This window comes from Oncorhynchus clarkii, chromosome 27 (genome assembly GCF_045791955.1).
Source record: "Oncorhynchus clarkii lewisi isolate Uvic-CL-2024 chromosome 27, UVic_Ocla_1.0, whole genome shotgun sequence".
In the NCBI taxonomy this organism is placed as follows: Eukaryota; Metazoa; Chordata; class Actinopteri; order Salmoniformes; family Salmonidae; genus Oncorhynchus; species Oncorhynchus clarkii.
Window position 1 is genome coordinate 20,593,725 of NC_092173.1, and position 127,950 is coordinate 20,721,674.

Here is a 127,950-nt window from a genome sequence, read left to right on the forward strand (position 1 = left end):
TGGCATCTTTATTGTGCCTTGGCTGAGAGCTTGATCTAAGTAACAGAAGCGCAGGACAGAGAAAGCTTGACATGAATTGACCGTTTTTGTCAAACCCATTTGTTAGTTTCTTTTAATCTAGACATGAAACAGCACTGCAGAGTTGACCTAAAGCATTGATAGGGCATCTTTGTTATTCATAAATTATGCACAAAATAAAATGTAAAATATAGGGCCAAAATGTCTAAAACACCAAATAATCTCACAGGATTTAGACATGTTTAATGTCTCATCAAGTAGCGTAATAAATCCGGACACAATATTGCATTTTCATGATACATTTAATCCAAAACATCAGATAGAAATACTAGTATTTTTAATCAGCAGTAAACTTCATTAGAGAATGTGGGGCACCTCAGTGTGTTGTGTATTTAAAATAAAAGACAAACAACCGTTGCTTGTTTATATTTGACACACTTAGAACAATTGTTGCATTTCAATCCAGCTGACCATTGGACTGTGGTCATGCATTGGAGTTGCTCATCTGGATTTGCTTCCTCTCTGACAGACAGCAGTGCAGTTCAAGGTCAATAGATAATGGTCTCAATCTCCCCACAGTGAATGAGGCTTCGGCTTACTTGGGTGGCCCACCAAAAGAGTGATGATAATGCTTGTCATTCTTGTCATCAATGGGGAACCGTACTTTATCTAGGTTGGCAGACCCTCCACTACTCTGCACAGCAGAAGCTCCAGGGTTAGGGTTGGTGATGACGCCCAGGAAGATTGGTGCTTGTGTCTTATCGTCCATGAGGGCAAAGAAGAAGGGCTGGTTGAGAGTAAAAGAGGGGTTGGACCGTGAGATGACCAGGCTGGTAGCTGCAGCAGCCTCTGCTCCCTCCTCAGTGATCTCCATACTGGACTTGTGCTGCACACTGGACACCAGCAGAGGGCCCTCAGCTATGGCTGCCAGGTTGGGACTAGAAAACAACTCCCCCATACCTGAGAATAAGACAAATCACACACTTAGGTATAAGAGAAAGAGTGGCAGTTCTAAAGTTTTCAAAAGACTTACAGCTTCTGGCAGTAATTTCAATTAGCGTAGAAGAATAACATGGAACAATTGTTTTAAATCTTTATCTCTCCTTCCCTTGTGCTTCAAGCCTTATTATCTGAGAATGTCTTCACCAATATACTCCCTTCACATATTCATCTATGCTGCTGATGGATCTTCCACTACTTACCAATGTTGGTCAGAGCCTCCTGCAGGTCCTGGCTGTAGTCCAGTTTGAATTTGGGCAGCTTGACCTGCATGGGTCTCTCTCTGGGCAGGCGGTTGTACAGGTCAGAAATGTTGAGCTTTGCTGCGAGGGCTGATACGTTCACCTGGCCATTCATGGGCATCACTATCAGCAGGCTCATCTGATTGTTGAAGGGGAAGCGAGCCACCTGCACAGGAAGACAAGGAGAATGATGAGAAATAGAAGGTAATTTAGTGCAACAATTTTGTGCCTCAGGAAAGTAGGAAGGTGAATAGAGAAATTAAAGGAGAGAAATTACAAAAAGAAGACAATATGTCCAAAAAAAGGAGACAAATACCATTTGGGAGTCATATCTGAAATATAATATAACAGTATACAGGTACAGTATATACTAAATGTAAAGAGTGATGGAAGGTAAAATGATGAAAAACATAAATAGTCAAGGGGACAAAAGGGATTGAGAGTCTTACCTGAGCTTCCAGATCATTATCAATGAGCAGACTTAAGGGGTATTTGGGCCCCATCATCATGTCAACATTGACCATGTGCTTGTCGTCAATGTAGAAGACATCTTTGGAGGTAAATTGTGGGTCAAAGCGAGCCTTCCATTCTCCTATTTAGGCCAATGGGTGATTATGGAGATATTAGGGGGAAAAAACATTTAAGGACAGACAGACTGATAATGCCAGGCAGGAAATAGAATTGTGAATTTAGTAGATAGATACTATGACAAACCTTTGAAATGGACAGCATTGACAAGCATGAGAAGCAGATTGGGCGGCAGACTGGTCAGGAAGTCAGTCACTTTTCCATTTGTGGCCCTCTCTACCCACTCGTTGACCTCAGCCAGCCCTTCCAAAGTCACTGGCTCTGAGTCATATACATCCTGAGACTGATGAATAAACTCTGATTTGGGCTCAAACCCTGAAACAGACATCAAAAGACTCAGACAAAATCCTAATGTTATCGTGAAGTCATAAAGTCAGTAACACATCAGTACTTTCTTATTTAAATCTGGCCATTTAGAGTATTGTTTCATTCAATGTCACTTGTTTGAACTTCTGAACACTCAATCATAACATGTGTCTATTGTCATTATCTTCCTTCCATTTCCAGGTCCGTTTCCTTTATGTTCCATTAACTTCCTAACCCTCTTACTCAAGTAACCAGTGAAGGGTTGTGGTCAATACCATTTCAACTCCCTTTCCTGCAGTCAAATGACCAAATTGCCCTCTAGTGGCCTGTTGGGTGGAATGTTATTCATATTTTTCATAATTTCATAATTAATAAACATGATTTTAAACGTTGAAAATCCACAAATTCCAATTCCAATGGTTCCTCTATGAAAAGCATTGAAGAGAATTGGAAATGGAATTTCAGTATACTTCATGAACTAACTGGAACTGAAATGGAATTGACCCCAACCCTGAAGTAGAAAGCACTGACCTGGTTGCAGGTAGAGGCGTGCGGCCACTTGCAGGTCGCTCTTGCGGAGGCGTTCCAGGAAGTAGTGTAGAGACATGTGGTAGCAGGGCAGAGTGTCTCCATGGAGATGGAGCATGAGCAGCTCCTCTGTCTCATTCATGGCTCCTAAGATACATACATAGACATGATGATGATGATGTAACATGCTGCAGCTTATTGATAGTGTTATTGATTATTGGACTGCAATGTTGATTGAACTAACACACAGGCATTTAGCTGCACATTTTATTCCTGCTGTTATCTGTACACGTGACGAATACAATTTGATTTGAGCTCTTACCATTTACAACAAACAAGTACCTATTCAATTAGGTTATGTTGAGTCTAAACGTGTCCTATGGTCAAAAGTAGGGCACTATATAGGGAATAGGGTGCTATTTGGGACATAGGCTAAGAGGTTGTGATGCTGGTACTGTAAACCATGCCAAGTACAGTTGATACTGAAAGAGTATAGATACCTACATTCCTAAAAAGTTTGAATCACTCCTAAAAAAACACCAAAAACTGAACATGTCATACCCAGAGCCAGCTGGGAGAGTGCCAGGGATATGCTGAGGGGGGATATAATGACATTGGGCTGCTCAGGTCCTGTTTTCATCTGGCCCAAAAGCTTCATGCCCAGCCTCTGAATGGCACCAGCTAAGGCTTGCCTGGATTTTGGCCTGCGAGCCTGGGCCCTACAACCCCCATCCTGCGCCTGATTATCCTCCTCAGATGAGCCCCCGCCCAGGGCACTGGCCGTCACGAGGAGATGAGTGATGCTCGTATATGAGGTGGGACTTGTGTTTTGAGGCTCCTGTGTACTGGGGGCAGAAGTCCCTGATTCCTGGAAATGTGGATTGTGTGGGGTTAAGAGAATGTAGAGTAAAAAGGCACGTGGAGGGTATGCAAGCTGTGTATTCTGCTTTGGCAACAGACCTCTTTAGGGTGGCTGGGCATCAATGGGATGAGAGGGACCAGAGGGATTGGAGCATCATTTGATACTTCTCCATTCTGCTTGAAGGGAAAAACATGGATATGAGAATGCTGCACATCATTCAGAAAAAGCACGATTGATGTTGATGATTAGTTTCAGTGCTTTACAGTTAGTCCTTGTCTGCAGACACAGAACAACAGGAGTGATAGTAGACGAAGGTCCATGTCCATGAACAGCCAGCCTGAAACAACAGAGGTAACAAGCTATTACTCAATGAGACTGGCCCACTCAATTCCTGTCAATGGAATGAATGACAGGTGAAGGACGACAGGAAACTGACATTTAGGCTCGATAATCCAGTCTTTCGCAATGACAAACACAAAACATTTCTATCAAATTCTTTAGCATGGTACAGCAGTGTATCTCATTTGAAAATAGAAAACATTACAAAACAGACTTTTCCCTGGAAGAAAACATGTATGTACTGAGGTATATCATACAAAACATTCTCACCAGTATAGTTTTCTATTTTTTTTACATAATTTGTGAGGCATATTTAGAAGTCTATAATCCCGTCTCTCCCTCTAGCCTCCCTCTCTGTATGGCAACTACATTCTTCATTTAAAAATAACACCTGAAAGATGGTGACCAGGTTTAACCAACAGACCAACAGTTTAACATTTTGGGCTCTCTTGCTCTGGTAAATCTGGTTAGCGAGACCAGCAGCTGGTACCACCAGCTAGCTATACTATCTGTATCTACCTAATGACAAGCCTTGCCACAAGTACACATTGAGAGGAAACACTTTAATATTTTATAACCAGGGACATTAACCACTTGCTATTTCTTCATAACAGACCAAAACCAGGAAAACAACATTCAAAAAACAGTTTGCAAAGTTTGGAAAGTTTGGTGACATTTGGTTTAAATGAACACACATAATCAAAGGGCAACCTCAAGTGTTATACTATAATAATAACTATACTATATGTTACTATTAGGCCTACCACTATTACACTGAGGAAAAGGTTTAGCTGAAGCCTTATGACTTGTATAAATGAAAGTGTAAGTCAATGAAATCATGAGCCATGTCATAAATTCCCAAATGTTCGTTCTTACCTTGACAAAATTAAGATGGGAAACCTGCTATCCTGTCTAAAGAGACACACACACACACTGAATGTGTCTTCCTTTGCAAAAGACTGGGAGTTGCTCAGCAGACTGTTAAATTTCAACTTTTATTGATCTGTGCTTCATATATGTCACTACTTGTTTGTAAATGTAAATATTGAGGCCGATTCAGGGGTCAAACAGTGAGCCTGACAGAGCCTGAAACTTGAAGCAACTCCAAGCCTGGTATGAAGCAACTCCAAACCTGACAAAATTGGCATTAGACTGATTGGATGGGTAGAAACTGAACGTAGCTACACTGCATAACAGACAAAACGTTTTACCACTCAACATAAAACAGTAGGTGGTATCTACCAGATCATATGACTGCAGCTGAGCTGACAGACATTTTTCTAAAAAACATCAGGAGGGGACTTTATCCAATAAGAACCCTAAATATTGCGCTCTCTGAGTTGCTTGCAACAGAGAGGAGAATAAGAGAGGAGGATTTGGTGAGGACATTATACAAACATTTCTGACTCATGTAAAAACCTGAAACAAGCACATTGTGTAGGTAATATTTTATTAAACCTGTTAAATAAAATGAGTACTTCTCTCATCAAAATGTTGTAATGGACATCAGTTTGACCAGTTCTGATTATCAAGGTGTTACTTAATTCCTTTTGAAAACAAAGTACATTTTTGATTATTAGACAATACAAAAGTCACAGGAACCATTAAAAAAAATCAGAGGAGCGAGCCTCGTGGGAACATGGTGACCCTTGTGGCCTGTTAAACAACTGGATGAACCAAGGTTGACGTTTCTCTCCAAAAAAGACTGTAGGATTGTGTTGAGGTCATGGATGGTAATGCACATCATAAAAGTGCAGAGGAGCACAGACACCCTTGGGAGCAGAGTAGACTGTCTTAAAGATTGACTACGAACAGGAGTGAAAACTTTGGCAACAGGTGTTATGGTGGAACAGATAAGCTTCCCATTCAGGATAACAATGTTACGGTGCGTGAATGAGGACCCAAAAGCGAATCAACTTAAACAGAGCTTCTTTAATTACCAAACATAGGTAGGCTCAGATGGACCGGCAGATTCCGACAGGACAGGACAAGGTTACAGCAAACATGACGACAGTCTGGTTCAGGCATGAATGACACAAACAAACAAGAATCCGACAAGGACAGGAGCAGAAACAGAGAGAGATATAGGGACCTAATCAGAGGGAAAAAAGGGAACAGGTGGGGAACGGGGTGAATGGGTAGTTAGAGACAAGGGACAGCTGGGGGAAAGCGGGGGAGAAAAGGTAACCTAACACGACCAGCAGAGGGAGACAGGGTGAAGGGAAAGGACAGAGACAAGACAACATGACAGTACATGACAGTACCCCCCCACTCACCGAGCGCCTCCTGGCGCACTCGAGGAGGAAACCTGGCGGCAACGGAGGAAATCATCAATCAGCGCACGGTCCAGCACGTCCCGAGAGGGAACCCAACTCCTCTCCTCAGGACCGTACCCCTCCCAGTCAACTAGGTACTGATGACCACGGCCCCGAGGACGCATGTCCAAGATTTTACGGACCCTGTAGATAGGTGCGCCCTCGACAAGGATGGGGGGGGGGGGGGGGGCCAAGACGAGCGGGGGCGCGAAGAACGGGCTTAACACAGGAGACATGGAAGACCGGGTGGACGCGACGAAGATATCGCGGAAGAAGAAGTCGCACTGCGACAGGATTAATGACCTGAGAGATACGGAATGGACCAATGAACCGCGGGGTCAACTTGCGAGAAGCCGTCTTAAGGGGAAGGTTCTGAGTGGAGAGCCAAACTCTCTGACCGCGACAATATCTAGGGCTCTTAGTTCTACGCTTATTAGCAGCTCTCACAGTCTGCGCCCTATAACGGCAAAGTGCAGACCTGACCCTCTTCCAGGTGCGCTCGCAACGTTGGACAAAAGCCTGAGCGGAGGGGACGCTGGACTCGGCGAACTGAGATGAGAACAACGGAGGCTGGTACCCGAGGCTACTCTGAAAAGGAGATAGCCCGGTCGCAGACGAAGGAAGCGAGTTGTGGGCGTATTCTGCCCAGGGGAGCTGTTCTGACCAAGACGCAGGGTTGCGAAAAGAAAGACTGCGTAAGATGCGACCAATAGTCTGATTGGCCCGTTCTGCTTGACCGTTAGACTGGGGGTGAAAGCCGGAAGAGAGACTGACGGAAGCCCCAATCAAACGGCAAAACTCCCTCCAAAATTGAGACGTGAATTGCGGACCTCTGTCCGAAACGACGTCTGACGGAAGGCCATGAATTCTGAAAACATTCTCGATGATGATTTGTGCCGTCTCTTTAGCAGAAGGAAGCTTAGCAAGGGGAATGAAATGAGCCGCCTTAGAGAACCTATCGACAACCGTAAGAATAACAGTCTTCCCCGCTGACGAAGGCAGTCCGGTGACAAAATCTAAGGCGATGTGAGACCACGGTCGAGAGGGAATAGGAAGCGGCCTGAGACGGCCGGCAGGAGGAGAGTTACCGGACTTAGTCTGCGCGCAGACCGAACAAGCAGCCACGAAACGACGCGTGTCATGCTCCCGGGTGGGCCACCAGAAACGCTGGCGAATGGAAGCAAGCGTACCCCGAACGCCAGGGTGGCCGGCTAACTTGGCAGAGTGAGCCCACTGAAGAACGGCCAGACGAGTAGGAACGGGAACGAAAAGAAGGTTCCTAGGACAAGCGCGCGGCGACGGAGTTTGAGTGAGTGCTTGCTTTACCTGCCTCTCAATTCCCCAGACAGTCAACCCGACAACACGCCCCTCAGGGAGAATCCCCTCGGGGTCAGTGGAGGCTACTGAAGAACTGAAGATACGAGACAAAGCATCAGGCTTGGTGTTCTTAGAGCCCGGACGATAAGAAATCACGAACTCGAAACGAGCGAAAAACAGCGCCCAACGCGCCTGACGCGCATTAAGTCGTTTGGCAGAACGGATGTACTCAAGGTTCCTATGGTCAGTCCAAACGACAAAAGGAACGGTCGCCCCCTCCAACCACTGTCGCCATTCGCCTAGGGCTAACCGGATGGCGAGCAGTTCGCGGTTACCCACATCATAGTTACGTTCCGACGGCGACAGGCGATGAGAAAAATACGCGCATGGGTGGACCTTGTCGTCAGAGAGGGAGCGCTGAGAAAGGATGGCTCCCACTCCCACCTCTGACGCGTCAACCTCGACAACGAACTGTCTAGAGACGTCAGGTGTAACAAGGATAGGAGCGGATGTAAAACGATTCTTGAGGAGATCAAAAGCTCCCTGGGCGGAAACGGACCACTTAAAGCACGTCTTGACAGAAGTAAGGGCTGTGAGAGGAGCTGCCACCTGACCGAAATTACGGATGAAACGACGATAGAAGTTCGCGAAGCCGAGAAAGCGCTGCAGCTCGACGCGTGACTTAGGGACGGGCCAATCAATGACAGCTTGGACCTTAGCGGGATCCATCTTAATGCCTTCAGCGGAAATAACAGAACCGAGAAATGTGACGGAGGAGGCATGAAAAGTGCACTTCTCAGCCTTCACAAAAAGACAATTCTCTAAAAGGCGCTGGAGGACACGTCGAACGTGCTGAACATGAATCTGGAGTGACGGTGAAAAAATCAGGATATCGTCAAGGTAAACGAAAACAAAAATGTTCAGCATGTCTCTCAGGACATCATTGACTAATGCCTGAAAGACAGCTGGAGCGTTAGCGAGGCCGAAAGGAAGAACCCGGTATTCAAAGTGCCCTAACGGAGTGTTAAACGCCGTCTTCCACTCGTCCCCCTCCCTGATGCGCACGAGATGGTAAGCGTTACGAAGGTCCAACTTAGTGAAAAACCTGGCTCCCTGCAGGATCTCGAAGGCTGAAGACATAAGAGGAAGCGGATAACGATTCTTCACTGTTATGTCATTCAGCCCTCGATAATCTATGCAGGGGCGCAGAGACCCGTCCTTCTTCTTGACAAAAAAAAACCCCGCTCCGGCGGGAGAGGAGGAGGGGACTATGGTACCGGCGTCAAGAGCTACAGACAAATAATCTTCGAGAGCCTTACGTTCGGGAGCCGACAGAGAGTATAGTCTACCCCGGGGGGGGGTGGTTCCCGGAAGGAGATCAATACTACAATCATACGACCGGTGTGGAGGAAGAGAGGTGGCCCTGGACCGACTGAACACCGTGCGCAGATCGTGATATTCCTCCGGCACCCCTGTCAAATCACCAGGCTCCTCCTGTGAAGAAGAGACAGAGGAAACAGGAGGGATAGCAGACATTAAACATTTCACATGACAAGAGACGTTCCAGGAGAGGATAGAATTACTAGACCAATTAATGGAAGGATTATGACAAACTAGCCAGGGATGGCCCAAAACAACAGGTGTAAAAGGTGAACGAAAAATTAAAAAAGAAATGGTTTCACTATGATTACCAGAAACAGTGAGGGTTAAAGGTAGCGTCTCACGCTGAATCCTGGGGAGAGGACTACCATCCAGGGCGAACAAGGCCGTGGGCTCCTTTAACTGTCTGAGAGGAATGTCATGTTCCCGAGCCCAGGTCTCGTCCATAAAACAGCCCTCCGCCCCAGAGTCTATTAAGGCACTGCAGGAAGCTGACGAACCGGTCCAGCGTAGATGGACCGACAAGGTAGTGCAGGATCTTGAAGGAGAGACAGGAGTAGTAGCGCTCACCAGTAGCCCTCCGCTTACTGACGAGCTCTGGCCTTTTACTGGACATGAAGTGACAAAATGACCAGCGGAACCGCAATAGAGACAGAGGCGGTTGGTGATTCTCCGTTCCCTCTCCTCAGTCGAGATGCGGATACCTCCCAGCTGCATGGGCTCAGCACCCGAGCCGGCAGAGGAAGATGGTAGTGATGCGGAGAGGGAGGCGACGGAGAGCGCGAGCTCCTTTCCACGAGCTCGGTGACGAAGATCAACCCGTCGCTCAATGCGAATAGCGAGTTCAATCAAGGAATCCACGCTGGAAGGAACCTCCCGGGAGAGAATCTCATCCTTTACCTCTGCGCGGAAACCCTCCAGAAGACGAGCGAGCAAGGCCGGCTCGTTCCAGCCACTGGAGACAGCAAGAGTGCGAAACTCAATAGAGTAGTCTGTTATGGATCGATTGCCTTGACATAGGGAAGACAGGGCCCTGGAAGCCTCCTCCCCAAAAACAGATCGATCAAAAACCCGTATCATCTCCTCCTTAAAGTCTTGATACTGGTTAGTACACTCAGCCCTTGCCTCCCAGATTGCCGTGCCCCACTCACGAGCCCGTCCAATAAGGAGAGATATGACGTAGGCGACACGAGCAGTGCTCCTGGAGTAAGTGTTGGGCTGGAGAGAAAACACAATATCACACTGGGTGAGGAACGAGCGGCATTCAGTGGGCTCCCCAGAGTAACACGGCGGGTTATTGATTCTGGGCTCCGGAGATTCGAAAGCCCTGGAAGTGGCCGGTGGATCGAGGCGGAGATGGTGAACCTGTTCTGTGAGGTTGGAGACTTGGGTGGCCAGGGTCTCAACGGCATGTCGAGCAGCAGACAATTCCTGCTTGTGTCTGCCTAGCATCGCTCCCTGGATCTCGACGGCTGAGTGGAGAGGATCCGAAGTCGCTGGGTCCATTCTTGGTCGGATTCTTCTGTTACGGTGCGTGAATGAGGACCCAAAAGCGAATCAACTTAAACAGAGCTTCTTTAATTACCAAACATAGGTAGGCTCAGATGGACCGGCAGATTCCGACAGGACAGGACAAGGTTACAGCAAACATGACGACAGTCTGGTTCAGGCATGAATGACACAAACAAACAAGAATCCGACAAGGACAGGAGCAGAAACAGAGAGAGATATAGGGACCTAATCAGAGGGAAAAAAGGGAACAGGTGGGGAACGGGGTGAATGGGTAGTTAGAGACAAGGGACAGCTGGGGGAAAGCGGGGGAGAAAAGGTAACCTAACACGACCAGCAGAGGGAGACAGGGTGAAGGGAAAGGACAGAGACAAGACAACATGACAGTACATGACAAACAAGGTACATACACTGGCTTTTTCTTGCCATTCTTTTTCTTATACTGCCAATTTGTGATTACATATAAGGCATAGTTATTACAATACAAAAGTCAATTGGGTCTTGGCTTGGATTCTTTGTTCCTATGCCAGTTGATGTTATGGACAAATTAGAGTCCAAACACATTGCTTGCTTAATGTCTGAGTGCGTTTCATCATGATACATTACATAAAAACAACCTTTCTTTAATTAGGCCTACAAACGGATTATTTCTAATCGGCAACCATGGTTCAGAATTATTAAAAATAAATGTTAACGACGCTAATATTAAACCATTAAATTGTAAAATAATCTTAAAATGTGATCGAGAATAGCTTGATAAATGGCACTCCTTATTGTGCAGTAGGATTTGACCATGTGACCTTGGCACACAGCAGTTACAGGTTGAAGAATCACATTGTGACTCTGCCATCCCTCTTGTCAAACCTTCAGCTCGTCTGCATTAAGTAGATGCATTAACACTTGTAAAATCAAATGGTCTTGTGTTGGTTTAATTTTTTACAATTCTGAAACAATGTAAGGTGAGAAAGCCTTCAATCTTTAGAAAGACATGGCAAACAGATTTAAAATGTATTTGTATTTTTTTCTCATCTAGAAATACAGCATAGTTATTCAGTGCACCTGATGCATGGTGTGATCTAATGTCAGGGAGATAATAATGACAGGTGTGGGTGTGTGAAATGTGAATCAGTCGTTTTTGCTGTTGGTTGATAGGTATGCATCTATTTGGAAAGTACCAACACTACATCAGAGACATGTTAGGCTCCACCTTCCTGAGCACTTCCTTTTGAAAATAATATTGACCGAGTCAAGGATAAGAATCTTATTCATAATATAAGATCGAGAGATAAATGGTAAAAGTCATAATCAAGTGTTTAGTTGCCCCCTACGGTGGATCTATCCTCGAATGAGTGATACAACACTTCATCTTTCTTTTGGTCGTTGACTACAGCAGAGCAGACAGGCAAAGTCCTCTCAGTTTAAGGATCATGTAAGTAGTCTTTAAGTGGTCCTCTCTCTCCTTAGTAAAAACATGTTTTGAGGACCTCACCACTTGCCTCATCAGCGAGTCTAGCCTCAATCCCACACGGGGAGGAGCGGAGAGAGGCTCAGGATACAGGCAACACGCTTTAGGAATAGGACACCTTCAGCAAAAGTCAACAGCAGAGTCTATAGCTAGCTGAGCCAGTTTGTTATATGTTAGCCCCTAAGCTAGCAGCCTGATGGCCCCATTCTCTAAACCCAGCAGCAGGAGCCTCTTGGTGGGCAGCACAGCCGGGCTGGTGAGGGTTCCACGAAAGTTCTCCAAGCTGAGCTTGGTGCTGCTGGCTGGGCTGGCAGAGATGTTCATCATGGAGTACACCCTTATCTTGTTGGCCACGGTGCCCGCCACGATCTCTTCCCCGTACAGGTCGAAGGCATGGACCGGGTTGGAGGGTCACTTGTACTGGTGGAGGGGCTTGTGTTCCAGGTCTTTCCACACAGTCAGAGTGTGGTCAGTGGACAAACTGATGACCAGGTTTCCCTCAGCAGCCCACAAAACACACAGGAGACCACAGTCAGAGAGCATCATGTGTGTGTGTACACTCACAAACACCCACACCAACCCACGCTCACACCCACACACCCATGCGCTCACCCTGACATAACTGGATTAGAAAGAGCACTTGTATATTCTTTGCCAGGACATTACACATTTTTATTTTATTTAACCTATTTAACTAGGCAAGTCAGTTTAGAACAAATTCCTATTTACAATGATGGCCTACCAACAGGCAAAAGGCCTTCTGTGGAGACGTGAGCTGGGATTCAAAATAATAAATAAATATAATATAAATATAGGACACATCACGACATGAGAGAAAACACAACACTACATAAAGAGAGACCTAAGACAAAAACATAGCAAGGCAGCAACATATGACAAGACAGCATGGTAGCAACACAACAACATGGAAGAAGCACAACATGGTAGCAACACAACAACATGGAAGAAACACAACATGGTAGCAACACAACAACATGGAAGAAACACAACATGGTAGCAACACAACAACATGGAAGAAACACAACATGGTAGCAACACAACAACATGGAAGAAACACAACATGGTAGCAACACAACAACATGGAAGAAACACAACATGGTAGTAGCACAACAACATGGAAGAAACACAACATGGTAGTAGCACAACAACATGGAAGAAACACAACATGGTAGTAGCACAACAACATGGAAGAAACACAACATGGTAGCAACACAACAACATGGTAGCAACACAACAACATGGTAGCAACACAACAACATGGAAGAAACACAACATGGTAGCAACACAACAACATGGAAGAAACACAACATGGTAGCAACACAACAACATGGTAGCAACACAACATGGTACAAACCGCACAAAGGGCAAAAAGGTAGAGACAATAATACATCACACACCTGTGTGTCCATGATTGAGTCTTTGAATCCAGAGATGACCAGTTTACAGAGGAGTATCCAATACAGTGATGTGTGCTACGTATAAGGAGCATTGGTGGCAAATCTGATGGCCAAATGGTAAAGAACATCTAGTCGCTCGAGAGCACCCTTACCTGACGATCTATAAATTATGTCTCCGTAATTTAGCATTGGTAGGATGGTCATCTGAATCAGGGTTAGTTCGGCAGCTGGGGTGAAAGAGGTGCGATTACGATAGAAGAAACCAAGCCTAGATTTAACTTTAGCCTGAGGCTTTGATAAGTGCTGAGAGAAGGACAGTGTACCATCTAGCCATACTCTCAAGTACTTGTATAAGGTGACTGACTACCTCAAGCTCTAAACCCTCAGAGGTAGTAATTACACATGTGGGGAGAGGGGCATTCTTCTTACCAAACCACATGACCTTTGTTTTGGAGAACAAGTTTAAGGGCAGAGAAAGCGTGTTGGACACTAAGAAAGCTTTGTTGTAGAGCATTTAACACAAAATCCAGGGAGGGACCAGCTGAGTACAAAACTGTATCATCTGCATATAAATGGATGAGAGAGCTTCCTACTGCCTGAGCTACATTCTTGATGTAAATTGAGAAAAGCGTAGGCCAAGGATCGAAAATTGGGGTACACCTCTGGTGACAGGCAGCGGCTGAGACAGCGGATTTTCTGACTTTATACACTGCCTTCTTTGAGAGAGGTAGTTAGCAAACCTGGCCAAAGACCCCCTCAGGAGAGACCAATAATCCTTAGCCGGTCCACAAGAACGGAATGGTCTGCCGTATCAAAAGCGTTGTCCTAGTCAATAAAAATAGCAGCACAACATTGCTTAGAATCAAGGACAATAGTGACATCATTGAGGACCTTTAAAGTTGCAGTGACACATCCATAACCTGAGTGGAAACCAGATTGCATACCTGAGAGAATACTAGACATCAAGAAAGCCAGTCAGTTGATTATTGACAAGTTTTTCCAGCACTTTTGATAAACAGGGCAAAATAGAAATAGGCCTTTAACTGTAAGAATCAGCTTTACTCCCCCTTTAAATAAAGGATGAACCGTGGCTGCCTTCCAAGCAATGGGAACCTCCCCAGAAAGGAGAGACAGGTTAAAAAAAGTTGGCGATAGGCAGAGTAATCCATAAATATTACAGCAATGAGGAGTCTGGGTCATCTCTGGATGGACCAGTGAGACTCAGTATAGCCTTTATAATGAGTAACTCCTGTCCATATTTACCTGAACTTGAGCCTCTAAAGCCAGAGACACAATCCTTGACCCCACCAATCAGGGTTAAGTCAAGTTTGCTCAGCTCTAGTGCTTTGTTGACTGCTTCTGAACAAACCCTCTGGGTACAACTGTCACTTGACTCACGTTAAAATTTCACCACCACCACCACCAATATGGAACAGCAGAATAAAACAGTAAGCTGCAACTCTGCCTCGTGTTTATCAGCTGACTGACTGCTGAACATTTTAGAGCCCTACATACTCCCCTGAGAAGAACATGTGAAGGACTGACTGGCCAGAGATAGTGGCTGTGCCTGAAATGACATCCTATTCCCTGTATAGTGCACTACTTCTGACCAGGGCCCAAAGGGAGAGAATATAGTGGCATTTGGGATGCAGACAGCATGTCTAGCAGCAGAAACATGTTGATAGGAAAAGGGCCATTATGTAACAAAGCTCTGCAGGCCAAATAACTGACTGTGTGAGAGAGTGGGAGCAGTCAGTGCTAGGATACAAGGTTCACTTTATATCCCTCAATATCCATTGTTTATGCCGCTGGTGAAATCCAATAGCTAACCACAGTAAAAAATAATCACTATCCAACGGGAACATGAATCCGTATTGATTTGAAACCACTGCTCTAGCAATAGTCAGTGTGAAATTACCAAAAAACATGCACGTGCAGACACCGAACACACACCTACCTCCCCCCACACACACCTCTTAATCTGCAGGATGTCTCAGCACCAGGCCTGTGCGTGCGTCTAGCAGCACGATGAAGCCAGAGGAGAAACCTGCTGCCACAGTGCGCCCTCCAGGGCTCTGCAGAGGATACGTTCATTAGAGTTACCAGCCTCAGAAATCAGCAAATAACTGCAGCAATTATAAATTCAATCAGCAATTAATGAGTAGGTGTGTCCAAACATTTGACTGGTACTGTATATAAATTATATTTATGTTCTATATTTAAGGGAAGAGCATTGACTCACTCTGGCATGTCAGGCAGGTAAAGAATAGGAAGATTAGAAGCAATAGGAAAAAGCTATTCTATTCCATAACACCTGGTAAATAACATGGGATAATAAGTCAGAAAAGCATGGTACCGCCCCAAATGGCACCCTATCCCTTACATAGTGCACTACTTTTGACCAGACCACTAGATTAGCATAAAAAGGATGGAGACTAAACAGGGGAGTGAGCAGGGTAGTTTTTCTCTGGGTTTGGTAGGTACCTGCAGGCCTGGGTCGATAAAGTGGAGGAGAGTCTGCACTGCCAAACACTACACTACAGTGAGGAGCAGGCATGGTGGTCACTGCTGTGATGGCGATCTTCCCATCCAGGGCCTCATAGTAGCAGATCTGTTCACCTGGACACACACGGGAAGAGCAGAGCTTTATTTCATACTTCATGTATGTTCGGAAGCTTTCACATTTTATTTACCTAATTTCTTATTATAATTAAATATGTAGTGGAATTAAAATAAAATCACTCAGTTAAATGAAAAACATTCTGTGTACTCCAACAAAACAGAAGCAGAGTCAACTCAACAGGTCTCCTCCCCACTGACCTGTGAACTGGTCCCAGAGGTGCACGGTGGCGTCACAGCTGACCACCTCCTTGAGCGCCTCCAGATGGCTAACACAGAACAGAGACTTCTTATGATCCGTGTAGGTCAGCCTTGGCTCCACCTCCAGCGTCCCGTCGCCATGGTTATAGAGGGGCCACAGCTTCACTGTTTAGTCCGTGCTACCAGACAGGAAGTATTCTTCCCCAGCAAGTGGAGCCAAACACTGAGCCATGCCCAAATGGTCCAGGAAGCTCTGCAGGCGGATCTGGTGGAAGTCAAAGTGGGGATCCTGCTGGTTGAGACCGATCTCATACTGCCAGCAGGCCAGCCAGTTGCCCTGCAGGGAGAAGCCACCGCGAGGGAGCTCCTGTTTCAGAGCGCTGTCCTCTGGGGTAGGATCCACCACCCAGGAGGAGGAGGAGGAGGAGGGGCCTAGGGATGGAGTGGTGAAGGTGGAGGCAGACGAGATGACAGGCTGAGTATGACTAGGCCGGGGGTGGCTCCAGTTGTCTAATGAGCCCAGGATGGGGCTCACACCCCCCGGGGCCTCCTGGATGTGGTTGCCCACCAGATGGCTGCCAAAGGTGCCTGGGAGAATGTCTGAGCCCAGGGGCGTGGAGGAGTAGGGGGCAGGGAAGGGGCGGCCCACATGGCGTCCCAGACCAGGGGAGGGGCCAATGGAGCAGGTGGTGGGGGGCATCTCTACCCTGTCCTTGGACCCTGCTGGGGGGGTGGCATCAGGACTGCCAGGACTCACCCTGGAGTGGTAGGACTGGGCCAACCTCCAGACCAGCTCTTGGTTGGAAACCAGCTTATGAATCGCTACATCTCCTGGGAGGGCCAAAGGACACAATGCTTTGACAACCATCAAGAACATGCAGTTGAAGTCGGAAGTTTACATATGCCTTAGCCAAATACATTTAAACTCAGTTTTTCACAATTCCTGACATTTAATCCAAGTAAAAATTCCCTGTTTTAGGTGAGTTAGGATCACCACTTTATTTTAAGAATGTGAAATGTCAGAATAATAGTAGAGAGAAAATCATTTATTTCAGCTTTGATTTATTTCATAACATTCCCAGTGGGTCAGAAGTTTACATACACTCAATTAGTATTTGGTAGCATTGCCTTTAAATTGTTTCACTTGGGTCAAACGTTTCGAATAGCCTTCCACAAGCTTCCCACAATAAGTTGGGTAAATTTTGGCCCATTCTCCTGACAGAGCTGGTGAAACTGAGTCAGGTTTGTAGGCCTCCTTGCTCGCACACGCTTTTTCAGTTCTGCCCACAAATTCTCTATAGGATTGAGGTCAGGGCTTTGTGATGGCCACTCCAATACCTTGACTTGGTTGTCCTTAAGACATTTAGCCACAACTTTGGAAGTATGCTTGGGGCCATTGTCCATTTGGAAGTCCCATTTGTGACCAAGTTTTAACTTCCTGACTGATATCTTGAGATGTTGCTTCAATATATCCACATAATTTATCTCCCTCATGATGCCATCTATTTTGTGAAGTGCACCAGTCCCTCCTGCAGCAAAGCACCCCCACAACATGATGTTGCAACCCCCTTGCTTCACGCTTGGGATGGTGTTCTTCGGTTTGCAAGCCTCCCCCTTTTTCCTCCAAACATAACGATGGTCATTATGGCCAAACACTTCAATTTTTGTTTCATCAGACCAGAGGACATTTCTCCAAAAAGTACGATCTTTGTCCCCATGTGAAGTTGCAAACCGTAGTCTGGCTTTTCAATGGCAGTTTTGGAGCAGTGGCTTCTTCCTTGCTGAGCGGCCTTTCAGGTTATGTCGATATAGGACTCACTTTACTGTGGATATAGATACTTTTGTACCTGTTTCCTCCAACATCTTCACAAGGTCCTTTGCTGTTGTTCTGGGATTGATTTTCACACCAAAGTACATTAATCTCTAGGAGACAGAACATGTCTCCTTCCTGAGGGGCATGATGGCTGCGTGGTCCCATGGTGTTTAAACTTGCGTACTATTGTTTGTACAGATGAACGTGGTAACTTCAAGCGTTTGGAAATTGCTCCCAAGGATGAACCAGAGGTCTACCATTTTTTTCTGGGCTCTCTGCTGATTTATTTTGATTTTCCCATGATGTCAAGCAAAGAGGCACTGAGTTTGAAGGTAGGCCTTGAAATTCATCCACAGGTACACCTCCAATTGACTGAAATTATGTCAATTAGCCTATCAGAAGCTTCTAAAGCCATGACATTTTCTGGAATTTTCCAAGCTGCTTAGAAAGGCACAGTCAATTTAGTGTATGTAAACGTCTGTCCCACTGGAATTGTGATACCGTGAATTATATGTGAAATAATCTGTCTTTACACAATTGTTGGAAACGTTACTTGTGTTATGCACAAAGTAGATGACCTAACAGACTTGCCAAAACTACAGTTTGTTAACAAGAAACTTGTGGAGTGGTTGAAAAACAAGTTAATGACTGCAACCTAAGTGTATGTAAACTTCCCACTTCAACGATGTAAGAAACATATATAATTCAGATGTTAAGTTTGTATGCATTTAAAAAATAGTTTGTGCGCACGTGTGTCTCACCTATGAAGGCAGTAGAAGGGGATGTGGGAGGTGTAAGCCATCTCAGGGTTAAACATGGCCTGCAGCTCCTCCAGAACCCCCAGCTCACACGTCACCTCTGACCCCTCCGCCGTACACACATCCAGCAGGGTGCATTCTCCCACCTCCCTGCAGGGGGAACTCTCCATCTGCGCCACACAGAGGACATCTCAATGGAATTAAATCATTTAAAAGTCTCACAACTTAACATACGTTAGGAGACTGAGCTCACATCAAAACTGACATATTTTAATTTCCTGGCTTCCTTGCATGTTTCAGTCTCCAAGGTCTGATGTTACACTGAACAAAAATACAAACATGTAAAGTGTTGGTCCCTCCTTTGCTAAAATAATCCATCCACCTGACAGGTGTGGCATATCAAGAAGCTGATTAAACAGTATGATCATTACACAGGTGCACCCTGTGATGGGGACAATAAAAGGCCACTAAAATGTAAAATGTTTTGTCACACAACACAATGCCACAGATGTCTCAAGTTTTGAAAGACCGTGCAATTGGCATGCTGCCTATAGGAATGTCCACCAGAGCTGTTACCAGAGAACTGAATGTCCATTTCTCTAACATAAGCCGCCTCCAACGTCATTTTAGAGAATTTAGCAGTAAGTCCAACAGGCCTCACAACCATAGACCATGTGTAACCACACCAGCCCAGGACCTCCACATCCAGCTTCTTCACCTGCGGGATCGTCTGAGACCAGCCACCTGGACAGATGATGAAACTGTGGTATTGCAAAACCGAAGAAATTCTGCACAAACTGTCTCAGGGAAGCTCATCTGCATGCTCGTCATCCTCACCAGGGTCATGACCTGACCGCAGTTCGGCATCGTAACCGACTTCAGTGGGCAAATGCTCACCTTCAATGGCCACTGGCAAGCTTGAGAAGTGTGCTCTTCACAGATGAATCCCGGTTTCAACTGTACCAGGCAGATGGTAGACAGCATGTTTGGTGTCATGTGGGCGAGCGGTTTACTGATGTCAACGTGCTGAACAGAGTGCCCACGGTGGTGGTGGGATTACGGTATTGGTAGGCATAAGCTACGGACACTGAACACAATTGCATTTTATTGATGGTAATTTGAATGCACAGAGATACAGTGATGAGATCCTGAGGCCCATTGTCGTGACAGTCTACCGCGGCCATTACCTCATGTTTCAGAATGATAAGGCACAGCCCCATGTCGCAAGGATCTATACACTATTCCTGGAAGCTGAAAATGTCCCAGTGCTTTTATGGCCTCACGCATTTCTGTTTTAACCCTGTAACCACGTGGATTTTTTTATTTTATTTTTTTAAATAGACGTTCATGCATAATAAGTCGAATTTCAAAGGTAAACTTTGAGATCTTGTTGAGTTGTTAGTATGTACAGTGTCATTCAAAAGTTTGGATTCATTCAAAGGTTTTTCTTTATTTTTACATTGTAGAATAATAGTGAAGACATCAAAACTATGAAATAACACATATGGAACCATGTAGTAAAAAATAACAAAATTAAAAATATATACTTCACATTTTTGATTCTTCAAAGTAGTCACCCTTTGCCTTGATGACAGCTTTGCACACTCTTGGCATACTCTCAAACAGCTTCACGAGGAATGTTTTTCCAAAAGTCTTGAAGGGGTTCCCACATATGCTGAGCACTTGTTGGCTGCGTCTCCATCACTCTGCGGTACAACTCCATCACTCTGCGGTACAAAAATCACTGAGTGTCACCAGCAAAGCACCCCCACACCATCACACCTCCTCCTCCTCCATGCTTTATAGTAGAAACCACACATGCGGAGATCATCCGTTCACCTACTCGGCGTCTCACAAAGACACAGCGGACTCATCAGACCAAAAGGACAGATTTCCACCGGTCTAATGTCCATTGCTCGTGTTTCTTGACCCAAGAAAGTAGTGGTTTCTTTGCAGTAATTCAACAATGAAGGCCTGATTCACTCAGTCTCCTCTGAACAGTTCATGTTGAAATTGAACTCTGTGAAGCTGCATTCTGATGTGCAGTTAACTCTAATGAACGTATCCTCTGAAGCAGAGGTAACTCTGAGTCTGAGAGCCAGTTTCATGAGAGCCAGTTTCATCATGGTGCTTGATGGTTTTTGCGACTGCATTTGAATAAACTTTCAAAGTTCTTTACATTTTCCGGATTGACTGACCTTCATGTCTTAAAGTAATGATGGACTGTAATTTCTCTTTGCTTTTTTGAGCTGTTCTTGCCATAATATGGACTTGGTATTTTACCAAATAGTGTTATCTTCGGTATACCACACCTACCTTGTCACAACACAACTGATTGGCTCAAATGCATTGAGGAAAGAAATTCCACAAATCAACTTTTAACAAGGCACACCTGTTAATTGAAATGCATTCCAGGTGACTACTTCATGGAGCTGGTTGAGCGAATGCCAAGAGTGTGCAAAGCTGTCAAGGCAAAGGGTAACTACTTTGAAAAATCTCAAATATAAAATATATTTTGATTTGTTTAACAGTTTTCTGGTTACTACATGATTCCATATGTGTTATTTCATAGTTGATGTCTTCCCTATTATTCTACAATGTCGAAAATAGTAAAAAAAAAACAGGTGCCATTAATACAGGTAACGAGTGGAGGACAGAGGAGCCTCTTAAAGAAGAAGTTACAGGTCTGTGAGAGCCAGAAATCTTGCTTGTTTGTAGGTGACCAAATACTTATTTTCCACCATAATTTGCAAATAAATTCATTAAAAATCCTACAATGTGATTTTCTTAGGAACGCGAAGCGAGGCGGCCATCTCTGTCGGCGCCGGAAGTTAACATCCTTGTGATGTTTCTACAACTTGGAGTCCACCTGCGGTAAATTCAATCTACTGGACATGATTTGGGTTTCCTGAGTGGTGCAGCGGTATAAGGCACTGCATCTCAGTGCAAGAGGCGTCACTACAGTCCCAGGTTCGATTCCAGGCTGTATCACATCGGCCATGATTGGGAGTCCCATAGGGTGGCGCACAATTGGCCCAGCATCGTCTGGGTTTTGCCGGGGTAGGCCGTCATTGTAAATAAGAATTTGTTCTTAACTGACTTGCGTAGTTAATTTTTCCCATGATGTCAAGCAAAGAGGCACTGAGTTTGAAGGTAGACCTGAAATACTTCCACAGGTACACCTCCAATAACTCAAATGATGTCAATTAGCCCATCAGAAGCTTCTAAAGCCATGACATCATTTTCTGGAATTTTCCAAGCTGTTTAAAGGCACAGTCTACTTAGTGTATGTAAACTTCTGACTCACTGGAATTGTGAAACAAACATATTATTTAACTTATAATTCACTGTACTAATTGTTGGAAAAATGACTTGTGTCATGCACAAAGTAGATGTCCTAACCGACTTGCCAAAACCATAGTTTGTTAAAAAGAAATGTGTGGAGTGGTTGAAAAACAAGTTTTAATGACTCCAACCTAAGTGTATGTAAACTTCTGACTTCAACTGTATATAATCCCTGATTTAATAGGGATATCCTCATTTAATAGGATCTCTATCATAAAGCAGTAAAATGTATTTTTAAGTGTAAACTGCTTGATCGTTTCATATTTCAACAAGGACAATAGATAGTGTGGTTACTTGGTGTTTTCTGTAATATAGTATGTAACAACTGTTACAGCAAACTCTCTCAGTATTTGAAAATCCTGTCCTTTCGGTGCCAACTATCCATCAATTACTCACCAATGTAGCAGATGGTGAGCAGCCGGAGCAGATTCCTGGCCACATATCGAGACGTCACTGTGGGTCCAAGCTTTGCAGACAGCCATCTAACGGTCTTGCAGACCGTGTCTGCAGGGAGAAATCAGTTATCAGTGTTATACAGTCAACACAACAATAACAACTGATATTCTCGGCACCCAAAACCAAATCTCTCACTAATCAATTTGGGTTCTGGACGAAAATGCTTTGCAATCTCTCCTAACAAAATCCACCACCTCTGCCGAAGCCCAATCCCAGTGGGGGGTGAAATATCAAACACAGTGAGCATCTAAAACATGAAATCTGCTGCCATGCCCGTTCATGTGGGGGTAAAGTTCAGTTCAGCATTCATTTGTCCTAGCCTGGGGAAAAAAATATGTTTGTGCTAAAATTCACTCCAAACATTGTTTGGCATAAGACAGAGCACTTTACTCCTACCTACATGTACAAATTACCTTGACTAGCCTGGACCCCGCACATTGACTCAGTACCGGTACCCCGTGTATAGAGCCTCATTATTGTTATGTATGTTAGGTATGTTATGTGTGTATGTATACTACTGTTCAAAGTATGTGTACTACCGTATGCATACTACCGTTTAGGGTCACTTATAAATGTCCTTGTTTTTGAAAGAAAGCACATGTTGTCCATGAAAACATTAAATTGATCAGATATACAGTGTAGACATTGTTCATGTTGTAAATGACAATTGTAGCTGGAAACGGCAGATTTTTAATGGAATATCTACATAGGTGTACAGAGGCCCATTATCAGCAACCATCACTCCTGTGTTCCAATGACACGTTTATTTATTTATTTTTTATTTCACCTTTATTTAACCAGGTAGGCAAGTTGAGAACACCTTTATTTAACCAGGTAGGCAAGTTGAGAACACCTTTATTTAACCAGGTAGGCAAGTTGAGAACACCTTTATTTAACCAGGTAGGCAAGTTGAGAACAAGTTCTCATTTACAACTGCGACCTGGCCAAGATAAAGCAAAGCAGTTCGACACATACAACAACACAGAGTTACACATGGAGTAAAACAAACATACAGTCAATAATACAGTATAAACAAGTCTATATACAATGTGAGCAAATGAGGTGAGAAGGGAGGTAAAGGCAAAAAAAGGGCCATGGTGGCAAAGTAAATACAATATAGCAAGTAAAACACTGGAATGGTAGATTTGCAATGGAAGAATGTGCAAAGTATAAATACAAAATAATGGGGTGCAAAGGAGCAAAATAAATAAATAAATTAAATACAGTAGGGAAAGAGGTAGTTGTTTGGGCTAAATTATAGATGGGCTATGTACAGGTGCAGTAATCTGTGAGCTGCTCTGACAGTTAGGGCTTAAAGCTAGTGAGGGAGATAAGTGTTTCCAGTTTCAGAGATTTTTGTAGTTCGTTCCAGTCATTGGCAGCAGAGAACTGGAAGGAGAGGTGGCCAAAGAAAGAATTGGTTTTGGGGGTGACTAGAGAGATATACCTGCTGGAGTGTGTGCTACAGGTGGGAGATGCTATGGTGACCAGCGAGCTGAGATAAGGGGGGACTTTACCTAGCAGGGTCTTGTAGATGACATTGTGTTAGTTAATCCAAGTTTATCATTTTTAAAGGCTAATTTATCATTAGAAAACCCTTTTGCAATCATGTTATCACAGCTGAAAACTGTTGTTCTGATTAAAGAAGCAATAAAACTGGCCGCCTTTAGACTAGTTGAGTGTCTGGAGTATGAGCATGTGTGGATTCGATTACAGGCTCAAAATGGCCAGGAACAAAGTACTTTCTTCTGAAACTCATCAGTCTATTCTTGTTCTGAGAATTTACTGCTAACCTACAAAGCATTACATGGGCTTGCTCCTACCTACCTTTCCGATTTGGTCCTGCCGCACACGGTCATAAGACGCAGGCCTCCTTATTGTCCCTAGAATTTCTAAGCAAACAGCTTTATCCTATAGAGCTCCATTTTTATGGAATGGTCTGCCTATCCATGTGAGAGACGCAGAAGTCTTTATTGAAGACTCATCTCTTCAGTAGGTCCTATGATTCAGTGTAGTCTGGCCCAGGAGTGTGAAGGTGAATGGAAAGGCACTGGGGCAACGAACCGCCCTTGCTGTCTCTGCCTGGTCGGTTCCCCTCTCTCCACTGGGATTCTCTGCCTCAAACCCTATTACAGGGGCTGAGTCACTGGCTTACTGGTGCTCTTCCATGCCGTCCTTAGGAGGGGTGCGTCACTTGAGTGGGTTGAGTCACTGACGTGATCTTCCTGTCTGGGTTGGCCTCCCCCCTTGGGTTGTGCCGTGGCGGAGATCTTTGTGTGCTATACTCGGCCTTGTCTCAGGATGGTCAGTTGGTGGTTGAAGATATCCCTTTAGTGGTGTGGGGGCTGTGCTTTGGCAAAGTGGGTGGGGTAATATCCTACCTGTTTGGCTCTGTCCGGGGGTATCGTCGGATGGGGCCACAGTGTCTCCTGACCCCTCCTGTCTCAGCCTCCAGTATTTATGCTGCAGTAGTTTGTGTGTCAGGGGCTAGGGTCAAGCTGTTATATCTGGAGTATTGAACCCTGACCTGTTCCCCGGGACGTGCTACCTGTCCCAGACCTGCTGTTTTCAACTCTCTAGAGACAGCAGGAGCGGTAGAGATACTCAATGTGATCGGCTATGAAAAGCCAACTGACATTTACTCCTGAGGTGCTGACCTGTTGCACCCTCTACAACCACTGTGATTATTATTATTTAACCCTGCTGGTCATCTATGAACGTTTGAACATCTTGGCCATGTTCTGTTATAATCTCCACCCGGAACCGCCAGAATAGAACTGGCCACCCCTCATAGCCTGGTTCCTCTCTAGGTTTCTTCCTAGGTTCTGGTTTTTCCTAGCCACCGTGCTTCTACACCTGCATTGCTTGCTGTTTGCGGTTTTAGGCTGGGTTTCTGTACAGAACTTTGAGATATCAGCTGATGTAAGAAGGTCTTTATAAATACATTTGAAATATATTTGATCCCTCCCCATTTTCCCCTCTGAAACAGGTATCTTCAAAGCACCAGTGAAAGGAGTATAGCGGTGGACATGAGTCTCCCTGCGGGCTATGAACTTCCAGTCACTACACCACCTTCCTGCTCTTCCCATTGTGAAGTGAATGCCATGAACGCTGTATGATTTAGCCTACGGACATAACCGACAGCTTCTCTGTATACTGTCATAACTTGAAACCCTATAGTGTCTAATGAAGACACTGTACTTAGTTCTTTCTTCAGCAAAGACCAGAGATCATATGATAAGCACATATTCAGCTTCTAACCTAATAATAAAACATGCAATCATTATCTTTTCCTGTCATGAATTCTGAACAGAATGAGTTCTATAATTCAGAGAATAATTCTAACAGATCTAGAGCATGTGGTTATGGTTCTGGAGCTCAGAGCAGAATTCTAGAATCAGACTGCAGGAGTGACATGAGTGGTTAGGTGTTGATATCCTCTCACTCAGATAGGCTTATTACACACTCTGCTAAACTCACATCTACCCACTCGCTCTCATACTCACACATACACACAGTGTGGTTATGATATGTTAGTAGAATCTCACCTAGAAGGATTTTCTGCTCTTTTTCCTCCGAGTCCTCTGACGGGTCATGCTCTTCCTCCTCCTCCTCCTCCTCTCCCATCATGTCTTTCTGTGAGTCCTCCAAATTCATGCCATTGATAAACTCACCCTCCAGGGTGACTACTGTCTCCTCTGTGCAGCCAGATAAAGTCAGTTCTAGGCTGGGACCACTGCCCTCCCATGTCCCTCTCTCCTTCCCTTCCTCAGTCTGTCTCAGTCTCTTTCTCCAGCTCCTCTCCCTCGCTGGCCTGCTTCAAGACCTGGCTGCTGTCAGCTGACTTCAGACTGGTTCAGTCCCAAGTGGAGTCGGCGTCTCCGATAGAGACCTCGCTAGTGCTGTCCTTGTCGCTAAGTTTCCCCAAGCTCAAAGACTCCAGGTCCTGCTCGTTGCCTCCTACTGGTGAGTTCTGACACTGCAGTTTTCCCCCAGTAACTCCCCTGCTCCATTGTTGACGTAGAAGCCATTCTGGAAGTCCTCACCCTCTGAGAGGAACACCTGGTCGTTGAGGCTGACACCTGAGGAGTAGTCCACCATCCCTGGATCTCCCCCACCCCTACAACCCCAGCCTCTCCACTGCCCCCACCACCTTCCCACTCACAGAGCCTGAGGATGGCCTGCCTTCCTGGTAGTCCTCCTCCTCCTCTCTCAGGTCAAATGCCCCTCCCCTCAGGTCTTTGCTGGCCTCCCCTTGGGGCCCGAAGCCCGAAGCCCGAACTGCTGCTCTCAAAGCCAGAGATGATCTGGAGCACATGTGGCAGGAGGCTGGACAGGAAGGCCTGCAGACCCAGTCTGACAATCAGCTGCAGAACCAAGCAGTCTTTGTAGAGGTAGAAGCAACCTCTGAGGCACCGTGAGATCTAGTACACACTGACCAGGGGCTTCAGAAGATACTTGGTCGCGGGCCCTGTAGACATAGTAGGTGATGTCTGACAACACGTCTGAGATGTGATGGGGCACGTGTAGGTGTTCAGACTGCCCTGAACCACCGGTGCCTACAGACCCACCCAGACCCAGGCCTCCTATAATACTGCCTGCCCACCTCCGTGAGCCACTGCTGCTGCAAGGGCCTCTTTGGTCATCTCATAGGTAAAGTCCAGCTGCTTGTCTCCTTTGTTCAGCCTGAACTTGGACCGCCTGAGGTCCTGGAACCTCCCATGTGGCACAGTGAAGTCCACCACCAAAGGCAGGACAGGGTGGTAGTTAGGGTCTCCCTCCCGCCGTCCAGCTAACTTGTTCAGCTCCATCAGGTAGCGGAAGGACTTGAGCTCATCAAAACAATCTCTGCACAGCCTCTTATCACGGTCACACCTGGTCCCTCACCTTGAAGCTTCTTGGGACTTTTCCCTCTGTAACATAGCAGTCAGCCTCTCTGTCCTCCCCCAGCTTTTCATAATGGGCCAGGGTGACCTTGAGGTGGCTGCAGAGCTGCTCGTCCACCGCTATTTTCTGCAGGGAGAGCGCTCCACAGGATAGCCCCGACGCCTGACAGGCCCGCAACCCGATCAGTAACTGGTAGAGGATGAACCGCACTTTGGCATGGCTGTTGGCCAGCTTGGCTGGGCTGTAGCTGGCGACGTCGTGGAGTGAGTACTGGGTGTAAGGGAGAACCACGTAGAGCATCTCTGCTGACTCCAATAGGCACTTAGCAGAGAGAACGTTAGGACACAGTTGGTCTGAGGGGAGCTTAGTGAAGGAGGAAGAGCTGGTTGGGGAGAATGGGTTGTCTTTCTCCTTGTCTCTGGCAGGGGAGAGGCGAACGTAGAGCAGAAGAACTTCTGCAGCGCTTGGCACAAAGCATCTATGGCTGCTACATGCATGTGCTCTGTAGCCCCTGCATAGGGCTGCACGTGACTGTGATGAGCCTCGCACCACAGGTTTCTGTGAAAGGACCAAAACAGATGAATAGCATAGCGACTCTCAACCATGTTTTATCACACATTATTAAATGCATTACATTTTCAGGACAAAATTGTACAATTAATTTATTAGGAGTTTCACATTTTAACTACTTATATGTAAGTGCTTAAAATACTGTATAATGCTGTTATTTCGCAATTACCCCCTCCAAAAAATGTACGCAAATAACTGGAACGATACCTGAAATGACGTTGTGATACCCCCTACAGGGTCTTCATGAAAGAATCCTGGGAGACTAGTTGGCAGCCTGGGTCCCTTGCCAGCCTGTAGCTCAGCTTGCTTTTCCTCAAGCCCTGGATGCGCACACGGGTCCAGCCAGGAGGCAGCTTCACCAGGGAGCGCTAGATGTAGGTGCAAATCTCAGGCTCTCTGGCGCTCTCTGAACGGGCACAACGGATGCCCCACCTCTCCCTTAGGCCCATCACCCAGCGGGTGGGGACCAGGGCCACCAGCTCTTGAGGCTGGGCCCTGGACCCAGCTGCCAACGGTCCAACCCTAGGTCCTTCCCTACAGCCGACACTAGCCACTCCATGGTAACCTACTCATCCAGGTCTGACAGACTGTCCTCCCAATGGCTCCCTCCAGCACAGAGGAGGACTCTCTCACTCTTCCATTGAAGGAGGAAGTGTCTGACGATGTTTCCTGTGAAGACATTTGAAATAGAATATCAATTATCAAGTTGCATTACAATTCTAAACAAAATTCTGGTAAGATGAACCTGGTTAATGGTTTAACGGTTGAAAAAAAAAATACAAGTCTACATAGAAACAAGACTCAACAAGACTAATTTTACACTAAACCAACAAGCGAACTTGTCAAGGGGTGGTGCTGCTGACATGAATGATAAGCTGCTACTGCTTATCATCTACCCTGTTGCCTATTCAATTTACCCCTACCCGTATGTACTGTACAGTGTACATATCTACCTCAATTACCACGTACCCCTGCACATCGACTCATTATCATTACTCATTGTGCATTTATGCGTTGTGGGGTGGCAGGTAGCCTAGTGGTTAGAGTGTTGGGCTAGGAACCAAAAGTTTGCTTGATCGAATCCCTGAACTGACAAGGTACAAAAAAATCTGTCGTTCTACACCTGAACAAAGCAGTTAACCCACTGTTCCTAGGTAGTCATTGTAAATAAGAATTTGTTTAACTAGGCAAGTCATTTAAGAACAAAGGTTTTAAAAAATACATTCTCTGCATTGTTGGAAAGGGCCCGTAAGCATTTCACTGTTTGTCTACACCTGTTGTTTACAAAGCATGTGACAAATAAAATGTGAGGTTGTGAATTTTAATGTCTTGTTAGGATACACTCAACTCAAATGATTCGCCTACTGCTGCCTAGAAGAAAATATATCCAGCCAGCTAAGCAACACAAGTGCAACAAGTGAAAGCTCAGTGGAAGAAGACAGAATATGACGATATGAGCTGCTAGTTATCATGCCACTTCATCTTCCACTGAGCCATTGGACAGGCAGTAGGAGTCATGGGAGCAGAGCTTAGCCTAAGGGGAGACGAGGAGGGTCTATCTGCAGAACGCCTTTACTACATGCCACTCCCACCACGCGTCACTTACTACTGCCATTGAGCTGCTAGCTAGCTGGGACAGGGTTTCCCATTGAGCTGCTAGCTAGCTGGGACAGGGCTTCCCATTGAGCTGCTAGCTAGCTGGGACAGGGTTTCCCATTGAGCTGCTAGCTTTGACGTCTCCCCTCTGGTCTGACATCCACTGTTTCTCAGTGTCGGATCCAGGTCGATGCCCCTCCCATTTTGTGGTCAACTGATCTGATCGGTTTTCAACTGAATCAGTGTCTGCTGGAACTTCTGCATACTTTGGGCTGTGCACTCAAAGTTGTTGACAATGGCCAATACTTTTGTCCATGTTAAATTCTCCCCATATGCCATGCTTAACATCTTACCACGCAGCTCATTACTGGCAACTCCATAAACTAGCTGGTCTCTCAGCTGCTCCTATAGTGCAGCCCCAAACTCACATGTAGCCGCCAGTCCCTCTTAGTGATGCTATATACTCAGCTAACGTCTCTCCCGCTGACTGTTTCCTATTCCGATCTTGTTGTTTTTTGATAAAGAGCAATTACATATGCATGTAAGATGTCTTGTCCTCAAACCACTGCAGTGTGTGAATTGTAAAGTATTTGGCTATGTTTCAAGTGTGTGCAGACAAACAGAGAATACTGAAGAACGCTGTGTAGAAGCACGACGGTGTTGCAATTGTGGTGGGGTTCATGATCCTTAGTTCTTGGAGTACACTGTACAGTGCCTTGCAAAAGTGTTCACCCCCTTGGTGTTTTTCCTATTTTGTTGCATTACAACCTGTAATTTTAAATTGATATTTATTTAGATTTCATGTAATGGACACACAAAATAGTCCAAATTGGTGAAGTGAAATGAAAAAAATTACTTGTTTCAAACAATTATGTGGTGCGTGCATATGTATACACCCCCTTTGCTGTGAAGCCCCTAAATAAGATCTGGTGCAAACAATTACCTTCAGAAGTCACATAATTAGTTAGATTGCACACAGGTGGACTTTATTTAAGTTTCACATGATCTGTCACATGATATCAGTATATATACACCTGCCTGAAAGGCCCCAGAGTCTACAACACCACTAAGCAAGGGGCACCACCAAGCAAGCAGCACTCTGAAAACCAAGGAGCTCTCCAAACAGGTCAGGGACAAGGTTGTGGAGAAGAACAGATCAGGGTTGGGTTATAAAAAAATATACGAAACTGAACATCCCACGGAGCACCATTAAATCCATTATTAAAAAATGTAAAGAATATGGCACCACAACAAACCTGCCAAGAGAGGGCTGCCCACCAAAACTCATGGACCAGGCAAGGAGGGCATTAATCAGAGAGGCAACAAAGTGACCAAAGATAACCCTGAAGGAGCTGCAAAGCTCCACAGCGGCAATTGGAGTATCTGTCCATAGGACCACTTCAAGCTGTACACTCCACAGAGCTGGGCTTTAAGGAAGAGTGGCCCCCAAAAAATAATCAAACATATTTGGTGTTCTCCAAAAGGCATGTGGGAGACTCCCCAAACACATGGAAGAAAGTACTCTGGTCAGATGAGACTAAAATGGAGCTTTTTGGCAATCAAGGAAAACGCTATGACTGGTGCAAACCCAACACCTCTCCTCACCCCAAGAACACCTACCGATGAAAAATATCCCCACAGCATGATTCTGCCACCACCATGCTGTGGGGATATTTTTAATCGGTAGGGACTGGGAAACTGGTCAGAATTAAAGGAATGATGGGTGGTGATAAATACAGGGAAATTCTTAACGGAAACCTGTTTGTCTTTGAGAGATTTGGGACGGAGGTTCACCTTCCAGCAGGACAATGACCCTAAGAATACTGCTAAAGCAACACTCGAGTGGTTTAAGGGGAAACATTTAAATGTCTTGGAATGGCCTAGTCAAAGCCCAGACCTCAATCCACTGGAGAATCTGTGGTATGACTTAAAGATTGCTGTACATCAGCGGAACCCATCCAACTTGAAGGAGCTGGAGCAGTTTTGCCTTGAAGAATGAGCAAAAATCCCAGTGGCGAGATGTACCAAGATACTGCAAGACGTGCAGCTGTAATTGCTGCAAAAGGTGGCTCTGCAAAGTATTGATTTTGTGGGCGGGGGATAGTTATACACGCTCAAGTTATGTTTTTTTGTTTTATTTCTTGTTTGTTTCACAATAAAAAATATTTTGCATCTTCAAAGTGGTAGGCATGTTGTGTAAATCAAATGATACAACCCCCCCCAAATCCATTTTAATACCAGGTTGTAAAGCAACAAAATAGGAAAAATGCCAATGGGGGTGAATACTTAAGCAAGCCACTGTATTGGAGAGTTGGGCTGAAGACACTGTAGAGAGTAGTCGACTGTAATGTGTTAAGGGGAACATTAAATAAATCTGTTCTGTTTATTATAAGTACGCTTTGGAGTTTTCAGTAAAAGATCCCAGCATCTTAGGATGCAACAAACCACACCAGGAATTCTCTTCACGTATTCAACCTGAACATCCGTAGTCACCCCTGAGATGACTCCTTTGACGGGTCCTCTACTACGATGTTCAAAACATAAAACTTCTGTTTTGTGGATTCTTTTGAGGCCCACTGCTATCTTCCTCCGCTTGTCAAAAATGCAATTCATCAAAACAAAACCACTATTGGTCACTGACAGACTCCACTTTTCCAAGCTCATACTTCACCATTTGACACCTCAAACAGTTTCCCGCATATGCATCCTTACCACAGATAACGTTAGACCAATGAGAATTAGAACAACTTTGCCCTAACTCAACAACCGCATCCCAACAAGAAGCGATTCATTATCATTTACACACGTATCCTCCACTCCAATTTTCGACAATATTCTTTTTGTTCCAGTTTTCGATTTTACTGTTGTCCATTCAGAACATTCGTCTTCACCAAATTTACTTTGACGCTCTGCTTAATTCTAACTCAATCACTTCCTCGCCAGAGATGAAGCCATTCAATACTTCTGTGTTGTGAAGACAGGCGTAATGGGAGGTCCATGGACTATTACTTGAACATTTAGGCCTATTTGTTGTGCCTGGTCCCTAATTTATAAACCTGAGATTTCTCAACTAAGTTTTGCCAAAACATATACTGAACAAAAATATAAATGCAACATTTTCAACAATTTTACTGAGTTACAGTTCATATAAGGAAATGAGTTAATGGAAATGCATTCACTAGGCCCTAATCCAGGGACGCAACTTTTTTTCCACATTCTGAAATTGCATTTTTGTCCCTGCCAGTTTTAACATGCTAATGTGATACAAAACGAGGCAAAGGTGTGCTTTAGGACCATGTGGACGCCTTCGAGCGGCCGGGTAGTTTGTTTGGAGTGTTTATCCTATTGGATAATAATTTAAAAAAAAGATGTTCCCACTTTTAAAACCAAAGTGCCACCCCTGCCCTAATCTATGGATTTCACATGACTAGTTAGGGGTGCAGCCATGGGTGGGCCTGGGAGGGCATAGGCCCACTTACTTGGGAGCCAGGCCCACCCACTGGGGAGCCAGGCCCAGCCAATAAGAATGAGTTTTTCCCCACAAAAGAGCTTTATTATATACAGAAATACTCCTCGGTTTCGTCAGCTGTCTGGGTGGCTGGTCTCAGACGATCCCTCGGGTGAAGAAGTTGGATGTGTTGGTTACACATCATCTGCGGTGGACGTACTTCCAAATTCTCTAAAATGTTTCTAAAAGGTTCACTTGTGTAATGATCATGCTGTTTAATCAGCCTCTTGATATGCCACACCTGTCAGATGGATGGATTATCCTGGAAAAGGAGAAATGCTGATTAACAGGGATGGAAACAAATTTGTCCACAATATTTGAGAGAAATAAGTTTTTATGAGTATGGAAAATGTATTTTCTTTTATTTCAGCTGATGAAACATGTTTACATGTTGCGTTTATATTTTTGTTCAGTATATTTGCACATTACACTATTTGTTGGATGGGTCGGCAGGTAGCCTAGTGGTTAGAGCATTGGGCCAGTAACTGTAAGATTGCTGGATCGAATCACCGAGATGACAAGGTCATTCTGCCACTGAGCAAGGCAGTCAATGGGAGACACAACTCTCAATACATTGACTCCAATCGATGTAAAACAATATGGTTTGTGTTTTAGGAGGGGTGGACTTACCATTAGGCAACCACACCATCAGGGTGCTTCGTGAACTTGGCACTATTTTGTTTAATATTACATTATTTATTGTGGCAAATGAATCAGTTTCACTTTTAACTCCAGCTTTTGAACGGCGGTTGGGACTATTATGAGCCCGTGCCAGAAAGCTAACACTCTCAGGGACACGCACGTCTTCGATTTTCCTAAGACGCTTACAAGCAGAGCAGGACCCGTTAGAAGGGACTGTGACAAAACTGCAGTGGTGTAAAGTAACTGATAAACAATATATGGGCGGGGCTTGATCTGAAAATGTTTATGGAGACTCTATGGACGGTTTTGGCGCATACAGAGGTCAAATTGAGCTTCATACCGCATTACTTTCCGCCTCCCAAATTTTGTAACAATGCAGAGGGCTCTATATAGCTCTGCATTGACATGATTGAAGGTTGAAGGTAAGTGGGGGCGTGAGGTCCTGTATAAACACAAACTCACTTCCTTGACAACTTCTTTCACAACATCTCTGCTCAGCGAAGCACAATATATTTGAATGCCCTGACTTCTTCAGAAGCCATATCGCCCGTAAATGCTGCATGGCCAATGCAGACTCCAGATTGACCATGTAGCGCCTTGTTTTCCTTCAACAAAGACAGTTTCATAAATGTTGCAGGATTTGCAGGACATCTAATAAAATGAGCAGCTATTAACTGTTATTTTGTGTTCTTATAAAGCAATTTTTGGCATTGCAATGCCTTACTATATAAACACTTTTTTACACGTTTAACCAAAGTGTCATAGAGGCCCGTTGGCTCGTCACGCTGTTCTAAGGTCAGTTTTTTATTTTACTGCCTGTTGCTAAAGGTGGTTTGGCGAGTGTAAACTGATCCTAAATCTATAAGAGAAACCGGAAGACTTAGCAGTAAATTACGCGATGACGTCATGAACAGTTCGCGCGTTCAGGCATACATTTGGCGCCACAGACGCAACACTGCCACTGTAGAAGTGAGATTGTCCTCTCTTGAGTTAAAACATACATTTTTTTTTAACCCTAAATACCTATAAACTCAGCTTCAACATGCTGACAAAGGGAGCGATAGAGGTAGGTGGTGGCATTTTATGACATCCCAGAAAGCATGCAAACAAAGTGTTCCCAGCATTGAGGAAGATGGTTTTCAGACAGGGACTGTGCACTGAGTGCTGACTTGCTGCTTTGTTGAGCTGCTAGCTTACGTTAGGTAGCCATCTATATATATTTTTCATCTCTCTCAAGCTGTGTTCTACTCTTTCAACAGGACCTAACCAAAGGCTCTAATGATTTACCAAACCCCATACTTCAATTAGTGGTGAGTATGAATGGACGTGGAAGTAGCTAGGTAACGTTAGCTCGCTAACTTTAGCGAACTTAACCTGTTAGTTGGCCAAGTTAATAGGGCCAACTGTTGAAGAATGACTACTGGCATTGTCAACAATTAGCTAACTTGGACAGTATGGACATACAACATTTAAGACAAGAATATTCCCCAATATGGTAATACAGATTTCGACCACTGCTAGATTTGTCGACATTGACCAAGATCATTTCGACCGCACACCTGTATTCATATTCTTTCAGAACATCCGTAAAATTGATGGAGGCAGTGGACCAGCCCGCTTTCGTCTGATGATGAGTGATGGACAGCACTCAATGTCTTGTGAGTAGAACTATTCCAAATCCACTCCACCACCTGTTCAAAGTACACTCAGAAATGGTTGTAGGGCAGGAGGCAGGTGACCATTACAGGTGGCACATTTTTATTATTAGACATTTTTTATTTCTCCTTTCTTTAACCAGGTAGGCTAGTTAACACGTTCTTATTAGCAACTGTGACCTGGCCAAGATAAAGCAAAGCAGTGTGACACAAACAACAGAGTTACACATGGAATAAACAAACATACATTCAATAACACAATAGAGAAGTCTATTTACAGTGTGTGCAAATGAGATAAGATAAGGGAGGTTAGGTAATAAATAGGCCATAGTGGAAAAATAATTACAATTTAGCAATTAAACACTGGAGTGATAGATGTGCATAAGATGAATGTGCAAGTAGAGATACTGGGGTGCAAAGGAGCATAAATAAATAACAGTTTGGGGATGAGGTTGTTGGATGGGCTATTTACAGATGGCTATGTACAGGTGCAATGATCTGTGAGCTGCTCTGACAGCTGGTGCTTAAAGATAGTGAGTGAAATATGAGTCTCCAGCTTCTATTTTGCAATTCTTTCCAGTCATTGGCAGCAGAGAACTGGAAGGATAGGTGGCCAAAGGAGGAATTGGCTTTAAGGGTGACCAGTGAAATAAACCTGCTGGAGCACGTGCTACGGGTGGGTGCTGCTATGGTGACCAGTGAGCTGAGATAAGGCAGGGCTTTACCTAGCAAAGACTTATAGATGACCTGGAGCCAGTAGGTTTGGTGACACAAATGAAGCAAGCTAAACGTACATAGCATTGCTTTGTGGTAAAGGCATGCAAAGAAAACTAACGTTTTCTGTTTGAATAATATATGCCAGTATTTTAAATTATTGCATGGTTCAAATTGTATTGGATATATAGTAAATGTCAAGGTATCAGTTTAAATTAAAGTCAAGGATATGTTAGAGACCTGCCAAATGAAGCTGTTGAGAAACTGCACCCCATTTTTGTAAATCCATAGTGCAATCCTGTCATAATCTGAATTACACCAGGAGCTAGACTTCAAAGACAACAGGGTAAATCAAAAGGGGTTTTAGTCTCTTTCCACAGTCTCACCCTGAAAATATCAAGGTAAATCGCTGACAGGGGCACTTTGGTGTGTTTTGTGCTGTGGATGTGATTTATGCTGTGGATTGCCTAGGGCAAACCAGCAGTAGGTAGTCAGCATTCAGTAAAAGGAATAGAGAGCTGGAAGTCGTCAAAGAAGAAAACATGAATACATTTCTTCCTTTTAATTTGGCATAGTTTAAGAAGTATTGTGATAACATAGTCATGAGAAAATAAGACCTATTAAGGAACATATTTTTGGGATCTAAATCTATCCTCATCCCAGACTAGACTGAGCTGCAATTGGCTCTGTTCCATGTTTACTACCAAGGATCGCATGTTGTTTGTATCTGTCAGTGATGGGGGTTTAGTTGGTCGATGCATATCATCAGCTGTCATAGACAAAGACAGACTAACACAAGCAATGGGCGTGTGCGGTGGGTGGCCACCCTCTACTGCGCTGCCGATGTTTGTGTTGGTCTGTCTTGTCTCTAACATCTCTATCCCTACTGTAGCGTTCATGCTCTCCACCCAGCTCAGCCCAATGACTGAGGACAACCGACTAGTCCCAAACTGTATCTGTCAGCTGAAGAGGAGCGTGACCAATGTCTTAAAGGATGGACGGTATGTTGCTTCTATCTTTTGATCTTTTCATGTTTTCCTGCCTACAGAATGACTAACCCTTTTCTTTCCATTTCTATTGAAAACATGGTTTATTCAAATAACTTAAATGTAGGCTAGCTGTTCATGTAGGTCCTCCTTGTTGCTGCATCATTTTTCTCCTTTCGATAGATTGGCTGAGATGAGTCACAAACTTTTAGAGCTGTTAATATGGGGACACATACAATGGATATGCAGATACACACATATATACCTACATACATACATATATACACACACACACACACACTTGAAGTCGGAAGTTTACACACAAATTGGCAAAATACATTTAAACTCAGTTTTTCACAATTCCTGACATTTAATCCTAGTAAAAATTCCCTGTCTTAGGTCAGTTAGGGTCACCACTTTATTTTAAGAATGTGAAATGTCAGAATAATAGTAGAGGATGATTTATTTCAGCTTTTATTTATTTTATCACATTCCCAGTGGGTCAGAAGTTTACATACACTCATTTAGTATTTGGTAGCATTGTCTTTAAATTGGGTCAAACGTTTCGGGTAGCTTCCCACAATAAGTTGAGTGAATTTTGGCCCATTCCTCTTGACCGAGCTGGTGTAACTGAGTCAGGTTTCTAGACCTCCTTGCTCGCACACGCTTTTCCAGTTCTTCCCACATATTTTCTATATGATTGAGGTCAGGGCTTTGTGATGGCCACTCCAATACCTTGACTTTGTTGTCCTTAAGCCATTTTGCAACAACTTTGGAAGTATGCTTGGGGTCATTGTCCATTTGGAAGACCCATTTGCGACCAAGCTTTAACTTCCTGACTGATGTCTTGAGATGTTGCTTCCCTCCTGCAGCAAAGCACCCCCACAACATGATGCTGCCACCCCCGTGCTTCACGGTTGGGGTGGTGTTCTTCGGCTTGCAAGCCTCACCCTTTTTCCTCCAAACATAACGATGGTCATTACGGCCAAATAGTTCTATTTTTGTTTCATCAGACCAGAGGACATTTCTCCAAAAAGTATGTTTTTTTGTCCCCATGTACAGTTGCAAACCATAGTCTCATTTTTATGGCAGTTTTGGAGCAGTGGCTTCTTCCTTGCTGAGCGGCCTTTCAGGTTATGTTGATATAGGACTTGTTTTACTGTGGATACTTTTGTACCTGTTTTCTCCAGCATCTTCACAAGGTCCTTTGCTATTGTCCTGGGATTGATTTGCGTGGTCCCATGGTGTTCATACTTGCGTACTATTGTTTGTACAGATGAACGTGGTACCTTCAGGCGTTTGGTTCACTCTTGGGAGCAATTTACAGACTTGTGGGGGTCTACAATATTTTTTTCTGATGTCTTGGCTGATTTCTTTTGATTTTCCCATGATGTCAAGCAAAGAGGCACTGAGTTTGAAGGTAGGCCTTGAAATACATCCACAGGTACACCTCCAATTGACTCAAATGATGTCAACTAGTCTATCAGAAGCTTCTAAAGCCATTACATAATTTTCTGGAAATGTATACCCTGTTTAAAGGCACAATCAACTTAGTGTATATAAATCTTCTGACCCACTGGAATTGTGATTAAGTGAAATAATCTGTCTTTACACAATTGTTGGAAAAGTGACTTGTGTTATGCACAAAGTAGATGTCCTGACCGACTTGCCAAAACTATACTTTGTTAACACGAAATTTGTGGAGTGGTTGAAAAATGAGTTTTAATGACTCCAACCTAAGTGTATGTAAACTTCTGACTTCAACTGTATATTAAACACATGGTTGATAAGTCTTTGGAATATTATTTACGAAGCAGCTGTTAATCTGTTTTTCTTTTCAGACGTGTGGTGGTCATACTGGACATGGAGGTGGTAAAGTCTGCTGATGAGGTGGCTGGGAAGATCGGAGAGCCCCAGCCTTACGTGGAAGGTGAGTCTTCAGCCCATACTGCATTTCTAACCATCACCATATCATACGGCTTAGGGGGACAGAAGTTGAACAAATGTTTGAATCCAAACATGGATATAGCCTACCATGTTGAATGTGCAGTTTCCTTGAGTTTTGACCTTTCACTTGCTCATCTCCCTTGCAGGTCAGAGTAAAACCCCACTGTCAGCCCCCAATCCCTCAGTCCACCCCCTGCAACCCCAGAATGGAATTGATGGTATACAACTCCTGATCACTCACTTTGCTTTTAAATCTGTCTTTTCACATCATGTACCAGGAGTTGAATTGAGAGGTTGGGTCATTGATGGACCGTTTTCTCAAGATAAATTCCTGATGTTTTGCAGCTATATATATTTATTTAAAATGATTTGGAAGGTTACAAAACATTTCAATATAGGTTATTTTCTTTCAGTTTACAGTAGATGGCAGCATTTATGCAAAATGGACAAATGTTGGTTAAAATCCTCAGATCTACTGAACATATGACCGCTGCTGTTTTTGTCAGAAGGCTTAGCTAATTTACATTTGCCTCTTGGGTATATACAGTCATCTGTAACATTATACTTATCTTACTAAGATGGTAGTTGACCCATGTGATGCTGATAAGCACAAAATATTAGGTCTATATTCTGTCTCTTTGTTGAAAATAAGCCAGTAAAATCAGTCTTAGAGAAATGCTGCTGGTGAACCATCTGTACGTCACACAGGTTATTATTTCCAGTAGTCCAGATGTGCTCGTCAGTCAGACTGTAAATTTGGTTTTGAATTGGGTGTGATCTGAGTATACAGTAGTATTGATGGTTTTCAGCTCTTTCGACGGTTCCCTTTTCGTCAGGTAATTAGGTAAGCACTTGGTTATAATTAGTACTGAAATTAAATGGTGATCATGCCATGATGAGATGGTACGTGATGGGTAGCCTAATTATCAATAATATACTACTGACATTGATTCCAAAATATACATGTTTTGTTATTCTACTTTTAATTTAGCATGTATTTTTACTAATGCTCCCTAAATAGGTCTAAGCGAAAGTGTGCAGGTAATTAAATTAATGCTTAATTCTAAACCCATCTCTTTGTGACTGAATAACCATTTCTAATCATTGCACATTACAAGTGTTTACCCAGTTATTTCATGAAAATATGCAGGGCTAAAGGAAGCTTTTCTTAGTGCTAACCTACAGTATCATAAGGCATTTTGTGAACCATGACAGATGAACTCTTAGCCCAATCTACTGCTTCAGGAGCTTATATCATCTTGTGGTCCAGGTCATAGGTATTCATCCCACTAATCTGATGTCAGGGAATTGAAGTAGTGATGGTGAGCTGCATCCTCATCAGCACAGTTATTATTGTTCAGTTGTGTGACTGTGCTGCTGGATCTGGGGGCTTAATTACTAGAAATGCGGTGGTTGGCAAAGTGGACTCTGAGCTCTAATCCAAAGTGTGAGACGCACACAAATCAAATGTGCAGCTAGCGCTTGTCCGGACAGAGAAACCTCAAAGTCAGGCCTCATGCACCAATTTCCTGTGGGAAGAGCAGCTTTGGTTTGTTATTTCACACTTCTGTCTGCTTTGAGTCTGATATGTGAATCATCGTCTCTCTCACAGAAACATCTCATACTCACACAACTTAGTTGGGGGGGGTTGTCTCCTCTTCTACTATCCCAAACCTACCGCAATAAATCCACTACTCTTCCTGATTACGTTTTTCTGTGATGCGAGACTACTTTCATGAAGTGAGATAATTACATTGATCAAGGAGTTGTGATCCAAAGAAATTAGATTTTTGAAATTCAGCCCTGATGAATTATAGATGTCTATTCTTTTGAGTTTGCCACTCCATCACTGCTCTCTATATGCACCAATAACGCCTCAGTTCTCTTTTTAATTTCCCTATCTATCATAAGGCTCCATGAACAAAGGTCCCAGCAGAGAGTTTGGGGGGAAGAAGGGCATGCCTCCGTCTGCCATGCCCAGCACTCCTGGGGGATCCTCCAAAGTTGTGCCCATCGCCAGCCTCAACCCCTACCAGTCAAAGTAAGTGGTCTTCTTATACCCGTCTATGGTTGAGTCCCACTTTAAAGTAGTGCACTATATAGGGAATAGGGTGCCTTTTGGGATGCAACCTATCACTTTGATGACCATCTCCAACAACATGGTCTCTTGAGTCATTATAATCCTGTTGTACCATACTCTTTAGTCATATAACTGAATAATGACGGTCTGATGTGTCTGTGTGATAGTTGTTCAAGGACTAGATTTCCATCCAAAAACTACGTTAACATTGGTTATTTTCTGTCAGGTGGACCATCCGAGCCCGTGTCACCAACAAGAGCGGCATCCGCACCTGGAGCAACTCTCGTGGGGACGGCAAGCTGTTCTATATGGAGATTGTGGATGAGAGTGTGAGTAAATGCTAACGAAAAGGTTTTCTCGTGTTGGATCGTGTGGAGCTAGTCCGTAGCTGACTGTTGTGTGTTGATGCAGGGAGAGATCAGAGTGACTGCCTTTACCCAGGAGGTGGACAAATTCTACAGCATCATCGAGACTGGCAAGGTGAGAGGAACTGCCTCCTATTAATGATGCTTATCCACCATATGTCTGTCACTGGTAGATTTTGGTGAACTGAGTAATCAATCTCAATGTGCTGAATTGGATATAATAGGATATAATGATACAAATCAAAGATGAATGATTCTCTCAAAAATGAGTCACACGACAGTAGCAACATGATCCTCTTCTTCAGATCCTCTGCCAGGCTTTATTTACTGCCTACATCAGTATTCAGCTGAAATGAATCATGTGTCCAGATCTATTTTAGATTTGAACCTTCTTTGATCCATGTCCAGGTGTTCTACATCTCCAAGGGATCCCTGAAGATCGCCAACAAGCAGTACTCATCCCTGAAGAATGACTATGAGATGACCCTGAATGGAGAGTCCACCATCATTCCCTGTGAAGACACCCAGGACGTACCCATGGTGCAGTGCAACTTCGTCTCCATCGCCGACCTGCAGGCCCGAGAAAAGGACACCATTTTGGGTAAGGTGCAGGTGTAGCAAAGGAGGAGCGAAGGGGATGGGTGGTCCAGGCAGGATTGGCGGGGCATGATAACTGTCATTAATAACAGACTTAGCTTATTATTATTATTATTATCCTATCATAGGGATAGCTTCAATAGAGTAGTAGGGCAGCGTAGGGGAGATGGATGCGCTAGGGAGGTTGGGGTAATTCTAAGAGCAGATATAAAAGTCATTAATGACGCTGATGACAGTAATGGCCTGTGGTGCAGATTGACTTTGGGCCCTATGGCAGAGAGGGAGAGAACTGGTAAAATGAGTTAGTAATAAGCTATAGTCAGCATCCCAAATGGCACTCTATTCCCTATATAGTGCACTACTTTTGATCAGGGCCTATATGGCGCCGGTCAAGAGTGGTGCACTGTGCAGGAAATAGGATGCCATTTGGAACTAATCCTAAATTGTAATGATGGTAATATAATAGACTCCTTGCAGCTTGTCGTCTAGCTGTCTAGTCATTTCTCTTCAGGACCAGCAGGCGTCGGCCCAGCCAACCTCGTGATGTTGAAGACATCTTAAGCATGCTTAAATCAGTTTAACCTAGCAAGGACTGGACGAAAGGGTTAAGATGGCAGAGTATAGGTTGCTCCCAAATGACACCCTGTTCCCTATATAGTGCACTACGTTTGACCAGAGGGCCCTGGTCAAACGTAGTGCACTACACTCTTAACCACTAGGCTAATGAAAATAATTATTTAGGATGTAAAGTGATTTTTAGATCAGTTAGTCAGCAGTGTCCGACTGCAAATGAGTAGAATTCCATCTCAAACATGGCCATAGTCTACTGTGCTCATGATGTCACCTGTGTTGAAAATATGTTCAACTATCTATGGACATTTTCACATAGTGGGGAAAAAAAGTATTTAGTCAGCCACCAATTGTGCAAGTTCTCCCACTTAAAAGATGAGAGGCCTGTAATTTTCATCATAGGTACACTTCAACTATGACAGACAAAATGAGAGAAAAAAATCCAGAAAATCACATTGTAGGATTTTTTATGAATTTATTTGCAAATTGTGGTGGAAAATAAGTATTTGGTCACCTACAAACAAGCAAGATTTCTGGCTCTCACAGACCTATAACTTCGTCTTTAAGAGGCTCCTCTGTCCTCCACTCGTTACCTGTATTAATGGCACCTGTTTGAACTTGTTATCAGTATAAAACCTCAAACAACCTAGTGAATGACCTGCAGAGAGCTGGGACCAAAGTAACAAAGCCTACCATCAGTAACACACTACGCCGCCAGGGACTCAAATTCTGCAGTGCCAGACGTGTCCCCCTGCTTAAGCCAGTACATGTCCAGGCCCGTCTGAAGTTTGCTAGAGAGCATTTGGATGATCCAGAAGAAGATTGGGAGAATGCCATATGGTCAGATGAAACTAAAAATATAACTTTTTGATAAAAACTCAACTCGTCATGTTTGGAGGACAAAGAATGCTGTTGCATCCAAAGAACACCATACCTACTGTGAAGCATGGGGGTGGAAACATCATGCTTTGGGGCTGTTTTTCTGCAAAGGGACCAGGACGACTGATCCGTGTAAAGGAAAGAATGAATGGGGCCATGTATCGTGAGATTTTGAGTGAAAACCTCCTTCCATCAGCAAGGGCATTGAAGATGAAACGTGGCTGGGTCTTTCAGCATGACAATGATCCCAAACACACCGCCCGGGGAACGAAGGATTTGCTTCGTAAGAAGCATTTCAAGGTCCTGGAGTGGCCTAGCCAGTCTCCAGATCTCAACCCCAGAGAAAATCTTTGGAGGGAGTTGAAAGTCCGTGTTGCCCAGCAACAGCCCCAAAACATCACTGCTCTAGAGGAGATCTGCATGGAAGGAATGGGTCAATATACCAGCTACAGTGTGTGAAAACCTTGTGAAGACTTACAGAAAAGTTTGACCTCTGTCATTGCCAACAAAGGGTATATAACAAAGTATTGAGAAACTTTTGTTATTGACCGAATACTTATTTTCCACCATAATTTGCAAATAAATTCATAAAAAATCCTACAATGTAGGAGAGAGCTGAGTACATATTATAAATATTGATCACGTGTCTGGTTCTCCACGGTAATGCTGCTCAGAGTCGACTGTGCTAATGACAGATTTAATGACAGATTGATTGTGTGGTTTTTTTTCCAGATGTGATTGGAGTGTGCAAGAGCGTGTCCGACGTGACCCGCCTCAACACCAAGAACAACCGTGAGGTCTCCAAGAGGACGCTCAACCTGATGGACCAGTCTGGTAAACTGGTGGAGGTCACCCTGTGGGAAGAGGAGGTGAGGACTGGGGGACAGACACTAGCGCAGCCATAGATGGTCTATATGCGTCTGGACACAATGGGACAGTCCTGCTGGATAAAGAGAGGATGAAAGTCACTTTCTCTCATGCTGGTGACATGCTGTAGCACCTTCATTGTGTGCTGTACACACCTGCATTACGTTTGTGTCCCTGTGTCTTGTCAGCCAGAGCCCCAGGTAGGGCTACAGTACACCTCTCCTAATTGAAAAAAAATTGTGAGCCGTGTGCCTCCCTGTGTTTGGAAATGTCTGTTATGCAGTTTGAAGAGGGAGAGGAGATTTGAGCACTGGGCTCTCTCTGTCTCTCTCTGTGTGTGTTTTAATAGAAGCTGATGTGGTTGAAGTCACTGAGAATATACCCTGTCACAGTGTGATGAAGGAACCCAACTCCTGCAGTTGATTTTATACGTGGCTCAGTGGGGCTATGCTTAGTTTGCCACAATTATTTCATTCTGACAAGCTACAGCACACTGTTCCCTCTGTTTGTTCTGCAGATATCCCCTATCCGGGGGCACTGGCAGAGGTACACAACATGTATAGTTTATAAAGAACAATAAGCTTTAGTAAATACACAATTGCAAGAATATTTTTTCACTTTATTTTTCTCCCCCGGTGCTGATACACTACATACCCAAACGTATGTGAGCACCTGCTTGTCGAACATCTCATTCCAAAATCATGGGCATTAATATGGAGTTGGTCCCCCCTGTGCTGATATAAAAGCCTCCACTCTTCTGGGAAGACTTTCCACTAGATGTTGGAACATTGCTAGAACATAATGGCCCCAGAACATTATTCCTCCTCCAAACTTTACAGTTGGCACTATTTATTGGGGCTGGTAGCGTTCTCCTAGCATCCGCCAAATACAGATTAGTCTGTCGGACTGCCAGATGGTGAAGCGTAATTCATCACTCCAGAGATTATATTTCCATTACTCCTGAGTTCAATGGCTTTACACCACTCCAGCCGACGCTTGGCATTGGGCATGGTGATCTTAGGCTTGTGTGCAGCTGCTTGGCCATGGAAACCCATTTCATGAAGCTTCTGACGAACAGTTATTGTGCTGACGTTGCTTCCAGAGGCAGTTTGGAACTCGATAGTGAGTGTTGCAACCGAGGAGAGACTATTTATACGCACTACTTGCTTCAGCACTCGGTGGTTCTGTTCTGTGAGCTTCTGTGGCTTACCACTTCGCGCCTGAGCTGTTGTTGCTCCTAGATGTTTCCGCTTCACAATAACAGCATTTACAGTTGACTAGGGCAGCTCTAGCAGGACTGCATTTTACGAACTGACTCGTTGGAAAGGTGGCATTGAGCTCTTCAGTACGGCCATTCTACTGCCAATGTTTGTCTATGGAGATTGCATGGCTGTGTGCTCGAGTTTATACACCAGTCAGAAATGGGTGTGGCTGAAATAGCCGACTCCACTAAATTGTGTAGTTTTGCACATAAAGTGTATATTATTGGTATCCTCAGTCAACCTACCTGTTCTACTTGCAGGCAGAGACCTTTGATGGCTCTGGGCAGCCCATCCTGGCCATCAAAGGGGCCAAGCTGTCGGACTATGGGGGCAGATCTCTATCTGCTTCGTTCAGCAGCACCGTCATGGTCAACCCCGACATCCCTGAGGCATACAAGCTGCGGGGCTGGTAAGTGTCTGTCTCATCTCGACCCAAATAGCTTTAGGTTCTAACAGCCTCTGTGAATGTGTTATACAAGAACAGCCTGGGTATCTATGGAGCCACTATTGGGTCATATTTTGGTTTTAAAAGACCTGGAACGAATCTCTCACATCCTCTGCTCCACTGTTGAGAGAATTCTAAAGGAATTTGAATGTTAAATATCAGATACCCCAAACCCTGAGAGGGGTGCGTGCTCTGGCTTGTATCATCTAGATTAGCCTACCTCCGTTTGTGAAGATGTGGGGGGGTTACTTCAATGAAGCTTTACATATGATTGCAAATCATTCTTAAACTGTGGAAAATGCCTTCTTCTACTTATCTGCCCTTCAAAAGAAGCCACAAATGACATGTGCACAAATTTGTCCTTGATTGTGGTGATGGGAGCGTTTGTTTTGATCACATTGACGGGGCAGAACATAAATATTTTATTTCATATTAATGTCAATAACTAAATTCAAAAGATATTTGGAAGTAACCCTAAAGCCTATATTTGTAGCCAATCTGTAAATGGCACACCCAACTACCTCATCCCCATATTATTACTTACCCTCTTGCTCTTTTGTACCCCAGAATCTCTACTTGCACATCTATCACCCCAGTATTAATGCTAAATTGTAATAATTTCGCCTCCATGGCCTATTTATTGCCTTACCTCTCTACTCTTCCTCATTTGCACACACTGTACATATATTTTTCTTTTCTATTGTGTTATTGACTGTACATTTGTTTGTAACTCTGTTTTTGTCACACTGCTTTGCTTTATCTTGGCCAGGTCAGTTGTAAATGAACTTGTTCTCAACTGGCTTACCTGGTTAAATAATGGTAAAATAAAACAATTTTGTAGTGAAACCTAAAGCCTATATTTTATTGGAACAAATATATAGGTCCAAGTCAAGTTTTTTATGTGAGAGTGGTTATTTAGGGAAAGGGGTAGTTGGTAGCACATCCACATGCAGTGGTTTAAGATGGCAGACACTATCACAGAGGAACAGGCCCCTCCTGTGTTATCCCTTAACCGCCCTATTGGCTGCTCCAGCAAAGCAATGGGAAAACTGTTACTATGACTCATTCATTCATATTTTCTTTGCGTTCTCTTGAGAATTCTTGTTATTCATTACTTACATAATGTTATTCACTGTGTACCATATCCCCAAATAAATACTCCGCTTTTCCAATCCCATATCTAGTTGGGAAGCTAGGCAGCAGTTTAGTTAAGTTGATATCAAAGCATTGTCTTGTCAATGGCCGGCTAGAAGCATAAAATTGGGATCTTGTAATTCAGTGGGTAGAAGCAGGGTTGGAAAGGCAGTCGGCTAGATGTGAATGGATGGAGGAGGCACGGTGATCACAGGGATCGGTGTCCCTTCCACGGGATGGTTGACCTAATGTAGGCTAATGCGATTAGCATGAGGTTGTAAGTAACAAGAGAATTTCCTAGGACATAGACATATCTGATAATGGCAGAAAGCTTACATTCTTGTTAATCTAACTGCACTGTTTTAAAGTAGCTATTACAGTGAAAGAATACCATGCTATTGTTTAAGGAGAGTGCACAGTTATGAACAAGTTATTAAGGGACAGCCATTGCTCCTATTTAACCTTCACCTCAGCTCTCTGGCACCATGATTGATCTGTCCCTCCTCCTTCAACATCCTCTTCTCCCACTCCTCCTCTCCCACTCCACTCTGACAACAGACCATGCCTGGCCCCCAGTCAGACAATTGAAGGAAAAATGTCTCAAAAGTGGAGATTCAATTGATTCTCACCCAAGGTGCTATTTTATTTACCTTCCAACAGCAACACCGGCCACACACTCCCCAGGGAAATAAGATGAAAGGAGGCTGAGGAATGAAATGGAAGGAGACCCAATAACAATTTCAATTTATATTTTGGCACGTCCTGTGCGTCTTGACATGCTCAAATTCCACTTCCCTGTGCCTTAGAAAAAAAGGTTGGGCCGCTGTAATTATTTTTGAGCGGATCAGAAGCCTTGATCTGCATAATGAGAGCAGTGAAATGTGACTACATAGCGGGAGGGAGAGAGGGGTGGCAAGTCAACAAAATATGCTCATATCTGCCACTTCATTGGGTGTCTGGGTTGTGGTGATTTCTGATTACAGCTTTATCTCTCCCTCACGACTACCCTTTGAAAGGTTGTTGTCAAGTCACTGGATCTCAGACGTTTCTTGGAAACAGTTTTGGTATTATTTGTTTTTTTCAGTATGATAAACACCCTGTCCTATAAACATTTAATGGACTGAGCTATAGAGAATTGTTACTAGTTGGGTATTTGAATGATATTTGGCCATTTGAGGTCATTCCCCAAACATAATGTGGTATTACATGCTTCCTATTCAAGAGAATTCTCTACCATTTGTCTAAGTGGAAACCATTTTGCATTAAATCGTATAGCTTGTTTACCAATATGGCATTGGATAATGATGTGGATGTAGTGGAGCGACTTTGCGAGAATCTCCCATGTTTCCGCCTGCTCACTTCAACGCAGGTGTTCCACTTCCTGCCCTCTGAGCTGTGTGAGCTTCCTTCATTTTCTCTGACGTCTCAAATGTCACTCTATTACCTACAGTGGGGCAAAAAAAGTATTTAGTCAGCCACCAATTGTGCAAGTTCACCCACTTAAAAAGATTAGGCCTGTAATTTATCATAGGTACACTTCAACTATGACAGACAAAAAGAGGAAAAGAAATCCAGAAAATCACATTGTAGGATTTTTTTAATGAATTTATTTGCAAATTAGTATTTGGTCAATAACAAAAGTTTATCTCAATACTTTGTTATATACCCTTTGTTGGCAATGTCAGAGGTCAAACGTTTACTGTAAGTCTTCACAAGGTTTTCACACACTTGCTGGTATTTTGGCCCATTCCTCCATGCAGATCTCCTTTAGAGCAGTGATGTGTTGGGGCTGTTGCTGGGCAACACGGACTTTCAACTCCCTCCAAAGATTTTCTCTGGGGTTGAGATCTGGAGACTGGCTAGGCCACTCCAGGACCTTGAAATGCTTCTTACGAAGCCACTCCTTCGTTGCCCGGGCGGTGTGTTTGGGATCATTGTCATGCTGAAAGAACCAGACACATTTCATCTTCAATGCCTTTGCTGATGGAAGTAAGTTTTCACTCAAAATCTCACGATACATGGCCCCATCCATTCTTTCGTTTACACGGATCAGTTGTCTGGTCCCTTTGCAGAAAAACAGCCCCAAAGCATGATGTTTCCACCCCCATGCTTCACAGTAGGTATGGTGTTCTTTGGATGCAACTCAGCATTCTTTGTCCTCCAAACACGACAAGTTGAGTTTTTACCAAAAAGTTATATTTTTGGTTTCATCTGACCATATGACATTCTCCCAATCTTCTTCTGGATCATCCAAATGCTCTCTAGCAAACTTCAGACGGGCCTGGACATGTACTGGCTTAAGCAGGGGGACACGTCTGGCACTGCAGGATTTGAGTCCCTGGCGGCGTAGTGTGATACTGATGGTAGGCTTTGTTACTTTGGTCCCAGCTCTCTGCAGGTCATTCACTAGGTCCCCCCCGTGTGGTTCTGGGATTTTTGCTCACCGTTCTTGTGATCATTTTGACCCCACGGGGTGAGATCTTGCGTGGAGCCCCAGATCGAGGGAGATTATCAGTGGTCTTGTATGTCTTCCATTTCCTAATAATTGCTCCCACAGTTGATTTCTTCAAACCAAGCTGCTTACCTATTGCAGATTCAGTCTTCCCAGCCTGGTGCAGGTCTACAATTTTGTTTCTGGTGTCCTTTGACAGCTCTTTGGTCTTGGCCATAGTGGAGTTTGGAATGTGACTGTTTGAGGTTGTGGACAGGTGTATTTAATACTGGTAACAAGTTCAAACGGGTACCATTAATACAGGTAACGAGTGGAGGACAGAGGAGCCTCTTAAAGTTACAGGTTTGTGAGAGCCAGAAGTCTTGCTTGTTTGTAGGTGACCAAATACTTATTTTCCACCATAATTTGAAAATAAATTCATAAAAAAATCCTACAATGTGATTTTTTTCTTTTCTCATTTTGTCTGTCATAGTTGAAGTGTACCTATGATGAAAATTACACGCCTCTCATCTTTTTAAGTGGAAGAACTTGCACAATTGGTGGCTGACTAAATACTTTTTTGCCCCACTGTATATAGTGTACTACTTTTGACCAGAACATGTAGTAGTGTACTACAAAGGGAATAGGGTTTCATTTGGGACGCAGACACGCCAGTCACTTGTCACATGGACAGCCAGCAATAACGAACCTAAGTGTTTTGTTTTCCAGTGCAACGCCTAGCTGCTGTGGGATGATGCATGTCCTCAAGGACAAGTGGGCTCCTGTTGGTTTGCAGGCATCCATCAGTTAGGCCAGGTGAACAGTTCAGAGGATGTTGATATGAGTCCTGACCTCAGCCCGAACATGAGGCTACATGATATGTTATTTTTGGATGATATTATACTGAACAAAAAACTATATGCAACATGTAAAGTGTTGGTCCCATTTTTAATGATCTGAAATAAAAGATCCCCAACATTTTCACACAGCTTATTTTGCTCAAATTATGTGCACAACTTTGTTTACATCCCTGTTAGTGAGCATTTCTCCTTTGCCAAGATGATCTATCCCGCTGACAGGTGTGGTATATCAAGAAGCTGATTAAACAGCATGATTATTACACAAGTGCACCTTGTGCTGGGGACAATAAAAGGCCACTCTAAAATGTGCAGTTTTGTCACAACTTGAGACATCTGTGGCATTGCGTTTTGAGGGAGCGTGAAATTGGCATGTTGACTACAGGAATATCCATCAGAGCTGTTGCCAGAGAATTGAAAATAAGCTGCCTCCAACATCGTTTTAGAGAATTTGGCAGTACATCCAACCGGCCTCAACCGCAGATGATGTGTAACCACGCCAGCCCAAGACATCCACATCCGGCTTCTTCAACTGCGGGATCTTTGAGGAGGGGGGAGTCTGTAAAAAAAAAAAAGCCCTTATGTGAGGAAAAACTCAATCTGATTGGTTGGGCCTGGCTCTCAAGTGGGTGGGCCTTTGCCCACCCATGGCTGCACCCCTGCCCAGTCATATGAAATCAATAGATTAGGACCTATTTAATTTATTTAAATTGATTTCCTTCTATGAACTGTAACTCAGTAAAATCGTTGCAATTTTATTTTTTTGTTCAGTGTATGTCAATTGATCTAAAGAATTATATTTTACTTTTTTTTTATACTGTAGGTAGCGTTAGCTACCGCAAGTCTGCTGTACCTGCACCAAAACTCCTGTATTTTTCCTTCATAGTTTGCATCTTCTTTTTAAATAGTGAGCCAATGTGTTTTCAGCACTTTTATTTCGCTGACTGATCAAAACAAATGTTATCATGCTGTCTTGTCTCTGCAGCAGACATATAATAAGCAATATATTTGAGATCTCAAATCGCAATAAAATCGCAGTGTTGAATCGCAATATCAAATCGTGAGAATCGCAATATATATCCCTGGCATCGCAATACATATCCCTGGCAATTCCCAGCCCTACATGATGGTTTGCTGTCTAAGGATGGAATAGCCTCAAATATGAAGTAAAATGTTGTATTGAGAACAATGTATTTTTGCTTTTCAAGTAGTACGGAGCAATACGTTGACTAAAACTAGGTTAGTAGTGAATGATTTAGTGATTTTAGGCCTAGCACATCAGTGCTTGTTGAATACTTTCAGTATTCTGGTAGAGAAGGATGTTGATCATCAGTGAGCCATGCTTTCAGCAGTTTGCATCCTAAATTTCCCCCTGTTCCATATATAGTGGATTCAGGATTCAATTTGGGGTGCTACCGATCTGTCCACAAATGAAGAGGCCTTTTTTATGTGAACATTTTCATCTTGCAAGCATTGAAAACCCAGCGCTTTTTACAACTGAAGAACAAAGGCAAACTCTGAGCCTTTTGTCAGAGCCAAGCTCTTGAAAACATTATTTTGCAAAGTGTAGGTGTCTTAATTTGATAATTTTTGCTGCAAACTCTTTGGATTTCTGTATCTATCTATCCCACCCTGGGTAAGATGTTGACTGAAACCCATGCAGTGGATCAGTGGTTCTGCTCAGCCGATCCCTATGTGTGCTGGACTGATTTTTTTTTAAACTGCTGCTTTCCCTTTTTTAATGTCAGACTAATTCATCTTATAGAGAGAAACTGTTTTAATTTCCTCAAACAAGAATGCCACACTACGCAGCAATTATCTTGAGCCTTGATTTGGTTCTGAGCTCCATAATTTTATATATATATATATATATATATATATATATATATATATATATATATATATATATATGATTCCCTTGTCTTTGAAATAGATTTTACAGATTGCCATGAAATCTGTGTTCTTTTTTGGGGAGAAATGGGAATATGAACTATTGTGCATGAAAGAAACATGGATTTGTCTTTAAACAGCATCGAATGTGATTCCTGTGGTGCTCCAGTAATTTAGGGCACTGTCTTAGCCCCACTCTATTGCATAATTTAAATGCTTAAAGATTAATTTAGCTAGATTAATTAAAGTGTTCCTTGCTCAACTGGTGCTGTTTTTTCCTCGGCTTTTTGCAACTTTGGTGCATGCTCATTTAGTGCCCTCGTTATTTAGGCATTTAAATGATTCATAACGATAATTTATTTACCTTATCATAAACCACATCTACTTAATTATAGCTTAGTCTAGTCAATTACCCTGCTCTTCCCCAGTATCAAGTAACACCCTGAAAATGCCTTGACTGCTCAGTTGCTATTTGGGAGGATTTAGATAAAATAAAAATAAAATCTAATTTGTTTCTCTAATTTTGTGCTAATTTGTTTCATAAGCAAACGTGAAATGTTTCCTTACTGAGCCATCCGGTGCATACCGTAGCAGCCTTTGTCCATTAGATGGCATCACAGGCTACACAGACACATCTAGAGTGGCTCCTTCTCTCCTCTCCCCCTCCCCTAGCTGTCTGGACAACTGTGTCTCGATCTGTCACTCCATCTTGTCATGCTTCCTCTTGTTCCTTTCGTCTTGTTGTCCTATTGCCATTGCTCACTTAGTGATACTTGGCTACTCTCACTCTTTCTGTTCTGTGTTTTCCTGCAGTCACTGAGTCATCTGATCTCCCTTACACACTACAGACAGACAGGATGTGTCCCAAATGGCACCTTATTCCTTTTATAGTGCACTACTTTTGACCGGAGTCCTATGGGCCATGGTCAAAAGTAGTGCACTATATAGGGAAATGGGTGCCATTTGGGATGTGGAAATCCTGCTACCCACTAGTGGAGCTGCTCAGCTCACAGCAAAAATATATTTGTCCTTTTCATCAATTAATAAAATGGCATCAACTTTTTGAGTGCGGACCCTCTACTAATGAAACAGCGCACCAGTTAGTGATTTCAAGAACCTTTTGATTGCCCTCCTCTCCTCACACACTAGAAGTGTGCTGTTGCTGTTCAGTCGTTCTGCCTAGCTTGTGCTCAGTGCTCCAACATAACGATTCATATTTTTGATTTTAAACAAGTAGTTTAACTCTGTGGCCATGCTACTTGGATTTCTCTTCTTTTTCTCTTGTCAGTAGTTTGTCCCAGCATTGCAGTGGTGTAAAAATACTTTAAAGTACTACTTAAGTCGTTTTTTGTGTTATCTGTACTTTACTATGTATATTTTTGACAACTTTTACTTCTACATTCCTAAAGAAAATAATGTACTTTTTATTCCATACATTTGACCTGACACCCAAAAGTACATTTTGAATGCTTAGCAGGACAGGACGCCCCTGGCTATCCATACATAAAAAATGGCGCCGTCGGCTTGCTTAAAAGAAGGAATTTAAAATGATTTATACTTAAGTATATTTCAGCGATCACTTTTACTTTTGATACTTTAAGTATATTTAGAACCAAATACTTTTAGACTTTTACTCAAGTAGTGTTTTACTGGGTGACTTACCTTAATAGAAAGTCACTCAAATAAAAGTATATATACTTTTCCTCAAGTATGACAATTGTGTACTTTTTTGCACCACTGCAGCTTAGTTCCCTCCTGGCGCAAGCTTATCTGTCCTTGTTTTTCATTTCACAAAAGTCTTGTGATTCAGACCATTTGTTATGTTGGAATAGAATACATGGTCATATTTACAACCCTGTTCCCATTGGTAATTACCTCCATGTACTGCGTCATTCAACTTCACAACTACAGAGAGTGAATGCTTGAGCAGACCTCATGGATGCCTAATCATATCTGCTGTACGTTTTCCGCCAGTCAGAGACTCATCATGAGAGCCATAGCTGGAGACAGGGAAGGAACCGTGCTTACAGAAGGGTTCCTGTCATGTATAGCTGCTCTTTCTCCTTCCCTCTGTCACATGCTCTATGTCATGTCTCCCTGCCGTCCTGTCCTTGGCCGTATGGCTCGTTGTGACGGGGTGCCATGCTATGCACATGAATCTGTTCTTTCCCTTTTCTTCTTCTTGTTGTCGTCTCTCTTCGTTGGTTAGTCTCACTTCATCCACTCTCTGCGCATCTCCCTGCCTGCCTGTCGGTCCACTGTTGTACATCTTCTGTCAGCTCCAATTTGTCCTGATTTTAGTTTCCATCAAACCCACTGACTTACTATACCCTGCCTGTTGTAGCGGTTTCCTACAGAACAATCTTCTGTTTGTCTTCCTTTACAGTCTGCGTTACATAGTCTCCTGGGTACGTTGCTTAGCATTTTGTTCATTATTTGTAACTGTCAAAAATAACAACTTGAAATCAGATATACGTTAATGATCATCAGCTTACCTACCAGGAGTTTGGATTAGAAAACGCCATAAATGTTTAATTCCTTTCATTCTGTTCCAGCCTATTTCTCTTGGTGAAACACCAGCAGCTTCATGAAAGGAGTTGTTGTTAATCAGAAACAAGTATTTTCAGGTGGATTTCAGAACTAGGTTGATGTTGTTTTTAATGCATCAACAGCCAGGTGTCAGGCCCCCTATCAGTACGAACACCAGTAGAATTATAACAAAGCAGAAATGGTAGTACAGAGATGAGGGAATAGGTGACACAGGAAAGAATTGCACACGTTTTTCGGTGGTTGGGTGGGAGAGGAAATTGGCAGAGGCCATAGTGGCCGGGCCACATGCTTGCAGGCCATTAATGGGGATATTTTCAATTAGTCATGCTTCCAAGAGCAAGTCCCGCTCACTGTATTTACAGCCCCTGTCCCCTCACCCCCCATAGCTCTACACAATACCTCCTAGCAATAGATTACTCAGCTCTATTGATCTCTTGCACAATTCCAACCTGAGTGTTTGTTTATTTATTTATTTATTTTTCCCTTTCCCCTGCTCTCCTCCCCCTATTCTTCATCCCTCTCTTCTCTCTCCTTCTCCCTTGTATTGTGTGAATCACCTGGAGGTAACGCTGAGTGAAAATTGGTTTCTGATTCCCCCATCACTGCTGTTGATTCATTTCACAGCCACTCTCTCTGCCACTCAGCCTGGTTTGCCCTCAGCACAGACTATTTTTGCGTCCCAAATGGCACCATATTCCTTATTTAGTGCACTATATAGGGAATAGGGTGCCCTTTTTAGGATGCAACCTAGCTCAGCTTTGTCAAACAGGCATGGCTATGTTGGCCAGGATGGGTTTTGTTAAAATAGTACTAGACAACAGACAATTCACTAGGCTACAAGACGGTGGTCTACGAGGCACTAGGCTACAAGACGGTGGTCTACGAGGCACTAGGCTACAAGACGGTGGTCTACGAGGCACTAGGCTACAAGACGGTGGTCTACGAGGCACTAGGCTACAAGGCGGTGGTCTGCGAGGCTACAAGACGGTGGTCTGCGAGGCTACAAGACGGTGGTCTGCGAGGCTACAAGACGGTGGTCTGCGAGGCTACAAGACGGTGGTCTGCGAGGCTACAAGACGGTGGTCTGCGAGGCTACAAGACGGTGGTCTGCGAGGCTACAAGACGGTGGTCTGCGAGGCTACAAGACGGTGGTCTGCGAGGCTACAAGACGGTGGTCTGCGAGGCTACAAGACGGTGGTCTGCGAGGCTACAAGACGGTGGTCTGCGAGGCTACAAGACGGTGGTCTGCGAGGCTACAAGACGGTGGTCTGCGAGGCTACAAGACGGTGGTCTGCGAGGCTACAAGACGGTGGTCGGCGAGGCTACACGACGGTGGTCGGCGAGGCTACACGACGGTGGTCGGCGAGGCTACACGACGGTGGTCGGCGAGGCTACACGACGGTGGTCGGCGAGGCTACACGACGGTGGTCGGCGAGGCTACACGACGGTGGTCTACGAGGCACTAGGCTACAAGACGGTGGTCTTCGAGGCACTAGGCTACAAGACGGTGGTCTGCGAGGCTACAAGACGGTGGTCGGCGAGGCTACAAGACGGTGGTCGGCGAGGCTACACGACGGTGGTCGGCGAGGCTACACGACGGTGGTCGGCGAGGCTACACGACGGTGGTCGGCGAGGCTACACGACGGTGGTCGTCGAGGCTACAAGACGGTGGTCGGCGAGGCTACAAGACGGTGGTCTGCGAGGCTACAAGACGGTGGTCGGCGAGGCTACAAGACGGTGGTCTGCGAGGCTACAAGACGGTGGTCTGCGAGGCTACAAGACGGTGGTCGGCGAGGCTACAAGACGGTGGTCGGCGAGGCTACACGGCGGTGGTCGGCGAGGCTACACGGCGGTGGTCGGCGAGGCTACACGGCGGTGGTCGGCGAGGCTACACGGCGGTGGTCGGCGAGGCTACACGGCGGTGGTCGGCGAGGCTACACGGCGGTGGTCGGCGAGGCTACACGGCGGTGGTCGGCGAGGCTACACGGCGGTGGTCGGCGAGGCTACACGGCGGTGGTCGGCGAGGCTACACGGCGGTGGTCGGCGAGGCTACACGGCGGTGGTCGGCGAGGCTACACGGCGGTGGTCGGCGAGGCTACACGGCGGTGGTCGGCGAGGCTACACGGCGGTGGTCTGCGAGGCTACAAGGCGGTGGTCGGCGAGGCTACACGGCGGTGGTCCGCGAGGCACTAGGCTACAAGACGGTGGTCCTCGAGGCACTAGGCTACAAGACGGTGGTCTTCGAGGCACTAGGCTACAAGACGGTGGTCTGCGAGGCTACACGACGGTGGTCTGCGAGGCTACACGACGGTGGTCTGCGAGGCTACACGACGGTGGTCTGCGAGGCTACACGACGGTGGTCTGCGAGGCTACACGACGGTGGTCTGCGAGGCTACAAGACGGTGGTCTGCGAGGCTACACGACGGTGGTCTGCGAGGCTACAAGACGGTGGTCTGCGAGGCACTAGGCTACACGACGGTGGTCTACGAGGCTACACGACGGTGGTCTACGAGGCTACACGACGGTAGTCTACGAGGCTACACGACGGTGGTCTACGAGGCTACACGGCGGTGGTCTACGAGGCTACACGACGGTGGTCTACGAGGCTACACGACGGTGGTCTACGAGGCTACACGACGGTGGTCTACGAGGCTACAAGACGGTGGTCTACGAGGCTACAAGACGGTGGTCTACGAGGCTACAAGACGGTGGTCTACGAGGCACTAGGCTACAAGACGGTGGTGTACGAGGCACCTCTATGTATTACACTTGACTTCTTTTGTCTTTTCTATTGAGATTAATGGGGTTGTTTCTGCAGTGACATGTTGACTAAAGGTGTGTGTGTTTAACTATGTCCATCCAGGTATGATAAGGAGGGCCACTCTATGGCTGGCCAGTCTCTGACGGAGGCGAGGACAGGTGGAGGAGGAGGGAACACCAACTGGAAGACCCTGGCTGACATCAAGACAGAGCACCTTGGACACGGAGACAAGGTTTTTTGTGCACGCACACACTAACATACTCTGTTGTAGACAAACATGTACATCATTCTAAAATGTATTTTTTCTTGACTTGATTCAAAGCAAGAATATTCAAGGACAAACTGAAAGACAATGTCGAATACAAGCGATCTCTTCTTTGAAGGTGGGAAGTAGACCAACCTGCATTGTGGATCCAACACACAACAGCATCTCTATCTCAGTCACCATGAAACACTGGAACCTTGTCACTTCATCCTGGCTTTCCAAGGATTCTCTTTTCTTGGTTAGCAGTCATGATAAGTCTTTGTAATCAGAGCAATTCATTAAAGGACTGTGCTACTGGATCGCAAGCTTATTTTTAAAGCAGAATGCTAGCTTGTTTCTGTCCAAAATGTGACCCTGTTCCTTACAAGGTGCACTACTTTTGGCCAGGGCCCAATGGCACGCTATTCCCTATGGGACCTGGTCAAAAGTAGTGCATTATATAGGGAATAGGGTGCCATTTGTGATGCACCCTACGGTATTCTGATGATCTCCCTCTCGTTAATCACCAACATAGTAGGTGTCCTCTGCTGCCCTCTCCCTACCTAGGTATGTGCTTTGTGACGTCACATTTATCTTCCATATTGATTGTGAAGATAAGTGGCTCCATTCATTAATCTTGGTAATGAAGTGATTGCTCTCATATGAGTCAAGTAAAATATGTGCTTGAAATTTCAGCTTCTTATTTTCATTTTATGAGAAGGGTGGAAAGGTGTATAATTCATCTAAGGTTATGAAAACTGATATATTTAATATTTGTAATATAAAACTATATTATTTAATCCTGGGCCTTGGTTATTAACCTCCGTTTTGGGATAAGGGATGAGAGGATTTTAATTAGGTTTATTTGACTGACTTTGTGAGGAGTTCTCTGGTTAGAAGGGCACTGGGAGAGGGGGGGGGGGGGGGGTCGACAGGGAGGGAGGGGATGGTACAAAAGCTCAGGATTGACTGGGAGAGATGGAGAATCCAAATCAAATTGTATTTGTCACATGCGCCTAATACAGCAGGTGTAGACTTTTCTGTGAAATGCTTACTTACAAGCCCTTAACCAACAATGCAGTTCAAGAAATAGTTAAAGTATTTATTAAATAAACAAAAGTTGATTTAAAAAAATAAAATACAAAAATAACAGTAACAAGGCTATATACAGGGGGTACAGAGTCAATGTGTGGAGGTACAGGTTAGTCGAGGTACAGTCGGAAGTTTACATACACTTATGTTGGAGTCATTAAAACTTGTTTTTAAACCACTCCACAAATTTCTTAACAAACTATTTTTTTATTTCACCTTTATTTAACCAGGTAGGCAAGTTGAGAACACCTTTATTTAACCAGGTAGGCAAGTTGAGAACACCTTTATTTAACCAGGTAGGCAAGTTGAGAACACCTTTATTTAACCAGGTAGGCAAGTTGAGAACACCTTTATTTAACCAGGTAGGCAAGTTGAGAACACCTTTATTTAACCAGGTAGGCTAGTTGAGAACACCTTTATTTAACCAGGTAGGCAAGTTGAGAACAAGTTCTTATTTACAACTGCGACCTGGCCAAGATAAAGCAAAACAGTTCGACACATACAACAATACATGGAGTAAAACAAACCGTCAATAATACAGTAGAAAAATAAGTCTATATACAATGTGAGCAAATGAAGTGAGATAAGGGAGGTAAAGGCAAAAAAAGACCATGGTGGCGAAGTAGAACACTGGAATGGTTGATTTGCAGTGAAAGAATGTGCAAAGTAGAAATATAAATAATGGGGTGCAAAGGAGCTAAATAAATACGGTAAGGAAAGAGGTAGTTGTTTGGGCTAAATTATAGATGGGCTATGTACAGATGCAGTAATCTGTGAGCTGCTCTGACAGCTGGTGCTTAAAGCTAGTGAGGGAGATAAGTGTTTCCAGTTTCAGAGACTATAGTTTTGGCAAGTCGGTGAGGACATCTACTTTGTGGATGGCACAAGTAATTTTTAACAATTGTTTACAGACAGATTATTTCACTTATAATTTACTGTATCACAATTCCAATGGGTCCACCGGAAAGAGCGGTCACGGCAACGCAGACAAACATTCCAAATTATATCTATAATGTCCACAGAAACATGTCAGATGTTTTTTATAATCAATTCTCAGGGTGTTTTTCAAATATCTATTCGATAATATATCAACCGGGACAGTTGGCTTTTCACTAGGACCGGGAGTAACAATGGCCGCCTTTCAATTTTGCGCACAACTCACTCTGAGAGCCCCCACCTATCCACGTACGCAATGTGGTCGTTCACGCTCATTCTTCAAAATAAAAGCCTGAAACTATGTCTGAAGACTGACACCTTGAGGAAGCGATAGGAAAAGGAATCTGGTTGATATCCCTTTAAATGGAGCAATGGGAGGGTATGGAACATGGAGTTTTCAAAATAGAAGCCACTTCCTGGTTTGATTTTTCTCAGGGTTTTGCCTGCAATATCAGTTCTGTTATACTCACAGACAATATTTTTACAGTTTTGGCAACTTTAGTGTTTGCTATCCTAATCTGTCAATTATATGCATATTCTAGCATCTGGTCCTGAGAAATAGGCCGTTTACTTTGGGAACGTTATTTTTCCAAACATAAAAATAGTGCCCCCTAGCTTCAAGAGGTTAATGCAAGCATCGGTTTGTGGTCGTAAGTAGACGGCTACGAATAATATAGATAGTGTGGTCTACAGTTTATCATGAGGTATTCTACCTCAGGCAAGCAATACCTCGAGACTACTTTAATATTAGACATCGCACACCAGCAGTTTTTGACCATTGGAAACACACCCCGCCCCTGGTCTTACCAGACGTAGCTGCTCTGTCCTGTCGATGCACGGAGAAGCCAGCCAGCTCTATATTATCCATGTTGTCGTTTAGCCAAGTCTCGTGAAACATAAGATATTACAGTCTTAATCGTAGATCGTCCAGTTTGTTTTCCAATGATTGCACGTTGGCCTATAATACGGAGGGTAGTTGTGGTTTACCTACTCGTCATGCGAATTCTTACCGGGCACCCTGCCCTCCTCTCCCCTTTTCTCCATCTTCATGCTGATGGCGGGGATTTGGGCCTTGTCTCGACAAAGCAGTATATCCTTCATGTTGGACTCATTAAAAAAAAGTTGTCTAGTTCGAGGTGAGTAATCGCTGTTCTGATGTCCAGAAGCTCTTTTTGTTCATTAGAGACAGTAGCAGCAACATTATGTACCAAATTAGTTCCGAACAATGCGAAAAAACAAACAAAATAGCAGCCATCCCCTCCGGTGCCATTATACTAGGAGAGGGGGACAATAGTAGAAAAGCTCAGGCTTGACTAACAGACACATGTGGACTCAGGTCATGTGAAGGAGTGAGGTGTTGGAGAATGGATAGAGGATTTTGGGGTATAGACAGGCTTGGGTCAAAGAGCATGTGAGAAAATGTCCTACCGTAGCAAACGGAGGGGAAAATGGGGCATGTTGTTCCAAATATATAGGCCTAGATAAATAATAGAAGAGCAACACTCGACTGGAAACCTATTTGTGGCTAAACCTCTACCTGTTTGTGTGCATGGAGGATGTTGGGGCATTGCTGTGGTGATTGGCTCAGTGGCTGGCTGGGCTCTAGTCCTGGTTCTGCTGCTCTCTCATCTACTCTGCAGCTCTCCAGGGCCTGGTGTCACCAAGTCTCAGTATAGCGCTCTTATTGTTCTTTCTTGAATCCTGACGCTCCTCACATTGTAGTGTATGGACACTATACAGGCTAACCAGTTACTTGACACGCCCCTCACATTGTAGACCTTGTAGGTTACTTGCACACATTAATGCCATTTTTGTGGATTAATATAATAGTTTAAAACATTTACATGCTTTGGAAGGGAAAAACCGATTTCCCTAGAATCACATGGGCACATCTGAAATCAGGCTACCTGATAGATAGGTAAATTCAGAATATCGCTAATCAAAATAGACGTTCTACCACTGTTATTTTGGTGAATCCTTTTTTATTCTGGTTTCGGCATATACATTTTGATGTGTGAACTATTTTTAAGATGTCTACTTTCAGTTTTTCTGAACTCACTTCTCTCGCGCATAAGAGGGAGGCTACCGGTGCTGGCACATACGCAGACCTATTGTTTTGTTTAACCTTTATTTAACGAGGCGAGTATAGTTAAGAACAAATTCTTATTTACAATGACTGCCTAGGAGCAGTGGGTTAGCTGCCTTGTTCAGGGGCAGAACAACAGCTTTTTTTTACCTTGTCAGCTCGGGGATTCGATCTAGCAACCTTTCGGTTACTGGCCCAACGCTCTAACCACTAGGCTACCTGCCTCCCCACCACTGGAACACTGATTAAGCTGTTTACATGTCCAAATAATTTGAAAGATTGCTCAGAAAACCAGGTGTTTAAATCACCTTATGCTAACTTCCAGTTTGGCCTTTCGTCAATGTTTTTTAAAAATAGCATAGTAAAGTGCATGTAAACGTTGTCACTATCTCATTGTAGAGTAGGCAGTTGGCACTATATAGGCTATCCAATATGAGCATTGCTGATTCACTAGTTCCTTTGACCTTCACCAGAGTCCTCCACTATCCATTAGCCCCCTGTTGGGTTAAGGAGCTTTCTCCTGGCATTAGGCTGTGGTGCGAGAGGAGAGAGGAAGGGAGAGGTGTGACCCTGGGCTCTGGTTCAGCCTGTAGTGTCTGTGTGTGATGAAGGCTGGGGTTGACAGAGAAGCTGACTCGAGCTCAGTCTGTCCTACTCGTACTGTTCCTGCTCAGCCCGTAGAGACTCTGAGACACGGAGTCACAAGGTCGGCCCTCTCAAAGCCCTCCAAGTCAGCGGCAATTAATTGTCCCTGTCACACAGTCTCTGTCAAAACCCCCAATTTCCACAACACCGACTTGCCCTGTCGACAGCGAATGGCTAACCCCGTCCACAGTCCGCTCCTTCCCGGTGGCTTGACACTGCCTGCGTATGTAAAGCCTTGTGACAGAGACAAGAGAAAAACGTCTTCAGTAGTCTCTTCTCTCTCTCTGTGGTGAGTGACATGGTAATTGCGGAGGTATTAACTTGGTTAATTAGTGCTCTTTGGGGAAGCTGCAGTGTGGGAAGGAAAATATGAGGTGTTTTAAAGGTAGATTCCATGTGTTGAAAAGGGAGAGATTTTTCTCATTTGTCCACTGTCATTGATTACTCCCCAAGTGTTTTTGTGGTCTGAAGTGACATAAAATATAAATTGTCCTTCTGTGCAATTTAATTGTGGCTGAATTCCTTAGGCATATTGACAGTGGCCAGCAGTCAGCCTATGGGGAGAGAGCGAAATCAATTACCACCAATGTGGCGGAAACGTTCCCTTTTAGTTTTTCTATTTATTTCCTTTGAAAACTGGAGGTTAAGACTTTGCCTGGGGCCTCCATCTAGATTGTGAACTATAGAGAGAAAGAAAGAACCTCTTGCATGTGGAATTCTCAATGAAGTGCACCAGGCAGAAATGTCCTGTTTCCTGTCCCCTGCTTTCCTTTCTGTACGCCAGGCAATGTTCCCCTCCATGAATATGAATCAGGACGTCCAGGCTATTACAATCCCCTGTTGTAATCCTACTGTAGGTCATCATTGTGTAAGGGAGTGTTATAGGTTTTTTTAAAGAGCACACCCTGTTTTGTCCTCTGGGTGAATCCTAATGACTGACTTATGAAGGTGCTTAGCCTCAGAGGTTTTCCTGTGTGTGTTTCCATAATGAGATATTACTGTGTGGTGTTACCTATAGGCCCTGGTCGAAATGAGTGTACTACATAGGGAATAGGGCGCTGTTTGGGATGTAGACGGTGTTAAGACGTGGAGGTGTCTGCTCCTCTCTCTCCCCTTCAACGTGACCCTGTTTTCACCTCACTGGGCCTCTGTTACCTCATTGCCACATGGTGACGAGCAGTAGAAGGGGGACTGACACGCAGAGGGGGAGAGAGATTCCACCTGTCTGTGGCAGAAAGGCGTATGAAGTGCTGGGTGGGGGTATAGAAACAGAGCTCTACAACGTGTTGACAGAACGAGAGGCGACCCTGTTGACACTGAGTCACGTCATTATGTTGCTCCTCCCACAGCCCTTTCTGTCCATCTCCATTTATAGATTTTAGGACTCAGCGCTGGGAAATTCTCAGCAGGTGCTTGCTGCTCTCCGACAGGCTAGGAAATATTCTGAAAGGCTGTTTGTGTATATTGGGGTTATAAACTTTGCATATGCCCCATAAAAAACATGAGGCAGCCTGCCTTTGCAGTTTTGTATTTGTGTTTGGAGCTATGCAGATTGCTGTTGGATTGTTATTTTTGCATCCCACTGCAGTAATGTTTCTCTTTTAATAGAGTTTGAATATTCTAGTTGATGTTCGTTAATGCTTATTAGTTGTTAGTTCTGCGCCGTGTAATGTCATGAACCTTATGTAGAAATCATAGACCAAGCCTGCACATTACAATATGGCCTGCCACAAAACCTCTACATTTCAAAAGGATTGGCTGAATGATTCTCGTGTGGTTGTGTCCGTCCGGGCGGACTCCTTCAGCTGCAGGTATAGCAGTATGATCTTCCACAAAACATGTGAAGTGTACACTTTTTAAAAGGACTAAGAAGTATACTCAGTAATGTTGGCTGTGTGTTGCTTGTGTCTATCTCTCCAGGCAGACTACTTCAGCTGCATCGCCACCATAGTGTACATCCGTAAGGAGAACTGTCTGTACCAGGCGTGCCCTAGTCAGGACTGCAATAAGAAGGTGGTGGACCAGCAGAACGGCATGTTCCGCTGTGAGAAGTGTGACAAAGAGTTCCCCAACTTCAAGTACCGACTCATCCTCTCTGTGAGTGGCTCAGCTCTGTCTAAACCCTCTGTCTTTCTGGCTGGATTCAGAACGCAGTCAGAGGACCCACACACACACTGCTGCGTCCCACTCTGCCACCCTATTCACCCTCACTGTGACAGTTTTTGCCTGCTTCTGACCCTTTCCCCTAGGCCTCTATTCATTCTCTCATCCTCACAGGACCCTTGGTGGGGCTGTGTCTGCTGTGGCCGGGTGTGTCTTCCTCTGGGGGACTTGTATACTGCCTCTCATTACTCTGCCTCTTGTGCTTTTTCTCTGGCATGCACACTTTCACTTTCTGTCTTCCTCCCTCCTTTCACTCTTCTCGCTCGTCTTCACACCCCTTTCTTTCTTTCACTCTCTCCTTCCTTCTGGGCACAGTTTTCCCCTCTTCTCCCAGGACTCCAGCCAGTCTTCCCCTGTCGTTCTACTTCTCTGACGGTCCTCAACTCTCCCCGTCAGATCTCTTTACACTCATGTTTGAAGATTATTTAAGGCCATTTTGTTCTCGCTGCTGCAGGTGTTAAATAGTGGCTGGCTATTTCAGATTCATGTTTTGTTTTGTTGGAAGTCAGGATTATGTTAAGTTAATTGCTCTATTTCCCCCCATCGATGATGAGGCATTTTTTTCTCTGCTTGTTAATAATAGCAGCATTAAAATACTACCTCAATTAGTCAGCAAACGAGCTCTTGCAGCCAGACATCTAAAATAAGCTGCTTTTCTATTGTTTTGCACCTCTCGCCAGTCAGCATATTGCTTCTCTTCACAGAACTGGAACATAAGCTGGGAATATGCTACCACTGCGCGCAGCTCTCATCACATGTACACCTTGGTTCTGCTGGTGCCAAATGGAGAGTTCTAGAATAATGATTTTCCCAGGAGTATAAACTTGTGCAATCGACAATACATTGAATATTCAGCATCAACGTGACATCATTAACAATAATAAACCAAAGTATCAAATAAATCCCTGAGAAGCCTACATTTTTAATAGACTGAATGCATTCCAAATGGCACCCTATTCCCTATGTGTTGCACTTCTTTTGACCAGGGCCCATTACACTCCTGTCAAAAGTGGTGCACTATAAAGAGAATAGGGTGCTATTTATGTTGCAACCTATGATCAACAAAGCCCAGATGACCTTTGACTTTCCAAAGTACTCACTCCTAACATGCGTCTGTCTCTTTGTTCCTCCTGTCCTGCAGGCCAACATAGCAGACTACGGGGACAACCAGTGGGTGACCTGCTTTCAGGAGAGTGCTGAAGCCATTTTGGGACAGAACGCTGCTTACCTAGGGCAGCTCAAGGACTCGGTGAGCCTGCCTGCCTGTCTCCCTCTCTTCCCGTCTGTCTGCCCGCCTGTCACCCTCTCTGCCCGCCTGTCTCCCTCTCTGCCCGCCTGTCACCCTCTCTGCCCGCCCGCCTGTCACCCTCTCTGCCCGCCCGCCTGTCTCCCTCTCTGCCCGCCCGCCTGTCTCCCTCTCTGCCCGCCCGCCTGTCTCCCTCTCTGCCTGCCCGCCTGTCTCCCTCTCTGCCCGCCCGCCTGTCCCCTGTCTCGCTCCTTCTCTGTCTGGTTCAAAGCCTGGCCTGAGGGGAGGTCCTGAACCTGAGGGGAGGTCTAATCTAGCCTGTCCCTGCCAGCCTAAACAGGCTGCTGTGCTGTGTGGTCTCTGTAGGCCCTCACACAGCCTCTATAACCCAAGGACTTCTATTGAAATAATCATAAGTGTTTTTTTAACAAAAAAATGTTGCGCTACATTATTATTATTTTATTTTTAATTAGTTGGAAAACGGCTTTGATTTAGAACCAGCCATCTTGATTAAAACAATGGCTTTTTAATCGAAACGAGCAAGTTTCTGATTGTCATTAATGTTAAATTGATCCCATTTTGTTAATTTTCATGCAGAATGAAGCTGCCTTCGAGGAGATCTTTCAGCAGGCCAACTTCCACACGTTCGTTTTCCGTAACAGAGTCAAGCTGGAGACCTACAATGTAAGTAGTGTCTGACAGATATGGGATTTTGGGATCCAATACCATGCTTATTTTTGGGAGGCAAAGTAGGCTATACCTGTTCCAATTTATCGGCCGATGCATTGTTTTTCAGACGTGATATGTCTCTTCAAAGATACCTTTGAATGTGATTTCTTACAATCGACAACAAACATTATGAAGTGAACAGAAGTACTCAGATTAGCATGTTTTTGTTCATCATTTGTCAATATCGGTGGTATATGATAGATCTAAAATAGAGGGGAAAAAGCCCAATATCAGCTGATTTTTAATCAGTCAACCGATTATATTGATTTGACTCTAAATGTATAAAATGACAGACATCAGGCTTGGGCGGTATCCAGATTGCCATATCTTTACGCCATACCATATTCAGTAATACCGACACTGAAAACAAGGGGCACTCTTTTCAAACCCCACTGATCCTCTAATCCGAAGGTTAGCAATTCTAACAAGTACATGTGAAATCCTGTAGAAAATGCTAACTAAATGCTAATGAGCACATTGCAAACATTTTGTACAGATTCTGACTTAAACTATACAAGTAACAGTTTGCTGCACGCACAAAACAAATATTAGCTAGTAAGGCTCTTGATCCAGGAGGGGATTCTCTGCTGTTACCAAGCGAGTGCTTGATTTTGGAAGAAGCTAAACAGATGGATAGCTAACTAGCTACTAAATTAGCAAACCAAATGCACAACTGCAGAGCATTTAGCACATTTTAGACAGTTAACTTAATAGTTATAAGATATTTAGCTGGCAAATATTTAGTTGTGAGTTCTGTAACTAGATCAGTTGGCGCGTGCTACACGACAAGGCTCCGGTCTCTTGTCATTGTGTTGTAATAATGTAACAGGTGAAATGTAGAACGCAGTGTTCTTCATCTCCTAACGTATTACACAAATTGACTGTAGGTATTTACTTTAAAAAGTAGCAACAAATGTTCAACTTTATTAAATTGTAAAAAATGATCCGTGCTATTGACAGTATTGAAAAACCATAATGTGTCTTTTTCCTAATGCCTGGGTATACTGCCCAAGCCTAACAGACATGCATTACTTCAAATCAGAGCATAGAGCTAGAGGTTGTCTGGTTCCATTCCACTCGTCTGGATGGGAGGAAAAAGAACACAGACACACATCTTGTTCAGAGGTTTGACAGAATGCCAATTTATTGAGATCGGTATGTAAACAGCTTCTTTCTATGTTCAGCTGTGTGTGACGTTCATATTCCAATTGGCCTGACAAATATCAGCATTTGGCTGTGGCATTTCTCCTTCTATTGGTTGAATTGCCTCTTCTCTCCTTTCCTTCCATCCCTTCGTCTGTGGATAGAGACCACAGAATAGAACAGACGGTGGGTTTTCTTGAGGAGACAGCTCGTTTTCAGGGGCTGTGTGAAAGGTGCACACAGATTAGTTGTGGTCACCCTCTCCTGGAAGCTACACAGATGGAGCCTTGTTTTGAGGGCACAGCATAAAATAATTGATTGGTTTGGGACTGAGAGCAGGGAGAGTTGGAACTCTGCCAGGGAGGCCCATTAACAACAGAAGAGTAGAGACCACGGTCTGTCACAACGTGTGTGTGTGTGTGTGTGTGTGTGTGAACACACTCAACTCAGCCTCGGCAGCTTACAGGAAGGAGCATGCTGTTTCAAGGATGTCCTGGCCATTGCCTCAAGCAAATGTTTCCTTAACATATCTGGGCATTCTGCTGCAAGCCAATTTTCCTTGAGAGGAAAAATAATCTGTTTTTCTTACTTTGAGTCGCGTAGCTAGGTTGTAGAGCATGTTTTCTGATGTAGGATGAACAATGTAATGGTCTCATATTGACATTAGGGCTGGGAATATAGCATCATATGGTTAATGACTCATACGGTTAATAACTCATACCAATACTTTACTAGACATGAGTACTATAGCATCATATGGTTAAACCTCTCTGGGATATGTGTTCCACCTGGCCAAAAGTCAGGGAAAATGCAGAGCGCCAAATTCAAATAAATTACTATAAAAATCAAACTTTCATTAAATCACACATGCAAATTAAAGCTACACTTGTTGTGAATCCAGCCAACATGTCAGATTTTAAAAAGGCTTTTCGGCGAAAGCAAACGATGCTATTATCTGAGGATAGCACCTCCGTAAACAAAGAGAGAGAACATATTTCAACCCTGCAGGCGTGACACAAAACGCAGAAGTAAAAATATAATTCATGTCCTACCTTTGACGAGCTTCTTCTGTTGGCACTCCAATATGTCCCATAAACATCACAAATGGTCCTTTTGTTCAATTAATTCTGTCTATATATCAAAATGTCCATTTATTTGGCGCTTTTGATCCAGATAAACACTGGTTCCAACTTGCTCAACGTGACTACAAAATATCTCAAATGTTACCTGTAAACTTTGCCAAAATATTTCAAACTACTTTTGTAATACAACTTTAGGTATTTATTTACGTAAATAATCGATCAAATTGAAGACTGGATGATCTGTATTCAATACAGGAAGAAAACAAACTGTAGCATGCTTTCTGGTCACGCGCCTCTATCTAACAGTACACTTCAAGTGACCCTCGTTCAAGATGGCTGTACTTCTTCATTACACAAAGGAATAACCTCAACCAATTTCTAAAGACTATTGACCTGGATTCCCAATGAAAACCCATTGAAAAGAGTTACCTCAACAACAACAAAAATCTGAATGGTTTGTCCCTAGGGTTTTGCCTGCTAAATAAGTTATGTTATACTCACAGACATGATTCAAACTGTTTTAGAAACTTGAGTGTTTTCTATCCAAATCTACTAATAATATGCATATCTTTACTCAAGAAGCAGTTTGCTTCAGTCATTTGCGATTGTATAATGCAGAATTAGATGAGAAAACAAAGTCGCTGTCAGCACTTCCAGAGGTGACCTTGTGGCTACCTACCTGCTGCTCTGACCACAGACAGACTACCAGAGACATGATATTGTGTTGATGGAAGAGATGCAGCTTAGCCATGTCTGCTGACAATATATTTGATCATTGTGTGAGGAATCAGGTGGTGAGAGAAGCCTAGTTTATAAATAACAATGATTAGCCTATACGTGATCGTAACCCAGCTGTAACTTTGTACAGTGCTCTTATTCCCTCCCCCAAGCTCTCACTTTTCTCTCTTGGTCCAGACAGTTTAGTCCTTGTAACTTGTTTAGTCTGTTTCCAGTGCTTGGTTGTCTGGGTCTCAAGTGGTTGTCTGGGGGACATTGGAGAAAAGAGAGCACATCGGACATAAAACCATGTTAAGTTCTCAAATAGATGTCTGCCTTCCATCCATTTCCAACCCATGACAGGCCGAGCCCAGTGCAGTAGTACTACGAAAGGAGAAGCAGAGAAGTGCTGTGGATTTGCATAGCAAGCGGCAGTCTGATTCTCCTCGCTTTGCCCACATAAATCCTGCCTTTCTGGCAAGATGTGACCAACACTAATCGCTTGACAAACTCTGTCACACTCGCTTGTGGAGCTGCAGTGCAGTAGGCTCGTGTGTGTGTGTGTGTCTGAGAGACCTGTGCATGAGAGGAGTGTGCTCTGGGGGAAGAAAAGGGAGGTGAGGGTGAGTTGGGGGGCTAAAGCAGAGTGACGAGGGAGGGACTTACTCATTAGATGGTAGAAAATGACGAGGGACCATTTCCAGACCACCCTTCGTCTCTGCTGCTGTGTCTGTTTCAGAGCCGCTGCACACAGGATGAAAAGACTGAAGCCCTTTTCATGTGTGATTTGGTTAGTCAGGTTTCTGCTCCCACTATCTCCCATAGCAACGCTGGCACACTTAGTACTATTAACGAAAGGACTCATCGGAACTGCACTGTGTATCTGTGGGGTGTGTGTGCACTTTGTAGGGATGCTGGGCAGCTTATGAAACATGCTCCCCCCTATTGTCAGGACAGCGGAAGTCCCCACCCATCTTTTGAAAACGTCTGAAACCCTACCTCTTTAAAGAGTATCTTAAATATATCCCACAGTGGACCCCCCCCCCCCCCCAAAATGTAAAATAGTTGTATGTGTGGTTGGAACCAACGGGGCCTGAGCTGTCTGAAGCCTGAGTGTAGAGGCACAGACACACACGTTTTGTCACATCCATCACACACATGCTGGTAAGCTAGCCGAGCTGACCCCCCCCCCCCTGTGTGGTTGGAACCAACGGGACCTGAGCTGTCTGAAGCCTGAGTGTAGAGGCACACACACACGTTTTGTCACATCCATCACACACATGCTGGTAAGCTAGCCGAGCTGACCCGCCCCCCTCCCCAGCCACACTGTGTCAGCATGTAAACCGAGGTGGGGGCAGCACAGCAGAGCACAGGACTGACACTACGCCACAGCCCTGTCAGAACCGCTGTCTTCGGGCTAGTGTCTACACCTGCTGCGACCAACAGACCTCTGCTAGAGATGAGGACGTATCTGCTGTAGTCTAGTTCATGGAGTGGACTTCTTCTATGAACAGTCACAATGCAACCATGGTTACATCATTCTTGTTTCTTGCTGTAGAAATGAGAAGATATCCATTGCAGCTAGCACTTCAATTCAATGAACAGGGAACAATTAAACCATGGTTCAATCATTTTTTGGCTGTAAAAATATTACAGTAATAACTAGTATTGTAAACATGGGAGGTACTCAGTGGACCACAGGCTGCAGATGTCTGCAGAAGTCAAACCCCACATGGCTGAGGTCATCCGCTGAACCATAACGTTACTCTATACCTTCTCAAGCGTTCCATCTGGCCCTGGTTAGAGGCAGATAGGAGAGTGTGAATGCACTAACATCCAGACTGCATAAATAGCTTTTTAGCTGAACCTAATGGAGTGAGTGCATCGTAACCACAGGGCAGATCGTAACCACAGGGCAGATCGTAACCACAGGGCAGATCGTAACCACAGGGCAGATGGTCCTTTTTAATCCCATGTGAGAGAGAGGAGTGCTACAATACCTCTTCTCTCTTCTTCCTACAACACCCCCATTTCCTTCTGTCATGCACCCTATGACACCCTCCCTCACCCCGCTCTGCACCTTGCCCCGCCACCTGCACATACATTAGCACAGCCAAGAACAATGCTCACCCTGCTCAGGAAATGTGTATTTCTCCTCTGAGAAAATTCTAGATCAGCAATTGATTGCAGCGTTTTGATCTTTTGTGTTCACTGTGTACAATTAGCATTTTAGCAGCAGCATAACTATTACCCTAGCCTGAGGATTGTTCTGTAGAGATCTGCAAAGAGAGAGTGACTGTAGTATGGTGATGACTGTCGAATCTAACCTTCTGCTGGGTCACATTCATTATCCACATAAACAGAATAAAACTGACAAACGGAGGGACTACTTGAACTACCAGTCCAATATGAAACATATTTTCGCTTTCCATTGGAAAATGTTTTGCTACAGTGTGCACTTATGCCCTGTGTTTTGTAAGGCCTGCTTAGAAGGATAGGATTCCCTCTTAGTGAGGGGACAAGAAGAGGGGGCGTGTTTTCTCTCAGGCTCTAATAAGAGTGAGTCAATTGAAAGGAACATGTATTTTTGACCAGGCTCGATGGGGCTCTGGTCAAAAGTAGTGCAGTATGTAGGGAAATGGGAATAGGGTGTAATTTGGGATGTAGCCGGTGACTGTAGCCGCCTCTTTAAAGAGTGATGGACCAGGTGGATGACCTTATCTACTCTCGACAGATGCGGAGGTGGGGAGAACATTTAAACGCTGTCTCTGTCGCAGTGCACAGAGGTTGCATCACCGTCCATTTAAATGGCAGATTTTAAATACTATTGAAATATAACATTTTCGAACGTGTTAGAGAAGTAGGCTAATCTCTCTGGTACCAGGCCGCCTGCCTACTTAGTGCTGCTTTCTCTGGCTGAACCAGTCAGACACCTGTGGTGAATCCAAGCTTTGTCCTTGGCTGAACAAGCTTGTATAACATGCATTCCAGTAAAAGTCCAAACAGACCGTGTAGACCAACAGTTAAAAGCAGCGGGTGTCCGGTCTATTGACCACAGAACCTCGGCTGTCTTTTTCTGTTAATTTGCTAATGATTCTACATGTTGAATGGCCACTGTTCGTTGACACCCAGCAGGTGATCTACTGCACATGGCTGAGGTTTGTGTTGGTTTGTCTTCCCTCGAACACACTGGGTGCGTCCCAGTAATATACTACTTCCCACAAATCTAAAGCATTGGATTGGTGGAGGCATGGGCTATAGAGAATTTCCTCCACACTTCTTGTACCAGTCATTTACTTTGAAATCAGTGAAGGGAAGTTAATTAGTTCACACTTTGAGAGGAAGGAGAGAGAATTGGGAGGTAGCTAGTGTAGTGAATGGACACTGAGGGGGACATCATGTAACATCTATTCCATGTGTTCCCCTGTCCCTTTAGGATGAGTCCCGGATCAAGGCCACAGTGATGGAGGTGAAACCTGTGGACCACAAGGAGTACAGCAAGAGACTCATCATGAACATCAGGAAGATGGCTTCCGCCCAATAAGAACGCTCGCTTTGCCCCCTCGGCTACGTTCAAGCTTCGCCCCCTGATCTGCAGCCGCAGCACTTCCCAACCTGCCAGACTGACTGTGAACCAGTCCTAGGTTTCATCCCAAATGGCACCCTATGTAGTGCACTTCTTTTGACCAAAAGTAGTGCACTACATGGGGAATAGGGTGCCATTTCAGACGTAACCGAAGTGTTACTATTCTATACTTTTTATTTAGCTGTGTCCATGTACCTCTGTTACTCTGTAAGTCACTGAACTTTGAACATGTTAACTATGCTGAATGTACTGGAGGTTTGGTTTTGTCTTCTTGGCCCAACCAGTAATCTTGAGAGAGTGCTGCTGTGGCAGGATTATATCACTCTGTGTTATGGTGATGGGTGGGGGGTGACTTCTGAAACTGCTGACATTTTGGGTTGTGGATTAAATGGAGGGAGGGATGAATGGTGCCTGGGATGGGACAGTCTTAACCACAGAAATCATAGCTGTGTGGTCTGTGTTAAGTCCGCTCTTATTGCATGGGTGTTTTGTATACGCAGAGGGGTCTGTACTGTAGCTAGCACTCTGTCACTCGCTCCCACCATCACTATGCCTGGACCTATCCATCCCTGATAAGAGCAGTGATTTTCTAACTCTCTCACACACACAGCAGGCAGAATGCAGGACATGCGCTGTACTGTATTTATGTAGATACATGGTTTAATTTTTGTAATTATTTTCAGTACCTGTTAGAATATTTCAGACAGCAATAATTGGCATTTTTCTTTACATCGATTTGATCAGTTGATTACATAAAAATAAACCTGTTTGTGACCAAAAGTGAAGGAGTTGTCAGGTGTGTTTTTAAATGAATGTTTTCTGCTTTGTTCTCTTGACATATATGAATAAAGGGCCCAGTTTAATGGCTGTGTGTTAGAATGCTTGGCTGGAGTGTAGCCAGATAAATATGTCTGAGTGTAACCATGTTGTACAGCAGGCAGGTTAACCAGGTCTCAGCCCATTTAAAGATCAGGCAGTGGGGTGGGGGCCATGGGACAGGTCTGGAGCCTTAATCTTTGTTGCTGCATTTTAAAATAATTATTCAGTAGCTGGCTCACAGTGCTCTCTGGACGCATCCCTAATGCTACCTTATTCGCTTTACAGTGCACTAGAGCCCATAAGGTTCTGGTCCAAAGTAGTGTACTATATAGGGAATAGGGTGCCAATTGGGACGAACATCAATCTCCAGAGGTGGAGCTCAGATGTGCCACTGATACCCTCCTGCAGTCTTGACTTCCATGTTGTATTAAAGCAGAACATCAGTAAAGCTCTTCTTCCCCATTTTTCTTCTGATAACCATCGCGTTTCCACTGAACGCTGCATCTTCGGCCCATTGTGTGTAGCTGAGATGGATTAAAGCTGTCTTCCCGCTGTTCAAAATGTTGTTCTTTTTAGCTGTGCCTCATTGCTTGAGTTTGTCTTTGTGTCTCCCTCCCCCACCTCTCAAACTGACACCCTCTGCTTCTTTATGTGGTGATTTCCCCCAGGAAGACTTCCTAGAGGTTTCCTCTATATAACGCTGCTGTTGTCATTTGTTGGCTGGGATGGCTGTTGTATTTTGGCTCTGAAGATAACTAGTGTCAAAGCCGAGCGGATCGGTTTGTGAATTCCCCCCCCCCCCCCCCCCCCCCATACTCTCGGCCTGTCAGTCACACATGTAACGATGGAAATAACCTCTGGGCTCAGTGAGGGGTGAGCCAGTGATTGTCGCTGAGCTCAAACACTTAATTCCGTGACGCACTCACACATTTTGACGGTTTTGTGGAGGCAAGTCTATCACATAAATAGTTCTTACATCCTGCATGTAGACTACTAATTTAAAACATGGTGTTTTACGAATAATATCACTTCATTCAAGCTTATCCTGAGGAGTCGTCACAAGATGCCAGCCTTTTACACCTAGCTAAATGATTTCCATCCAATTTCCTTTATGCCATGCAGACTTCCAATTAGATAGAACATTCGATTTTAATGCACTTTCACAATTGATTTTACACTTGTTAGCATGACACATATTGGCTGACACATTCAATTAAACTGAATTACATTTCTGTGTAATAATCAGAATTGGTTCCCACTCAACTATTACCTTGAACACAGATGGGGGCCTGGGGGTTGGTAGGTGAGCTACAGTGGTATTCACCCCCCTTGGATTTCTTCACATTTTGTATTACAAAGTGGGATACAAATGGATCTAATTTAATGATCTACACAAAATACTCTAATTTCAAAGTGGAAGATAAAAAAATGATCAGCTTAATGAAAAATAAAATACTAAGATACCTTTATTAGATAAGTATTCACCCCCTGAGTCAATACAATTTAGAAACACCTTTGGCAGCGATTAGTGACCTGAGAGAATTGGGTAAAGTCTAAGAGCTTTGCACACATGGATTTTGCAATATTTATACTTACCAATTATTATTTTCACATTTATTTAAACTCTTGTCAAGATGTTTGAGATTATGGTTAGAAAGCAATTGTCAAATCTTGCCATAGTTTTTCAAGCAGATTTAAGTCAAAAATGTAACTTGGCAACTCATGAACAGACACTCATCTTGGTAAGCAACTCCAGTGTAGATTTGGCCTTGTGTTGTAGGTTATTGTAGTGCTGAAAGGTGAATTCACCCCAGTGTCTGGTGGAAAGCAGACTGAAGCTGGTTTTCCTCTTGGATTTTTCCTGTGCTTAGCTCTAACCAGTTTATTTTTATCCTGCAAAACTCCCCTGTCTTTGCCAATGTCAAGCATACCCACCACCATGCCTCAAAATAAGGAGGCAGTTACTCAGTGATGTTGGATTTGCCCAAAATAAAAAGTGTGTTCCTTTGCCATCTTTTTTTGCAGTATTACTTTTGTGCCTTGTTGCACACAGGATGCATGATTTGGAATATTTTTATTCTGTATAATTGTATTCTTGTTTTCTCTTTTAGGTCATTATTGTGGAGTCATCCTCAGTTTTTCCAATCACAGCCATTGAACTCTAGCTGTTTTAAAATCACCAATGGCCTCATGGTGACATTCCTGAGCAGTTTCCTTCCTATCCTGCAGCTCAGTTCAGAAGGACAGCTGCATCTTTGATGTGTCTGGGTGGTTTAATACATCATCCACAGCATAATTATTAAGTTGACCGTGCTTATAGAGATGTTCAAATCACACACCAAAACTGGATGGCAAATGTTCAGTGTCAGATTAGTTATTATGACCCGTCTACCAAGCACTGCCCTTCTTTTTGAGGCTTTCGAAAAGCTCCCTGGTCTTTGTATTTGAATCTGTTCTTGAAATTCAATACTTGACTGAGGGACCTTACAGATGTATGTATGGGAGACAGAGGAAGGGGTAGTCATTAAACAATTGTGTGAACCCCTATTTCCATGTACTGTAGCTTAAGTGATTTGTTTGGCCAAATTTGACTAATTTAGCCTAAACAAAGGGGGTGAATACTTATGCAGCGAATATATTCTTGTTGTTTAATTTGCATTTGTAGAAATGTGTAGAATTTTCATTTCACTTTGCCATTATGGAATATTTTGTGTAGATCAATGACAACAAAAATCACAATGAAATCTATTTCAATCCCACTTTGTACGGCAACAAAATGTGCACAATCCAAGGGGGTGAATACTTATTATATACCCACTGTAGGTGGAGAAATCACAATCAGTCGGGCCTCAATGTACTGTAGTGTAAATCAGTCTTTCAATTGAATGAATGAATAAATAAAAACTATATTGAAGCACATAGGAAGGAGTTAGATTGTCATCAGCATTGGAAACAGGACTGTACAGACACACAAGCATCAGACTTGGGATCACAGGACATTCCCCAGATCTCACCCTGAAAACAGATGTCTGAATAGTAGGGGGGGGGGGGTCTTCTTAATCTATATGAAATATGCTCCTAGATGCTACACTACTGTTAAAGTATATATATCTGCTAAGACGTCAAGTCTCTATTGAACAGGTCAGACAGATGAGTGGGATCTGTGTAGCACCAAAATGGCTGCTTCTGGCTCCCTGGGGCATGGCATCCCCTACGCTCCACTTGCAGGGTTCAGAGTACCTAGGAGTTCTATCTAAACCTGGTTAAGACCTCAAACCTCTCTGATTACCTTGAAGGCATGTACCGTCTTGCCCTCCTGACTGTGACAAGGCTGACTTTTATAGATAGTGTGTGCAGTGCTCCCAGCCTGGCTAAGCATACTGTGATGGGTGGATAGGATAGTGTTGTAGGGCAGTGCTGTCTGTTATCAACAGCTGCTTGGTGAGAACCTTTGACTGTCAACGCTGGTGCTGCTCATCTGTTTCACTCAGATGGTAAGGAATTTGATGAGTCTCTGTTCTTATAGAGAATTTTGATTTGTGACATAAATTCTAAATAAGCAGATTTATGTTCCGCACCTGTAGAGGACACTTAAACTGGAAAAATCAGTTGATATGCAGATTTTCTATGCAGTAGATAGAGCACTGTAAACAGTATGAACCTGGTTACCCCTGATGCATTTACAAATATACTGCTTGTAGATTTATGTATTTTTTTGACCTACTTTTAGCTGGCATTAAGTACAACACAAGTGAATCTTGTCATGGTTCCCCACCCTCTCTGGTTTCTTTGAAAGATGTTGACAATTTACAGATGTGAGGGGAGCAGTATTGTCATTTATGTATACCAGACACTGAGGGCGGTCCATGTGTTCACGTAGCTAGGGGTTGACGGCTGAAACAGTTTTACACATGCAGTGTCAAACTGGAGCAAGTGTGGGGAGAACGTGAAGAAGAAGAGGTGTGTGTGTGTTGGTGTGTTTGTGTACATTCATGTGCACACATTTGTATGTGACTCAGGGGAAATAATGGTCTGTTTCTGAGACAAGCACTTCAGCATTCATGCTGAGTAAGAAACAATGAACTCTATGTGGAGTCAATGACATATGTTCATAGAAACTGGTGTAATGGGACCATTAGAGAAATACAATCTGCTCTGTGACTGACTGTCCACTACGTACTGCACCAAACTGGATGGGAAATTTGATCACCGAGTCCAAGGCCCCGATACAAATAATCGGATCATCTATCGGTCTAATCTTAAAATGGGTCCATAATTGAGATCCTGAAATGGGGAAATAAAGTAATCGAATCATAATAGACGAACCATGTAACTTTTCGGACAGTGTACTGTATGTATGAGTGAGTATGAGTCAGCTATTGGCTACCATTGTTTTGGTGGTAATTGCACACTGTGAAGCTCTCCATTTGCGTCCATAACTGCAACCTATTCCTATTTAGTGCTCTACTTTTGACCAGAGCCCTGGTCTAAATTAGTGCACTATATACGGATTAGGGCACCATTTGGGACACACAGCTCCAGTCCTTGTTTGTTGTGATGCTCCATGCGTCCTCTCCTCTGGCTCAGCATGTGCCCGGTGAGCCCTGGTGGGTTGGTGATGCATGCTTTGCTGAGCTGTGCTGAGCTGAGGAAGCAGAGCGTTAAGGCCCACAGGCCCCAGCATGGCCCTGACACCATGGAGACAGATGGCCAGGAGGCCCTCTGGGGTGCTGCTGTAATTGTAATGGATGGAGCGCTGTGTTTATCTCTCAAGATTCATGGCCCTGGCTGGTGCCCCTTCGCTAGTACCTAGGGGTGTGTGTGTGTGCATGCGTGACTGTGCACTGTGACTCTTTGCCCGTCACTAGTACCTAGGGGTGTGTGTGTGCGTGCGTGCGTGACTGTGCACTGTGACTCTGTGCCCGTGTGCCCGTCACTAGTACCTAGGGGTGTGTGTGTGCGTGCGTGACTGTGCACTGTGACTCTGTGCCCGTCACTAGTACCTAGGGGTGTGTGTGTGCGTGCGTGACTGTGCACTGTGACTCTGTGCCCGTGTGCCCGTCACTAGTACCTAGGGGTGTGTGTGTATGTGCGTGACTGTGCACTGTGACTCTGTGCCCGTGTGCCCGTCACTAGTACCTAGGGGTGTGTGTGTGTGCGTGCGTGACTGTGCACTGTGACTCTGTGCCCGTGTGCCCGTCACTAGTACCTAGGGGTGTGTGTGTGTGCGTGCGTGACTGTGCACTGTGACTCTGTGCCCGTGTGCCCGTCACTAGTACCTGAGGGAGTGTGTGTGTGCACGTATCCCTGTGGTTTCTTAAAGGATTTACCCCAGTGTTAAAAAAATACAGTGGTGGAAAAAGTACCCAATGTCATACTTGAGTAAAAGTAAAGATACCTTAATAGAAAATTACTCAAGTGAATGTCACCCAGTAAAATACTACTTGAGTAAAAGTATTTGGTTTTAAGTATACTTAAGTATCAAAAGTAAATGTCATTGCTAAAATATATGTATGAAACATTTAAAATTCCATATATTAAGCAAACCAGTAGCCACAATTTCCTTGTTATTTTTTTATTTACGGATAGCCAGGGGCACATTCCAGAACTCAGACATAATTTACAAACAATGCATTTGTGTTTAGTGAGTCCGCCAGATCAGAGGCTGTAGGGATGACCAGGGATGTTCTGTGTGTGAATTGGACCATGTTCTGTCCTGCTAACAAGTACAAGTAACAAGTACTTTTGGGTGTCAGGTAAAAAGTAAGGAGTAAGAAGTTCATTATTTTCTTTAAGAATGTAGTGAAGTAAAAGTGAAAGTTGTCAAAAATATAAATAGTAAAGTAAAGTACGGATACCCCAAAAAACTACTGAAGTAGTATTTGAAAGTATTTTTACTTAAGTACTTTACACCACTGGAAAAAAAGTATATATATTGGCCATCCACCACCCACCCCTCTCCAGAGGACAAAAGTAACTTTGTTACAAATACATTTTTACATAATGGTAATTTTTTGCATAATATCACATAACATATTTTTAGTTTATATACAGATCTGGATTCATTGGATTTTTTAAACATTTGGATTCATAGTGCTAAGACATGTCCGATACACATGATATGATGTGTATTATTTTCAGTCACAACTATTACAGATGAACTACTACAGATGATGAACTATTATAGTTGAACTATTACAGATGATGAACTATTACAGATGAGGAACTATTATAGTTGAACTATTACAGATGAGGAACTATTACAGATGAAATATTACAGATGAACTACTACAGATGAGGAACTAATTCATATGATGAACTATTACAGATGAGAAACTATTATAGATGAACTATTACAGATGAGGAACTACTACAGATGACGAACTATTACAGATGATGAACTATTACAGATGAGGAACTATTATAGTTGAACTATTACAGATGAGGAACTATTATAGTTGAACTGTTACAGATGAACTACTACAGATGAGGAACTAATTCATATGATGAACTATTACAGATGAGGAACTATTACAGATGAGGAACTAATTCATATGATGAACTATTACAGATGAGAAACTATTATAGATGAACTATTACAGATGAGGAACTATTACAGATGAGGAACTAATTCATATGATGAACTATTACAGATGATGAACTATTACAGATGAGGAACTAATTCATATGATGAACTATTACAGATGAGAAACTATTATAGATGAACTATTACAGATGAGGAACTACTACAGATGACGAACTATTACAGATGAGGAACTATTACAGATGAACTATTACAGATGAACTATTACAGATGAACTGTTACAGATGAACTATTACAGATGAGGAACTACTACAGATGACGAACTATTACAGATGATGAACTATTACAGATGAACTATTATAGTTGAACTATTACAGATGAGGAACTATTATAGATGAACTATTACAGATGAGGAACTATTATAGATGAGGAACTATTACAGATGATAAACTATTACAGATGATGAACTATTACAGATGATGAACTATTACAGATTAACTATTACAGATGAACTATTACAGATGAGGAACTAATTCATATGATGAACTATTACAGATGAACTATTACAGATGAGGAACTATTACAGATGAACTATTACAGATGAGGAACTATTACAGATGAACTATTACAGATGAGGAACTACTACAGATGAGGAACTACTACAGATGAGGAACTATTACAGATGAACTATTACAGATGAGGAACTATTACAGATGAGGAACTAATTCATATGATGAACTATTACAGATGAGGAACTATTACAGATGAACTATTACAGATGAGGAACTACTACAGATGAGGAACTACTACAGATGAACTATTACAGATGAGGAACTATTACAGATGAGGAACTATTACAGATGAACTATTACAGATGAGGAACTATTACAGAAGAGGAACTATTACAGAAGAGGAACTATTACAGAAGAGGAACTACTACAGATGAGGAACTATTACAGATGAACTATTACAGATGAGGAACTACTACAGATGAGGAACTATTACAGATGAACTATTACAGATGAGGAACTACTACAGATGAGGAACTATTATAGATGAGGAACTATTACAGATGAACTATTACAGATGAGGAACTATTACAGATGAACTATTACAGATGAGGAACTATTACAGATGAACTATTACAGATGAGGAACTACTACAGATGAAATATTACAGATGAGGAACTATTACAGATGAACTATTATAGATGAGGAACTATTACAGATGAAATATTACAGATGAGGAACTACTACAGATGAAATATTACAGATGAGGAACTATTACAGATGAACTACTACAGATGAGGAACTATTACAGATGAAATATTACAGATGAGGAACTATTATAGATGAACTGTTACAGATGAACTATTACAGATGAGGAACTACTACAGATTACGAACTATTACAGATGAACTATTACAGATGAACTATTACAGATGAGGAACTACTACAGATGACGAACTATTACAGATGAACTATTACAGATGAACTGTTACAGATGAACTATTACAGATGAGGAACTACTACAGATTACGAACTATTACAGATGAACTATTACAGATGAACTATTACAGATGAGGAACTACTACAGATGACGAACTATTACAGATGAACTATTACAGATGAACTGTTACAGATGAACTATTACAGATGAGGAACTACTACAGATGACGAACTATTACAGATGATGAACTATTACAGATGATGAAATATTACAGAAGATGAACTATTACCGATGATGAACTATTACAGATCAGGAACTATTACAGATGAGGAACTATTACAGATGAGGAACTATTATAGATGAGGAACTATTACAGATGAACTATTACAATTGAGGAACTATTACAGATGAGGAACTATTACAGATGATGAACTATTACAGATGAGGAACTATTACAGATGATGAACTATTACAGATGAGGAACTATTACAGATGAACTATTATAGATGAGGAACTATTACAGATGAACTATTACAGATGAGGAACTATTACAGATGAAATATTACAGATGAGGAACTATTACAGATGAGGAACTATTACAGATGAACTATTACAGATGATGAACTATTATAGATGAGGAACTATTACAGATGAACTATTACAGATGAGGAACTATTACAGATGAACTATTACAGATGAGGAACTACTACATATGAGGAACTACTACAGATGAAAAACTATTACAGATGAACTATTACAGATGAACTATTACAGATGAGGAACTATTACAGATGAAATATTACAGATGAGGAACTACTACAGATGAAATATTACAGATGATGAACTATTACAGATGAGGAACTATTATAGATGAACTATTACAGATTATGAACTATTACAGATGAGGAACTACTACAGATGAACTATTACAGATGATGAACTATTACAGATGATGAACTATTACAGATGAACTATTACAGATGAGGAACTACTACAGATGATGAACTATTACAGATGATGAACTATTACAGATGAGGAACTATTACAGATGAACTACTACAGATGAGGAACTATTACAGATGAAATATTACAGATGAGGAACTATTACAGATGAACTACTACAGATGAGGAACTATTACAGATGAAATATTACAGATGAGGAACTATTATAGATGAACTGTTACAGATGAACTATTACAGATGAGGAACTACTACAGATGACGAACTATTACAGATGAACTATTACAGATGAACTATTACAGATGAGGAACTACTACAGATGACGAACTATTACAGATGAACTATTACAGATGAACTGTTACAGATGAACTATTACAGATGAGGAACTACTACAGATGACGAACTATTACAGATGATGAAATATTACAGAAGATGAACTATTACCGATGATGAACTATTACAGATCAGGAACTATTACAGATGAGGAACTATTACAGATGAGGAACTATTATAGATGAGGAACTATTACAGATGAACTATTACAATTGAGGAACTATTACAGATGAGGAACTATTACAGATGATGAACTATTACAGATGAGGAACTATTACAGATGAACTATTACAGATGAGGAACTATTACAGATGAACTATTACAGATGAGGAACTATTACAGATGAACTATTACAGATGAGGAACTATTACAGATGAGGAACTACTACAGATTAACTATTACAATTGAGGAACTATTACAGATGAGGAACTACTACAGATGAGGAACTATTACAGATGAACTATTACAATTGAGGAACTATTACAGATGAGGAACTATTACAGATGATGAACTATTACAGATGAGGAACTATTACAGATGAACTATTATAGATGAGGAACTATTACAGATGAACTATTACAGATGAGGAACTATTACAGATGAGGAACTATTACAGATGAACTATTACAGATGATGAACTATTATAGATGAGGAACAATTACAGATGAACTATTACAGATGAGGAACTATTACAGATGAACTATTACAGATGAGGAACTACTACATATGAGGAACTACTACAGATGAAAAACTATTACAGATGAGGAACTACTACAGATGAGGAACTACTACATATGAGGAACTACTACAGATGAGGAACTATTACAGAGTGTGCTATTTGTAGCGTTAATTTTAGAACAATGTTATAACTTTTTAGCCACTCCTAAACCTGTGACCAGAAAACTGTTTTAAGGGGCCATACCAAAATCTGCATAGCTGACATGGTTGTATGCCGCGCCGCGTATATAACATTTTGTTGGTAGGAAGAATTTTGTATAATAATTTACATTGAAAAACTTGGATTGTTAAATCAATCGTTGTCTGTATATCAGTTCATAATGTGCCATATGATCAGAACATCATAGATGTATTCCCAGCTGTTTTGTAACCTGTCAGCATTTTTGTCCTCTAATAGAACTGGTACGTTTAATTTTTTAGAAGAAAAAAAAATCAGCCAATTTTGGTCAGACTGACCGGTTCCCTGCCTTCTCCACTTTCCACCTGCCGTTTCCACATCTGCAGTAATTCTGCAATCAATTGGTTGTAACTTTGTATTGAACAAACATTGCCATATATTTTCGATAGCTGCATGCGTGACATAACTCCCTCATTTTCTTCATAATTCCTTTAACAAAAACGACATAAAAAAAGAGTATATTTTAGTTTAATATTTGTTTTGTCTTTTTTGGAAGCTGAAATTGAAATGATAATCAGCTTGGTGTATGGCTTGTTTGAGAAAGGGCAATACTTTGAACAAGGTTACATTTTCCGTTTGAAAAGAAAATGAGATGTTGTAATCTGGATGAATGTAAAAAGGGCATTTTTAAAGAGAGGATGAGCCATTCTTAATAATCTACAGGAGGAACATTTTGGTTTAAGTATAATTCTGTACGAGTGAAGCTTTTAGTGAGAGGTTTAATGGTTTAATATTGAATCATTTCAGCCTCCCAAACTCATATTCATTATATAAATAAGCATGTTTAATTTTGGCTGACTTACTAGTCATTCTTGCTGATATCATTTGAAAGACAAGTCCTTATGAGTAGGCAGTGCCATAAGTAAATAGGTCATCTGTGATTTGATGAACACTGGTGTTACGGTTGAAAAGCAGCAGGGTATTCTTCTGCACTGGAACCTGTTGACCACACATCCTGGTCATGTGACTTCTGCTCAGCACTAGAACGGCTGCCCAGCCAAGACCATTGTTGTTTAGAGAGAGAAAGAATAGTTTGCAGAAGATCTACCTACTTGCCTGCCTCCTCAAGTGAGTGCAGAACATTTCTCTGACAATCAAATGTCTGGCAGGTGGAAAGACGATATTCACAATAATTGTTGTGATCAAATAAAGTAATAATCCATTGTAGCTTCTCAAAAGCACTGTAGATTGAATCTGTACATACACGTATGTGTCTCTGGCTCTTACCCCTTTTCCACTTGAATTGGATTTGGTTATAGATAGGGGCTTTTTGTTTGCTTTTCTCAAGCACTAGATTATAAGGCCAAGCCAATGAATAAAACATCCTGATAGCGATGATGAGAGTTGCTGTTGGAATTTTTCTCTGCTGCCTGTTTCTCTGCCTGTCATTTTTACCGTCGCTCGTATTCTTAACAAACACATACTTTCTTTGGATTCAGTAAAAATGAATCTTCCACATTCCCTCTCTTGATTTTCTCCTCTGCTTCCCGTAGAGCGTCCATATATAGTGGAGGTAAAGTCGCAAAGACTTAAGACGAGATATTCATCAACATCCCCGAAAATACAATTGGCTGGCATATGGATGGCTTGTCTCCTCACAGCAGCAGCCACTGATAATATGACTCATAGCAATTTCCAGGCAATGAACAGACAGACAGGCTAAGTATACTATCCACATATCAGGTTGAGTAGGTGGAATGTTTGATGTTGTTGTCATTGATGTGAGCCATCAAATATCATTGTCTTCAACATGTTTTAAAGTGGGTCGGAATAACACCGCGTTGCGAAATGCTGGAGGTAAATGTTTACCCAGAGCTAACAGGCGGACACACGGCTGTCTATTGTTCAGCTCCAGTCTGGTCTAGATGATCATATTTGGTCATCCCTGTTTTATAGATTAAAACGTCACAAGCTGTGTGTGTGTGTGTGTGTGTGTGTGTGTGTGTGTGTGTGTGTGTGCTTGTGTTTAACAGATGCAGTGTTGGGATCCTGAACCTGTCAACAACTGCTAGCAGTTACAGGAACGCGGTCAGAGAGTGCTTTTGGATGGCGCAGGCAGATTTTTGAGATGCACATTAAATCATACATCACAAAGGAAAAATGGTAAAACAAAGGCGCGAACATCAAAGGTCTGGCACATCAGTGAAATTGCTATGCCTGATAAGGTTTCCCATTTCAAATAACTTTGAAGTTTCATGTTGCTCTTTTGTTGAATCTGACACGAGGCCCTTTGAGATCCACTGTGGTGTGTTTCTGGGTGTACAGGTGTAGCTGACCTTGTATGGGCTTCTTTTAATTGGAGGACCAATTGCTGCTCATCAATGAATACTTAGGAGTGATATCATCTCAGAGTTCAATGAAGTGTCAAGATAACAGGTGATTAGACAGCAGAAAGGTCATGGTGTGAATACTGCTTTGGTCTGTCAGAGCTCATTGAAGTGTCAAGATAACAGGTGATTAGACAGCAGAAATGTCATGGTGTGAATACTGCTTTGGTCTGTCAGAGCTCATTGACGTGTCAAGATAACAGGTGATTAGACAGCAGAAAGGTCAGGGTGTGAATACTGCTTTGGTCTGTCAGAGCTCATTGAAGTGTCAAGATAACAGGTGATTAGACAGCAGAAAGGTCAGGGTGTGAATACTGCTTTGGTCTGTCAGAGCTCATTGAAGTGTCAAGATAACAGGTGATTAGACAGCAGAAAGGTCAGGGTGTGAATACTGCTTTGGTCTGTCAGAGCTCATTGAAGTGTCAAGATAACAGGTGATTAGACAGCAGAAAGGTCATGGTGTGAATACTGCTTTGGTCTGTCAGAGCTCATTGAAGTGTCAAGATAACAGGTGATTAGACAGCAGAAAGGTCAGGGTGTGAATACTGCTTTGGTCTGTCAGAGCTCATTGAAGTGTCAAGATAACAGGTGATTAGACAGCAGAAAGGTCAGGGTGTGAATACTGCTTTGGTCTGTCAGAGCTCATTGACATGTAGAGGAATATTAGACATAAACCCACTCACCTGGTTTCCTCTGAAATGTCTCTCTTTTCCCCTGACGTAACAGGGAGGATGAAGACCAGAGAGTCGTACCACCTGATGCGTATCTATTATCACCTTCCCTCATACTGCCGTTCACGTTAAATGACTTGGAAAAGTGCACCAGCACCCCACAGATTACTTCTATTCTTAGACACTCACACAATACCACCATCTCCTCTCCCTCCATCCCTCTCTCCCTCCCTGCCATCGTCCCTCCCTGCCATCCTCTCTCCCTCCCTGTCATCCTCCCTCCCTCCCTGCCTGTCTGCTTCAGAGTTTTCACCATTCTGCTCTTCACTCCCCTCTCGCTGTCTAAAAACAGGTATTTTTAGGTCCCTCTGGTGGAGGTTAGGACAGGCTGTTTGATTATATAACTAGGCCCTGCCCTCATGCTGCCTCTCTGGCTGACTGCCCACCTCTCTCTCCTCTCCTCCCTGTCTTCCCCTCTCACTGTTTAAGAGCCTTTAATAGTTTGGTGAGGCTAGTGGGTTCCCCTTCTAGCCAAAAAGTGTATGACCCTTTGGGACATGGGTGTGCGTGCATGCGGAGGACACCACAACTGGAGGGAAGCTGTTCCACATCAATACAGATCCCCTTTCTCTCACAAGCCCTTCCCCTCCTTCTCCCTCCACCCCACCCTCTTTCTCACACACTGTAGTTTTGCTTTGAGCATCTCTTTTTGGAAGGGTTTTTCTCTGCAATGTTATTCCAGTCATGAGGGCTAGCCTGCTGGTCCTGGGAGACTGGGAGAGACTATGGCTGGGTTTATTAATGTGGGCTTCAGAAAGAGAATAGTACATTTGCAGAACATTTGCTGGCTTCGCCAGCCTTTTTTATTTGCATGGATTCAATGGCTCGAGTCTGTCCCTACACAGTCACTCTAGTCTACACAGTATTATGGGAACTGATCTGAAGCTCATGTAGTCATACAGATTTGTTATATTTATGCACCAATAAAGTTTTGCTGTGCGTCCCAAATGGTATCCTATTCCTAGTGCACTACTTTTTACCAGGGCTTATAGCGCTCTGGTCAAAAGTAGTGCACTGTGAAGTAGGAAATAGGGTGCGCATTTGTCTCCAAGGTCTGATCTTATCTCTGTGTCAAGCAGGCCAGGCCCAGAGAGGACTCACCCCATGCTGGGGATAGCTACAGGCCTTGCCCCATCTCTGGGTCTCCAAAGGGCCTTGCCCTTGCCCTGTCTCTGGGTGCATCCCAAATTGCACTGTATTCCCTATATAGTACACATATTTTGACCAAGGCCCATAGGGCCAGGCCACTATAAATGAAATAGGGTATCCTTTGAGACGCAGCAATCTGGGCGCCACAGGCCTTGTCCTGTCTTTAGTGATCTGGGCACCACAGGCCTTGTCCTGTCTTTAGTGATCTGGGCACCACAAGCCTTGTCCTGTCTTTAGTGATCTGGGCACCACAGGCCTTGTCCTGTCTTTAGTGATCTGGGTACCACAGGCCTTGTCCTGTCTTTAGTGATCTGGGCACCACAGGCCTTGTCCTGTCTTTAGTGAATTGGGCACCACAGGCCTTGTCCTGTCTTTAGTGATCTGGGCACCACAGGCCTTGTCCTGTCTTTAGTGATCTGGGCACCACAGGCCTTGTCCTGTCTTTAGTGATCTGGGCACCACAGGCCTTGTCCTGTCTTTAGTGATCTGGGCACCACAGGCCTTGTCCTGTCTTTAGTGATCTGGGCACCACAGGCCTTGTCCTGTCTTTAGTGATCTGGGCACCACAGGCCTTGTCCTGTCTTTAGTGATCTGGGCACCACAGGCCTTGTCCTGTCTTTAGTGATCTGGGTACCACAGGCCTTATCCTGTCTTTAGTGATCTGGGCACCACAGGCCTTGTCCTGTCTTTAGTGATCTGGGTACCACAGGCCTTGTCCTGATTGTAGTGATCTGGGCACCACAGGCCTTGTCCTGTCTTTAGTGATCTGTGCACCACAGGCCTTGTCCTGTCTTTAGTGATCTGGGCACCACAGGCCTTGTCCTGTCTTTAGTGATCTGGGCACCACAGGCCTTGCCCTGTCTTTAGTGATCTGGGCTTCCTGGTGCTCATGTGGGTGATCCACTGCTGTGACGGAGTCATTTGTCTTGCTGCCTTCTACAATATACACCCTCCCACTCACACAACACACTCCAAGCTGGCCAGTGAAAGAGCATTTGGCTTATTTACTCACTGTCAGTGCAACCTTTTCTGGAATGAAATGAAGCAAATGGGAGTTTGGGTGTTCAGGGCTGTACTGTCTTGCTGGCTGACAGAGCGCCTGCACATCTAGCTTTACACAAGCCCTGCTGCAGATTTTATTTTGACATCTTTCTACAGACCCTTGAAGGCAAGGCTGAATGTGAAGAAGTCCTGTAGTCCTTCATGTGTGTATGAGGGGGAGGCAAGACAGGCAATCAGGTGAAGGGTGGAGAAGTTAAATTAAACATATCTTTCTAAAAGGTACTTGCACAGAAGCTAGGAGGTTCCACGCCCTGTATTAATTGTTCTGCCATTTTGAAACATTACTTCCCCACACTGATATAACCTCTTCTCAAGTTATTACAGAGATGCCATCGGCTGAAATGCAATCATTAAATAATTATTCCTCCACACCGTTCTAAATTATCACTACTCAAAGAGAGGAGAGAGAAGAAAGCCTACAGAGACTAAAGTAACTGGTGCAGCAGAGCAAACCCACCACCCAGATGCCTCTTTAACTCAGCCAAGTCAATTGCTCTCACTAGGCAGATTATATTTACCCTACAGCCATGATTCTAGATCATTACTTACCAACCATTGTGCCTCATATTTGCCTAGTAAAACCAAAAACCTGTATATAATAAGAGAGAAAAGCTTTTGTGACAAACATTGAGGAAAAATGAAGCAAATATGCGGTATCATAAACTCTGAAGTGCTATAATTACAAAGAGAGGATGCTATGCGATGCCAGAATTATCCTTCAGAGGGGCCTTAGGCGCTGCATGCAGGTCTGTAGAGACACAGATAACACCGCAGAGCAGTGTGGGAGGAGTCTGTCCCCTGAAGCCACCACTGGTCTATGCCAGACTAGCTAGCCCCCCATTGGAATTGTTTAATTGAAGTCCCTGTTTGGACCATTAGTGACCCCTGTGTTTTCTGGATGGTCTTTGATGTCTGCTAATGAAGCGCCTGCAGGGTGTGTGTGGGGGGTACCTGTATGTGTGCTTGCGTGGGGGATGTTTGTAGATTACTGAAGCCTGGTGTGTAGCCAACAGCCCCCAGTCACTAAGACTCTGAGACCCTGGAACGTAACACGACTGTAAGGACGAGTGAGAGGCAGATATGTCACGTTTGATCGTGAGGTTGTGTCTTTTAAGCGGAGGCGTGCTGGGGGCTTTACCGTGGTGAGAGGGCTGGTAGGGCAGTATGATGCCGGGTCTGACTTAGGGGCTTCTAAAGCGCACTGGAACGGCGGGTGGGGCGACATCTAAATCCCCCCTTTCATGCCTCTCAGCGCTGGTGCCTTGGACAGCCCCCCTCCCACCGGACGCTCTGATGGATGTGGAGGGGTGACTGTGTCCCCAGCCGAGCACCGTACCCTGACTTAGACAGATAAAGAGAGAAGACAGAAGAGCAGCCAAGGATGTGTGACACTGAGGGCAATACTTCAACCTCCCAGGATTAGATATGCCTGTTTTTCTACTGCAATGAAGAAATAGAACAGTGGAAGAGAGAGACAGATTTTCTGAGAGGAATAAAAATATAGCTGAGTTTCCGGTACAATTTAAGGTCTGTGGTAAACCGAGCATTTTGCCATTTAAAAAGACATAGCGTTGAACCTCATTAAGCCTTCAGATAGAGATGTAGGGCTTGTAGCCTGTAACATTTACAGGTCTTCAAAGGTGCCAATCATAATGTAGTGTCTTTTGATGGCATGCCATACATTATTTATAATTGTTTTTACCTTTATTTAACTAGGTAAGTCAGTTAAGAACATTATTTACAATAACGGCCTAGGAATAGTGGGTTAACTGCCTTGTTCAGGGGCAGAACAACAGATTTTTACCTTGTCAGCTCGGGGATTCGATCTTTCAACCTTTCGGTTACTGGTCCAACGCTCTAATTATATCACACTTTAACTTCTAACTCCATTCAGGGGCTTTTAACTCCCGTCCTTTGATATTTTCCTAGAATCAGGATGAGAGGTGTAAAGTAGCATGGCCATCATGTCAAGCTACAGTCTCTGTATTCTGTATAAATCAATAATCAGCCCTTCTCAGAGCTGGACAGATATACTCTGAATAGTCAATAGGGATTGTCAATGTCTATTTGGATAAAAGCCCCCATGACTTCTTAGAGACTGAGCCTTACACAACCATTGGCACAGTTGACAGCATGTTGAATCTTTAATACTGTCCCTCAGCTCTGCTGGGATTGCATTCCATTCCATCTCCAAACAATCCACATTGTGCATTCCTCTGAAGGTGTCAGGGACAGCTTTCTTCACAGAGTAATGCCACTAAAGCAGGTGGGCTGCAGGTCTGCAGGAGAACAGACCCATGTGTTGTACTTCTACTTTTCTATTAAGAACAACAACCTGGAAATATGTTTTTCCTGTGAATGGGAGGTGAGGCGCTTCTCAAGCTGCAGGACGTTAGACACCATCCTGGTTCTCTTGAAAGACATCAGGCAATTACCTCATGGACAGCAGACACCTCGCTAGCTCCCAGCCTCTTGCTGACAGCTCATACGCAAATCATGCTGCCCCAAAACCACATAATTTGTTTCGGCGGTATACACGATAAATGATTACCTGTACGTAGAAAAAATAACATTCGAATTTTCATTATCTTTACTTCCCCTTTGTCTGTCAGGCAGGTGGGGGGCATGACAACAAACACACTGCTGAAAAACACCAAAAGGTCATTCTGTCTAACGAGAGTTGCATTCTTACATTTTTTAAAATATATATCCTATTCACCATGGTAACACTATTCTCTGACAAAATTTGTAAATATGATTTAATTACAATCCTAAATAATTATAGTGGGTGTTGTGAGAAATTAACCTTTAGAAATAAAGCTAGTTAGCTTATGAGCAGTAGAGCTGTAAAGTGAGAATTATTCAAAACAGCTTTAGATGTGGTAAATAAGCATACAAGTCAATATTTGGAGGATGAATTATGATAATTGATTTCAAATATGTCATCCACTGAAATACTCAGAAAGTATTCAGACCTTGACTTCTCCACTTGTTACGTTACAGCCTTATTCTAAAATTGATTAAATAAATAAAAATCCTCAGCAATCTACACACAATACTCCATAATGACAAAGTGAAAACAGGTTTTAGAAATGTAAAGAACAGAAATACCTTGTTTACATAAGTATTCAGACCCTTTGCTATGAGACTTGAAATTGAGCTCAGGTGCCCCCTGTTTCCATTGATCATCCTTGAGATGTTTCAACAACTTGATTGGAGTCCCCCTGTGGTCAATTCAATTGATTGGACATGATTTGGAAAGTCACACACCTGTCTATATAAGGTCCCACAGTTGACAGTGCATGTCAGAGAAAAAACCAAGCCATGAGGTCGAAGGAATTGTCCGTAGAGCTCTGAGACAGGATTGTGTCAAGGCACAGATCTGGTGAAGGGTACCAAAAAATGTCTCCTGCATTGAAGGTCCCCAAGAACACAATGGCCTCCATCATTCTTAAATGGAAGAAGTTTGGAACCATCAATTTTAGACTGCTGCTGTAACGTAACAAAGTGTGGGAAAAGTCAAGGGGTCTTAATACTTCCCGAAGGCACTGTTTGTGTGTGTGTTTTCTTGTTAGTGTTGATGGCTGTACTACAGAGACATTTACCTGTCAGAGAGCAGGGCCTGAAAGGACAGAACAGCTAGTCTAACTGACAACTCAATGAGACCTCTGTCACCAGGTTCTCTCCTCTGACAACACTTATTGATCTGGCTGTAATTGATTATGGCTTGAGATGGCTTGAGATGGACTATGGGCTAAGGAGAAATAGAGTGATGAGGATGAACTATGGGTCGTTAGGTTTGAATGGAGAGGAGCGGGGAGGAGAAGGAGAGAGTGGGTGGGTGAAGGCAATTTTGGATGAACAGAGCTGGAGAGGAGGAGAAGTGAAAGGTTGAAAGATGAGGGCAGGGTAAAAAAGAAAGAAAGTGATGGCTCACTGCAGATAAGAACAAGACAGAGATAGAAAAGCCTTTTCAAACACTGTGTTGACATAAAGACAACAACACTGTCAGGGAGTCAACATCCCATCCTAGCATTCTGAACCTGTTCGCTTTAATTCAGGACAGCCCATACCACTAACCGTGTCAAAGGACACTAATCAGTGTAATTGCCTTCCTGATTGGCTATTTTGAACCCTGCCGACCCGCTGATGTCATCATAAATGGGAATGGAGCTCCAGTGCCTGCGTCATCAGTCATCGACCCCCCCCCCCCCCCCCCTCCACCTTCAGGGCTTTGGCCCTTTGATTACAGAGGGTTGTTGTATGGAGAAGCCAGAGCCCAGTGATGATGGAGCTCAGACTGTGTGACCATGCCAGGCCCAGCTGATCAATATGCTGCTTTGGTCCTGGCTGTGTTTATTGGCAGCCGCCGGTCATTTGGATTTGCCCAGCCGTGTGTGTGTGTTGTGTGCTCTAAATTCCCTCCCATTAACCAGGCCTCTACTGGCTGGATTAGAAAAGGCCTGTCAAAGCACCCTGGCCTGTTTATTGCTAATATTGATTGGCAATTTGGCTGATTTGCTTTTAAGTGGCTCTGCTATTTTCTGTTTGTGTGAGTGCATAGTGTGTGTGTGTGTGTTTATCTGTGTTGAATAAGCATCTGTTTTTTAGAGAGGAGGGGAGAGAAGCTGAGGGTCAGTGGGTATGAACTGTATGTTGACTGTCTCCCCTGGGGAATGGATAAGTGCTCTGGGGCATTGGCCACTTTGCTCATTAGTCTAACGCTCCATTCCTCTCATGGAAGTAAATAGGCTGAGGCAGAGCCTAGACATGAAGAACTACTGCTGAAGGCCCTCTGGCTCTATTCAGCTCCCTTTTTCTGCCTATGATCAAATCTACTATTATTTACATAGTAATATGAGTACAACGAATTATCTTTACAGATAGAATATAAATCACTGCTACCTTACATTACTTCAGCCTTTTGTAAACGCCAAAACACTTCAAACTTATTTTCCACTGTTGACTTGAAGAAAACAGACAGATTCTGTGTATTTTTTGTGATGTATTTTTTATGTAACTACCCCCTGGCTGAACACAGGGCAGTGGGTGTTAATCCTCGTGCTGGTGGAGTCAGGGGTCCATGAAATAAGGGATGGAAGAGAGAAGTAGTGTACTGGAGTCAGTGGAATGCTCTCATCATGTTGATCTCTCATGTAACCCCTTCTTTGTGCGCCTCCCTTTTGTTTCGAGCTGTGCTCTGTCATTTCAAGTGGAGGTTCAGTCACTCGTAGCTCTTTCTGAAGTCCTGGCCTTCTGTGTCGAAGCACCCCCATCTTCCTCTCGACCTCTGGAGCTCTTTTCTGCTGGAGGGGCAGAAAGACAGTCACAGCATATTTTGGGTTGTGGTGAATGGCAGAAAGAGGACCTCTCACCTCCGGGGCGACGATAGTGGATGAGCGCAGTCACTGGGGCGCGGTGTAAGTGTCGACCCTCTGTCATGTAGAATGTGTGTGGGGCTGACACACTGACTAAATGCTAAGCGGGCCGGGCAGGCGTGTGGAGGGAGAGATAGAGGGAGAAGTGGGAGGAAGAGAGAGAGCCAAAGAAAGAGTCTGACCTGATCTCTGACAGCAGTGGGGTGATTATGTCTTTAAAGCCGGGTGTCTCCCTATATGTCCTCCTCATGTGTCATTATGTCAATGACCTCATGTCCTGTGTTAGGAAGGGAGGGGGAGCGGGGGAGGGAGATGAGGGAGAAGGGGAGGAATAGAGATAAGCCCAGACACACGGGGAGTCTTCTCGCTGTAGCCGATGTGTGTTAGTTGATGTAGCCATGACGTATACAGTTGAAGTCGGAGGTTTACATACACTTAGGTTGGCGTCATGAAAACTCGTTTTTCAACCACTCCACAAATATCTTGTTAACAAACTATAGTTTTGGCAAGTCGGTTCGGACATCTACTTTGAGCATGACACAAGTAATTTTTCCAACAATTGTTTACAGAGATGATTTCACTTATAATACACTGTATCACAATTCCAGTGGGTCAGAAGTTTACATACACTAAGTTGACTGTGCCTTTAAAAAGATTGGAAAATTCCAGAAAATTATGTAATGGCTTTAGAAGCTTCTGATAGGCTAAATGACATACTTTGAGTCAATTGGAGGTGTACCTGTGGATGTATTTCAAGGCCTACCTTCAAACTCAGTGCCTCTTTGCTTGACATCATGGGAAAATCAAAAGAAATCAGCCAAGTCTGGTTCAACCTTGGGAGCAATTTCTAAATGCCTGAAGGTACCACGTTCATCTGTACAAACAATAGTAGGCAAGTATAAACACCATGGGAACACGCAGCCGTCAAACCTCTCAGGAAGGAGATGCGTTCTGTCTCCTAGAGATGAACGTACTTTGGTGCGAAAAATGGAAATCAATCCCAGATTAACAGCAAATGACCTTGCGAAGATGCTGGAGGAAACAGGTACAAAAGTATCTATATCCACAGTAAAACGAGTCTTATATCGACATAACCTGAAAGATCGCTCGGCAAGGAAGAAACCACTGCTCCAAAACCGCCATAAAAATGCCAGACTACGGTCTGGCAACAAAGATTGTACTTTTTGGAGAAATGTCCTCTGGTCTGATGAAACCAAAATATAACTGTTTGGCCATAATGACCATCTTTATGTTTCGAGGAAAAAGGGGGAGGCTTGCAAACCGAAGAACACCATCCCAACCGTGAAGCATGGGGGTGGCAGCATCATGTTGTGGGGGTGCTTTGCTGCAGGAGGGACTGATGCACTTCACAAAATAGATGGCATCATGAGGTAGGAAACATCTCAAGACATCAGTCAGGAAGTTAAAGCTTGGTCGCAAATGGGACTTCCAAATGGACAATGACCCCAAGCATACTTCCAAAGTTGTGGCAAAATGGCTTAAGGACAACAAAATCAAGGTATTTGAGTGACCATCTCAAAGCCCTGACCTCAATCCTATACAAAATGTGTGGGCAGAACTGAAAAAGCATGTGCGAGCAAGGAGTCCTACAAACCTGCCTCAGTTACACCAGCTCTGTCAGGAGGAATGGGTCAAAATTCACCCAACTTATTGTGGGAAGCTTGTGGAACGCTACCCAAAATGTTTGACCCAAGTTAACAATTTAAAGGCAATGCTACCAAATACTAATTGAGTGTATGTAATCTTCTGACCCACTGGGAATGTGATGAAAGAAATAAAAGCTGAAATAAATAATTCTCTCTACTATTATTCCGACATTTCACATTCTTAAAATAAAGTGGAGATCCTAACTGACCTAAGACAGGGAACTTTTACTTGGATTAAATGTCAGGAATTGGAGTTTAAATGTATTTGGCTACGATGTATGTAAACTTCCGACTTCAACTGTATGTGCATTCAGCTTGTGGAGTTGTGTGTCTACAGTAAAAGACCCATCAAGAGAACAGATTTCCCCTGGCAATGGATGGCATAAACACACAGTGCTGTGAAAAAGTATTTGCCCCCTTCCTGATTTCTTATTTCTTTGCACATTTGTCACATTTAAATGTTTCAGATCATCAAACACATTTAAACATTACACAAAGATAACCCAAGTAAACAAAAAATGCAGTTAAGTGATCATTTTAATTATTAAGGGAAAAAAGCTATCCGAACCCTCATGGCCCTATGTGACAAAGTAATTGCGGCCCCTTGTTAATTAAATCATTAATTTACCGTGGTTAATACATTTTTTTGGAAAGCTGAGTTCAATTTCACTAGCCACACCCAGGCCTGATTACTGCCAGACCTGTTGAATCAATAAATCACTAAAATAGAATCTGTCTGACAAAGTGAAGTAGGCCAAAAGATCTCAAAAAGCAAGATATCATGCCACAATCCAAAGAAATTCAGGAACAGATGAGAAACAAAGCAATTGACATCTATCAGTCTGGAAAAGGTTACAAAGCCATTTCTAAAGCTTTGCGACTCCAGCGAACCACGGTGAGAGACATTATCCACAAATGGAGAAAATTTGTAACAGTGGTGAACCTTCCCAGGAGTGGCCGGCCTACCAATATTACCCCAAGAGCGCAGCAACGACTCATCGAAGAGGTCACAAAAGAACCCACAAAAACATCTAAATAACTGCAGGCCTCACTTGCCTCAGTTAAGGTCTGTGTTCATGACTAAACCATAAGTAAGAGACTGGGCAAATATGGTATCCATGGCAGAGTTCCAAGGCGAAAACAATTACTGACCAAAAAGAACATAAAGGCTCGTCTCACTTTTGGCAAAAAACATCTTGATGATCCCCAAGACTTTTGGGGAAATATTCTGTGGACTGACGAGACAAAAGTTGAACTTTTTGGAAGGTGCGCGTCCCGTTACATCTGGCGTAAAAGTAACACAGCATCTCAGAAAAAAAACATCACACCAACAGTCAAATATGGTGGTGGTAGTGTGATGGTCTGGGGCTGCTTTGCTGCTTCAGGACCTGGACGACTTGCTGTGATTGATGGAACCATGAATTCTGTTCTCTACCAAAGAAATCCTGAAGAAGAATGTCTGGCCATCAGTTTGTGACCTCAAGCTGAAGCGCACTTGGGTTCTGCAGCAGTACAATGATCCAAAACACACCAGCAAGTTCACCTCTGAATGACTTTAAAAAAAAGAAAATGAAGGTTTTGGAGTGGCCTTGTCAAAGTCCGGACTTGAATCCGATTGAGATGCTGTGGCGTGACCTTAAAAAGGCGGTTCCTGCTTGAAAACCCTCCAATGTGGCTGAATTAAAACAATTCTGCAAAGAAGAGTGGGCCAAAATCCCTCCACAGCGATGTAAAAGACTCATTGCCAGTTATCGCAAGCGCTTGATTGCAGTTGTTGCTGCAGAGGGTGGCACAACCAGTTATTAGGTTTAGGGGGCAATTACTTTTTCACATAGGGCCATGAAGTTTCAGATTTTTTTCCCTTAATAAATAAAATCATCACTTAAAAACTGCATTTTGTGTTTCCTCTGGTTATCTTTGTGTAATATTTACATTTGTTTGATGATCTGAAACATTTAAATATGACAAATGTTTTTTTTTTTAAATCCAGAAGGGGGCAAATACTTTTTCACAGCACTGTATGTTTCACCTACAACAAGGATGGAATCCTGTAGAAGAGGGTTAAAAAATGTGCTCTTCACATGTTCTTGAATCCGGTAGAAGAGGGTTAAAACATGTGCTCTACACATGTTCTTGAATCCTGTAGAAGAGGGTTAAAAAATGTGCTCTTCACATGTTCTTGAAAGCTGTGGAAATGTCTCATTGAAAAATGTGTCCCCATTGTAAGCAACATGTATGACTCATGGGTAAAGCTGGGACGATAAACCAGATATTATGGACACGGACCATACCAATCACAGGCATTTTGCTGATATTGTTCGTTACGACAAGTAGCCTACACTAGAGAAATGTGAAGTTTGAAATTAATAACATTTGCTAATATGGGTGATTGTTAATGGGACATTTCTTTTTTTTCTTTTTTGAACCTTTATTTAACTAGGCAAGTCAGTTAAGAACAAATTCTTATTTTCAATGACGGCCTAGGAACAGTGGGTTAACTGCCTTGTTCAGGGGCAGAACGACAGGGTTTTACCTTGTCAGCTCGGGGATTCAATCTTGCAACCTTTCCGTTACTAGTCCAACACTCTAACTACTAGGCTACCTGCCGCCCCATATGTTATTGAGTCCTGTAGAAGAGGGTTACAACCATCAAACTAGTAGTAGTTTAAAGGATATTTAAACAATTGTGGTGCACATTGTTATAAACGTATCATTCTATATATCATTATCGCATCAATTCAGGCAATTTATCACGATATGGATTTTTGTCCATATAGCCCAGCTCTAATCATGGAGTATATCATTTATTCTCTGCTTTCAATTAATCACAGGTATAGCCTATTATTGTGCTTTCTTCAAACTAAAAATACCATGAGGAGGTAGGATGTCCCCTTCAACATATTGAACAAGGACACTTCAGTTTTTTTTTAAAGTATGATAAGCAATATGTAAATATGTATTGTCTTTCACTGTTTCAGTTCTTCATATTTCACCACCTACTACATTCTGTGGCACTTAACTCCCATTTGACAACTCCGCAGCCGCTATGGAGTTCCTGGGAATTGTTCCAAGATTCTGATTGGCTGAGCTAAAGAGTGACACAGGTGCCACTCATTATGCAAGCAATCACCCTGCTGTCATATATGGGTGTATGAGGAGACACTTTCAGGACAAGCTTTCCTTTGAGATGAGCCACCATTGTTTTGGCTGCCAATTTTATGGTTTCAACTCGCACTCCAGTTTGACAAGAAAATGATTATTCATTCTTAAGCCTCCAAATATGCAAAGGCTTTCTGCCTGTTTGTCATGATATCAATGAGCTACAATAATGTAGACAGGTAATTGCTTCATTTCACCTTAGCCATCATCAATACTGTTTTAGATTCATTGGCATTTGAAATCATACTCTTAAAAAATTGGCCTTGCAGTATCTGGTTCAATATTGACATACTGAAATGAGTTCTGGCTCCATTACTGTTGATATGGTTGTGCTTTGTCAGAGAGGAAGAGGCAAAGCTAGAGGGATAACTGTGCCCAAAATCGGTCTTCTCCAGCAGGTGGCTGTTTTGACTCACCAAGCGAGGAGTTTTTATATGATCAATGAGGTCAATGAGAGTGTTGAATAAAGACATCTATGGCTTATTTGCTACGTGTGACTTATTTGGTAAAGTATCAGTTTTGTAATGCTTAGGTTGTTGAGAGTGTAATGATATTACTAGGGCCGGGACATGAATGCAAAACTTTATATTGGAGTTGTCATGTTGTACACATGCATATCTGCCGTCTCATTGGCTAGAAAGGTCCCACCTGATCTTGCCTCCCGACTGCCTTCCATTTTTTAAGACATTTATTTCCATTGTTAGAGTAGCGACTTGAGTATCTGGTCAATATAATGGATAATCTGTGGCTTTGTCTAGTTGTGGGATATTCCATCGGGCACTCAAAATGCTGTAGAATGGTTTTGTGAGAATTGTCCTGAATTAAAATCCGTGTACAGATAGAGCATAGGCTTATACCTAGTGGGGCCTTTTTATGGTTCATCACTATGGGGCAGTCACAGAAATACATGCATTATAGGATGTCTATGGGGCAGTCACAGAAATACATGCATTATAGGATGTCTATGGGGCAGTCACAGAAATACATGCATTATAGGATGTCTATGGGGCAGTCACATAAATACATGCATTATAGGATGTCTATGGGGCAGTCACAGAAATACATGCATTATAGGATGTCTATGGGGCAGTCACAGAAATACATGCATTATATGATGTCTATGGGGCAGTCACAGAAATACATGCATTATAGGATGTCTATGGGGCAGTCACAGAAATACATGCATTATAGGATGTCTATGGGGCAGTCACAGAAATACATGCAATATAGGATGTCTATGGGGCAATCACAGAAATACATGCATTATAGGATGTCTATGGGGCAGTCACAGAAATACATGCATTATAGGATGTCTATGGGGCAGTCACAGAAATACATGCATTATAGGATGTCTATGGGGCAGTCACAGAAATACATGCATTATAGGATGTCTATGGGGCAGTCACAGAAATACATGCATTATAGGATGTCTATGGGGCAGTCACAGAAATACATGCATTATAGGATGTCTATGGGGCAGTCACAGAAATACATGCATTATAGGATGTCTATGGGGCAATATCTAATATGCCTAACTACTTTCTAATCAGGCATGTAAAGTGAAGAGTACATTCAAACTCAAATGATTCTGTAAAGCTACTGATTTAAGAACAATCGGCTGGCTACACAATGGGTTGCCTTCTTGAACTTCAGATGTAGGAGAAAGCAGCATTGAACCCTATTCTTCTCTTTGTTTCAGTCTACTATAGGTAAGGGCATTACTAACATCATTGGATTGCACAGATTTAACTTGATTAACTGGGAGAAAAGGGCTTCCATTGATAGAGCTGCATGGAGAATCTGTAATCCCTCTGCCAGGCAACTAACCGACTGTTTGGAAATCATGGCACTAATCACTCCACTGCATCTGGTATCTTGTAAGTGCATGGTACACACTCTGAAATCATCTTTGGACAGTTGCTATGTGAAATCAGTGTGCCCTCTTGTCCTTCATACGGGCCTTGGCCCTGATCCTTGCCTGGAGTGGAAATAAGAATAGATTGGAAGCCAAGGTCACCCCCATTTCTATTGGCTTTTAGTTTTCAGTTTGGTTAATAATGCATTCCACACATCCTTTACTTGCCTCTCTAAGTTTGTTGCAGTAGATGGTCACAGTGGGTATTCACTTTTAAAAAATGTAGCCTTTTAGTAACCTGAGATTACATTTCTATGCAGTTAGCATTGTGTATATTGATGTCAAATTCCTCTAGTTTTATATGATTTTTTCATAGCTTTTAAGGATGAGATCTAGGTCTACAGTAAAATGTGTGAAGCACAAAGACTCATTCTAATGGATACTGTGCACTTCTTGAAATGCCCTGTGCTGTCTATCATAAAACAAGTTAAAAACCATCCACTCTCTAGGGACAATATAGTGTGTGTTCATGCGCTCATGTTGATGTGTTTACGTGTGCACGGGTGTGTATGTGTGCACTTGCATAGTGTGTGAGTGTGTGTGTTTGTGTGTGTCCTGTCCAGTGCTTCTAAAAGCAGATCAAACGCTTTCACAGAGCACGCTCCTAATTGAGTGCTGGGCAGCAGTGTGGGACGCACAGGGTTAGGTGTGTGTGTCTGCGTGTGTCTGCGTGTGTGTCATTGGATCTCTGGGCAGAAAGCTCATCTGTCCTCAAATGTCAGCTTTCTTATCTGGATCCGCTCCTCACCACGAATGTAAGCCAGAGCCCTTCCCCTTCATTCTTGAGGGGGGTTGTTATGAGTGTGTGAAAGGGAGAGTAGGTCTGTTTGATCTGACAAGCCTGCATTTAATTGACCTGGTTGGGGCTAGAGAGGGCAGAGAGAGAGAGAGAGAGAGAGAGAAAGAGAGAGAGATGGATTCCATCTTTATCCCCCTATTCATCATTTGTGTTGTGAATAAAGTGAAGTACAAAGGCAGGTTGGAAGATGCATACCGTGGGAGAGAAATTGCATCTGCTGCAAGGGGCCACAGAGGGACAGTGTCTGGGCCAGCAAGTAGCACAGGACAGGAGAGCACAGATGGAGACTGGACCTTCGAGGCAGCTAGCTGCACTCTCTGTAGACCTATGGGTACACCTCTCAGTTAACTGTGGGTTCAGGCTAAGGGCATACAGTACAAGGGAATGTGTCAAGTGGTCATGACTTGTGTTCAGTTCAGAATGTGCAAATCCCAGTTGACATAAGGACCTTAAAGTCACCCTTACTTGCAGGTGGGACTTGTCTCTCTCTTGTCTGGTATTAAATAGCACCCTCATGGCAGAGTCCCCACTACCACAACATGGAGTACATCGTTAATAAGATGTTTGCAGGACCGAGATTGAGAAACCCTGATTTAGGTAACTATATAAACTCAGCAAAAAAAGAAATGTCCCTTTTCAGGACCCTGTCTTTCAAAGATAATTCTTAAAAATCCAAATAACTTCACAGATCTTCATTGTAAAGGGTTTGAACACGCATAAGCAATTAATGAACATGCAGCTGTGGAACGGTCGTTAAGACCCTAACAGCTTACAGACAGTAGTCAATTAAGGTCACAGTTATGAAAACTTAGCACACCAACGAGGCCTTTCTACTGACTCTGGAAAAACACCAAAAGAAAAATGCACAGGGTCCCTGCTCATCTGCGTGAACGTGCCTTAGAGATGCTGCACGGAGGCATGAGGGCTGCAGAGCAATAAATTGCAATGTCCGTACTGTGAGATGCCTAAGACAGCGCTACAGGGAAACAGGATGGACAGCTGATCGTCCTCGCAGTGGCAGACAACATGTAACAACACCTGCACAGGATGGGTACATTCGAAAATCACACCTGCGGGACAGGTTCAGGATGACAACAATAACTGCCAGAGTTACACCAGGAACGCACAATCCCCCCATCAGTGCTGACTGTCCGGCAATAGGCTGAGAGAGACTGGACTGAGGGTTTGTAGGACTGTTGTAAGGTAGGCATCACTGGCAACAACGTCGCCTATGGGCACAAACCCACCGTCACTGGACCAGACAGGACTGGCAAAAAGTGCTCTTCACTGACAAGTCGCGGTTTTGTCTCACCAGGGGTGATGGTCGGATTCACGTTTATCGTTGAAGGAATGAGCGTTATACCGAGGCCTGTACTCTGGAGCGGGATCGATTTGGAGGTGGAGGGTCTGTCATGGTCTGGGGCGTGGTGTGTCACAGCATCATCGGAATGAGCTTGTTGTCATTGCAGGCCATCTCAACACTGTGCGTTACAGGGAAGACATCCTCCTCCCTCATGTGGTACCCTTCCTGCAGGCTCATCCTGACATGACCTTCCAGCATGACAATGCCACCAGCCATACTGCTCGTTTAATGCGTGATTTCCTGCAAGACAGGAATGTCAGTGTTCTGCCATGGCCAGCGATGAGCCTGGAGCTCAATCCCATTGAGCACGTCTGGGACCTGTTGGATCGGAGGGTGAGGGCTAGGGCCATTCCCCCCAGAAATGTCCGGGAGCTTGCAGGTGCCTTGGTGGAAGAGTGGGGTAACATCTCACAGCCAGATCTGGCAAATCTGGTGCAGTCCATGAGGAGGAGATGCACTGGTGCACTGATGCACTGGTGGCCACACCAGATACTGACTGTTACTTTGATTTTGACCCCCCCCCCCCCCCCCCTTTGTTCAGGGACACATTATTCCATTTCTGTTAGTCACATGTCTGTGGAACTTGTTCAGTTCATGTCTCAGGTGTTGAATCTTGTTATGTTCATACAAATATTTACACGTTAAGTTTTCTGAAAATAAACGCAGTTGACAGTGAGGGGACTTTTTTTTTTTCCTTCTTTTTTTTTACCCCCTTTTTCTCCCCAATTTCGTGGTATCCAATTGTTAGTAGTTACTATCTTGTCTCATCGCTACAACTCCCGTACAGGCTCGGGGGAGACGAAGGTTGAGAGTCATCCGTCCTCCCAAACACAACCCAACCAAGCCGCACTGCTTCTTAACACAGTGCGCATCCAACCCAGAAGCCAGTCGCACCAATGTGTCGGAGGAAACACCGTACACCTAGCAACCTGATCAGCGTGCACTGCGCCCGGCCCGCCACAGGAGTCACTAGTGCGCGATGAGACAAGGATATCCCTACCGGTCAAACCCTCCCTAACCCGGACGATGCTAGGCCAATTGTTCGTTGCCCAAAGTATTTCCCGGTCGCGGGCGGGTGCTACAGAGCCTGGGCTCGAACCCAGAGTCTCTGGTGGCACAGCTGGCACTGCGATGCAGGCCATGACATTTTTTATTTTTTTGCTGAGTTTAGTTAGAGAACATTGAACAGAACAAGGATATGTCAAAAACTCATTTTTATCAAAAATGCAGACATAACCTTATCCCAAGCTTTCCATTTAAATAATACATAGTTATACCAGCTCCAGCAATGCCTGGCATCTCTGTGGATAACTTTTCAAATAAAATCCAATTGTATTTTCTACATGCGCCTAATAAAACTGGTGTCGACTTTACCGTGAAATGCTTACGAGCCCTTCCCAACAATGCAGAGTTTCAAAATCAAATAGTAACACAAGAGGAATAAAATACAGAAGAATGGAGCTGCATACAGGGAGTACCAGTACCAGATCAATGTGCAGGGGTAATAGTTATATACAGGGAGTACCAGATCAATGTGCAGGGGTAAAAGTTATATACAGGGAGTACCAGTGCCACATCAATGTGCAGAACTACAAGGTATTTGAGGTAGATACAGTGGGGAGAACAAGTATTTGATACACTGCTGATTTTGCAGGTTTTCCTACTTACAAAGCATGTAGAGGTCTGTAATTTTTATCATAGGTTCACTTCGACTGTGAGAGACGGAATCTAAAACAAAAATCCAGAAAATCACATTGTATGATGTTTAAGTAATTAATTTGCATTTTATTGCATGACATAAGTATTTGTATATATAGTATATTGTGTGTGTGTGTATATGATTTGTATATATAGTCTAGTGAGTGTGTATATGATTTGTATATATAGTCTATTGTGTGTGTATATGGTTTGTATATATAGTCTATTGTGTGTGTCTATATGGTTTGTATATATAGTCTATTGTGTGTGTGTGTGTGTGTGTGTATGGTTTGTACATATAGTGTAGTGAGTATGCGTATATGGTTTGTACATATAGTCTAGTGAGTGGGTGTATATGGTTTATGTATATAGTTTAATGAGTGTGCGTATATGGTTTGTATATATAGTCTTGTGAGTGTGTGTATATGGTTTGTATATATATATAGTCTAGTGAGTTTATTTATTATTTTATTTCACCTTTATCTAACCAGGTAGGCTAGTTGAGAACAAGTTCTCATTTGCAACTGCGACCTGGCCAAGATAAAGCATAGCAGTGTGAACAGACAACACAGAGTTACACGTGGAGTAAACAATAAACAAGTCAATAACATAGTAGAAAAAAATAATCTATACACACTGTGTGCAAAAGGCATGAGGAGGTAGGCAATAAATAGGCCATAGGAGTGAATAATTACAATTTAGCAGATAAACACTGGAGTGATAAATGATCAGATGAACATGTGCAGGTAGAAATACTGGTGTGTAAAAGAGCAGAAAAGTAAATAAAATAAAAACAGTATGGGGATGAGGTAGGTAAATTGGGTGGGCTATATACCTATATACCTATGTACAGCTGCAGCGATCGGTTAGCTGCTCAGATAGCAGATGTTTAAAGTTGGTGAGGGAGATAAAAGTCTCCAACTTCAGAGATTTTTGCAATTCGTTCCAGAGTGTGCGTAGGGTCAGTTCAAGATAGTTTGTTTCACAATAATTTCAATGCATACTGTATCAAAATGTGTTCTCCTTCACAAGTCCTGCTAGTGTGTCCCTCTGTCCCTGGTGTTACTGGGAAAGTAGGAGGGTAGGACAATGACGTGTTACTGTCGTGCTGGTGGGATGGCTCCTTCCCTCTTTCCACTATGCCTCCCTCCTTGGCACAGTGCCAAGCAGACTGTAAAAGAGATGGGAGCAGGTTCAAGTTCTACACACTTTTACGTCTTATTTTAATGGCATGGTGAGGGAGGCAGGGAGGGAGCAGTGCTGTGACTGTGAGTAGCGACAACACAGGGTCGCTACTCACAGTCATAAGGGGGGGAAATGTGAAGGAGAGCCTTCACTATGGACTAAATTACTATTTTTTAAATATATATAGCCTAATCTTCATGACTAATGCTTCTAAAAATGTTAGGCCTAACCATATCATGGAGCTCTCAACTAGGTTTAAACACAGATTAGGTTGTTTTTCTGTTGGGGTCTCATCCTGCTGCTTCACGACCCTGCTGTTGGTATGTGACGTGGAACTTGCATTTCCATCTCGAACCCTCAGGGAGCGAGTGTGGAAAAGGACACAGTCTAAACATTTATTTGTACATTTCTATCGTAGGTTCTTTGAAACGTCATTAGCCTACACGAGATAGATGTGATATTTTTCCATGCCATTTAATTTAAATGGAAGATAAATCTTCTTAACCATCTCTTTTGTTCCTTCTCTCTATCTGTTTTTTAATCTTCCCATCAATCTTCCCATTGAGCTTCCCATTTATAATATCTGTCACTCTCTCTAACCTCTTTTAAGGCCAGGCACCACAGGCAAAATTGTGATTTTGCTTCCATCTGTCAATTTTCAGATTTTGGGATATTTTGCAACTATAACTTCCATACTTTCATAAAATATACAAATAAGTAATGCATCTAAATATTTTATTTGTATGATTTTATCTCAACTCCGTCAACTACACCTAGAATAAATGTCGTTATTGATAGCATGTTTAATGTAGAGCTTCAACCGCTATTTTTAAAACTCTCCATGTTAAATCATGTATCATTCAAAAGCTTGTTTTCCGGAGCATATAGTTAGCTCGTCCATACATGGCTATATCTTTTGTTGACGTAGTGCTACGTGATGAAAGATTAGTAATTTCCGGCAACCCGATTGGTTAATGTCTCACGTGCCACCCAGCACTTCCTTGTTTGAAAATATCTCCCGCAAAGAATCAACGTAAAGAGAGACAAAATGAGAAAATCTTGAAGAATATACCTACAGTATGTGAATGAAAATAGGCGATCTCAGTTAGCCAATGTGAGAAAAGCAGTGATTGAAAGAAACAAATTGCTTGATCCGCCGATAGAGGCAGTGGCAGTACAGGTAAAGGAGATAGCCCGCTGCAGCGCCTTGAGACGCAAATTAGTTGAGATGAAGATGACAACATGCAGCGGTCAACCAGACAGCAGCCGGAAACAGTGGCTTTTATTCCACAGGTCTCAAATAAACCAACTCATACATGATTGGATTTGACCTAAATGTCTAAACACTGGACTGAACATCACCATAGACTTCACCATCCAGATTCTGTCATGTCATGATAGAATGTGCAGACTGTGAAAGTGATCGTGATGCGTTTAGGAGGAGTGTTTACACTTCCTCCAGGCTGCAGGAGTGCTCCAGGGGAGATGTGGCTTTTGATATGACTGAGGATGGTTCTTCTAGCCCACGAACTTGGACTTGGTTATGCAGCTCTAAAGAAAATAAGTCCTAGGAATTCCTTCCTTGCATCTCAGCTCATATCAGAGACATGAGAGGAGAATGACAGGTAAATAAAAAGGGAGAGTGGCCCATTATTGCCAGGTGACTTGCTGTGTGTAAATTACATTAATTTCCTTGCTCCAGCAAATGTATATAGTGTACATAGTTAATAAAACAGAGAGTTACATAACTATACAATGAGACTGTCACATAGGCCTACAGTGTTGTAGGGCTGTAGCCTAATGTGATTAGTGAGAAATTAGCTTAATGTAAAGTAAATACACGCTGATATGATAATATTTAGCCCTGCAGTTATGTCTGTACCCCCTCCCCCCACGTTAGTTGCAGAGATTCAGAGAGGGCTACAGTCAATGGAGAGTGCTGCAAAGATAATTAGAAGAGCATATGCAGATATAGACCCAGACACAGCAGAGATGCTGAAGGAGGATGTCATCATAGACATGAATGTATCCTTCGATGGCACTTGGCACAAGAGAGGATTCACTTCCAACTACGGGATAGGTGTGTGCATTGGTGCTGGTACCAGCGAGCCATAGAAAATGGTGAAGATCCACACTGTCACAAAAACCTTGGAGGCCATACATTTTTTAATAGAGAGGTTGCACAGAAAATGGTACCTGTATATCATAGGATGTCAAGTGACGTCCTCAATAGCATGTAGCACGGAGGAACCCAGAATGCAAATGAATGTCTGAACTCTGTAATATGGTCATGATGCCCCAAAACTGTCTTCGAGGGCAAAAGCCGCATTGATGGAGCAGCCAGTATGGCAGTAGCCACGTTCAATGAGGGAGCCACTGCTATAACAAATGTGATGAACAAATTGCGGATTGACAGCACTTTGGTGACACTGGAGCAATCAGAGAGTGTGCCAAGTGTAGGCGCAGGTCCCATGACACAGTCAAGAAAGTAAAGTGTCACCAACAACAACTCAGAGGGCCTTACATATGGGGCAGGCATAGCTAAGTAATGTTCTGCACATTTAAACAGCCATACAAAATCCTTGTATGTGACAAATTGAGCAAAGTGATATGAGAATTTGCCCAACAGACCAAAGCATATGCTCTATTGCTTGAAACAAATTTAAACGTGCTAATGTATTTGTAAAAGGTATATTTGATGTTTATTTGATGTTTATTTGTCAGTTTAGAAGTGATATATGAATAAGAGTTTAATTAATGTGACATACAGTTGAAGTCAGAAGTTAACATACACCTTAGCCAAATACATTTAAACTCAGTTTTCCAAGTAAAAATTCTCTGTCTCAGGTCAGTTAGGATCACCACATTATTTTAAGAATGTGAAATGTCAGAAGAATAGTAGAGAGAATTATTTATTTCAGCTTTTATTTCTTTCATCACTTTCCCAGTGGGTCAGAAGATTACATGCACTCAATTAGTATTTGGTAGCATTGCCTTTAAATTGTTTAACTTGGGTCAAATGGTTCGGGAACCTTCCACAAGCTTCCCACAATAAGTTGGGTGAATTTTGGCCCATTCCTCCTGACAGAGCTGGTGTAACTCAAATCAAATGTATTTATATATCAGCTGATTTCTCAAAGTGCTGTACAGAAACTCAGCCTAAAACCCAAAACAGCAAGCAATGCAGGTGTAGAAGCACGGTGGCTAGGAAAAACTCCCTAGAAATGCCAAAACCTAGGAAGAAACCTAGAGAGGAACCAGGCTATGAGGGGTGGCCAGTCCTCTTCTGGCTGTGCCGGTTGGAGATTATAACAGAACATGGCCAAGATGTTCAAATGTTCATAAATGACCAGCATGGTCAAATAATAATAATCACAGTAGTTGTCAAGGGTGCAGCAAGTCAGCTCCTCAGAAGTAAATGTCAGTTGGCTTTTCATAGCTGATCATTAGGAGTATCTTTTACCGCTCCTGCTGTCTCTAGAGAGTTGAAAACAGCAGGTCTGGGACAGGTAGCACGTCCAGGTGAACAGGTCAGGGTTCCATAGACGCAGGCAGAACAGTTGAAACTGGAGCAGCAGCATGGCCAGGTGGACTGGGGACAGCAAGGAGTCATCATGCCAGGTAGTCCTGAGGCATGGTCCTAGGGCTCAGGTCCTCCGAGAGAGAAAGAGAGAATTAGAGAGAGCATACTTAAATTCACACAGGACACCGGATAAGACAGAAGTACTCCAGATATAAGAAACTGAACCTAGCCCCCCGACACAAACTACTGCAGCATAAATACTGGAGGCTGAGACAGGAGGGGTCAGGAGACACTGTGGCCCCATCTGATGATACTCCCGGACAGGGCCAAACAGGAAGGATATAACCCCACCCACTTTGTCAAAGCACAGCCCCCACACCACTAGAGAGATATCTTCAACCACCACCAAGGCCAAGTATAGCCCACAAAGATCTCCGCCACGGCACAACCAAAGGGGGGGCGCCAACCCAGACAGGAAGATCAGGTCAGTGTCTCAACCCACTCAATTGACGCACCCCTCCTAAGGACGGCATGAAAGAGCACCAGTAAGCTAGTAACTGAGTCAGGTTTGTAGGCCTCCGCTTTTTCCGTTCTGCCCACACATTTTCCATGGGATTGAGGTCAGGGCTTTGTGATGGCCACTCCAATACCTTGACTTTGTTGTCCTTAAGCCATTTTTCCACAACTTTGGAAGTATGCTTGGGGTCATTGTCCATTTGGAAGACCCATTTGTGACCAAGCTTTAACTTCCTGACTGATGTCTTGAGATGTTGCTTCAATATATCCACATAATTTTCCTCCCTCATGATGCCATCTATTTTGTGAAGTTCACCAGTCCCTCCTGCAGCAAAGCACCCCCACAACATGATGCTGCCACCCCCGTGCTTCACGGTTGGGATGGTGTTCTTCGATTTGCAAGCATCCCCCTTTTTCCCCCAAACATAACAATGGTCATTATGGCAAAACAGTTCTATTTTTGTTTCATCAGACCAGAGGACATTTCTCCAAAAAGTACGATCTTTGTCCCCATGTGCAGTTGCAAACCCTAATCTGACTTTTTTTATGGCGGTTTTCGAGCAGTGGCTTCTTCCTTGCTGTGAGCGGCCTTTCAGGTTATGTCGATATAGGACTTGTTTTACTGTGGATATAAATACTTTTGTACCTGTTTCCTCCAGCATCTTCACAAAGTCCTTTGCTGTTGTTATGGGATAGATTTGCACTTTTCACACCAAAGTACGTTCATCTCTAGGAGACAGAACGCGTCTCCTTCCTGAGCGGTATGACGGCTGCGTGGTCCCATGGTGTTTATACTTGCGTAGTATTGTTTGTACAGATGAACGTGGTACCTTCGGGCATTGGTCCCAAGGATGAACCAGACTTGTGGAGGTCTACAGTTTATTAGGTATTGTCTTATTTCTTTTGATTTCCCCATGATGTTAAGCAAAGAGGCACTGAGTTTGAAGGTAGGCCTTGAAATACATCCACAGGTACACCGCCAATTGACTCAAATTATGTCAATTAGCCTATCAGAAGCTTCTAAAGCCATGACATCATTTTCTGGAATTTTCCAAGCTGTTTAAAGGCACAGTGAACTTAGTGTATGTAAACTTCTGACCCACTGGAAATGTGATACAGTGAATTATAAGTGAAATAATCTGTCTGTAAACAATTGTTGCACCAAGTAGATGTCCTATCCGACTTGTCAAAACTATAGTTTGTTAACAATATATTTGTGGAGTGGTTGAAAAACGAGTTTTAATGACTCCAACCTAAGTGTATGTAAACTTCCGACTTCAACTGTAAATGGTCATATTTATGGAAAGTACATTTGAATTGCATTTTCTCAAATGACATATTCCTGCTGTGCCAATTCATGTTTCTCAGTCTGCAACGGCCGTACATTCCCATTATTCCACACACAGGTTCTTCGGTCTTGTAGTCAGACTTTTACAGAGGCTTTTTTAAATATCTTGTGTCGTTTTGATTTTAAATGTCTTTTTATGTGTAAATATATGCAAAATATGCATCCGTCATACATGTGAATAGTGTTTTTTAAATAATTCCATGAAATGACACTATTATGATAAACTGATCTGTAAAAGTCTGACCAGTGATTGTCTTATCACAATAAAACAACAACAAAAACCATTCTGCCTTGAAGCAATGTGTTGAAAAACAGATACTCATAATATGCAAATTCTCACACATTTAAGGACAGTTTGTCTCATTTGCATATTTTAATTTTAAAATAAATAAAACTTCTAATACAATAATATATTGTATTTATGTATACTTTCAACTGGTAAAGTTTCAGTCTGATGTCTGAAAAATAATCCCAATTAGCCTGTGGTGCCTGACCTTAAGTCTTCTCCTTCCACCAAGTTAATTCAAGTTACCATCCTTCCACATATGTTTCCCTGCCAACTTTTCTCCTTCTGTTCATGGCTTGTCACCTCTCTTCCCCAACATCTCTTTTTTCTCTCGATCTGTCACTATCTCCTTCTCTTTACTTATTTAGCACCGACTATGTTCCTCATCAGTGATTGTGAGTGGAGCCTGGTGGGAGTAAGGCCTCCCTACTCTTGGCCAGTAGCACTGATTAAATGTGACTTCCCCAAACTCTGCAGGGCCTTGCAGAAGAGCCAAACCAACCACAATAAAGTAGGCCTCAACACTGTTGAATACACACCTTTAGCATTTGTAATCAAATGGAGATAGACATATTCCCTACTGTACAGCGGATGCCTGTCCAGACGCTTGCTCCAGTTCTGGTGAGGTAAAGGTGTCCTTTACCATGATGTGCATCAGGACTTATGGGCTTTGTCAATGTCCAAACACTCAGTGCTTACTTTCCATCTAGACCTGTCTTACTGTAGTGGACATCCAGGGCTGTCTTACTGTAATGGACATCCAGGGCTGTGTTGGGTAATGGACATCCAGGGCTGTGCTAGGTAATGGACATCCAGGGCTGTGTTAGGTAATGGACATCCAGGGCTGTGTTAGGTAATGGACATCCAGGGTTGTGTTACTGTAATGGACATCCAGGGCTGTGTTACTGTAATGGACATCCAGGGCTGTGTTAGGTAATGGACATCCAGGGCTGTGTTAGGTAATGGACATCCAGGGTTGTGTTACTGTAATGGACATCCAGGGCTGTGTTACTGTAATGAACATCAGGGCTGTGTTAGGTAATGGACATCCAGGGCTGTGTTACTGAAATGGACATCCAGGGCTGTGTTACTGTAATGAACATCAGGGCTGTGTTACTGTAATGGACAACCAGGGCTGTGTTACTGTAATGGACATCCAGGGCTGTGTTACTGTAATGAACATCAGGGCTGTGTTAGGTAATGGACATCCAGGGCTGTGTTACTGTAGTGGACATCCAGGGCTGTCTTACTGTAATGGACATCCAGGGTTGTGTTACTGTAATGGACATCCAGGTCTGTGTTAGGTAATGGACATCCAGGGCTGTGTTACTGTAATGGACATCCAGGGCTGTGTTAGGTAATGGACATCCAGGGCTGTCTTACTGTAATGGACATCCAGGGCTGTATTAGGTAATGGACATCCAGGGCTGTGTTACTGTAATGGACATCCAGGGCTGTGTTACTGTAATGGACATCCAGGGCTGTGTTACTGTAATGGACATGCAGGGCTGTGTTACAGTAATGGACATCTAGGGCTGTGTTACTGTAATGAACATCAGGGCTGTGTTAGGTAATGGACATCCAGGTTTGTGTTAGGTAATGGACATCCAGGGCTGTGTTACAGTAATGGACATCTAGGGCTTTGTTAGGTAATGGACATCCAGGGCTATGTTACTTTAATGGACATCTAGGTGCTGTGTTAGGTAATGGACATCCAGGGCTGTGTTGGGTAATGAACATCCAGGGCTGTGTTACTGTAATGAACATCAGGGCTGTATTACTGTAATGGACATCAGGGCTGTATTACTGTAATGGATATCAGGGCTGTATTACTGTAATGAACATCAGGGCTGTGTTACTGTAATGAACATCAAGGCTGTATTACTGTAATGAACATCAGGGCTGTATTACTGTAATGGACATCAGGGCTGTATTACTGTAATGGACATCAGGGCTGTATTACTGTAATGGACATCTAGGGTTGTGTTAGGTAATGGACATCCAGGGCTGTGTTAGGTAATGGACATCCAGGGCTGTGTTACTGTAATGGACTTCTAGGGCTGTGTTGCTGTAATGGACATCCAGGGCTGTGTTAGGTAATGGACATCCAGGGCTGTGTTAGGTAATGGACATCCAGGGCTGTGTTACTGTAATGGACATCCAGGGCTGTGTTAGGTAATGGACATCTAGGGCTGTGTTGCTGTAATCGACATCCAGGGTTGTGTTAGGTAATGTACATCAGGGCAGCATTACTGTAATGGACATCTAGGGCTGTGTTAGGTAATGGACATCCAGGGCTGTGTTCCTGTAATGGACATCCATGGCTGTATCACTGTAATGGACATCAGGGCTGTGTTAGGTAATGGACATCCAGGGCTGTGTTAGGTAATGGACATCCAGGGCTGTGTTCCTGTAATGGACATCCAGGGCTGTGTTCGGTAATGAACATCCAGAGCTGTGTTAGGTAATGGACATAAGGGCTGTATACTGTAATTGCCTTCAGGGCTGTATTACTGTAATTGACATCAGGCTGTGTTACTGTAATGGACATCAGGGCTGTATTACTGTAATGGACATCAGGGCTGTATTACTGTAATGGACATCCAGGGCTGTGTTACTGTAATGGACATCTAGGGCTGTGTTGCTGTAATGGACATCCATGGCTGTATCACTGTAATGGACATCAGGGCTGTGTTAGGTAATGGACATCTAGGGCTGTGTTAGGTAATGGACATCTAGGGCTGTGTTGCTGTAATCGACATCCAGGGTTGTGTTAGGTAATGTACATCAGGGCAGCGTTACTGTAATGGACATCTATGGCTGTGTTAGGTAATGGACATCCAGGGCTGTGTTCCTGTAATGGACATCCATGGCTGTATCACTGTAGTGGACATCAGGGCTGTGTTAGGTAATGGACATCTAGGGCTGTGTTAGGTAATGGACATCTAGGGCTGTGTTAGGTAATGGACATCCAGGGCTGTGTTACTGTAATGGACATCTAGGGCTGTGTTGCTGTAATGGACATCCAGGTCTGTGTTAGGTAATGGACATCCAAGGCTATGTTACTTTAATGGACATCTAGGTGCTGTGTTAGGTAATGGACATCCAGGGCTGTGTTAGGTAATGGACATCTAGGGCTGTGTTAGGTAATGGACATCTAGGGCTGTGTTAGGTCATGGATATCTAGGGCTGTGTTAGGTAATGGACATTTAGGGCTATGTTACTTTAATGGACATCTAGGTGCTGTGTTAGGTAATGGACATCCAGGGCTGTGTTAGGTAATGGACATCTAGGGCTGTGTTAGGTAATGGACATCTAGGGCTGTGTTAGGTCATGGATATCTAGGGCTGTGTTAGGTAATGGACATTTAGGGCTGTGTTAGGTAATGGACATCTAGGGCTATGTTAGGTAATGGACATCCAGGGCTGTGTTAGGTAATGGACATCCAGGGCTGTGTTAGGTAATGGACATCTAGGGCTGTGTTAGGTAATGGACATCCAGGGCTGTGTTAGGTAATGGACATCCAGGGCTGTGTTAGGTAATGGACATCCAGGGCTGTGTTAGGTAATGGACATCAGGGAGCACTCAGAGTAGCTCTCCACCACATGCCGTGGCTCCAGCAGCACACCACAGGGCTAACATGCACCAGCACTAATGGGACCAAACATGATGGGTCCATTTGAGAAAGGTTTTGTTTTTCCTATTTGAGCTTGATTAAATAGCATATGACAGCGTTTATAGATTTCTTATTGGTTTGTGGTCCCAAGCCATGCACAGTCCAATTTCTATTCTGTAGGTTCACTGCCTCTTACAAACTGTCTGGCTAGCTGCACCAAATGAATGTAGGGCTACAGAACATGAACAATCTGGCTATTATAACCTAGTTATTAGAGATCTAACTGTGTTTTCACAATCACCTGTTACTATCGTAATATGTTTCTACTGTCACATGACTCGTTTCTTACCTCGCTTTCAGATATTAACCAGACACACTGCTTATTAACTAACCTCTGTGACACCTACAGTACTTACCGGCATGTCAAATATCAACATCAATATTGTCAACATGCCAAAACTTTTCCCTTATCGCTGGCCTGAAAGATGTCATTTAGTGACACCGCAGAGAGATCTGGAGAAGCTGGTATAACATCAAGGTGGCTGTGTCTGGCTGTAGCTGGGAGCGTGAGGATGGTCCCAGCAGCGTATCTTGTTGCTGCTGTAACCTCACAATTAGCCCAGAGGACTGCAGACGTACATAGCCAATTAGAGCAGAGCCCGGTGCACTTGTCACAAAATCAATGCAGATCTGCCCGCCATTGTGGGACGCAGCCATGCCTGAGCACCACAGCATCATCACTAGGAGAGGAGAGAGAAGACCCAGCCTTCTGCTTTAGCATCATTTTCTCATCTCCACTCAATGGTCTTACATGTCTTACAAAGGGAGAGGGAATTTATCCAGCCACATTGTAATCTTGAGTTACTACTACTTTCAGATTAAAATGTGGACTTGATCGGATTCAGGCCCTAATCTGATTTGATATTGTCTCTGTATGCTGTATTCCTGATCCTATCTGATCAGTTTTATTCACTGCCCATTATTCACTGGCCTCAAAGACTCAAATTAGTATGGGGTGAAAGTGATGCTCCGTTCACATCGTGACGTAATTCATTACGCCATATATCAACAGTCTTGCTCTGCTACTGAACACACACATGTAGTGTTTGTAACGCAAGATGGAGGTGAGCCCGTCTCTCAACAGAGATGGCCTTTATTTTGGGAGATTGCAAAATATGAACTCTTCATTCAAGACAGGATAAATATATATATATATTTCCTCATCGACAAGGACTATGGAGTTTACAAAAATACACATAGAGCTAAGCACAGGCAAAATCCTAGAGGAAAACCTGCTTCAGTCTGCTTTCCAACAGACACTGGGTGTAACGGCTGTCCTCTTCGTCTGATGATGAGGAATAGGAGTCATCGGACCAACACACAGCGTGGTAAGTGTTCATTGTAAATTTAATTAAATAAACTGAACACTGAATGCCACAAACCAGTCCTGTAAGGTGAAAAAAACAGGAAACAACTACCCACAAACACAGGTGGGAACAGGCTACCTAAGTATGATTCTCAATCAGAGACAACGATTGACAAGCTGCCTCTGATTGGCAACCATACCAGGCCAAACACATAGAAATACAACACACAGAACAAAACATAGAATGAAAAACATAGAATGCCCACCCCAACTCATGCCCTGACAAAACCAAAATAGGGACATAAAAAAGGAACTAAGGTCAGGACGTGACACTGGGAGACAAATTCACCTTTCAGCTGGACAAGAACCTAAAAAAGGCCAAATATACACTAGAGTTGCTTACCGAAATGACATTGAATGTTCCTGAGTGGCCTAGTTACAGTTTTGACTTAAATTAGCTTGAAAATATATAGCAAGACTTGAACATGGCTGTCTAGCAATGATCAACAACCAACTTAACAGAGCTTGAAGAATCTTCTAAAGAAATGATGTGCAAATATTGTTGACAAGCTTCTAGCTATCCCATAAAGCCTTCACTGAAAACCACATATTTCCATAATCTTCTCTGTTTAGGTAACTTCCTGTTCTTCGACGGACTCTGGCTGGACTGAAGATGACTCAAAGTTAGAAAAATGTCAAAGTATGCAGTGTCAGTCTCGCAACAGAACCTTCAACCGCAAGGGGGCATTGAGTTTTCACTCTGTTGTGGGCGTCTCCATTGAAATGCATGACATCCGGTGCAGCTAACAGAGTGCTTATGGGTAATGTGAATGAGGCTGAAGGCGGTACAGTCCGGTGGGGCATCCCGGCAAAACAAATAGTGGGGGTATGCCGTACCAGTAAAACATGAGCCTATCACAATAATTCAAACAAAATATCTAGAAAACTGTAGGCTTTTACACCATTATTTATCATTACCGCATGTCAGAGGCATGAAAAATGTGCAAATTAACTTGAAAACGCGCAGTATAGGCTGCGCTCCAAAACGCGATGTGGTTCGACAAAAACACAGACATTTTGCCAAGGCAGAGATGGCAAACACTGAGATGCACGCAGACAGCAGTGGACACATACATTCTGGCCTATTGATGATCGTTAAATGTCATTACACTTTTTGGTGTTTTGTGTAAAAGATGAACGATGGAAATATGTTGCAAGTGGATGAACAGGCGCGGGTAGCCTAATAATAATAATCCCTAAAACATAATGACTGGTTCTGTTATTGCCACAATAAAAGGTAATAAATTGTAAAAGTTAAATGACAAATCTTTATGACTAGGCCCACAGAGATCCTACTGAATTAACAGGGATTCTATGTAATTCTATGATTAGGCAAGTGCATGCACTCATAGGAGGTCCCGTACCAGGAAGAAATTAAATCTACTTTCACCCCTGATGATACGTTTTGTTATGGTTACAAAATAGTAGGTTACTTAAGGCAAAAACAAAAGGTTGTGGAGGACGGGTGAGGGTATAACGGGAACGTCTAGCAACCCAAAGGTTTTGTGTTTGTCACGGACTACTTTAGCTAATTAGCAACTTTGCAATGATTTACTACTTTTTAGCTACTTTGCAACTACATAGAATGTTAGCTAACCCTAACCCTAACCCTACCTCCTAACCCTTCCCCTAACCCTACCTCCTAACCCTTCCCCTAACCCTACCTCCTAACCCTTCCCCTAACCCTACCTCCTAACCCTTCCCCTAACCCTACCTCCTAACCCTTCCCCTAACCCTACCTCCTAACCCTAACCCTACCTCCTAACCCTAACCCTAACCTAACCCCTAACCCTACCTCCTAACCCTAACCCTACCTCCTAACCCTTCCCCTAACCCTACCTCCTAACCCTAACCCTTCCCCTAACCCTACCTCCTAACCCTAACCTAACCCTAACCCTTCCCCTAACCCTACCTCCTAACCCTAACCCTAACCTAACCCCTAGACTAGCTAACATTAGCCACCTAGCTAACGTTAGCCACAACAAATTGGAATTTGTAACATATCATACTTATTGCAAATTCGTAACATATCATACGAAATGGATTATGGACATCCACAAATTAATATATACTATACAAAACGTAACATATCATACTAGTAGTGTCACAGGTTTACATTTAATATATTATGTCTACCCCTGAGTCCAGGTTGGTCTCAGAGACAACACTGGCACACAGGGCTATTACAGTACCTGTGTGAGATGAGGCTATTGTTCCTTCTGTAGGGACAACCTATTCCTTTCGTGGAACACATTGGCCCTTCAACAGGACAAACAAATGAGTGTGAATTCTCCATCCAAGGAGAGGCTATGTGCAGGACATTGGGGCAGAGTGCTGGGATTATCTGTTCTCTAGAACAGCATGTTGCAAACCATTATGCCACTCAGAGGAAAATGCCATGCTTCTCTCTTTAACCTCCCTGGGTCTACTGGCTCTCCTATATCCTAAGTGAGATCTCTCTCTGTTTCCCCATAACTCCAGCTGTTCCTCTATGTGTGTGTACGTGTGTGCATATGTGTTCTCGTGCCAGTAGCTGTCATGACCTTGCAATGATAATTATTTATACATGCCCTGTAGAATACTGGCAAGAGAACAGCCATTTTGGACCATTATTCACTTTCCATGACTGCTAAATGGATTCCTATGGAACCTTTTATTTACCTACCTGTGGTGATATTAATTATGTAGTCACAGGATACAACAGTATATAAACAAAGCAGAGCAAGGGGGAATTTTATATGTATTGTCTAGTGGAATTGGCTATGATGAAGAATTTGCTCATGACCAATTCTTTTTGGGAAGTCATTATTTTTGTTAATGCTGTTTACTCTTGAGCCATGTTTTTTCCTCCTTCCTCCCCAACTGTTCCCCACTATCCCAATTTGCAAATCTAAACTGCAGAATTGGTCTTAAGCCATGAAAACAGACTCTGTGTGTGTTATTGGGCGTGTTTGGATATGCCAACCAGGCACTGTGTGTGGGGGTGTGCGTGTGTGCGTGCGTGCGTAGTGCACTGTGTGTGTATGTGTGTGTCTCAAATATACAGAGGTGAAATACCCCAAATGTAAACTATGTGTTTGTACGTGCATGTTTTAGCGTGTGTGATTTTAGTGTGCTGCTGTGCTGTGTGCCAGTGTGGGTGTGTTTATCCGTGTGCTACTGGTGCTGCAGGGCAGAAACATAGAGAGAGGGAGTGAAGGCAGTGTGAACTCAACCTCAGAGGGCCTTCAGTCTCCCACTGAGTGGGAGAGAGGGAAGGAGGAGGTGGAGGGAGGTGGGATCCTCACGTGTCTCCTCTCTTCCTATTGTTGTAGTGATGTAACTTTCTGCATCGGCAGCAGCACAGAAAGATCAGCAGGAGGTCGAGACAGTCTTATTCTTCAGAGAGATTAAGGTTCTCCCACACAACTCAGTCCCCAGAAAGACATAGATGGAAAGAAGTGTTGCATACAAATACACATCAGTTTACTTCCTCTTGTTTACTTGGTGTCAATGAGATATCCTAAAAAAATACCATGTTTGAATATCAATATGATGTTTTCATGTTGTTTTCCTAAGACCATTCGGCCGTATATATAAATAAATACTAGAGCAACAAATCATTTTCTATTTACAAATTCGATTTGATTGCAGCTGGTCGATGATAAGCATGCAGCATCAGGGTATTGATTGGGGAAACGTTGAAGACCGGCGGCTGTTGTTGAAGTGTATGGAGACAGGGAGTGTATGGAGGGATAATTAGACACTACCTGCTAGCCCAGTAATTACACACATCAGCTGTAACTCAGGCTGCAGCTCATTGCATTTCAAACAGTGACAATGTTCCGTGCTCTCCACAACACATTATATTGAATCCAGGTGTGAGTCCCAAATGGCATCCTATCCCCTATATAATGCACTACTTTTGACTAGAGCCCTATTGGCTTTTGTCAAAAGTAGTGCAGGGAATAGGGTGCGATTTGGGTTGTATCCCAGGAAGCTCCTGTGTAGTAAGTCCTCCCCACCCCTCGGAGCCTGAGGATTACGTGGGCTTGGTGGCTGTCGCTGACTTGCCTCGAGGTGAGTGGGGGAAATCATTTGTAGGATCACCAGGTTCCTTTCTCTCCATGACCCCCAGTAACTATGTCTGTCTGCCTGCCTGCCTGCCTGGGCATGATTAAATATGGATCTGGGGCCAGAGTTTCACAGCAGCACCTCAGAGGAGAGGAAAAATACACTGCACTGAAGAAGGAAGGCCTCTGCTCAGGTGATAGATGGAATAACCAGTGGTGAATTTAGCATGTACATCTTGGTGGGGCAAAAAAATAAATAGTTGGGGGATGCCAGAAAAGCCACTACACAACACAACACTAAACAATACATTAATTGCACTATAACTGTGACAAATGGTGCCCACAAACTGTTAGGGCCTACATGAAGAGTCCCAACATCTTACTACTGCTACACCTGGCTATCAGCGAAGCCTAGTCTGTCAGCGAAACAGTTCATTCAACCTCATTTACTGCCTTTTAAAAAAACATAGTTGATATGGCTCTTGCTTAAACAAATGTGGTTTCTGCTGACAATTGAGATGTACAAACTATGGCATAAAGGGATGACCAGCAAATAAGAGGCAATCTGTAATTTCGATTAAGACATTAAAGAGCAAGCAACGATGGACGTAGTCAATATAACTATTTGTTCAGCACTTTTGAAATGTACAGGGACAGAATTTAGAACATGGGCCGTTCTTACATTGTTCTGCCTGTACACAAGGTCAGAACTGTAGGATAAATGAAGGGGGCATATAAGCAGAAAATGAAAGCTCTTACAATATTCAAGGATTACATTTCTCTAAAACAGGATATAGGCTAAATGTGCACCACCATGTCAGAACAGTAAGCAAAATGAAGAGGGGAAAATAGACCAAATTATTAGTGTAAGGCACATAGGCTACTAACAGCTTACTACACCACATACATGTAGTATTACATATCTCCCTGGCATATTACATCATTTATGCAGCAGCATACAATATATTTTTGGACTCACCTGATTGTGTTGTGCTCACTTGAACAGGAAGGAGGCGCAGCGGTCCTTCGTGGGGGAATTTTGTCATCAAACTTTGTCATCAGGGCGGCGCAGTGGTTAAGGGAGCTGTACTGCAGCGCCAGCTGTGCCACCAGAGACTCTGGGTTCGCGCCCAGGCTCTGTTGTAACCGGCCGTGACCGTAACCGGTCCGTGGGGCGACGCACAATTGGGTTAGGGAGGGTTTGGCCGGTAGGGAAATCCTTGTCTCATCGCGCACCAGCGACTCCTGTGGCGGGCTGGGCGCAGTGCGCACTAACCAAGGTTGCCAGGTGCACGGTGATTCCTCCGACACATTGGTGCGGTTGGCTTCCGGGTTGGATGGCGCTGTATTAAGAAGCAGTGCGGCTTGGTTGGGTTGTGTATCGGACGACGCATGACTTTCAACCTTTGTCTCTCCCGAGCCCGTACGGGAGTTGTTGCGATGAGACAAGATAGTAGGTACTAAACAATTGGATACCATGAAATTGGGGAGAAAAAGGGGTAAAAATAAATAAATAAAAATATTAAAACAAATAAAATAAAAAACTTTTTAAAAACTTTGTCATCAAAGTCTGGCATTCTTTGGATTTATGGAGCTTTCAAGACATCAGGTCATAGTTCTAAAAAGAGGCCCAAGTTCCCAACTTACATTTCCGAATTGGATGGCTGTTCAAAAAGTATTCTCCCAGTCGGAGCTCCCAAATGTCTTGAACTCACTGAAGTCAGATTTCTCAGTTCCGAGTTAAGTTGTTTTGAGCGCGGCAGAAATCATTCTGGATTGACAGCAAGGCCAATGTTTATCATTTTCAGCTTGGAAAAGAGACCATTAAACCCAGACTTGGGACCACACTGCTACTCCACTGAATAACAGGCTAATGATTGCTTTGCAATGCTTGCAGTTAGCCACGGATTCTTTCCAAACCACTCATTGTTGAATTTGCAATTTCCAACTTGTTGTGTAATGTTTATGTCTAATAGCCGATGAGCACCGATACGTTTTATAATTTCTCTTCATTATTTTTCTCCATATGACAAGGATTAAAAAGGATTTGCCAGTAGATTGTCGACTTGATTCATGATGATGACTGCTAGCTAAGATTTTGAAAGTATGAGTCCAATCAAAGCTACTGTAGATATAACGTGATTTGACGTCATTTTATCTGTGGCCAATGACCTTTAGCCTTCTTGGATGGGCACTTCTAATGTAACTACAGTGCCTTGCGAAAGTATTCGGCCCCCTTGAACTTTGCGACCTTTTGCCACATTTCAGGCTTCAAACATAAAGATATAAAACTGTATTTTTTTGTGAAGAATCAACAACAAGTGGGACACAATCATGAAGTGGAACAACATTTATTGGATATTTCAAACTTTTTTAACAAATCAAAAACTGAAAAATTGGGCGTGCAAAATTATTCAGTCCCTTTACTTTCAGTGCAGCAAACTCTCTCCAGAAGTTCAGTGAGGATCTCTGAATGATCCAATGTTGACCTAAATGACTAATGATGATAAATACAATCAATACAAAGCCGGATTTGGATACAAAAAGATTTCCCAAGCTTTAAACATCCCAAGGAGCACTGTGCAAGCGATAATATTGAAGTGGAAGGAGTATCAGACCACTGCAAATCTACCAAGACCTGGCCGTCCCTCTAAACTTTCAGCTCATACAAGGAGAAGACTGATCAGAGATGCAGCCAAGAGGCCCATGATCACTCTGGATGAACTGCAGAGATCTACAGCTGAGGTGGGAGACTCTGTCCATAGGACAACAATCAGTCGTATATTGCACAAATCTGGCCTTTATGGAAGAGTGGCAAGAAGAAAGCCATTTCTTAAAGATATCCATAAAAAGTGTTGTTTAAAGTTTGCCACAAGCCACCTGGGAGACACACCAAACATGTGGAAGAAGGTGCTCTGGTCAGATGAAACCAAAATTGAACTTTTTGGCAACAATGCAAAACGTTATGTTTGGTGTAAAAGCAACACAGCTCATCAGCCTGAACACACCATCCCCACTGTCAAACATGGTGGTGGCAGCATCATGGTTTGGGCCTGCTTTTCTTCAGCAGGGACAGGGAAGATGGTTAAAATTGATGGGAAGATGGATGGAGCCAAATACAGGACCATTCTGGAAGAAAACCTGATGGAGTCTGCAAAAGACCTGAGACTGGGACGGAGATTTGTCTTCCAACAAGACAATGATCCAAAACATAAAGCAAAATCTACAATGGAATGGTTCAAAAATTAACATATCCAGGTGTTAGAATAGGCCAAGTCAAAGTCCAGACCTGAATCCAATCGAGAATCTGTGGAAAGAACTGAAAACTGCTGTTCACAAATGCTCTCCATCCAACCTCACTGAGCTCGAGTTGTTTTGCAAGGAGGAATGGGAAAAAATTTCAGTCTCTCGATGTGCAAAACTGATAGAGACATACCCCAAGCGACTTACAGCTGTAATCGCAGCAAAAGGTGGCGCTGCAAAGTATTAACTTAAGGGGGCTGAATAATTTTGCACGCCCAATTTTTCAGTTTTTGATTTGTTAAAAAAGTTTGAAATATCGAATAAATGTCGTTCCACTTCATGATTGTGTCCCACTTGTTGTTGATTCTTCACAAAAAAATACAGTTTTATATCTTTATGTTTGAAGCCTGAAATGTGGCAAAAGGTCGCAAAGTTCAAAGGGGCCGAATACTTTCGCAAGGCACTGTATATGGCAGCACCCAAGGGGCTTGAATTTTCAAGCTCTACCCTTAGATTTGGCGGTGATGTAGTGTCCCCATGAGTGACAGAACACTGAGCCAATCACAGCACAACTAGAGGACATTACCAACCCGTACGTTCCGTATTTTCTGCTGGCTGCCCCACCACCACAGAAAGCACTGAGCTAGGCTGAAACATCTGCATTTTGAGCTGCCTTAAGAAAGCACAAAACTGATATATAACACGTATATATGCCAAATAACAAGCAAAACAGGCAACCCCATCCCCCAAAAAGATTGACGGGTTGCCACTGAGAATAACCATGAAAATATTGTCATGTTGCTGTGCTTCTCTGAGAGCAGGGCTTTGGTGTACTGAAGACAAGTACTTGTATTTGGTTTGACCTGACTAAAATCATCTGGATTGAAACATTGTCATCTTAGGTGGTAATGTGGAGTACACAGTATGCCGATCTCTCTTTTCATTTCATGTTCTGACAACCTGGCCATATTCAAGGTTCTGTTACATTTGTATTGTAGCTGTTCTGTAGAAAAAAAGATGGCCACGGATACAACAGGACTGTATGTGAAGTGCAAGACTGGGAGGTGTGTGATTAAAGGCAGGGAAAGCAACATGGTGTTGCTTGTGGAGAAGAGGAGTGTGTTGTCTGTCTGTCAGGTCTGGGTGTAGGGTGATTCATCGGAGTGGAGAAAGTGCTTTGTGTGTCATTAGCCCCTTGTCTGGGTCCTGCACCTCAGAAGAGTGATGGGCCCCAGGGCTTTACAGTCACAGAAAGGACTGCTGTTTTCTTCCACCACTCTCAAATTGATCGTATGTGTTAATTGCCGCCATTGATTAGCAGCAGAGCAGATGTGAGACTGCTTCAATGGGCCTGGATGTCCAGGAGTGGGTAGAGGGAGATGTTGTCGTCTTTAAAGGGGCAATCCGCAATTGCTACATTCATTTTTGGACTTAGTGATATATGCCCATTGACTCTTGAAGAAAATTATTAACTTTACCTTGTGAGCTAAGTTCAACTGTCGTACTACTATAGAAGCCAAAATATAAGCTTGTTATACTCCAATTTCTGTAAACAACATACATGTAAACAAACACTGTATAGCCTCAAAATAATGGTTACAAATATTATTTTGATATCATGGATATCTATGAATTTGAGTAGTTACATTTCTCCAGTCCCATCCCTCAGCCTTTTGCCAAAACAGTGGTGGGATGCCCACTTTGTTATTGTTTCAGCTGTGGATTGGTCCTTTAAGAAACAGTAATAGTCCCTCTGTAAAACAGTCCCTTTGTAAATCACATTCCAGCCAACGTAAACGCCAAGGTGCACTTTAACTGTCGTCCATTTTAGCCCAGGAAGGGGAAATCTGATTTATCACATAACTACACCCTCTCAGAATATTACAAATAAGCTTTTCTACCAATCACTGATCATGGTAATAGACAGCCAGGTTAAGCTTATTATTTTCACCTATGCAGCAGAACTAAGTTAAGGTCAAACAACAGAAGTGCTTCCTCTCCCTGCAGGTGGTGATGTGGCCTTGGGCTAGCTATGTCCTAGCGTTTTAGTATGCCGCCTGGTTAGCATGGAGAGAGCTGGTGGAGGTACAGTCCTTCAGGGATTCTCAGGCTAAATAAATCAAATAAAAGGGCTGAGGAAAGAAAGGAACTTATGCAGAAATAGGTGACATTAGCTTTGTGATTGATTGGGGAGACAGGGACTCTGAGACAGAGTGAGAGGAGAGAGGGAGAGAGGTAGGGGGAGGTAGCTAGAGCTAGCAGGTAGTGTTTGGTTTGTGTAATGCTTCTTCTGTTAATTATCATGTCCCCCTGTGATAATCTTCCCCTCTCTTTCTCACTCTCTTTATGCATTTTATAAATGCCTGCTTTTAATTAAACCCACACAACGGTGACAGAGAGTCAATTAAACGCTATGCAACAGACACAGATCGTCATCATACACTATAATAATAATATATATTTGTTGCATTCCACTTATTTTATCGTATGTAGGGCTGCAAAGCTTCCGATAAGAAGACAGTGAATGTTCCTGAGTGGCCGAGTTACAGTTTTGACTTAAATCTACTTGAAAATCTGTCAAGAAATTGGTTGTCTAGCAATGATCAACCAATTTGACAGAGCTTGAAGAATTCTGAGAAGAATAATGGACAAATATTGTATAATCCAGGTGTGCAAAGCTCTTAGACCCATAAACACTCACAGCTGTAATCACAGCCAGGTGATTCTAACATGTTCAGGGGTGTGAATACTTATGTCAATTAGATTTTTCTGTATTTCATGTCCAATAAATGTTTGAACATTTCTAAAAACAAGTTTTCAGTTTGTCATTATGGGCTGTTGTGTGTTGATGGGTGAGAAATAAAAATATATTTCATTCATTTTGAATTCAGGCTGTAAAACAACTAAATGTGCAATAAGTCAAGGGATATGAATACTTTCTGAAGGCACTATATTCTCAGGCTATGAGATGGATCAACAAGCACATCTCTCACTGTGCTTTGGGAGTGTGTATATGTTGTGTATAATGAAGATTGTTGTGGTGCCATGTATACTGAATGTACAAAACTTTATGAAAGTCTACTCTTTCCATAACATAGACTGACCAGGTGAATCCAGGTGAAAGCTATGATCCCTTATTGATGTCA

At 43.3% G+C, this 127,950-nt stretch overlaps 2 protein-coding genes and 1 pseudogene across 3 annotated transcripts; 1 reads left to right on the plus strand and 2 right to left on the minus strand.

Annotated features, from left to right (window-relative positions):
• Positions 1-301: 301 nt before the first annotated feature.
• Positions 302-4,981, minus strand: LOC139386403 (alpha-2-antiplasmin-like). Its single transcript, XM_071131975.1, has 9 exons — positions 4,759-4,981; positions 3,807-3,880; positions 3,642-3,716; positions 3,243-3,549; positions 2,685-2,828; positions 1,974-2,162; positions 1,709-1,851; positions 1,221-1,425; positions 302-978 (listed from the first exon to the last, which is right to left on the minus strand). Exons 2-9 carry the CDS (start codon positions 3,867-3,869, stop codon positions 614-616), a joined length of 1,491 nt encoding a protein of 496 aa, XP_070988076.1. The 5' UTR covers positions 3,870-3,880; positions 4,759-4,981; the 3' UTR covers positions 302-613.
• Positions 4,982-12,048: 7,067 nt separating this feature from the next.
• On the minus strand, positions 12,049-28,494 carry LOC139385731 (WD repeat-containing protein 81-like; annotated as a pseudogene).
• A 6,085-nt stretch (positions 28,495-34,579) lies between these two features.
• LOC139385867 (replication protein A 70 kDa DNA-binding subunit-like) lies at positions 34,580-74,120 on the plus strand. 2 transcript variants are annotated; one of them, XM_071131146.1, is made up of 17 exons: positions 34,580-34,747; positions 34,941-34,991; positions 35,261-35,339; positions 36,943-37,051; positions 38,878-38,966; positions 39,130-39,201; positions 40,895-41,024; positions 41,290-41,392; positions 41,475-41,543; positions 41,837-42,029; positions 44,207-44,343; positions 45,864-46,012; positions 57,774-57,903; positions 64,595-64,771; positions 65,979-66,086; positions 66,681-66,767; positions 73,191-74,120. In XM_071131146.1, exons 1-17 carry the CDS (start codon positions 34,724-34,726, stop codon positions 73,296-73,298), a joined length of 1,815 nt encoding a protein of 604 aa, XP_070987247.1. In that variant the 5' UTR covers positions 34,580-34,723; the 3' UTR covers positions 73,299-74,120. The 2 variants fall into 2 exon arrangements, with proteins under 2 accessions (XP_070987247.1, XP_070987248.1); XM_071131147.1 differs by lacking the exon at positions 39,130-39,201 and having other exon boundaries at positions 34,611-34,747.
• Positions 74,121-127,950: the final 53,830 nt, after the last annotated feature.

What these genes read in the sequence shown, in the direction of transcription:
- LOC139386403 (XM_071131975.1), bottom strand. Translation starts at nt 3,869, where the DNA reads ATGGACATGGACCTTCGTCTACTATCACTCCTGTTGTTCTGTGTCTGC. An exon ending in ACTCTCCCAGCTGGCTCTGG is followed by an intron (nt 2,829 to 3,242) that starts GTATGACATGTT and finishes TATGTATCTTAG; the next exon opens with GAGCCATGAATGAGACAGAG. An exon ending in ATAATGATCTGGAAGCTCAG is followed by an intron (nt 1,426 to 1,708) that starts GTAAGACTCTCA and finishes CTTCCTGTGCAG; the next exon opens with GTGGCTCGCTTCCCCTTCAA.
- LOC139385867 (XM_071131146.1), top strand. Translation starts at nt 34,724, where the DNA reads ATGCTGACAAAGGGAGCGATAGAG. An exon ending in TGACAAAGGGAGCGATAGAG is followed by an intron (nt 34,748 to 34,940) that starts GTAGGTGGTGGC and finishes CTCTTTCAACAG; the next exon opens with GACCTAACCAAAGGCTCTAA. An exon ending in TCAAGCTGGAGACCTACAAT is followed by an intron (nt 66,768 to 73,190) that starts GTAAGTAGTGTC and finishes CTGTCCCTTTAG; the next exon opens with GATGAGTCCCGGATCAAGGC.